General features: G+C 43.2%; 2 protein-coding genes across 2 annotated transcripts; both read right to left on the bottom strand.

The window, feature by feature from the left end:
* Positions 1-43,184: 43,184 nt before the first annotated feature.
* Positions 43,185-44,955, bottom strand: LOC121288381 (histone H2B-like). The gene is made up of 2 exons (XM_041206937.1): positions 44,944-44,955; positions 43,185-43,526 (listed from the first exon to the last, which is right to left on the bottom strand). The coding sequence occupies exons 1-2, from the start codon at positions 44,953-44,955 to the stop codon at positions 43,185-43,187; spliced, it is 354 nt and encodes a 117-aa protein (XP_041062871.1).
* Positions 44,956-45,515: 560 nt separating this feature from the next.
* tcp1 (t-complex 1) lies at positions 45,516-95,041 on the bottom strand. Its single transcript, XM_041175486.1, has 12 exons — positions 94,915-95,041; positions 83,814-83,899; positions 78,140-78,268; positions 77,258-77,355; positions 75,496-75,606; positions 68,780-68,961; positions 66,131-66,257; positions 64,240-64,415; positions 63,298-63,421; positions 58,423-58,615; positions 57,743-57,906; positions 45,516-46,102 (listed from the first exon to the last, which is right to left on the bottom strand). Exons 1-12 carry the CDS (start codon positions 94,985-94,987, stop codon positions 45,886-45,888), a joined length of 1,680 nt encoding a protein of 559 aa, XP_041031420.1. The 5' UTR covers positions 94,988-95,041; the 3' UTR covers positions 45,516-45,885.
* Positions 95,042-144,179: the final 49,138 nt, after the last annotated feature.

Raw genomic sequence — 144,179 nt, forward strand, 5'->3', positions numbered from 1 at the left:
GTTGGATGGTTCTGTCTGTGTGGCTGATTTAATTGATTTAGCGTCAGATAGACTGCAAGATTGAAATTATCAAAAGGGCTAGGAGTAAATAGGATATTTGAAATGCTGATGAGTAAGCTAGAGTATAAGGGTCAGCAGATAAGTTGTAAAGGAAATTTACATTTTTAGATAAGTGAAGGCGTTGTTTGATTTTCAAAGGGATGGTAGGATGTTTACAACTAACAAGATAAATAGAGCAAGGTTTATTTTTCCCAAAGGAAATTCACAATATGAAAGATTTTTATTGGGAAAAGTACATTTCCAAAGACATGTAGAACAATGAGATTTTACACATTAAGGAGAGAATAACAAATATAAAGAAGGATGGAAGGCTATGTTGGGTGTGGCCATGTAACATCTTGAAAAGTACACCATGTGACACAGACTTGGAATAAGCCCTAGGTACTCTGACGAAGTGCTGTTCTAGTAAGTAAAGTTGTGTTAAAAGCCTTTGGAATTCCACTGTCTAATGGGTGCTGTGATTGTTTATTTAAATTTAAAATCTATTTTGGACTGTTGCCTTAAAGGGAGTGTGTATTTAGGAGCCAGGTTAATTGGAATTTTGGAATTTGTTATACTATCAAGTATCTGTAATTGTATGTATGTGCTTAAATTCTTTTTATTTTGTTAATAAATATTTTAATTTAATTTTTAAAAACATTAAAGATGTTAGTGGACTCATTACTTCCGAATTCAGTGCACAATTCTTCTCATAATAAATATAAATGGCAAAGTTATTGTGATAGTGCGGCTAAGTTTTCTTTGTGGATTTGGTCTGCCTGGCACGTGCAACCTGCCACAGCACAACAAAACTGGGGACACTTTGCGGGATATTTGAACTTCCTTGATTGGTTTGAAGTTGGTGAATCTTAAGGCTACGAGTATGTGAAGAACAGGAATTGGTGTGAGGGATTTTAAGGTGGTTAGATGGCAAATGTGGCTTTAGCCATTGCTAAGACTTTTCTGTGAGTGGAAGCTATAACACTGATTGGTTTACAAAAAGTAACTAAGGTTCAGCTAACAGAATTGGTGGATAAATTGCAGTTAGGTTTAACCGTAGGGGCGAAGACAGCAGACGTAATTGAAGTAATAATGCAGAATCACAGTGCAGAAGAGGCCCTTCAGCCCATCGAGTCTGAACTGACACGTGACCTACCTACCTAATCCCATTTACCAGCACTTGGCCCATAGCCTTGAATGTTATGATATGCCAAGTGCTCATCCAGGTGCTTTTTAAAGGATGTGAGGCAACGCGTCTCCACCACCCTCCCAGGCAGTGCATTCTAGACTATCACCACCCTCTGGGTTAAGAAGTTTTTCTTCACATGCCCCCCCCCCAAACCTCCTGCCCCTCACATTGAACTTATGCCCCCTTGTGACTGACCCTTCAACTAAGGGGAACAGCTGCTCCCTATCCACCCTATCCATGCCCCTCATAATCTTGTACACCTCGATCAGGTCACCCCTCAGTCTTCTCTGCTCCAACAAAAACAACCCAAGTCTATGCAACCTCTCTTCGTAACTTAAATGTTTCATCCCAGGCAACATCCTGGTGAATCTCCTCTGCACCCCCTCCAGTGCAATCACATCCTTCCTATAATATGGCGACCAGAACTGCATACAGTACTCCAGCTGTGGCCTCACCAACGTTCTATACAACTCCAACATGACCTCCCTACTTTTGTAATCTATGCCTCGATTGATAAAGGCAAGTGTCCCATATGCCCTTTTCACCACCCAACTAACTTGCCCCTCCGCCTTCAGAGATCTATGGACACACACGCCAAGGTTCCTTTGTTCCTCAGAACTTCCTAGTGCCATGCCGATCATTGAATACTCCCTTGTCAAATTACTCCTTCCAAAGTGTATCACACCTTTCAGGGTTAAATTCCATCTGCCACTTATCTGCCCATTTGACCATCCCGTCTATATCTTTCTGTAGCCCAAGACACTCAGCCTCACTATTAACCACCCAACCAATCTTTGTGTCATCCGCAAACTTACTAATCCTACTCCCCACATAGTCATCTATGTCATTTATATAAATGACAAATAATAGGTGACCGAGCGCAGATCCCTGTGGTTCACCACTGGACACTGGCTTCCAGTCACTAAAGCATCCTTCTGTCATTACCATCTGTCTCCTACAACTAAGCCAATTTTGAATCCGCCTTATCAAATTACCCTGTATCCCATGTGCATTTGCCTTCTTTATAAGTCTCCCATGTGGGATCTTGTCAAAGACTTTGCTGAAATCCATATAAGCTACGTCAACTGCAATAGCCTCATCTACACACCTGGTCACCTCCTCAAAAATTTCAATCAAATTTGTTAGGCATGACCTCCATCTGACAAAGCCATGCTGACTATCCCTGATCAAACTTTGCCTCTCCAAGTAGAGATAGATACTCTCCTTCAGAACTTTCTCCAATATTTTCCCTGCCACCGATGTGAGACTCACTGGCCTGTAGTTCCCTGGCTTATCTCTACAACCCTTCTTAAATAGCGGAACCACATGAGCTGTTCTCCAATTCTCTGGCGCCTGCCCCGCGGCCAGAGAGGAATTAAAAATTTGGGTCAGAGCCCCTGCAATTTCCTCCCTTGCCTCTCTCAGCAGTCTGGGACCTGGAGATTTGTGCACTTTTAAGCCTGCCAACACCTCCAATACCTTGTCCCTCCCTATATCAATTTGCTGAAAACCTCGCAGTCTCTCTCCCTGAGTTCGATACTTTCATCCTCATTCTCTTGGGTGAAGACAAATGTGACGTATTCATTCAACACTCTAGCGATGTCCTCTGGCTCCACCCATAGATTGCCCCCTTGGTCCCTAATGTGCTCTACTCTTCCCATTGATATACTTATAGAATATCTTGGGATTTTCCTTACTTTTACCAGCCAGAGCTTTCTCATATCCTCTCTTTGCTCTCCTAATTGCTTTAAGCTCCACCCTGCCCTTTCTGTACTCCACTAATGCCTCTGCTGATTTGCTTCCCTTGTACCTGCTAAAAGCCTCTCTTCATTCTCATCGTAACCTGAATCTCTCTGGTCATCCATGGTTCTCTGGGCTTGTTACTCCTTCCTATCACCCTAGAGGGAACATGTTGAGCCTGTACCCTCCCCATTTCCTTTTTGAACAGCCCCCACTGTTCCTCTGTAGATTTCCCCACAAGTAACTGTTCCCAGTCTACCTTGGCCAGATCCTGCCTTATTTTACTAAAATCCACTCTCCTCCAATCCAAAATGTTTTTTTGCAACTTGTTGATTTCTTTGTCTGTAACAAATTTAAACTGTACCATGTTGTGGTTGCTATCACTAAAATGCTCGCCCACCACCGCCTCAGCCACCTGTCCAGCTTCATTCCCCAGAATTAGGTCCAACACTGCACCGTCCTTTATTGGACCCTCTACATATTGATCTAAAAAGTTCTCCTGTACACATTTCAAGAAATCCACTCCATCCAAGCCCTTAACACTATGTCTATCCCAATTAATGTTGGGGAAGTTGAAATTACGTAATTTAATTACCCTGTTGTTATTGTTTTTACACACCTCCACAAATTGTGCACATATTTGCTCCTCAATTTCCCACTGACTATCTGGGGGTCGATAATAAACACCTAACAATGTGGTTGCCCCTTTTTTATTCCTAAACTCCACCCACAAAGCGTCATTTGATGCCCCCTGCAAGTTATCATCTCTCCTTACTATAGTAACTGACTCCTTAACTAATAATGCAACGCCTCCTCCTCTTTTACCCCTTCCCGTCTTGCCTAAAGATTCTATAATCCCGGATTGTTGAGCTGCCAATCCTGCCCTTCCCTTAACCATGTCTCAGTGATGGCTACTATATCATAATTCCACGTGTCAATCCTCACGCTTACCTCATCCGTTTTACATGTAATACTCCTGGCATTAAAGTAGAGGCTATCCAGCCTTGCCTTAATCCCTTGACTCTCTTAATCCCTTATACTCCCAATGAATTGATTGTTTTACTGTATTATCATGTGTCCCTATTCTGTTAACATTCTGTGTCCCCTCCCCCTGCCGAATTAGTTTAAACTCCTCCCAGCAGCACTAGCAAACCCGCCCTGATGTTAGTCCCGCTCTGGTTCAGATGTAGACTGTCCCGCTGGTACAGGTCCCACCTTCCCCAGAAACGGTCCCAGTGACCCAGGAATCTAAAACCCTCCCTCCTGCACCAACTCTTAAGCCACGTATTCATCTGCGCTATTCTTCTATTTCTGAGCTTGCTAGCACGTGGCACTGGGAGTAATCCAGAGATTACAACCCAAGAGGTCTTGCTTTTTAGTCTACTTCCTAACTTCCTGAATTCTTGATGCATCCCTCCTTCTACCTATTTCATTGGTACCATCATGTACCATGACTTCTGCCTTATCACCCTCCCCCTTCAGGATGCCCTGCAGCCGTTCAGTGACACCCCGAACCCTGGCACCAGGGAAGCAGCATACCATCCTGGAGTCCCGTTGATGGCCACAGTAGCACCTATCTTTTCCCCTGACTATAGAATCAACTATTACTATTGCTCTTCCTCACTTTCTCCCCTTCTCTACAGACAGGCTGCTTGTGGTGCCAGAATCTTGGCTCTGTCCGCACTCCCTGGAGGAACCAGCGCCCTCATCAGTCTCCAAAACGGAATACCGATTTGCGAGCGGGACACCAGGGGACTCCTGATCTACCTGCCTATTTCTCTTGGACTGCCTGGTGGTCACCCATTCCTTTCCTTCCTCGTCCCTTCAGCTGCAATGTGACCACCTCTCTAAACATGCTATCCACGATGCACTCAGACTTGCGGATGCTCCACAGTGTCCCCAGCTGCCATTCCAGCTCTGAAACGCGAGCTTCCAGGAGCTGCAGCTGGACACACTTCCTGCACACATGCTGGTCCCGGGCACTGGAAATGTTCCCACCTTCCCACATGGAGAATAAGGAGCACACCAGGAGCTCCTGCCATGACTGATCCCTTTTAAATTAAACCTTTTAAGTCAATTACTCTAGGGCCCTTCTTTCCTAATCCTCATTACTGTAGAATATACAAACTGTAAACCACAAAAAGATCTTAAACTATAAACGATTAAAGTAGTAAATACCTTACCCACTACTTACCAGTGATTCCTTTCCCTTGTAGCCTCTCCTGCTGCAGCACGCTCTGAAGATTTAAGAAGTTGGATAGCAAGGAAAAAATGCAAAGAGCACCTCATCCCCTATGGACCGAATTCCCGCTTTGCACCAAATTCCGAATATCCACTCTGGCTGTGTCCCACTCAGGAGGTGCTTTCTCTCCTGTTCGTGTGCAGGCAACATTTGAAATTGGAAGGGATAACTGAAGCTAGTGAGTCAGTTGAATTGGTTAAGATTCAGCTCCAAATGAAAAAAACTTGAGTTGGAGGTGAAAGAAAAGGAACAGGAAGAAGAGAGCATTTCAAAGGGAAATGGAAATGAGAAAACTTGATCTTCAGAGGGAGATATTAGCAATGGAAGAAGGAGAAAAGGAAAGGGAGAGAGAATATCAGCTTTGGAAGCTAGAAGTTAAAAAAGAAATCTCAGGTGCCGAGGAAGTTTCTGATGTGGAAACAACCACTTTCAATTTAAACCCAGTGGGGAGATGTTTAAATTTTGTAGCAGGCTCTTCTGAAGTTTGAGGAAAGGGATATGAAGGCATTCTTCATTTAATTTGAGAAGATAGCTAAGCAGATGAAATGGCCACAAGAAATCTGCACTTTGCTTTTACAGCCTAGGTTGATAGGTAGAGCTCGTGAAGTGTATGCATCACTGTCAGAAGAGATATCGGTGGATTATGAGGCAATAAAAAAAGGTTATTTTGAGTGCATGCGAGTTGGTCCCTGAGGTGTACAGGCAAAAATTTAGGAATATAAGGAAACAGTCTGGTCAGACTTATATTGAGTTTGAGAGAGTAAAACAAAGTAATTTTGACGGGTAGATACTGGTATTAAAGGCAGAGACAACGTATGAAGCTCTTAGGCCAGGATTTTCTGGCCCCAAGGTGGTGTGTTTACCCCCACTGGATGTGTCGAGCCATTTAAATCTCCATTCAATTCAGTGGGACTGTAATATCCCACTGAGCAGGAGGGGCTGAAAAACCTGGTCTTAGAGAAGTAATTCTTTTGGAAGAATTTAAAGATTCAATTCCTTCAGTAATGAGAACTCATGTGGTGGAACACAGGATTAAAACGGCAAGGCAAGCAGCAGGGATAGATGATTGTGAGTTAGTTCATAGATCAAAACCTTTTCTTGTTACCCTTTTAAATCAGAGATGGATAGGAAATAGGAAGGTGACAGGAAGGCAATTAGTCATGGAAGAGAAGGAGCAGTTGGAAATTTTCAGGAAGTTTCTCTTCAGACCAAAAATGAAGGTGCTGAGGGAGGTGTTTTCATTGTAATAAGGGCACACAAAGTCCATGTGTTGGAGGCTACAGGGAAAACCCATTGTAGTAGTTGGAACACAGAAAAGTTCTAGAAATAAGAACGCTGTAGGTTCTGAGATACAGAATTAGGAAAGGCCAGTAGTTTGTGAGCAGGTGAAGCAGGAAGAATAAGTAATCAGTAAAGAAGTGGGAATGTGTTCACAATTTACCCAAGGGAGTACTGAAGGGCAGGTTACAGAAATGTTTAAAGATTTTGTATGTGAAGGGGGAGTGTTACCATGTGTACGGAGTGGAGTAGGTAAAGATATTAAAATTTTAAGGTATACAGGTGCTAGTCAACCCTTAATGTTATTGCATAGTGATATTCCTTGTCCAGCGGGATTATTGTGGGGAAAAGTGGTAATAAGTGGGATTCATGGAGATGCTGAACCTATTGCATTGTGGAAGGTAAATTTAAGAAGTAAGTTGAAAATAGGTGAGGTGGTAATAAGGTGAGAGCCCATGAAAGAAGGGTCCATGGGATCCAGGGCAATTTGGCAAATTGGATCCAAAATTGGCTTAGTGGCAGGAGGCAAAGGGTGATGGTCGAAGGTTGTTTTTACGATAGGAAGCCCGTGACAAGTGGTGTACCGCAGGGATTGGTGCTGGGACCCTTGTTGTTTGTAGTGTACATTAATGATTTAGAAGTGAAGATAGGAGGTATGATTGGTAAGTTCGCAGGTGACACGAAAATTGGTGGAGTCATAAATAGTGAAGAGGAAAGGAGGAGGATTCACCAGGATGTTGCCTGGACTAGAGCGTTTTGGCTATGAAGACAGGCTGGATAGGGGAGGGTTGTTTCCCTTGGAGCAGAGAAGGCTAAGGGGGGACCTGCTAGAGGTATACAAAATTATGAGGGGCATAGATAGGGTAGATAGGAAAAATTTTTTCCTTTTAGCGGAGGTGTCAATAACCAGGAAGCATAGATTTAAGGTAAGGGGCAAGAGGTTTAGAGGGGATTTGAAGAAACGTTTTTTCACCCAGAGGGTGGTTGGAATCCGGAACACACTGCCTAAGGACGTTGGAGAGGCAGGAACCCTCACAACATTTAAGAAGTATTTAGATGAGCACTTGAAGCCCCACAGCATACAGGGCTATGTACGGGCCAAGTGCTGGAAAATGGGATTAGAATAGATAGGTTCTTGATGGCCAGCATGGACATGATGGGCTGAAGGGCCTATTTCTGTGCTGCATAACTCTATACACAGTATTTTCAGGTCGGCGAGCGGGGCTGGGGCCCACTCGCTGATGCGTAAAATGACACGCGATGACGTTGGGTCATAGAATCACACAGAGCAGAAGAGGCCCTTCGGCCCATCAAGTCTGCACCGACACATGAGAAACACCTGACCTACCTATCTAATCCCATTTACCAGCACTTGGCCCATAGCCTTGAATGTTATGACATGCCAAGTGCTCATCCAGGTATTTTTTAAAGGATGTGAGGCAACCCACCTCCCAGGTAGCGCATTCCAAACCATCATCACCCTCTGGGTAAGAAAGTTTTTCCTTACATCCACCTCCTGCCCCTCACCTTGAACTAGTGTCCCCTCGTGACTGACCCTTCAACTAAGGTGAACAGCTGCTCCCTATCCACCCTGTCCATGCCCCTCATAATCTTGTACACCTCAATCAGGTCGCCCCTCAGTCTTCTCTGCTCCAATGAAAACAACCCAAATCTATCCAACCTCTCTTCATAACTTAAATATTTCATCCCAGGCAACATCCTGGTGAATCTCCTCTGTACCCCCTCCAATGTAATCACATCCTTCCTATAATATGGCGACCAGAACTGTATACAGTACTCCAGCTGTGGCCTCACTAAGGTTCTATACAACTCCAACATGACCTCCCTACTTTTGTAATCTATGCCTCAATTGATTAAGGCAAGTGTCCCATATGCCTTTTTCACCACCCCACTAACATGCCCCTCCGCCTTCAAAGATCTATGGACACACACGCCAAGGTCCCTTTGTTCCTCAGAACTTCCTAGTGTCATGCCATTTATTGATTACTTCCCTGTCAAGATACTCCTTCCAAAGTGTATCACCTCACACTTTTCATGGTTAAATTCCATCTGCCACTTATCTGCCCATTTGACCATCCCGTCTATATCTTCCTGTAGCCCAAGACACTCAGCCTCACTGTTAACCACCAAGCCAATCTTTGTGTCATCCGCAAACTTACTAATCCTATCCCCCATATAGTCATCTATGTCGTTTATATAAGTGACGAATAATAGGGGATCCAGCACAGATCCCTATGGTATGCCACCTTCATGCCTCAGGGAGATTTCTGCGCTCTTTCCATCCTTAATTGGCCTGCCCATGCAAAATGGTGGCACGGCCCTGATCGGGGGTACTGATTGGGTTCATGCCCGGCCCCACTCACCCCCGCACAACCGCCCAAATGGAGAGTAATTTCTACCCTATTACTCTATGATTTTTGGAGTAGTGGAAAAATTGCCCATTGCAGGGGTTCAATTTATTTTAGGTAATGATATAGCTGGATCACAAATGTTGATGAGCCTGTGTAGTCAAGCAGCCTGTGGAGGTGCATTTAACAGACGTGTTGCAGGAAGAAGGCCCTGGATTGTTCCCAGGTTGTGTAGTAATGAGATCACAAACTCTCAGGTTCAAAGAGGAAGAGGAAAAGTTGAAAAGATAGGGAATAGATGCTAATATTCAATTAACTGGATCTGTTTTTGAAAAGATTGCACAGGAACAGAAGGTTGAAGAGAATGAAGTGGAAGTGTTTAGTTCAGTTAAATTGGTGAGTTACAGCAGAAGGATTCACAAATAAGGAAGTTATATCAGACAGTGTATTCGGAAGTAGAGGCAGAATGTATTCCAGAATGTACTTTAAAGGTAATGTGCTAATGAGGAAGTGGAGACCAAGTCATGTTTCAACAGATGAGAAATGGATAGTATTACATCAAATTGTTTGAAACTTGACTAGTGTGAGTCACCTCAGCTCTATTTAAGAAAGGGACTATTTAGAAGCACACTACAATGTGCTTGTACACAAACAGGGAGATACAGCCAGAGTGAGTGTGGGTATTGGCAATTTGGTGCACAGTGGGAATTTGGTGCAGAGGGGAAGAGTTGGTCTTTACATTTTTCCTTGCTATCCAACTTCTTAAATCTTCAAAGAGTGGTCTTGCCCTGCTGCAGCAGTAGAGGCTACAAGGGAAAGGAATGACTGGTAGTAGTGGGTCAGGTCAGGTAAGTATTTACTACTTTATTGCTTATAGTTCAAGGTCTTTTTGTGCTTTATAGTTTGTATATTCTATAGTAATGATAGTAAGATTAGGAAAGAAGGGCCCTAGAGTAATTGATTTTAAAGGTTTAATTTAAAGCGGTAAGTCATGGCAGGAGAGCTCAAAGCCATGGTGTGCTCCTCATGCTCCATGTGGGAAGCCAGGGACATTTCCAGTGCCCGGGACCAGCATTTGTGCAGGAATTGTGTCCAGCTGCAGCTCCTGGAAGCTTGAGCTTCAGAGCTGGAATGGCGACTGGGGAAACTGTGGAGCATCCGTGGGTCTGAACGCATCGTGGATAGCACATTTGGAGAGGTGGTCACACCGCAGCTGAAGGGACCTGAGGAAGGAATGGAATGGGTGACCACCAGGCAGTCCAAGAGAAACAGGCAGGTAGTTCACGAGTCCCCTGGGGTCCGCTTGCAAATCGGTATTCCATTTTGGAGGCTGATGAGGGTGCTGGTTCCTCCAGGGAGTGCAGACAGAGCCAAGCTTCTGGCACCACAAGCAGCCTGTCTGTATAGGAGGGGAGGAAGAGCAATAGTAATAAGGGATTCTATATTCAGGGGAACAGATAGGCGCTACTGTGGCCGTCAACGTGACTCCAGGATGGTATGTTGCCTCCCTGGTGCCAGGGTCCGGGAAGTCACTGAATGACTGCAGGGCATCCTGAAAGTGGGGGGGGGGGATGATAAGGCAGAGGTCATGGTATATGTTGGTACCAATGACGTAGGTAGAAAGAGGAAAGAGGTCTGCATCAAGAATTCAGGGAGCGGGGAAGTAGACTAAAAAGCAACCTCTTGGGTTATAATCTCTGGATTACTCCTAGTGCCACGTGCTAGCAAGCTCAGAAATAGGAGAATAGCGCAGATGAATACGTGGCTCAAGAGTTGGTGCAGGAGGTAGAGTGGGACCGTTTCTTGAGAAGGTGGGACCTGTACAAGCGGGACGGTCTAAATCTGAACCAGAACGGGACTAACATCCTTGCGGGCAGGTTTGCTAGTGCTGTTGGGAGGAGTTTAAACTAATTCGGCAGGGGGAGGGGACACAGAATGTTAGCAGAATAGGGACACATGATAATACAGTAAAACAATCACGTCAGAGGGAGTACAGTTGCATTAAGTTTCAAGGGAGTAAGGCAAGGCTGGATAGCCTCTACTTTAATGCCAGGAGTATTACAGATAAAACGGATGAGGTAAGGGTGAGGATTGACACGTGGAATTATGATATAGTAGCAATCACTGAGATGTGGTTGAGGGAGGGGCAGGATTGGCAGCTCAACATTCTGGGATATAGAATCTTCAGTTGAGACAGGGAGAGGGGGTAAAAGAGGAGGAGGCATTGCATTATTCGTTAAGGAGTCAGTTACTGCAGTAAGGAGAGATGATATCTTGAAGGGGGCATTGAACGAAGCTTTGTGGGTAGAGTTTAGGAATAAAAAAGGGGCAGCCACGTTGTTAGGTGTTTATTATAGACCCCCAGATGGTCAGCGGGAAATTGAGGAGCAAATATGTGCACAATTTGAGGAGGCGTGTAAAAACAATAACAATATGGTAATTATATGAGGTGATTTCAACTTTCCCAATGTTAATTGGGATAGACATGGTGTTAAGGGCTTTAATGAAGTGGATTTCTTGAAATGTGCACAAGAGAACTTTTTATGTCAATATGTAGAGGGTCTACCAGGGGACAGTGCAGTGCTGGACCTAATTCTGGGGAATGAAGCTGGACAAGTGGCTGAAGTGGTCTTGGGGAGCATTTTACTGATAGTAACCACAACATGGTACAATTTAAAAACAAAAAACTGCGGATGCTGGAAATCCAAAACAAAAACAGAATTACCTGGAAAAACTCAGCAGGTCTGGCAGCATTGGCAGAGAAGAAAAAAGTTGACGTTTTGAGTCCTCAAAGGACTCGAAAAGTCAACTTTTTTCTTCTCCGCCGATGCTGCCAGACCTGAGTTTTTCCAGGTAATTATGTTTTTGTAATGGTACAATTTAAGTTTGTTATGGACAAAAAATAGACAAGTTGCAAAAAAAATGTTTTAGATTGGGGGAGAGCCGATTTTAGTAAAATAAGGCAGGATCTGGCCAAGATAGACTGGGAACAGCTACTTGTGGGGAAATCTACAGAGGAGTATTGGGTTGTGTTTAAAAAGGAAATGGGGAGGGTACAGGCTCAACATGTTCCCTCTAGGGTGATAGGAAGGAGTAACAAGCCCAAGGAACCATGGATGACCAGAGATATTCAGGTTACGCTGAGAAGGAAAAGAGAGGCTTTTAGCAGGTACAAGGGGAGCAAATCAGCGGAGGCATTAGTGGAGTACAGAAAGTGCAGGGTGGAGATTAAGAAAACAATTAGGAGAACAAAGAAGGGATATGAGAAAGCTCTGGCTGGTAAAAGTAGGGAAAATCCCAAGATATTCCATAAGTATATCAATGGGAAGAGTGGAGCCCATTAGGGACCAAGGGGGCAATCTATGGGCGGGGCCAGATGACATCATTAGAGTGTTGAATGAATACTTCACGTCCGTCTTCACCCAAGAGAATGAGGATGAAGGTATGGAACTCGGGGACAGAGACTGCGAGGTTTTCAGCAAATTGATATAAGGAGTGATAAGGTATTGGAGGTGTTGGCAGGCTTAAAAGTGGACAAATCTTCAGATGATTTGTGTCCCAGATTGCTGAAGGAGGCAAGGGAGGAGATCCCAGGGGCTCTGACCCAAATTTTTAATTCCTCTCTGCCCACGGGGGAGGTGCCAGAGGACTGGAGAACAGCTAATGTGGTTCCGCTATTTAAGAAGGGTTGCAGAGAGAAGCCAGGCCAATGAGTCTCACATCAGTGGTAGGGAAACTATTGGAGAAAATTCTGAAGGAGAGAATCTATCTCCACTTGGAGAGGCAAGGTTTGGTCAGGGATAGTCAGCATGCCTTTGTCAGAGGGAGGTCATGCCTAACAGATTTGATTGAATTTTTTGAGGAGGTGACCAGGTGTGTAGATGAGGGTAGTGTAGTTGATGTAGTTTATATGGATTTCAGCGAAGCCTATGACAAGGTCCCACATGGGAGACTTATAAAGAAGGCAAATGCACATGGGATATAGGTAATTTGATAAGGTGGATTCAAAATTAGCTTAGTTGTAGGAGACAGAGGGTGATGACAGAAGGATGCTTTATTGTCCAGTGGCGTACCACAGGGATCTGTGCTTGGTCCCCTATTATTTGTCATTTATATAAACAACATAGATGACTATGTTGGGGGTAGGATTAGTAAGCTTTCAGATGACACAAAGATTGGTCGGTTTGTTAACAGTGAGGTTGAGTGTCTTGGGCTACAGGAAAATATAGATGGGATGTCAAATTGGCACAAAAGTGGCAGATGGAATTTAACTCTGAAAAGTTTGAGGTGGTACACTTTGGAAGGAGTCATTTGACAAGAAAGCATTCAATGAATGGCATGGAATTAGGAAGTTCTGAGGAACAAAGGAACCTTGGCATGTGTGTCCATAGATCTCTGAAGGTGGAGGGGCATGTTAGTGTGGTGGTGAAAAAGGCATATGGGACACTTGCCTTTATCAAACGAGGCATAGATTACAAAAGTAGGGAGGTCATGTTGGAGTTGTATAGAACCTTGGTGAGGCTACAGCTGGAGTACTGTATGCAGTTCTAGTCACCATATTATAGGAAGGATGTGATTGCACTGGAGGGGGTACAGAGGAGATTCACGAGGATGTTGCCTGGGATGAAATATTTAAGTTATGAAGAGAGGTTGGATAGACTTGGGTTGTTTTCATTGGAGCAGAGAAGACTGAGGGGCGACCTGATTGAGGTGTACAAGATTGAGGGGCATGGACAGGGTGGATAGGGAGCAGTTGTTCACCTTATTTGAAGGGTCAGTCATGAGGGGACATAAGTTCAAGGTGAGGAGCAGGAGGTTTAAGGGGGATGTGAGGAAAAACTTTTTTACCCAGAGGGTGGTGACGGTCTAGAATGCACTGTCTGGGAGGGTGGTAAAGGCAGGTTGCCTCACATCCTTTAAAAAGTACCTGGATGAGCACTTGGCATGTCATAACATTCAAGGCTATGGGCCAAGTGCTGGTAAATGGGATTAGGTAGGTAGGTCAGGTGTTTCTCACGGGTCGGTGCAGACTCGATGGGGGCCAAAGGGCCTCTTCTGCGCTGTGTGATTCTGTTAGACCATCTTGATACAGCAATGAAATATTGAAAGTAGCTCATCAAATTCCACTTGGGGGACATTTAGGAATTAGGAAAACGCATGCAAAAATACAATTTTTTATTGGCCGGGATTGCATAAAGATTTAGTCAATTTCAACATGATGTCACACATGTCAGATGACAGGAAAACTTCCAGCAGTTATTAAACCAGCACCTTTAACTCCGATTCAAGCATTATAGGAACCTTTTACCAGGGTTCTGATTGATTGTGTAGGGCAAGACTAAAAGTGGAAATCAGTACTTGCTGACAAGTATAGATGTGTCTACAAAGTTTCTGGAAATGATACCTTTGTGAAATATTACAGCAAAGAGAAGTGTGGAAGAGTTGACTAAATATTTTACAAAATATGGGCTACTGAAAGAAATACAATCAGAACAGGGTTCGAACTTCATGTCACAGCTGTTTAAGGAAGTAATGAGTAGCCTGGGGATAAAGCAGTTTAAGTCATCAGCTTATCATCCTGAATCACAGAGAGATGACATCAAATTTTGAAAACTATGATGAGAGCTCATAGTCAAGACTATGAAATCAGGGAATGCTCTTCTTGTTATTTGCTATTAGGGATGCTCCTAATGAATCCACAGGATTTAGGCCTTTTGAATTAATCTATGGTCATGAGGTAAGAGGACCACTTAAGTTGATTCAGGAGAAGTTAGTGGATCAGAAGTCGGAAACTACTTTCCTGGATAATGTGACAAACTTCAGAGAAAGATTGAACAGGCTTGTGAGTTAGCTAAAGAACATTTAAAGATATCACAGGTGATTAAGGCAAAGGCAGATAAGAGAGCCACAGCTCCTAATTTTGTTTGAGGGGAAATGTGTTAGTTTTGTTACCAGTATTGGATGAACCATTAAAGGCAAGGTTTAGTGGACCTTACAGGATTGAAAAGAAACTGAGTGAAGTAAATTATTTATTAAATACTCCAGATAGAAGAAAGAAGCAGAGGGTGTGTCATGTAAATATGCTTAAAAGGTACTTTCACAGAGAAGATAACCAAAAGGAGGTATTAAACCAGCACCTCAAGCATTATACGAACCTTTTCGTGGTAGCTAAGGAGAAAAGAGGTAGAAATGAAAGAATTTGAAATTGATTTTCCTCTAATCAAATTAGACAATGAGGGGTACTTAAAAATTTAAATGTAAAGTTACCTTTCAGACAAGTGTCAAAGTGACTTGGAGAAACTATTGCAGTCATACAAAGCTATTTGTCGGAATAAGCTGGGGCGGACAAACTTAGCTACACATGATGTAGATGTGGGTGATTCAGTTTCAATCTTATAGATTGAATCCAGTATAACTATCACAAGTACAGAAAGAAATCTAATTCATGTTTCAGAATGACATAATTGATCTAGTTGCAGTAATTGGAGGTCACCTATTATGGGACTGGATTGGGATGGAACACACAGACTGTGTGTGGATTATCTAAAAGTAAACACAGTGACAAAAGTGGATTCATATCCTATTCCACGGTTTGAAGATTGCATTGAGAAAGTGGGCCAATCAAATTTTATCACAAAGATTGACTTGCTGAGAGGATATTGGCAAGTACCATTATTGGAGAGAGCAAAAGAGATAACAGCTTTTGTGACACTAGATGGACTATATAAGTTTAAAGTTATGCTATTTGGTATGTAGAATGCACCAGCAACATTTCAAAGACTGACAAAGGGTTAGGTGTAAAAAGTGTATTTGAAATGCTAATGCATGAGCTAGAGTATAAGGGTCAGTAGATAAGGTGTGAAGGAAATTTTCATTTTTAGATAAGCGAAGGCGTTGTTTGATTTTCAAAGGGATGGCAGGATGTTTACAATTAACAAGATAAATGTGGCAAGGTTATTACGGTTATTTTTCCCAGAACATGAAAGATTTTTATATTATGGGAAAAGTAAATTTCCAAAGACATGTAGAACAATGGGGTTTTTACACATGAAGAGAGAAAAAATATATATATATCACTGTGCAAGCTGTGAGATATGGGTGCGAGGCTTGCAGCAGCACTAACTGTGTGAGAATAAAGTGCAGCATATGAACGTTAATATAAATCCTGAGTAATGAAAATTGTTGGTGGGTGAATGATGGCAGTGTACTGATTTGAGCAGTGTTGGAGGCTAGTGTGCAGTTGGTTGGATATAGTATTTGAAGATGCATTCACTGATCTTGACCACTTGTGTAAATTCATTGAACTTCTAGTGGCATTGCATCCAGATCCTTGGAGCTTGACACCTAGCTTTAAGCTCTGTGGTCATCTGCTCCATTTCTAGAGGGTCTCCTGGGCCCTTCAGGCACAGAGCATCTCTCCTACTTTCCACTTTCTTTGCCATGCCTCCAATACTGTGTGCAGAAAACTTGGAGCCCACTCTCTCACAAGTTATGCCATTCTTCACTGTTTCCCAGGTGAGATTTACTTCCTCATGTCTGTCCACGCAATCTATAATAACCTTCCCTTTTAAGGGGTGCAGGCTGTGGGTTTAAGCAGTGCAAACTAGCTTTAAAGTGGTGCTAGGATGCACACAGCAATCATTCAAATATGCAGAGAGCACAAAGTTGGTTATGTTGTCTGCATTATATTGAATGGACACAGTTAATTGTGATTAATTGTGATTCACGCGCCCCTTTTTTGGAGGCTATCCAATTTAGCCTTCACTATCTTTGACCACATAATGAGGTTAATAGAGAAAAAAAATCATAAAAGGAGGCCATGTGATCCATTATGCCTCCTTGGGTTGCAAGTCCATAAACACACCATCAATCACGTTATCATCAGTCCTGCCCGTTTTTCACCAAAGAATTGAATCAAGTTAGGCAAACCTGTTTTGCCTTTAACAAATCTGTGCTCACTTCCATTTAGTCTATATTGTGCCAGATTATTGAATCTAAAGGGTTTCCCCACCACCAAGATTAGGCTGAGTGAGCCAAATCCAAATATAAGTTCAAATAGTGCAGATCTGCATCTAATGAGCAGATTACAACTAACTATGCAGGCCCCCTCGTGCAATACTGAAAGAGAAATTAAATGCTTCATCCGCCATATTCATCTTGCTCATAACTATTCCATATGACACATTTACTTCTTTTACCCACATGTCTGTCACTGTTGTCCTAGAATACTTCTCAAAGGCTTCTGACAGAGTATGACATAGGTGTGCTGACCTTGCTATCGGATGCAAAATATGTCCAAGTCCAGTTTAGAGACAAGCCCAAGTTAAACAACCACACCATCTGTCTTCCTGCCTCACCTGAGTAGCAAGTGGGAGATGGTTGGGCAGGGAGCTAAACCTAGAATTTAAGTAACCCATTTCCATGCCCTGCTCCCATCTCCAATACTGGGGCCCAAAAAAAGTGGAGTTCTGTTTACTGGGGAAGAAAAATACATGTTTCGTATCAGAATGACAATTCTCATCTCTTTATTGTCAAAAATGAAAGAGGTTTATTTTCTTTTACAACACACATTTCAGTAAAGACGAGTTTAAATGCAATTTAGTTTGAACTGGCAGTGAGGGTACCTCAACTCCATTTAATAAAATAATTCTTATTTGACTGGACGTTTTTTCCTCAAACACATGCACTTTAATAAAAAATCAGCACATTACGTGATTTTCTTTTCATTGTAATTCCAATTTTTAAAGCCTTACATTTCCCTTTAATCTGTGTTAACTGTTCAATAGTTCAAGACTTGTCAGAACAACCCTTGGAAAACTCAATCTCATAGAAATTTATGGAATAGTATGGAAGGAGGTCATGATTGCGTTGGATGAGAAGAAGCCATGCAATCTAATCCCACTTTCCGGCTCTTAGTCCATAGCCTAGTTAACAGCGCTTCAGGTACATGTCCAAGTACTTACTAAATGGGCAGAATTTTTCATTCCAGGACTAGGTCAGGGGTAGGGACCGGGACTGTTTCCTGCTGCGGAGACCGGTAGGAGTTCGAGCCACATTGTGCAATTCCAGCTTCATTAATTATGCAGTCGGGGGTTTCCCAACATTTTTGGGGCAGGCTGGATGATGCACAACCCACTGTCATATCCGGGCGCCATGTTGGAAAGGTGACCGGAGATCACAATTACTCTCCATTGAAAGAGGAGATGGCCCACTCTGGCCCCCAGTTCCAGTGATGCATTCTTGGAGGTCCTTCTTAATACTCAATTCAGTGGAGGCCTCTACCCAGAGGATGGAAAGAGGAGGCCGAGCTGTCAGACCAACCCTGCATGGGAGGTAGTCTCAGTGCCCAGGGCCTCCACCTGAGGACTGCCCTACAAAACCAAAAACGCATGAATGACCTAATCTGCTCTGTCAGGGTGAGCGAACCCTCAATTGCTCACACTCACCTCACTGAATGGTAGGGGAGACATGGGCCTCAGTGGCAAGAGCACCATTTGTGCAGCTGAGGTATAAAAGAGCTGAGATACTCAACGTGATAAGGTGATGCCTCATAGTCCTACTGCAGTCCATGTATCTGCAGGTGGAGAGGCCATGACTCTTCCACATAGACAGCTCAGATGCTGTCTGGGAAGGGATGTGGGGGAGAGGCGGTTAGGTGTGAGGGCACCAGCAAGCACCATTAATGAAATGCCTCTGTGAGCCTTATCCTTCTATCTGCATGGGCTCACCACCCTAGAGTGTACTGCCCCAGAACTCTTGTGGATAACCTGCAGTGTACCTATCACGTGGCACACAATCCAGTGGGTTATTTGTAAGAGTGCAAGCATGAAAAAGATACCTGAAACCCAATTGCTTTCAACCCCATCTTCTCTCTCTGTGCAGGAAGAGTTGAGGCACAACAGGAAAATGAGAGGGGTGGGTGGGGGGGTGGGGGGTGGGGTGGCGGTGCAGGCCTGACATGAAGAACCTCACTGACTTCGAGCAGCGGGCAGCCCAGTTGGCTGGGGAGGAACCAGACTGAGTCTGCAGCATAGGAGAGATCGGCGGGTGGCCTCCAGCCAGTAAGGATCCATGCATGACCTAAGGATCCATTCATGACCTAGGGGTCACACATTCCTACGCGTTGGAGGCAGCTCATGCAGTTACCCAGTCTCTCCTCTCTCACTTACAAGTGCCAGCAGAAAGAGGGCAAGGGAACAAGAGGAGACACTCGCCAGCAGTTCCACCAGCCCACAGAGAACCGAGGACATTAGGGAGGAGGAAGAAAATGCACCTGTAGAGCTGTCACAGCAGTCACCTGCACCTTCCACCAGCCCAAAGGCACTCACCTCGGTGGGTACTAGATCTAGTCCAGGCACGGTCCCACATTCTGGTGGTCACCACATGGACATGTATCTGCAGCAGGGTCAGCCAAGTTTATCGGCACTTGGAGGGCTGCTGGAGAAGAGGCATCTGCGACTTCCAAGTGAATGACAAGCATCCGGGATCAGGCCAGCATGTGCATTGAGGTCTCCAGTGAGAGGGTGGCAGATACTATGGAGAACCTTATCCAGCAGAATGCCCAGTTTCTGCCAGAGGTGGGCTTAGACCAAGTTACTCCGTCGCAATAGCCATGGGTGAGCTTTTGCAGAGGCTATGCAAGAGGGGACCTTGGCCTCCCTCCAGGTTCCCTTTCTCCTCAAGGAGTCAGGCAGGGGCCCTTGGGCACCAAAAGGTATGAGGAGCAGCTGTTGGACACCCCTGGGATCTCCACTCAGGACTCTCTCTAAGGGTGTCTGGTCTTTCTGAATTCCCCTTGCCTGTGACCCCCTTCAGCTTTGTCTTCTCTGACTGCAGAGGGAGCAGGACAGCAGGACAGCCAAAGTAAGCCAGGGCCCTCCAGGCCTCGGGTTTCCAGAAGACAACCAAACTGGTCAGCAGGCTTTCTTCACACCTGCTGCAGATGTCGGGGCAGCATCTGGGAGAAGCGACATGGAATGCAAGATTAAGAAGTTTTGATTTCACATGTGGTTGCATGGGTGCACTTAATTGTTAACCTTAAAGCACTTTTGTAAATATAGTCCACTTGAACTTTAATGAGGTCTGATGTGATTTATGTGGGATTTCGCCCTTAAGCCTGTGCATGCTCCACCTCACCTCACCTCCTTCAGAGGGACAGCCCAGGCTGGGTCAATGATTAAAATTTTTAGCTTGAGCGAGCACGATCAATAGGACTGGAAGCAGATGTGATATCTGTTCCCGCCGAGATCTGTACCCTAGAGCAATCACACGCTGGCTGGCCAATTAAGAGCCAGCCAGCACAAAACTCATAGACAGAGGGCCAGTACTGATGTTGGGGGCGGGGGGGGGGGGGGGGGCGCGGGGGGTGGGGGGGGGGGGGCGGAGTGGAGGGGTAGGAAGAGAGCTGAATCAGGTCAGCCGAGGGCGGGGGTTTAAAACAGATGAATGAAGGGATGTAGATGAGGAGAGAGGTGAGGAACTTTAAAGTTACAATTTAATCTGAACTATGAAAGTGAGGAAGAGAATATTCAAGGAATATTTCCATGTCCTCAGGAGCCGGAAACCATGGAAGAAGGCGTGGAAATGGCTGAAGTCAAGCAGCCCCCAGCTTCTCTGATGCCTGCCTGCAGGTACTCATCAACGCTGTCAATGATCGCCAGGAGATATTGCTGCCATAAGACAGCAATAAGTGGCCTCCACGCCTCACCAAGAAGGCTTGGTCAGAGGTGGCAGCACTCGTCAGCAGCCAGGTCCGAAGGATCTGGATGCAATGCTGGGAGAGGGTGAATGATCTTCTCCACTCTGTGAGGCTCCATTTCACCTTGAATAAATGTTTGTGTGGGCTTACATTTGTTAGGGCTTTTGGGAATAAAGCTATGAGCTTAAGTTGACAGATCTTCCTGTGCCCTTGAAGACTGCCTGGGACTAGACATGTCTGAATGGCATATATCCTGCAATGTGCTGGGCACTTAAACCAGCGATATTAGGGAGGAGGATGCAACGTTTTGGCATATAACAGGAGAAAAAAATGAAATCACTATTATTCTTACAGGAGAAGAGGAGTCACAATGCCCACGAGCAAAGCCAAACTGGTGGGGAGTACCAAATATAGCACTGCTAACTCTGATGGAGGAAGAGATCCTGGAACTAATGTGCGAGGGTGGAGAGGAAGGTATGAGAATTAGAGGGCAATGGCTGATGGGTGAAATCCATTGAACCCTTATGGCCGTCCATTCAGATGTCTTTGATTAGCTACAGTACCAATTTCAGAATCTAGCAGAATGCAAGTATTCTGAACCTTAAATGCTCATGGATACTGTGTTTCCTTCCTCAGATGGATCATCCTCAGGACCACTTAATGATCTGGAAGACCCTCCATTGACATTGGAAGAGGATGAACAGCCAGATGCACCTGTGTCACATCATCTCTCTGCACCTTGCACCACCTCAGATACAGGCACTTCGGTGAGTTTGAGTGCTCTGGCACAGATGGCAGTATGCACCGGGGAACGTACACCATACTTGCTTGAGGAGTTGTCAGAGACAGAGTCCCGAGTGCTCTGAAAATTAGAGGATTGCTGGAGACCAGGATGATGCTGACTCCCAAGCAGATGATGAGCTTCAGGATGAACCAAATGCTGGATGTCCAGCAGGATGCGTGGGTATATCTGGCAGAGATCCCTGAGGGCCTCTGTATTAGAGGAGTCCATGTGGAGCATGAGCTGATGCACGAGCCATGCGTTGACCCTCAGCTCTGAACACACAGCTTCCTCCATAGAGAGAATGGTGACTCTCATGGAGCAACAGCTCCAGGAGCTCCATCAGGGGTTTCTGGGGTTGCATTCACACCTGCGGGCCCACACACTGGCAGCGACCTCAGCAGGTCACTGCCAATGTGAGAGATGGATGAGGCATCTAGTGACTATGTTAGCATCCCATCCACCTCTGGTGAGCAGGAAGGTTCAAGCAAACTTCATGTTGGAGAATGAACTGCAGCTCCACACTTCTGGAGGCTCCTCTCAGGGTGTTCCTGATGATAGCAGCAACCAGTGACCAATGATAGCCAGTGACCATTGCATCTGAGAAGACCGTGACGAATCAGGAGTGCCCAGCCATGGTGCTGGACTCTCCCATCCAACTGGGGCCCACACAGGCCCCAGCAACCAGATGACAGCCACCAATGTCATCAAGGCCAATGGGGCATCAGAGTCAGCAGCCTGCCTCCAATGCAGCTGCCAGTGATGGGGAAACACCAAGATGTGGCACTTGTAAGCAGATCATTAAATCATTTTAATCACAGAAGGGGTTTCACGGGTGAAGTCTTTCTCATTTTCACTTGTCTCTTTCTTATTATCACTTGCTGTCGCAAATCACTATTAAAACGTAACTTCATGTCAAATGTCCTTTATGTGATAGTAAGATGGGAGACCTGCAACTCAGAGCAAGACATTGATTGGACAGGATAGTATATTTCAGAAGGAGACACAAGAGAAGATGGTGCCAAGAGGGCCTCATGAGCTCCGAACATTAGAGTGACTGGTTCTTTGCAATGATTTGGAGTCTTGATTTTGAAGGCCTACTGGAAACTCCTTTGAATCAAAGCATCCCCAGCTTCCTTGGCTCCCAAAAGCTGCCTCATTGCTGGATCATTATCATGACCCTGTGGTTGAGTTTCTTCTTCAGAGTCAGCTCTAGAATCTTCCTCAGCAGCTTCTGGAAGCACATTGCTTCTTCTCCCTCCATCTGATCTCCCCTTGAGAAAGCCAGATTGTGCAGGACACAGCGCACAATCACAATAAGAGACACACAATCACTATAAGGATATTGCAGAAATTCTCCAAAACAGCCCAGACAATGAAACCTAATTTTTAGGAGGCCAATTGTCCTGACAATGATGGCCCTCGTGGAGGCATGGCTTTGGTTCTACCTCCACTCCGCTGGCGTTCTTGGATGTCTGATCAGTTATTAGCCACCTTTTGAGAGGATATCCTTTGTCCCCAGCAGCCAGCTATTCAAGCGTGCAGGGGCTATGAACAGCCTTGCAACTTGGGATTGATGAAGAATTTATGAATCATGGCAGCTCCCAAGATATCTGGCACAAATCTCAGGATCTGATGTTGGTGATCGCACACTAGCTGCACGTTAAGAGAATGGAACCCCTTATGATTTACAAAGGCCCCCAGCTCTCCAGCAGGTGCCTTGATGTGCACTCAGTGGCTCCCTGAATCCTTGGGAAGCCTGCAACAGCTGCAAATCCTCTGGATTGCTCTGCTTAGCTGTCCTCAGCTGTCTTGTAATGTATAAAGGTGTTGACTCTTCTCCTGTGACAAGCCTTATACAGCTGTGCACTGTGGATTTTAACACTCGGCAGAGATCTCCCACAGATCCTTGGAATGAACCTGAGGCATAAAAATTAAGGGCAACAGTTACTTTTCACGCCACTGGCTTTAGGTGCCCACCTAAAAATCAGAAGCTACCTCAGGGCCTATCATGTCATGTATTGAAGTTACTGTTTGCCTTGAGAGGCAGAGCCTTCTTCAACATTGGACTTCAATCAAGTCAAGGTAGCTGGACCTAACCCTGTAGACTCTTCCAGCAGGGTATTGGCGTCTTCTCCTGCCCTTTTTCCTTGCAAGACTTGCTGGCCTTCGACCCCTTCAGGTTGTACTTCTCGGTGTTGAGGGTAGACTCTATTATACTGTCTGCAGCCAACTGGCCCCCGCTCCCTTCTTGCCCTCTCCTCCTCATCTGAGGAAGTCTCTCCAGATGAATAAACAATGCCCATTTCTAACCTTTTGCTTTGCAGAGGCTTAACCTTTATTATGATGAGGCCTGCTGTAAAAGCCTCTGAAAAGATTTAAGCCTCCTAAACTACATAGGAAATGAACGGGATGCTTCAATAAATAATCAGTAAACTTACAACTCATTTTAGAACTTCTACTTCCTCACTTCTCCATTCCTCCTGGGCCTTATATACTACCCTGGATGTAGGAAGTTGAAAATAAGCAATTCCTGCCTGCCCATTTTGCCCATGCACCGACTATAAAAATGAATGGGCCTCTCAAATTGTAGTCAGTTGGCCCTTTAATTGATGGCGGGCACTCTTCCGACATTCACGGTCTAGTGTAATCTCACAATGCAGGGCGATGACGTTGGAAACCCCTCCGACATCATGACATGCTATTTAACACTACATTGGGCGTGCCACATGGGCGACGTTAAATTCTGGCCTATGTCCACCAGAATCAGGGATGTGCAGGGGGGCAAAGTTCTTTGCCAGGACCCTTGAGAGCCATGTGCAAAAAGTCTCCCACACACACTGAGTCTTTGCCCTTCACACTCTCATCTGTCCCAGTATCCTGGCACTGTAAGTACTAAAGCTGGGGTTCCCCTTCATTTGTCCAGTTGAGATGACCTGCATTTCTAACCACCCTGATGGCCCAACTCCCATGCAGCAGCTCAAGATCTCCACCTTGAAGCTCTACATCGCTTGGAGTAGCCATGGTTGTCGTTACCTTCCATGTGCAGTCAAATACCTTTTCCCTTCCCCCTGTAACCCACACCTCCCCCCATTATCATTGACCCCCACCAGGTGCAACATTTAAGCTTCTGACTTTCAACTCTCCCCCATCACAGTAGATCTGCACCCCCATTCTGCTGATCCCCAGAATCTGCCTCTCCTTTTGCATCCCCTCCAACAATCTTCACCCTCCCACCCTATCTGCTCAACTGAGACCACAGACCCCCCCTCCGAGCCCCTTTCCCCTCTTCCCCCCATGCCTGTTCACACTTGCATGCCCCCACATTGCCCGTTCATACCTGCACACCCCACCCCATGCCCACACTCCTTCCCAGCAATCCACTCGATACCAGATAGCCCATTTGACAGCATCCTCAGCATACCTCTCTTTCCCCTACCACCCCTGCCTACCTCTAGGCCTCCATACCTGCCCAACATCTGGACCAATGTAATATGGACATGTCGGGACTCACATGGAAGAAGGCTTGGGGGAGCTTGCAGAGAGTGGAAAATAAAGGCCTCCAGCAACCGTGGACCCTGGAACACCACCTGTAACAGTAGGTGGGTGGAGCATCTACCATGTGGATCTTTGTGCTGAAGGAGCTTCCAGGACCTGGATATTCACCCTGCAGGAGCTTCCATGACATGGATCTTGTTAGGAAATAGAGATAGTTTGAGTAAGTTATATGTGTATTTGGGCATGTTACAAATAAGGTATATCTTTAAGTTTAATTTATAAGTTTTTCACTTTGTGGGTTAACAGGTGAAACCTGGGATCTAGTTGCATTTTTAAATGGAGACAGCAAGTCTAAGACTTTGTTTGTGTGCCTGAATTCTAAGGAGATTTAATGACTCGTGAAAGAAAATTATAACAAACACAAGGTTAAGAAAAACTGTGCTATTGCCTAGCACAGAGAGAGGGACCCACAGAGACAGAGAAAACTAGAAAAGCAGTTTCAGTTCAGTTGAAGCCAGGATTCCAGAGAGGCTGCACAGCAGAGGGACAGATAGCAAGACCCAACGTAAAGTTGAAGGCAGCTGCCAGGAGAAGCTGGACACAGGAGAGGAAACTGCCGAAGCAGGTTCTAGAAACTAAAGAAGAAAGTCCCAAAATCTAGGAAAGCAGTTTAGGGAAGATCCAAGAGGTCATTCTAGTCAAAGGACAAGGACAGGAATCTTGAAAAGATCCTGTTCTGTGGAAGTGAAAGTAAGGAGCAGAGGGGAAGGCTTCAAGCTTAATGGGAGAAAGTTGCGGAAGCAGATTTAAAGCAATATAGGCATGGAGAGAAGCCACAACATCTGCAGAGACAGCCGAGCTCTTTACTATGGGCATGTGATGCAGTTGTCACAGCGGAACAGTGAGAGAGTGCATGGAAGAAAGCTTGATCCAGCGGAGAGGAACATCAGAAGGAGAGTTCAAAGCCATGGAGGTGGACCCTTGTGGAAGGTATCCGAGACATAGCGTTGTTTGGGAGAAGATTCCGAAGTGAGTTCTTTGGGAGTGGAGATTGGAAACCTTTGTGTGAAAGACAGAGCTCAGTGTGACCGGTTGGCTTACGGCGTGACTAGCGTCTGGGGGGAGTTGATCCATAGCATCTGTTTGGGGTGGCATCTGTCACTTGGTTTCTGACCACAGGTCACCTATTGGTTTACATGGACTGTGTACTTACTGTGAACATTAGAGTATAAGACGGCTTTTGTAACTTGTGTTATCCTTACAAATCTGTATGTATCTGTAAATGTATAGTTGTAGGTGAAGGACTATTGTAATATAGTTCATCTTTTCTTGTTTAACAACTATTTTATACTTTTGTTAAAAGTTCATCAACTGACTCCTGTGACCTTGTTCAGTCACCACTCTCCATGTATCTAAATAAAGAATAAAAGTTAGGATCTATCAAGTCAGGTTCCACCCTAGGATCTGGCTTGTCCAGTAGTAACATCAGCAGGGATCATAACAATCTTCACACTGCTGGAGATTCCAGGATGTGAATCTTCACACTGCAGGTGGTGAGCTGCATAATATACTGCTGGGTGGCAATGGTATTTGCTGGGGTGGGCAGGGGTGTGGGTTTGGGGTTGGGGTTGGGGTGGGGATGTGATTAGATGGGGAGGAGAGGAATAAAGAGGTGGAGTGGGTGTGGAGGCCTAGAGGATGGTGGAGGAGGTTGGTGGTAGAGGAAAGAGAGAGATGCTACAGAGGTCATGAAATGGGGAAGGGCCATGGTGGATTGCAGGCAGGGGGTGGGTATGGGTGGGGTGTTCAGGTGTGAGCAGGCATGGGGTTGGTTTGCAGGTGTGAATGGGCATGAGGGGGAAGAGGAGAATGGGGTTCAGAGGGAGGGGTCCGTGGTGTCATCTGAGGAGTCCTGGGGGGGGTCATACTGAAGGAATTGTTGATGGGAAGGGGTGCTGAGGGTTAAAGGGAGCAATGGAAGCCAGTAGGGTCAGAGGCTGAAGGTCCTGCGATGATGGGTGAAGGATGCTGAGGATCGTTGAAGGGGACATGGAAGTAAAACTGGATTCTGAAGGTTGACAGGATAAGGGGTCTGTTGTCACAGGGGTGGGCTCCTCAGGAAGGTAAGGGACATGAATATGCATTACATGAGACAGAGGGTGATGTGAGAGGGTTGTAGGGTGACTGTGAAGAAGTTAAATGTCACACCAGGAGGGTCAATGGTTATGGGGAGGAGAGTTTGGTCATGGGGGGCGATTGGAAGATGTTGGACCTGAATACTCACAAGCACCATGGCCTCTTGCAACTATCGAGTGTCTCGATGTGGAGATCTTGAGATGCTGCATGGGAATTGGGCCAGTAGGAGTGGGTGGAGCAGCAGGTCAGCTCAGCTGGACAACAGAAGGGGAACCCCAGCATATAGTATACTGACAATGCTAAGGCATTTCAACAGATACGAGCCTGAAGGGCAAAGGCTCAATGTGCGCAGGAGGCTTCTTGCACAATGCATGCAAGGTGCCTTGCAAAGATCCTTGCCTCCTTGCACATGCATGATTCCAGGGGACATAGATCCAGCCTGGGATGTCCCTCTGAAGATGGCGGGAGGAGATGTGGATGGCACAAAGGTTTAACAACTACGAATCGCAATTAAACCACATCAGACCTCACTAAAGTGCAAGTGTAGTCTACTTATAAAAGTGTAAGAACATTAACAATTGTGATGCACCCATGCAAACACATGTGAAATCATAACTTCTTAATTTTGGGTTCCCTACCACTTCTCCTAGGTGCTCCCCTGACATCCACAGCAGGGGCAGAGGCAGACTGCTGACCATTTTGCCCTTGTCTGGGATGACCTTGGCGAGCTTTCTCTGGAGACCCAAGGTCCTTATTTTGGCTGACCTGTTGTGGGGCAGCTGCTCCGTCTGTGGTCAGAGAAGATTAAACTAGAGCGGTCACAGGCAAAGGGGATTTGGAAAGGCCAGACACCCTCAGAGAATCCTGAGCGGAGGTCCCAGGAGTGTCCACCAGCTGCTGTTCCTCCCTTTGGGTGCCCAAGGGCCGCTGTCTGACCTCTTGAGGAGAAGGGGCACCTGGAGGGAAGTCAAGGTACCCGGTCGCCCTCTCACATATCCACAGTGAGATCTTACCCATGGCTACAATGATGGAGTTCAGGTCTGCGCACATCTCCAACAGAAACTTGGCGTTCTGCTGGATGAGGTTCTCCATGGTGTCTGCCATACTTCCCATCAAGACCTCCAAATGCACACAGGTCGGATCCACTTCAGAGAGCAGGCAGATGGACTCCACCACCTCCCATGCCACACAGAGGGCCTCTGCCACCTCTGCCTGATGTTCCCCTGCCTCTCGCAAAATCTCCAGCATCTCGTGTTGGCTGATCCCAGTGCTTGCTATTCGACTTGAGCATTGCAGATGTCTCTTCCCGAGCAGTCCTCTGAATGCCAGTGAGCTTGGCTGACCCTGCCTCCTCCTGCTGCAGACACAAGTCAGTGCAGTGACCACCAGAGTGTGAGACTCTGCCTTAACTAGATCTGGTGCCCTTCGAGGTGTTTGTCTCTGGGCTGCTGGAAGTGCAAGTGACTGCTGTGACATCTCTACAGGTGCACTTTTTTCCTCCTCTCCATTGTCTTCAGTTCTCTTTGGGCTGGAGGAACTGCTGGAGGGGGCTTCTTCTGGCCTTCCCCTCTTCCTGCTGGGACCTGTAAGTGGGACAGGACAGAACAAGCGACTGCATGAGCTGCCTCCAACATGGAGGAACACATGACCCTTAGACTTCTATGTGACTACAGTATGCATGGATGGCGTTGCTGAAAAAAGAGACATGTTGAAGCTTTTCATCTTGCACTCATCAGAACGCTTCACAAGCATACCAACATAAGGGGAAAACAACAATTTATACAATATGAGAAGAGAGTGCTGATTGGTTGGCAAGTGGACTCTAATTGGCAGAGGCGTTGCCATGGAGAATGAACTCGTGGTAGTGACTGACAGTTAAGTGCCAAGCATTGTTAGAAATTTAAAACAGGCAGCTTGACCCTGATTGGTCAAGGCATTGCCAAGGAATGAGTCAGTGAACGGCTGACACTTATTTTGTTTAGCTGAAACAGGCACAATGTGTGTACATGTTCTTCCTGTTCTGCAAAGAACAGGGCCCTATGTATTAATATATACAGAACACGCAAATATACCACATTGCAATCCTGACTGACAATCTTAAATTGGTTGTCAGCTTAATTCTTCACACATTGAGGATTATTTAGCAAATGTCGTCTAATCGCGGAATCACATCTAATGTTGGCCACTGTTGGGAAAGTGACGTTTAATGATTTGTATAGTTATAATCATGCAATCAAAGTATATTAATGGATTAAACTTTAGTACCTTAGTATCATGTGACTGTTATTTTAAAAGCAGAGAGTATTACTTGGCAGACAGTGTTAATTGCAGGATGCTGCTACATCAGTGGGAGACGTGCAATCGTTCAAGTTTGAATGAGCAATAGCCTGTCACTTTGTTGATTATTGTTACTCATGAGTGTATTAACTGAATGTATAAGGATATTTTACTACCTCACCTTTTAAACACTGATTATTGCAATGCACATATTCTATATGCACTGTGTATAGATTTTTAAACGTTACCTACTGTGTAATCCCCTGTATTCAATATTGCTTTGCTTAAAATTATAAGTAACTTTGCTCTTAGAGGCATCCTGCTGGGTAATGTGTTTGGACACAAAATCGCAGACAGTCATTGATAAAGGACTGACTTAACCAACAACACAAGCAGACAGCCATTTGTCGTGACTGTTTTAATCAGCAGGCAAATCAAGATCTGATTAATTAAGAAGTCACACCAATTAAGCAAAATCCGAGACAATGAGCTCAGAGTATTGAGCAAGTGACCATGCACTGTTCATGCATGATCTAGCCAATCAGAATCTAACCATGCAACGCCTGGACCAATCAAAGTCCAGGGATACCACTGGTCAGGCTGTGGGTTGGAAAGGGTTAATAAACAGTAGCTTCCAGTGATCAGCATATGCCACAAATCTGGAACCTGCTCTCCTGCAGAAGACCACAAGGAAAGCAAGTCCAGGTGTTGACACGTGCCCTAAGCCAAACCATGAAGCAAGAACTGTAGTATGCCCATAAAGTCGCGGCCCTATTTTATTAAGTATTACTTTATAACTTAATTAAAGTTTTCTGTCTCCTGTTGCTTTATGGTTAAGGTCTCATATGAACAAGTAAAGTAATTTGTGAGTACAGACTTGCAGAATTAGAGTTTAAATTTAACAAAAAAAGTACAAATTAATGTGTTTTGAGTTTTGCAAGCACAGGCTGTTTGGATATAGTCTGTCTCTTGCCCATTGCAAACAGCATCTGGGACATACTGGTTGATACGATCCACCAGTCTTACATACTCAACATCACACTGGCACTGAAATTTATAAACCATATTACTCATTTGTGTGATGGGCAGAAAGTCTTTCTGGGTTGACATCAGTCAAGTACTGGGAATCAGTACAGGCATCAGCACTGAGAAAGTGGGGGCTGGACCGTTGAGATGGTTTACACCTGAACCGTGCTGGGACAAGTGTCCCTGCAAATTGCATAACTAGTGAAGTAGAGAGGGCTTTAATCTAAACAAGAGGGGTGAGGGATCAAGCTTGGGTAGAGGTAGCAATTCAAGGTGCAGAGTCAAGACAGGAGAGCAACATAGTCATATGAGAAATGAGGGTCAGAGAATGGCAAGAAGGGACAGTGAGGAAAAAGCTAAGAATTCATCAACAGTCAAGACTAGATGTTACAAAGGTAACAAAAACTGAAGGCTCTCTCTCTCAATGCATGTAGCATTCATAACAAAGTAAATGAACTGATGGGCCACGTTGAAGTAAATAAATATGATCTGATAGCAATTACGGAGACATGGCTGCAGGACGACAAAGATTGGGTCTTTAATATTAAAAGGTACATGACAATCAAGAGTAGGAAGTTAGGTTAAGTGGAGGGGTAGCATTGTTAATCAAAGAGAGCATTGGTGCGATAGTTAGAGATGACCTTGGTTCAGGAGATTAGGATGTAGAATCAGTTTGGGTGGAGATGAGGAATAGGGGGACAAAATCATTAGTAGGAGTGATCTACAGGCCCCCTAACAGTAACCACAATGCAGGACAAAGTAAGCAAGAGAAAATATTGTGTGCCTGTGATAAAGGGACGGCAATAATCATGGGTGATTTTAATTTACACATAAACTAGAAAAATCAGATTGGCAGTAGTAGCTTGGATGAGGAGTTCTTAGAATGTTTTCAAGATAGTTTCTTAGAGCAGCATGTTCTGGAACTAACCAGAGAACAGGTTATATTAGACTTGGTATTATGTAACGGGACAAGATTAATAAATGACCTCAGAGTAAAAGGCACCTCTAGGTAGCAGCCACCACAATATGATTGAATTTTACATCCAGTTTGAAAGGGAGAAGAGTAGGCTAAGGGCACTTAAATAAGGGCAACTATGTGGGGATGAAAGCTGAGCTAGCTGAAGTGAACTGGGAAACTAGCCTAAAGGATAGATCAATAGAGAAGCAGTGGCAAACATTTAAGGGGATATTTCAGAGTATTCAAAATAAGTACATTCCTATTATAAAGAAAAATTCTAAGGGATGGACTCACCACCCATGGTTAACTAAAGAAGTTAAGGAAAGCATCAAACTTATGGAAAAATCGTACAACTCTGCAAAACTCTGGCAGAATCAGACAGAGTCAGCATGGATTTATGAAAGGGAAATCATGCCTGACAAATCTATTGGAATTTTTCGAGGATGTAACCAGTAGAGTTGATGAGGGGGGATCAGCGGATGTGGTTTATTTGGACTTTCAGAAGGCTTTCGACCAAGTCCCACATAAGAGATTGGTGTGTAGAATTAAAACGCATGGGATTGGGGGTAGTGTACTGAGATGGATAGAAAACTGGTTGGCAGACAGGAAACAAAGAGTAGGAATAAACGGGTCTTTTTCCGAATGGCAGGCAGTGACTAGTGGGGTACCGCAGGGATTGGTGCTGGGACCTCAGTTATTCACAATATATATTAATGATTTAGATGAGGGAACTAAATATAATATCTCCAAATTTGCAGATGACACAAAGTTGGGTGGGAGGGTGAGCTGTGAGGAGGATGCAGAGATGCTTCAGTGTGATTTGGACAAGCTGAGTGAGTGGGCAAATGCATAGCAGATGCAGTATAATGTGGATAAATGTGAGGTTATCCATTTTGGTAGCAAAAACAGGAAGGCAGATTATTATCTGAATAAATTGAGAGAGGGGAATGTGCAACGAGATCAGGGTGTCCTTGTACACCAGTCGCTGAAGGTAAGCATGCAAGTGCAGCAGGCGGTAAAGAAGGCAAATGGTATTTTGGCCTTCATAGCCAGAGGATTCAAGCACAGGAACAGGGATGTCTTGCTGCAATTGCACAGGGCCTTGGTGAGACCCACCTGGAACATTGTGTGCAGTTTTGGTCTCCTTATCTGAGGAAGGATGTACTTGCTATATTGGGAGTACAGTGAAGGTTTACTCGACTGATTCCTGGGATGTCGGGACTGACATATGAGGAGAGATTGAGTTGATTAGGATTATATTCACTGGAGTTCAGAAGAATGAGGGAGGATCTCATAGAAACCTATAAAATTCTAACAGGACTAGACAGGCTAGATGCAGGAAGGATGTTCCCGATGGTGGGTGAGTCCAGAACCAGGGGATGAGTCTGAGGATATGGGGTAAACCATTTAGGACTGAGATGAGGGGAAATTTCTTCACCCGGAGAGTGGTGAGCCTGTGGAATTTGTTACCACAGAAAATAGTTGAGACCAAAACATTGTATGTTTTCAAGAAGGAGTTAGATATAGCTCTTGGGGCGAAAGGGATCAAAGGGTATGGGGAGAAAATGGGAATTGGATGATCAGCCATGATCATAATAAATGGCGGAGCAGGCTCGAAGGGCCGAATGGCCTACTCCTGCTCCTAGTTTCTATGTTTCTAAGATGAGTAGCAGGACAGGTGATTGGGCAGAATATAAAGAATGGCAGAGAATGACTAAAAAGTTAATCAGGAGAAAGAAATTAGAGTATGAGAGGAAGCTTGCTAGAAATGTAAGAATGGATAGCAAAATTTTCTATAGGTATTTAAAAAAAAGAGTAATTAAAGTGAGTGTTGGTCCCCTAGAGTGAGAATGGGAAGTTAATAGTAGATAATGAGGGAATGGCAGAAGAAATGAACAAATATTTTGCTCCTGTGTTCATGACAGAGGATAAAAAAAACATTCCAGTAATAGCTGCAAATGAGGAGGTGAAAGGGAGAAAGGAACTTAGTGAAATTTAAATCACTAGGGAAATGGTACTGAGCAAACTAATGGTGCTGCGGGCTGTCAAGTCTCCGAATCCCAATGGACTACATCCTATGGGCTTAAAAGAGGTAGCTAATGAGGTAGTCATGGTATTAATTTTCCAAAATTCGTTAGATTCTAGAAAGGTTCCTTCAGACTGGAAAGCAACAAATATAACCCCTCTATTCAAGAAGGGAGGGAGGCACACAACAGGAAACTACTGGTCAGTTAGCTTGATGTCTGTCGTGGGCAAGTTGTTAGAATCAATCATTAAGGAGGTTATAGCTGGGCACTTAGAAAAGCTCAAGGCAATCGGAAAGAGTCAGCATGATTTTGTGAAATGAAAATCATGTTTAACCAATTTATTGGAGTTTTTTTGAAGGAGTAACATGCGCAGTGAATTAAGGGAGTCTGTAGATGTACTGTACTTGGATTTCCAGAAAGCACATCAAAGATTATTATGGAAAATAAAAGCACATGGTGTAGGGGGTGACATATTAGCATGGATAGAAGATTGACTGGATGGCAGAAAGCAGAGAGTGTGTATAAATGGATCTTTTTCTGATTGGCAAGATGTGATGAGTGGAGTCCCAAGGGGTCGATGCTGGGGCCTCAACTTTTTACGATTTACATCAATGACTTAGATGAGGGGAGTGAAGGCATGGTAGCTAAATTTGCAGATGACACAAAGATAGGTAGGAAAATATGTTATGAAGAGGACATGAGGAGGTTGCAGATGGATTTGGATAGGCTGAATGAGTGGGCAAAGATCTGGCAAATGGAGTTTAATGTGGGAAAATGTGAAGTTGTTCACTTTGGCAGGAAGAACAAAAAAGCAGAGTATTACTTAAATGAAGAATGGCTGCATAATTCTGAGGTGCAGAGGGATCTAGGTGTTCTAGTACATGAGTCACAAGAAGTTAATATGCAGGTACAGCAAGTATTTAAGAAAGCTAATGAAATGCTATCCTTCATTACAAGAGGGATTGAACATAAAAGTAAGGATGTTATGCTTCAGTTATACTGGTGAAACGGTACTTCAAATACTGTGTGCAGTTTTGGTCTCCTTATTTAAGGAAGGATATAAATGCATTGGAGGCAGTTCAAAGGAGGTTTACTAGATTGATACCTGGAATGAGTGGGTTGTCTTATGAGGGGAGGTTGGACAGACTGAGCTTGTTTCCACTGGAGTTCAGAAGAGTGAGGGGTGATTTGATTGAAGTATACAAGATCCTGAACGGCTCTGACAAGGTGGACGTCAAAAGGATGTTTCCTCTTGTAGGTGAGTCTAGAATTAGAGGGCACTGTTTATTAGGGGTCGTCCTTTTAGGACAGCGATGAGAAGAAATTTTTCCTCTCAGAGGGTTGTGTGGCTTTGGAATTCTTTGCCCCAGAAGGCGGGCTCATTAAATATTTTTAAGGCAGAGGTAGATAGATTCTTGTTCGGCAAGGGAATCAAAGGTTATCGAGTTTAGATGGCAATGTGGAAATCGAAACACAAGAAGATCAGCCATGATATTATTGAATGGCAGAGCAGGCTCCAGGGGTCGAATGGTCTACTCCTGTTTCTACTTCTTATGTTCTTAATGCGCTCCATTGAACACTCCAATTTATTTTTGAGATGAAGCATTCTGACACACTCCCTATCCTTGACGTGCAAAAGAAACAATGATGACCGGAGAAAAAACTAAGAATGTGCAGGGATAGGGGGGCAACGCACAGAAATGGCGTTGGCCAGGTAAATTGCTCCTACAGAGAGCAGACACAAGCACATAGAGTTAAATGACCTCCACCTGTGCTGTTACAATTCTGTGATTTATTCACACTGTCAGCTGAGCCATCGAATGGATTGTTAATTTTGACATCAAATTATAACTGTTTCCTCAACCATACAAATTTTTAAAAACAGGCCTAAATAGCCTTTTCCAGAATGTATTGTATTAAGAAAGTGTTCTGAATACATTCTATGAACTCATCCTCAAGGGTACCTTTGTCAATTTGTTTCATCAAATCCACACGATGAATACAATCATCCACGATTATTGTAATACCTTTCTTGCAAGCCCCCATTATTTCTTGATGTATACTGCCTTACAGTGTAGCTACTGTTAGGGGGCCTATAAATTACTCCCGCCAGTGGCTTCTTTCCCTAGCTACTACTTATCTCCACCCAAACTGATTCTACATCTTGATTTTCTGAGTCAAGACAATTTCTCATTACTGCACTGATCTCATCCTTTATTAACAGACCAACTCCACCTCCTTTTTCCTTTTTTCCTATCCTTCTGAAACATCAAACACCCTTGAATATTCAGTTCCCAGCCTTGGTCACTTAGTAATTTAGTCTCTTTAATGGCTGTCATATCATACCCATTTATTTCTATCGTGCTATCAATTCAACTGTCTTATGAATAAAGAGCCTTTAATTTTGTCTTTTTATCATATCTCCCAACTTTGATCCTAGTTGTTGGTGCATTCATGTTTGTTCACTGTCCCTTCCTGTCACTGTCTGGTTATTCACTGCCCATCACTATTGCCTTGTCCTTTCTCATTAATTTTCTAAATCTCCCCTCACATGGTCTCAGCACAGTTCATGTAAAGGCCATCCCAATGGTACAGCTCCTTCTTTCAGTACTGGTGCCAGTGCCCCATAAATCAAAACCCATTTCTACTACACCAATTTTTAGCCCACACATTTGATTCTCTGATCTTATTTGCCCTTTGCCAATGTGCTTGTGTCTCAGGTAGTAATCCAGATATTATTACATTTGTGGCTCTGCTTTTTAACTTAGCCCTTAGCTGATCATACTCCCTTTGAAGAACCTTTCTTAGTTCTATGTCGTTGGTACCCACATGTACAACAAATGGATCCTTTCCCACCCACTTCATGTTCCTCTCCAGCCATGAGGAGGTGACCTTAGCCACGGCACTGGTCAGGCAACACTCAGGCAACAGTGAGACCTACACTCACGACTAGAGAACAGTATGTACATGCCCCTAACTATGCTGTCCCTTGCTGCTACTACATTCCTTTTTACTCCCCTCCCAATTTGAATGGCTCTCTGTACCACGATGCTGTGGTCAGTTCGCTCACCCCAATCACACAGACTTGCAAGAACCTTGTACCTTTTGGACCAGTGCACAGGCTGAGGCTCCTCCACTGCTATCTCCTGGGTCCCCATAGTCGCTGCACTCATAGTCACACCCTCCTGTCCCTAAATCTGATGTACCTAGCGTAAGACTGCCTCCTGGAATGAAGTGTCCCTATAACTTTCTTGCTCCAGAAGCAGTCCTGAAAGCTTATTGCAGTTGTGGCTGCTGTGGATCACATTGGTGTTCACCAGCTCCCTCATGCTGCAGTTTCATCACCTGTCCTGTCATTTTTATTTTGTTTAATTAATTAGGGTTTGAGTTTAGAAATATTACTCAATGATAATATATAGTTATATTAGGTAGTTAAAAAAGTTAAGCTATAAGTAAGAAAGTTAAGCCATGAATTTAATCAGTACTTATATCTCCCCAGTACCAGCTTAAATTACTGCCCCAGTTTAGAGAGAAAAAAACAAACCTCAAAACTCACTAATCAATCACCTACCTGCTTGCCTAGTTAATGCCTCCGGATTTCTGCTCTTAGGTCTTACAGTATCGCTGTCTCTCTTGGACCACTCCTTGTTATGTAAAAGACTAGACCAGCACCTCTTCTACTGCGCCAAAATCCCTCTCACCAAATACCCCAGCTCAGTACTCGATTGAAGCTGCACAGTCAAGCTGGTATTGGATAGGACACAGGGGCCATGATCATATGTGCCAATGAAGCTCTTAACACCATCACCACCACCACTACAAATGCTGGCAACCCCCTCAAACACATTTAGAAATGTCACTTTTGAGGTGCTGTAGGGCTACCTGTTCAACATGGGAAGCGTGAGATCATCCGCTTTGAATTTGATTTATCTTCTCTCAGTGGTGAGAGTTCAGGAATTGTAGAGGAGCAAAGGGATTTGGTGTCCAGGTACAAAAAGCAATCAAAAGAACTAATAAAAGAGTATTGGAAATAAAAACAGAACATGCTGGAAAAACTCTGGCTGCATCTGCCTCCATATTCAAAGGATCATCTTCCGCCAACTCTAGCACGATGCTACCACCAAACACATTTTCTTCTCACCTCCCCTGTCAGCATTCCATAGTGACCGTTTCTGTCCAGGACACCCTGATCCACACCCCTTAACGCCTCATTCCCTTACCACAGCAACTTCCCATCTGCCCCTTTACCTCTTTCCTCCTCACCGTCCAAGGCCCCAGACACTCCTTCTACTGCTCACAAAGTTGTCTCCTCTACATTGGGAAGTCCAAACACATACTGGATGACCAGTTTGCAGAACATCTTCGCTCAGTCTGAAAGCACGATCCCAACCTTCTGGTTGAATTCACCACCATGCTGTCATGCTCACATTTCTGTGCTTATCCTGCTACAATGTTCCAGTGAAGCTCAACGTAACCTTGAGGAACAGCACCTCACATTCTGATTAGGCACCCTGTGAACACTGTGTCCTCCATTTTGATTCTCACGCCCCACCCCCCAAGTTTATCTTGTTCTCATGGTTTTGCTTTCACAAAGCTCTGCTTTCTCTGCTATTAACACATTGTTATTTTGCTTTCAGTGGGTGCTGACTTGATTCTATTAACATCTACTCTAGACGAATGCTTTAGTCTTTTACCCTATCATTACCACTTCCTTTGTCTATTGTTCCATGACATCTTTGTCATTTATCCTCCCCCACCCTCTAACCTATCTGCAACCTTTTATTTTACTCCACATGCCCTTCCCACCGCCCCCCACCCCCCACCCCCTTCAATACCATAAAACCCATCTCATTTCTACCTCTTTCTAGTTCCAAAGAAGTCATATTGGATTTGAAATTGTAACTGTTTCTCTCTCCACAGATGCTGGCCAACTTTGAGTTTTCCCAGCATTTTCTGTTTTTATTTCAGATTTCCAGCATCTGCAGTATTTTGCTTTTATTTTAACAGACTATTGGCTTTATCTCAAGGGAATTAGAACACAAAGACACTTTGTGAAATTTGTTTGATGCTTCAGTTGTATAGAGCCTTGATGAGACCATCTGGGGCATCATGTTTTGGTCTGTGCAGCTCAGGAAGGATATAATTTCACAGAATCTTTACAATGCAGAAGGAGGCCATTCAGCCCATCATGTCTGCACTAGATCTTTGAAAGCATTCTGCCTAGTCCCACTCCCTTATTCCTGTAACCTTGCACATTCTCTCTTTTCTGGTAGCAATCCAATTCCCCTTTGAATACCTCAATCGAACCTGCCTCCACCACCCTTTCAGGAAGTTGTTCCAGACTACAACCACCCTCGGGGTGAAAATATTTTTCTTCATCACATTTACTCCTTTTGCCGATTATTTTGGATCTGTGCCCTCTAGTTTTTGATGCTCTCTTGAGTGAGAAGTTTCTCACCATTTACCTCAGGATCTTGAGCACCTCTTTCAAGTCTCCTCTCTTCCTTGGAGAAAAGAGGGCTGAGTCCCAACTTCTCCAAACTATCCTCATAGTTACAGCGGGAATCAAGTCTTGTGAATGTCTTCCATACTCTCTCCTTCACATCCTTCCTCAAATATGGCACCCAGAACTGGACACAGTACTCCAGATGGGGCCTGACTAGTGTCTTATACAAGTTCAACATGACCTCCTTACTCTTGTACTCAATGGCCCTATTAACAAAGCCTAAGATACAATATGCTTTGTTAACTGCTCCCTCAACATGCCCTGCCATCTTCAGTGACCTATGTACATATACACCAAGGTCCCTCTATTCCTGTACCTCTTTTATAGCCTCTCCCTTTACTTTATACTCTTCCCACATTCTTCCTGCATTCTGCATTGAACTTCATCTGCCGTTTGTCTGCCCAATCCACCAACATGTCTATGGCCTTTAGAAGTTCAAGACTAACCTCATCACAGTTGACATTTCCAATCCTTGTATCATCTTCAAATTTTGAAATCATGCCCTGCACACCACAGTCCGGGTCAATATATATCAGGAAGAGCAAGGGTCCCAACACTGACCCCTAGGGAACTCCACTACAACCCTTCATCCAACCTGAAAAACAACCATTTATCACTACTCTCTGTTTCCTGTCACTCAGCCAATTTCTTATCCAAGTGCCTATTTTCCCTTTTATTCCATGACCTAGAATTTTGCTCACAAGTCTGTTGTGAGGCACTGTTATCAAATGTCTTTTGAAAATTCACAGCGTTTCCCTTTTCAACCTTCTCTGTTACCTCCTCAAAAAACTCCAGTGAATTAAACATGATTTTCCCTTAATTAATCCATGCTGGCTTTCCTTAATTATCTTGCACTTCTCTAAGTGACCCAAATTATAGTTTCCAGAAGTTTCCCTGCCACTGAGTTCAAACAGACTGGTCTGTAGTTGCCTGCTTTATCCTTTCACCCCTTTTTGAGCAAGGGAACAAGAGAATTCGCAATTCTCCAGTCCTCTGATACCACCCATGTGCTTATGGAAGACTGCAAGATTATCGCCAGTGCCTCTTCAATTTCCACACTCACTTCCCTCAGTACCCTTGGATGCATCTCATCCAGTCCTGGTACCATAGCCTTTCTAACACCTCCTCCTTCTCAATTGTAAATTCCTCAAGTGTACCAGTTACCACATCTCTCACCTTGGCCTGGGTAGCATCTTGTTCCTTTGTAAAGACAAATGCAAAATACTCTTTCAATACCTCGCTATTTCTCTAGCCTCCACATGCAAGTCCCCTTTTCTGCCCCTAATCTTTTTTTTAGTACCCTTTTATTATTTACATGCTTATAGAAGACCTTGGGAATTCCCTTTTATGTTAGCTGCCAGTCTCTTTTCATGCTCTCTCCTTGCTTTTCTGATTAGTTTCTTCACATCCCCTCTGGTCCTCTATATTCAGCCTGATTCTCCATTGTACATTCTACCTGACATCCATTGTACATGCACTTCCCTTTTTTCTTCACCTCTACCTCTCTCGTCATCCAGGGCACCCTGGATTTATTTATTCAACCTTTCCCCTTAAAGGGAATGTACCTTGATATTGCCTGCAATACCTTTTCCTTGAAGGTGGCCCATTGTTTAGCCACCGCCTTTCCTGCCAACATTTGATTCCAGCTCACTTGACTCAAAGGCATTCTCAATCCATCAAAGTTGGCTTTCCCACAATTAATTATCCCTGCTCTGGATTGTGCTGTCCTTTCCATAACCAACCTAAATCTAATGATACAATGATCACTGTCCTTTAGAAGCTCTCCCACTGATATTTCATCCATTTGGGCCAACTTACCCCTAGAACCAGGTCCAGCGGTGCATGTCCTCTTGTTGGACTGGAAACATACTGCTGCAGAAAATTATCTTGAACACATTCCAGGAACTCTTGTCCCTTTGCACTATTCATATCCTATTCTATACTTGGAGAGTGACTGCCCTTGACATCAAAGCCGCATTTGACTGAGTGTGGCATCAAGGAGCCCTAGCAAAACTGGAGTCAATGGGAATCAGGGGGAACTCTCTGCTGCTTGGATTCATACCTTACACAAAGGAAAATGGCTGTGATTGTTGGAGGTCAGTCATCTCATCCAGGACATCATTGCAGGAGTTCCTCAGGGTAGTATCCTCGGCCCAGACATCTTCGGCTGCTTCATCAAGGACCTTCCTTCCATCATAAGGTCAGAAGTGGGGATGTTTGCTGATGATTGCACAATGTTCAGCACTGTTCGCAACTCCTCAGATACTGAAGCAGTCCATGTCCAAATGTAGCAAGACCTGGACAATATCCAGAATTGGGCTGACAAGTAACATTCATGCCACACAAGTGCCAGGCAATGACCATCTCCAACAAGAATCTAAACATCACCCCATGACATTTAATGGCATTGCCACAGCTGAATCCCCCACTAACAACATCCTGGGGGTGGTTACCATTGACCAGAAACTGAACTGGACTAGCCATATAAATACTGTGGCTATACAAGAGTAGGTCAGAAGCTAGGAATCATGCCACGAGGAACTCACCTCCTTACTCCCCAAAGCCTGTCCACAAGGCACAAGTCAGAAGTGTGATGGAATACTCTGCACTTGCAAGGACAAGTGCAGCTCCCACATTACTCAAGAAGCTTGACACCACCCAGGTCAAAGCAGCCTGCTTGATTGGCACCACATCCAAACATTCATTCCCTCCACCACCGATGCACAGTAACAACAGGGTGTACCATCTACAAGATGGACTGCAAGAATTCACAAGGCTCCTTAGACAGCACCTTCGAATCCCATGGCACTACTATCTAGAAGGACAAGGGCAGCAGATAGATGGGAACACCTGAAACTTCCCCTCCAAGTCACTCACCATCCTGTCTTGGAAATATACCGCTGTTCCTTTACTGTCGCTAGATCAAAATCCTGGAACTAACAGCACTGTGGGTGTACCTACATGACGTGGACTGCAGCGGTTCAGGAAGGCAGCTCACCACTACCTCTCAAGGACAGCTAGGTTTGGGCAATAAATGCTGGCCCAGCCAGCGAAGCCCACATCCCGTGAATGAATTTAAAAAAAATTGAAGTCCCCTATTATGATTGCTCTATAATTCTTGCACTTCTCTGTAATTTCTTTGCAAATTTGTTTCTCCAAATTCCATTCCACTAGTTGGTGTCTATATACACCAATGTTATTGCACCTTTTTCATTCCTTACCTCTAGCCAGAGAGATTCCATCATCTCTCTAGTACTGAAGTGCCATCATTAATCAACATTGCCACTTCCTACTCCCCATTATCTTCCTTTCCTGTCTCCCCTAAACACCTTATACCCAGGAATATTTAATGTCCAGTCCTGCAATTATTTGAGCCAGGTCTCTATTCTAGCAATAATATAATTCCATTTGTCAATTCCATCCGTGACTGCAGTTCACCAATCTCATTAAGCACAGTCCGTGCATTCACATACATGTACATTAGTCCCGATTTACGCTTTTTTACTTTACCCCTTGTTCTGACCCCATCTAATTACTATTGCTTACTCTAATTCTATCAAACTCTCCAAGCATTCTATCTACTTTGATACTACTCTTTGATATGAGTTATCAGTTAATAATTCTCGACTTCCCACTGCCAGTTTTCCTCTCCACTCCGAATTTTCCCTCAGGTTCCCATCCCCTTCCCAATTTACCTAAATTAATTGCTTCACTGCAACATCAAACTTTGTTAGCCTCATGCGATTGCTGCTGGGACACATGGGTTAAATTTTATCCAGTTAGCGATGCAGCCGTTTCATTCAATAGTCAATATGATGAGAGGCCTTTAACGTGGGGCTAACAGTTAGGATTTTGTAAAGCATTTCCAGATGCAGTAATATGGTTCTTATAAAGAACTTTTGACCTGTTGGGGATGCCACCAATTACATTTTAAAACCAAATGTCAATCTTTACTTTTTTAAAAAATTATTTTTATACTAAATCACAATTTTAAGAGATCAGTTCTTTTCTGTTATTATCTTCATTTTTAAGAGATTGGTTCCTGTTTCAAGAGATGATGGCGATGGCCCCTGGCTGTGACGCAATGCCTAGAGTTTAATGAACTGCTCCAGATGAGGTCTCATTTGGATTAAGGCAATATTCTATTATTTTTTGTGCCCAGTAGCTTTTAGTGGTTTCTGTATTGGGACCTCTAGACTCTACTCATCCAATTCCTAGCTTATCGTTTATTTTTATTTGGTTTTATTTTATGGAATGGGGGAATTGCTGGCTAGGCCAGCATTTATTGCCCTTGAGAAAGTGATGGTGAGCTGTCTTTTTGAACCATTGCAGTCCATGGCGATGTAGATACACCCACAGTGCTGTTAGAGGGGGAATTTCAGGGTTTTAACCCAGTGATATAATCTTCAGAATTGTCGACCTAAACAGAGTTGGTGTACTTGGTGACCGCTTTGGTGCCTTCGGAGACGGCGTGTTTGGCCAATTCCCCCGGCAGCATGAGGCGGACGGCGCTCTGGATCTCCCGGGCCGAGATGGTGCGGCGCTTGTTGTAGTGAATGAGGTGCGACGCCTCGGAGGTGATGCGCTCGAAAATGTCGATAACGAAGGAATTCATAACACTCATGGCCTTGAACGAGATCCTGGTGGAAAGGTGGACCTGGGTCAGCACCCTGTACACGTAAATGGAATAGCTCTGCTTGCGAGATTTTCTCCGCTTCTTAGGCGGCTTCTTGGTGACTTTAATCAGCGACTGTTTCGACGCCTTACGTCGCAGCCGCCAAGTCAGGCATTGCACTCAACTCGGACCAACACAAACCACATCTTTAACCCAGTGATGGTGAAGGAACGGCAATATATTTTCAAATCAAGATGGCGAGTGGCTTAGAGGGTAACTTCCAGGTGGTGGTGTTCCCATCTATCTGCTGCCCTTGTTCTGGGCAGTAACGGTTATGGGTTTGGAAGATACTAAGGGGTCTTGGTGAGCAGCTGCAGCACATCTTGTAGATGGTATACACCGCTGCCACTGTGCATCAGTGGTGGAGGGAGCAAATGTTTGTGGAAGGGGTGCCAATCAAACGGGCTGTGTCCTGGATGGTGTCAAGCTTCTTGAGTATTGTTGGAGCTGCACTCATCCAGGCAAGTGCAGGGCATTCCATCACACTCCTGACCTGTGCCTTGTAGACAGTGGACAGGCTTTGTGGAGTCAGGAGGTGAGTTACTCACTGCAGTATTTCTAACCTCTGGCCTGATCTTGTAGCCACAGTATTTATATAGCTAGTCCAGTTCAGGTTCTCGTCAATGGTGACACCCAGAATGTTGATAGGGGGTTACCATTGGCCAGAAACTGAACTGGACTAGCCAGGTAAATACTTATTTAGAAAATACCTTTCTTGGATCCACATTAAGGCAATATTCTATTATTTTTTGTGCCCAGTAGCTTTTAGTGGTTTCTGTATTGGGACCTCTAGACTCTACTCATCCAATTCCTAGCTTATCGTTTATTTTTATTTGGTTTTATTTTTATATCCATATCCCTCCTTTCAAGCCATTTATAAATGAGTGAAAAGCTGCAGTGTCAGTACAGATGTCTGGGGACACCAATTTACACATATCCTGCCAATTTGACCACATTCGTTGTTCCTCCTATCTCCTACCAATTTCCTATCCATGCCAATAGAATGCAAGCAATCCCATGGGTGCTCATTTTTGTATTTAACCTTCTTGTATATGGAACCTTGTCAATTCCTTATCTCCCATAATAGCTACTCCTCAAAAATTCAAACTGTCATTGGATAGGATTTGCCCATTACAAATCCATGTTGAATCTTATTTGTCCAAATGTTCAGTCACTCTGTACCACTTTGCCCACCCAACAGATTCAGTAATTGTCCCACAATTGATCTATAATTTCCTATTTTGTGTCTCCTTTCCTTCTCAAATAATAGAGACACATTGGCAGTTTTCTAATCCAAGAAGGATAATTCCTGAAGTGAGATTTTGGAAGATATGGCTAATACTTGAATAATTTCTTCACCTTTTTATATCCTGGGGTGGAAACCATTAAGTCCTGGAGACTTACTCTCTAATTTGTTATCCCATCACCATTTAAAAAAATACTTATGTTGAATCTAGTTAATTTCTCCATGATTTATTTTTAGTTTTCCTGGTGTGCCTGGTACTTCATCCCCCATCCTCTAGTATGAAGTTCAACACAAATTAGCTATTTAGAAAGTCTGCCTTTTCCTGATTCCAATTACCCCTGGATCAAGTTCTTAAAGAGAATCAGATGCAACGTACAATACAAGATTGACAGCAGGCCCTCTTCGTGAAGTTCATAATCATAGTAAGCTAGTCCTAAATATGCCAGCCTAATTTCTGATGCATATTGCTTAGGTATGCACAAGTAAAATTACTATATTGTCTTCTGCTAAATATTTTGAGCTGTCTCAACCTAAGTTATGGACATCAATTTATTCAGTACAAGTAACAGTAAGTTCAGAATAGCTTCTCTGACCAACACTCACTTTGTTTCAATTCATTTCAGTGGCTGGGGGCTCAAAGTCCACCCAAGATGAGTCAAAGCAAGAGGAGATCGAACTGCTATCAGATCTGCACTATCCATTTCAGCATATCTTTACTTATGAAATAGGTCAAAATGTTCCAGCGAACTTGGAGATACACCACAGGCAGCAATCAAGAATTCTACTGTTGCATATAGAACCAGACAAAGTGTGACTAAAAAAAGGGAAAATTAGTTTGACAGACTTTATTCAAAGCATGAATGTCAATCCTGCGCAAGAAAAAACAAGATAGTATATCCTGTAGTTTCCAACAGCTCCCCAAGAAAAACAGTGATGCTCTTACCCAACTTACTTATAAGGAACTCTAAATGAATGGGGTTGGTTTATGGGAACTTTGCACAGATCTAATTTTTTTAAACAATGAATGTAATCTGCAGATACTGGAAACATTTAAATATTCACTATTGCCACTAAAACAAATAATAAATGAAAGCAGATAATGTGACATTTTACTTTGTATTTTGTAATCTGTAACATCAGAAGACAAATTATAATCTGACAAACACTGTGGCTATAGATATAACTTTTAAAACTCATTCTTCAACCATCAAGCTCTCCACTTTGAACTGCATCATGGTAACTCTTTCCCTTGTCTTGTTTATCCTCTGGATAAAGTTTGATCAAATCATCAATGCGAAGGATGGTAATTGCGGCTTCTGTTGAAAATTTCAGACTCTTTGTTTTGACCATAGTTGGCTCAAATACACCAGCTTGCTTGTTGTCCCTTGGTTTTCCATTTATTAAATCAAGACCAATCCTGTACAAGAAAAATAAAGATTAAAGTTGTTTTGTTTGGTTCAAATAAGAAATTAAACCAGTCCAGGTAATCAGACAGAGCACCATGGTAAACATGCAGCCTATTTACATAGCCAACCTACAAGGCAAGTTAAGTTGAGAAACAAAAAGGATATGATCATGTTACTGGGGATATTCTTTAGGCCTCCATATAGAGACAGAGATGCAAGAGGAGCAAATCTGCAATGGCTCTCCTTAGGGGCAATTTACCTAGTGCCACTCCACACAGCCAGGCAGATTCTTTTTCAGATAACAATCCAATTCCCTCAAATGCCTCAATTGAACCATGCTCTCAGGCAGTGCATTCCACACCCTAACCACTCACTGCATGAAAATATTTTTATTTTTCTTCATATCGCTATTGCTTCTTTTGCAAATTATCTTAAATCTGTGCCCTCTTGTTCTCGATTCTTCAACCAATATAAACTGTTTTCCCCTATCCATTCTGTCAGCACCTCTCATGATTTTGAATGCCTCTCGAATTTCCTCTTAACTTTCTCTTCTCCAATGAAAACAGTCCCAACTTCTCCAATCTACATAACTGAAGTTCCTCATCCCTGGGATCATTCTTCTGAAATATTTCTACACTCTTTACAATTCCTTCACATCTTTCCTAAAGCCAGAACTGAAAGCAATACTCCAGTTGAGGCCAAGCCAGTATTCCATACAAGGTTAACACAACTTCATAGATAAAAACAAAAAACTGCGGGTGCTGAAAATCAAAAACAAAAACAGAAACCCAGCAGGTTTGGCAGCATCGGCTAAGAAGAAAAGAGTTGACGTTTCGAGTCCTCATCACCCTTCAACAAACTGAGTGAATATTAGAAGAGGGATGAAATATAAGCTGGCTTAAGGTGGGGGGTTGGTGTGGTTGTAGGGACAAGCAAGCAGTAATAGAAGCAGATAATCAAAAGATGTCACAGACAAAGGAACAAAGAAGTGTTGAAGGTGGTGATATTATCTAAAAGAATGTGCTAATTAAGAATGGATGGCAGGGCACTCAAGGTACAGCTCTAGTGGGGGTGGGGTGGAAAGACTAGCAGGGCATACAAAATTTAAAAATAATGGAAATAGGTGGGAAAAGAAAAATCTATATAAATTATTGGTAAAAACAAAAGGAAGGGGGAAGAAACGGAAAGGGGGTGGGGATGGCTTTACAGCCTTCCTGACTGAATATTGAATTCAACTTCAGATCTTGAACTCCCCCCTCCATCCCCACCCACTTTCAGTTTCTTTCCCCTTCCTTTTGTTTTTTCCAATAATTTATAGATTTTTCTTTTTCCACCTATTTCCATTATTTTTAAATCTTGTATGCCCTGCTAGTCTTTCCACCCCACCCCCACTAGAGCTGTACCTTGAGTGCCCTGCCATCCATTCTTAATTAGCACATTCATTTAGATAATATCACCACCTTCAACACTTTTGTTCCTTTGTCTGTGACATCTTTTGATTATCTGCTCCTATCACTGCTTGCTCTTGTCCCTACAACCACACCACACCCCCCACTTCACTCCCCGCCCCCCTCCCCCCCCCCCCAAACCAGCTTATATTTCACCCCTCTTCTAATATTCACTCAGTTCTGTTGAAGGGTCATGAGGACTCTCCGCCGATGCTGCCAAACCTGCTGAGTTTTTCCAGGTAATTCTGTTTTTGTTAACACAACTTCCTTGGTTTTATACACTATGCCATTAATAATAAAACCTAGGACTATGTGTGCTTTATCAATTGCTCTCTCAACCACTGCTGCCATCTTCAATGATTTATGCACACATATACTCAGGCCCTTCTGCTCCTGCACCTCCTTTAGAACTGTACCCTTTATATTATATCGTCTTTGTGTTCTCCCTACCAAAATGAGTTAAATTGTATCTGCTGCTGGTCTGAACATTCCACCAACCTGTCTATGTCATTTAAGTTCTATACTATCCTCCTCAGTTCACAATGCTTCAAAGTTTTGTATTATCCACAAGTTTTCAAATTGTACCCTGTACAATGAAACTGTACTAAGGTCTAAGTCATTAATTTATATCATGAAGAGCAAGGATCCCAACTCCAACTCCTGGGAACTCCACTAGAAAGCTTCCTCCAGTCCGAAAAACATCCATTAACCACTCTGATTCTCGTCACTCAGACAATTTCATACCCATGTTGCTACTGTCCCTTTTATTTCACAAGCTATAGCTTTTCCCACAAGTCTGTTATGCAGCACTTTATTAATGCCTTCTGGAAGCCCATATACACTACATTATCAGCATTATCCTCACATATCCTCTCTGTTGCTGCAAAAATCTCAATCTCCAATGTGCTGAACATTGTGCAATCTTCGGCGAACATCCCTACTTCTGACCTTATAATGAAAGGAAGGTCATGGATGAAGCAGCTGAAACTGGTGGGGCCGAGGACACCACCCTGAAGAACTCCTGCAGAGATGTCTTGGAGTCAAGATGACTGACCTCCAACAATCACAGCCATCTTCCTTTGTGCTAGGTATGACTCCAACCAGTGGAGAGTTTCCCCCAATTCCCACTGACTCCAGTTTTTCTAGGGCTCCTTGATGTCACACTCGGTCAAATGCAGCCTTGATGTCAAAGGCAAGTCACTCTCATCTCATGAGTTCAGCTCTTTTGTCCATGTTTAAACCAAGGCTGTAATGAGGTCAGGAGCTAAGTGACCCTGGCAGAATCCAAACTGGGCATCAGTGAGGTTATTGCTAAGCAAGTGCCACTTGATAGCACTGTTGATGACCCCTTCCATGACTTTACCGATGATGGAGAGCAGATTGATGGGTCAGTAATTGGGCGGGTTGGATTTGTTCTGCTTTTTGTGTATCGGACATACCCGGGAAATTTTCCACATAGCTGGGTAGATGCCAGTGTTGTAGCTGTACTGGAACAGCTTGGCTAGGGGCAAGTTCTGAAGCCAGAATATTGTCAGGGCCCGTAGCCTTTGTAGCACCCAGCGCCTTCAGCCATTTCTTGATATCACGTGGAGTGAACTGAATTGGCTGAAGACCGGCATCTGCAATGCTGGGGACCTCCAGAGGAGGCCGAAATGGATCATCCATTCAGCACTTCTGGCCGAAGACTGTGGCAAATGCATCCGCCTTATCTTTTGCATTGATGTGCTGGGCTCCTCCAACATTGAGGATGGGGATGTATATGGTGTTTCCTCCTCCAGCGAGTTAATTGTCCACCACCATTCACAACTGAATGTGGCAGGACTGCAGAGCTTAGATCTGATCCATTGGTTATGAAATTGCTTAGTTCTGTCTAACACTTCCCGCTTATGCTGCTTTGCATGCAAGTAGTCCTGTGTTTATAGCTTCACCAGATTGACAGCTCATTGTTAGGTATGCCTGGTGCTACTTCTGGCATGCCCTACTGCACTCTTCATTGAACCAGGGTTGATGGTAATGGTAGAGTGGAGGATTTGCCGGGCCATGAGGTTACAGATTGTATTCGAGTACAATTAAGCTGCTGCTGATGGTCCACAGCACCTCTGTTCGAAATCCATTTAGCACGGTGGCAGCGCCACACAGCACGGTAGAGGGTGTCTCAATGTGAAGGCGGGACCTCGTTTCCACAACGACTGTGCGGTGGTCACTCCTACCGATACTGTCATGGACAGATGTGTCTGTGGCAGGCAAATTGGTGAGGATGAGGACAAGTATGTTTTTCCCTCTTGTTGGTTCCCTCCACCATCTGCCGCACACCCTGTCTAGCAGCCATGTCATTTAGGACTCGGCGAGCTCAGTCAGTAGTGGTGCTACTGAGCCACTCTTGATGATGGACATTGACGTCCCCCCCCACCCAGAGTACGTTCTGTGCCCTTGACACGCTTAGTGCCTCCTCCAAGTGGTGTTCAACATGGAGGAGCACTGATTCATCAGCTGCGGGAGGGCGGAATGCGGTAATCAGCAGGTTTTCTGATGCCATAAGGAGGCCAGACCAGTTAAAGATGGACAGATTTCCTTCCCTAAAAGGACATAGTGAACCAGATGGGTTTTTGACATTGAATTCAAATTCCACCATCTGCCATGGTGGGGCTCGAACCGGGTCCCCAGAGCATTGCTCTGAGTCTCAGGATTACTAGTCCAGTGACAATAACACTATGCCATCTCCTCCCTCCGTATATTTGGATAATTAAAAAGTCTTCCATTAAAACTACTTTATAATTCTTGCATCTCTAGATAATTTTCTTGCAAATTTGTTCCTCTACATCTTTCCCACTGTTTGGTAGACTTAAGACCTATAGACTACACTGAGCAATGTAACTGCATCTTTTTTTTTCTTTAGCTCTAGCCAAATAGATTCTATCCTTGACCCCTTTGGGACATCTTGTCTCTCCATTATGCTATCCTTAATCAATATTGTCATCTGCCATCCCTCTCCCTTTCATTCCTTCCCTCTCTTTCCTGAGCACCTTGTATTTAAAGACGACCTGCCCTTCTTTGAATCAGGTCTCTGTTATAGCCACTACATATTTCCACCTGTCTATCTGCACCTATCTTAATTACCACACTTCCATGCATTCACATATATGTGCAGTACCATTAATTTAATAAAACTCTAACTTTATTACTTTCTTCAATACTGTGAACCCACTTAATGCCTTAGTTCATTTCTAGTTCATGTGGAACTATTCCTTTCTCTTGCACTGCCTAGTATTCTAACTTTATGTGCCATATTCCTCTTCTCTACTTCTATATGCTGGTGCCCACCCCACTGCAAATTTAATTTGAACCCTCCCCAACCACCTCTCCGCAAGGACATAAGTCCCATGCCTGTTGAGGTACAACACGACCCTTTTGCCCCAGACTGATCCCAATACACCAAGAATCTGAGGCCCTCCCTTCTGCACCATGCTTCAAGCCACCTCTTCCTAGTGGCCACTCACTCACTATCCTGAACTCTTAATGCCTGTGGAGTGGACTCCTCCTGCAACACAAAATTCAGGAAATTCTCACCCTCCCTGATGCTCTGCAGTGACTCCGATGTGCAGTGGCGATACTGCGGGACTTTATCCTAACCAATATTTAGGTAACTCATGTTAAAATAACAGTAAGTAGGGGGATGAATTATAAAACAGGAGAATTCTCTTGATCAACATGTTTTCAGCCCAACTAGAAAGGAAGCATTGCTGGATCTGGTGTTGGGATAAGGTGAGCCAAGCAGGCCAAGTGTCTGTGAGGAAATGCATGGGTAGAGTGATCATCAAATCGTAAGGTTTAGATTCAAAATACAGAAAAACAAGGAATAGTACAAAGTAGAAAATCTGGATTGCAGGGATGGAAGTGGCTGAAGACAAAAATGTCTGAAATTTTTTTGTGACAAAGTGATCATGTAACTTTTTTTATAACCTGTAGTGAAATGCAAATGCTCTAAGCCATTTCATATGGGTGAAATTATTAGACTTCAAGTGTGTAGAAATATTAGTTTTCCCTTTGTTTACCTTCTATTACCATCAAGTCTGTGGACCAATGCATTTATATCAAATCAGCAAAGTGACCCGAGTATTTCAGCGTTCAATGCAGTTAATGCAAGTAATACAGGATGAAGTCCATACTAACAACATAACATGATCTTGCTCGATTAAGTACATGCGACGCTAAGCAAAGGATTACTGTAGTGCTTCACAAAACAATCTTCTAATGTGACTCCATTTTAATCCGTCACCACCTTCTCAAGGGCAATTAGGGATCGGCAACAATGCTCACACCCCATGAACAAAAATATACATATAAAAAAGCCTCTTGAAAATGAGTCTGATCCCAGTCACCAGCAAAAACAGAGCAATGAAGCAGTATAGTAACATTAGTATACAATTAAAGTCAAACTATAAGAAAAAAGTCACGAACAACATCAACCTCTCAACATAGTGTTTTCTGACTTGGCACAGGTCTTCGACTCTAAATCATGAGGCACTCTGGAAGGTTCTGCTGAAGCATGGGTGTCATCCAAAGTTCACTGCCATCATTCGCCTGCTTAAATGATACGTAAGTGACGATCCTCAGCAATAGATCCATTACAGACCCGAGGTTAAGACAGGAGTAAAACAAGGCTGTGTCATTGCTCCAACTCTTTTTTTGATCTTCCTTGCTGCCGTGCTGTCTGACCAGAGACTGCTGAAGTGCAGCTTATCAAATGGACAGTAAACTATTCAATCTTAAGACTCCAATCAAAAACTAAGACCACCCCCACCCCAGTCATTGAGCCAATGATGCTACAGTATCAGAAATATATTGGAAACGGATCTCCAGAGAATCGATAAATCGATATTTTTCTTCAGGCATATGAGAAGATGGGACTTATGCTCGACATTTAGAAGACCAAAGTCCTTCAACAGCAAGCTCCAAATGCATATGCCCCAGCCTCATTTGATTAGGATTCATGATGAGTGCCTGGAAAACCTGGAAGTTATCTTTCACAGAAGGCAGGTATTGATGAAGAAATCCAACAATGTCTGCAATCTGCTGGTGCAGCCTTGGGCCACCTGAGGAAGTGAGTGTTTGAAGATTGCAACATCAAAACTGAAACCAAGCTCATGGTTTAGCATGCAGTCATGATCCCTTCCTTACTGTATGGGGCAGAAACATGGACAATGTATAGGAGACACCTCAAAGCGCTGGACTCATACCATCAACCCTGCCTGCAGGTATTACATATTGAGCGGGAGGACGGACACACCAACAGTGTCCTCTCACAAGCAGGCACCACAAGTATCGAGGCTATGATCATCTGCTATCAGCTTTGTTGAGTTGGTCATACAGCTTAGATGTCAGATACCAGGCTCCCAAAGCAGGTGGTCTTCTCCCAACTCAATCAGAGCAGACACACCAAGGGAGGGCAGAAGAACCCCTTAAAGTATGTGCTGAAGGCTGACATGAAGAAATGCAACGTTGACATCAACTCCTGGGAGACCATCACCTTGGATTGAATCAATGGCGGCAATGTCCATGGAAAGGATTTTGAGACCCAATGACGACAAAAAGAGGAAAAGCGAGAAAAACACATCATGACCCAAACCAATAACTCACAAACAGACATCCCACAAGAGAATAAATGCCCTATGTGCCATAAAGTCTGCAGACCCCAAATCGACCTTATCAGCCACCTTTGGACTCATGGAAGATGATCATCATCGCTAGTGAGCAACAGCCAATAATAATAGATCACATACAATAACACATCATATTTATATGCAAATCTGTGTTTCTAAAGCACTTTGGAAAACCAATTTATATACCTGTGCAAGTTTCAGCCAAGCTCTCCATATTCCCTGGTGACAGAAGACTCAATGAAGCCCCTCACCCCCAACACACCCAGACTTGAAAAATCAGAAATCACCAAATGTGAGAAATTTCTCACCCCCAAGATTGGAAGAGGGTTAATTTCATGTGACGAAAAGAGATCCAGCCAGGGTATAATTAAACCAAAGGCTGACAGTAAGAATTCCAAAAAGAGGGGAAAGGTAGGAGAACCAGAATCAGGGCTCCTTGGATTACAAAGGAAATGGACATTATGATGAAAAACAAAGGGAGGGTGGATGATGCAAGTCAGGTGAATTCTTCAAGTGAGAACCAGGTCAAATGCAACAGGCTGAAAAGGGAGGTGAAAAGGAAAATAAAACTGACAAGGAGACAATATGAGAACGAAATGGCGGTCAACATAAAAAGGAATCCAATAATCTTCTACTGGCATGTAAATTGTAAGGGGGTATAAAGAGGTGGAATGGTCCCTATTAGGCATAAAGAAGGTGATCTATGCTTAAAGACACAGGACAAGGCTAGAGTACTTAATGAGTTCTTCGTGAATAGGAATCTGATGAAGAATTGGTAGGAGTGGAGATAATAGCGTGGAAATTCAGAGGCAGGAATGGCTTGCTATGTTTAGAGTATCCCAGGTTGCTAAAGGAATTGGGGCCATAGGTAGTGGAAGGCTCGTTTTACACCTTTCAACTTCCCTAGATATGAAGGTGCCAGAGGATTGGGAGTGACAAATGTGACACTTTTATTCAAGAAAGTGTGTAAGGACAGTCCTAACAACTACTGGCCAGTTAATTTAGCATCAGTGGTGGGTAAGGTTTTGGAACCCATAATCGGGGCCGGGGGGGGGGGGGGGCGGTGGAGGGGTCACCAGGCACCTGAAGAGGTTTGAATTAATTAAGGAGAGCCAGCACAAGATTTGTAAAAGGCAGATCATGCTTCACTCATCTCACTGAATTTTTTGACTAAATAACAGAGAAAGCTGATGAAAAGAATGTGGTGTATGTTGTCTATATGGATTTTAAAAAAGCATTTGTCAAAGTACCACAAAAGGCTGGTTAACAAAATTGAGGCTCAAGGAATAGAAAAGTCAGTGTCCAATTAGATTTTTAAAAATTGGCTTAAGGATAGAAAGCATCAAGTCATTTGGTTGTTTATCGGACTGCAGGATGGTAGACAGTGGTGTTCCCAAAGGGTCCCAACGAGAGTATTGCATTCAGTTGCTGGGACCACTGCTTCTTTTGCTACAGACTTGGATCTTGGAATACAGGGTAAAATTTCAAACTTTGTTGACGCTACCAAACTCTGAGAATGAAACAAATCGCCTGCAACGCGGCACACATAGTTTACAGAATGGGCAGATAAGAGGTAGATAGAATTTAATATACAGAAATGTGAGGTGATGCATTGTGGCGGATGGAATAGGGAGAGACAATCTAGGCTTAATGGTGCAGTGAGCAGAAAGACGAATTTGGGGGTGCATGTGCATTGATCTTTGAAGGTCGCAGGATATATTGAGAGAGCAGTTAGCAAAGTATAAGGGATCTTTGACTTCATAAATAGAGGCACTGAGTATAAAACCAGGGAAGCTCTGCTAAACCTGCATAAAGCTCTGGTTGGTCTCAACTAGAGTACTGTATTCAGTTCTGATCACCATATTTAAAGAAAGACGTGAATGTTCTGAGGCATTGTAGAGGAGATTTACCAGAATGGTTCGAGGGATGTTGGGGAATGGTTTTAGCTACAAGGTTAGGTTGAAAAGCTTGTGCTGTTCTCCTTAGAACAAAGTAGATTGAGGGCAGATATGATAGAAGTGTACAAGATTACATCAGGCTTAGATAAGGTAGACAAGGAAATGCTCTTTCCACTAGTTGATGGTACAAGGACTAGAGAACACAGATTTAAGATTTTGGGCAAGAGATCAGGGGGAAATGTGAGGAAGAACTTCTTAATGCAGCAAATGGTAATGATCTCAAACATGCTGCCCATGTGAAACAATAATTTGAAAATTGGATGGACACTTAAAGGAAACAAATTTGCAGGGCTACGGGGATCAAGTGGGGAGCGGGACTGACTGGAGTGCTCTGCGGGTAGCCGACATGCACTTGAAATGCGGAATGGTCGCCTTCTGCGCTGTAAATGACTCTAAAACAGTGTTGTAGGAAATGGGTATTTTTCAGGCTGGAGGATGGTATACAGTAGTGTTCCCCAAGGGTTAGTGTTAGGACCACTACTTTTTTTTTGGCTATATATAAATGACTTGGATCTTGGAATACAGGAGAAGAATTTCAAAATCTGCAGATTATATCAAACTTGGAGGAGTGGCACACATTGAAGATGATATAAATTGCCTGCAACATGAACTTTCCCCATGGCAACACCTTAGCCAGAGTCAACTTGCCAACCAATCAGCAGCCTTTTCTCCTGTAGAATGAATTGTTGTGATCTTTGAAATTTGGCTTGATGAGTGTAAGATGAAAAGCTTCAGCAACACTCCTCTCTTTTCAGCAATATTATGAGTGTGTTTTGTTAAAATAAAGGCGAGGTTAATGGCAGCACCTGTTATTTATTAAATGTTATAGTAATTTCAGTCAAGGAGATGCTCAGTTAAACACTAATAGCCAAAAGTTGCTGTCAAAGTTGCCTATGCAAAAATGTAATTTTGCTGTCTCACTATTGAGATGCACTGAAGGCTGTAAAAAGCTGCTGTATTTGTGCAATAGATACAAACTAAATTCACCACAAAAAGTCAAGTCTTGTTATTTCAAGTGTAAGTAATCCTTTTGACAATTGTTATTTATCCTCTGGCACTAAAAATCAACCATTACAAGTGTGGTGTTTCATTCCAATGATTTCAACAATATTCAAAATGTGTTTTTTTTTTTAAAAAAAACTTTTCCATCCAGTGTCTCTCAACTCAATCATTCCCTAACTACCCCGGACCACTCCTTCTGTACCTGACTTAACATTGAATTCGCTCTCTTTCTCAATCCTTATGTTTGTTTCCCAATCTTTAAATCTCTTTAAATTAAATGTTTTCTTTACTGCATAGTTATCAGCTTCCACTCTCAGCAACTTTGAGAGTAAAATGTTTTGAGTGGAAGGGTGCAGGAGAAAGTCCAACTAGTGGCAGATACTATTAGATGCCCAGTAAATTCTGTTTCTGTGTTCACAATCTGCATTTAAAAAGATTACATCCAATGCATTTTAATGGAGCTCTGACCGTGAAGTATAATTTTGGATTACCTCATAGCAGGAAGGGATGATTCTTGATTCCTCTTGGAGAATGAAGCAGTCAAATACTAAATAGCTTATTTCTGCATGGTTGTGCATATCTAAACTGGACACTTAGTTACCCACTTATTGAATAAACCTTACGGTGGCCAAATCATGCACTTTAACTGTTCAAATGCCCAAACCACCCAGCAGTAGTTTTGGAGCCTCACTCCCATCACAAATAGTAGATGGATAAAAAAATGATAAAAGCATCAATGCCTGGTTCAGCCAATCTGAAGCTAACAGGATGCATTAATCCCCCAATAAATTGACAGGAGTCACACTGGAGAAATTAATCCATGTGTTCTGGGGCTGGAGTAATATGGAAATTCTTTATTCAAGGTCTTTTACTTTGTTCAGTCATCATTACCACCCTCCTCTTCCACTTTGAAGTAGCCCAAGCTTGTTATGAGGGCCTAAACCTCAGGCTAAAAATGTTTCCACAAGGTCTTAATTGCCAGAAACAAATCAATCTGGCAAGGAATGAACGTCCATTATCAAAGATAAATAGCAAAATTGGCCACCCAGTTCTCCATTCCGACCCTGATGTTACCTAGGAGGAACACTATAATTTTCAAGTGCACCACCCTGATCTCATTGTCATTGGGTCAATATCCTGAAATTCCCTATTAAATTGCAAGTTGGGTTTTAAAAATTCAGACTTCGAATACTTCCAAGTAAATTTGCGTTTTTGTATATGTCCGTTTGTTCAAATACTTTCCTACCTATTCCTGCTTTTCCATTAGTATTCTGAACTTAGACTTTGGGAATTCTTGCATGAGTTTCTTAAATCCTCTGAAGCAGAACATTATTTCCCCACCATTGTGAATACACAACACAAGAACAGCTACCCAGATGATACTAGAAAATCAAGATGTTTGGATGGGTGAAAGTGAATCCACGTATTGCCAGCCCAGGGAGCCATGCAACCAGCTCTGAGGATTTTGCAAAAAAGTGATGAATAGATATCCTTTCACTGTGGTAACCAGTAAATCACCAGCAGTATAAAACAAAAGCTGTGGCTAACAGCACAAAATATCTGTAACAAAGAAATGTACTTACCATTTGAGATTTTTGCGCTCGGGGTTTACCTGGGCTTCGTTGTGGAATGCACGGAGTTTAGCAACCAGGTCTGTGGAATCCTGAGCTGCATTTACTGCCAGAGTCTTTGGAATAACCAACAAGGCTCGGGCAAATTCAGCAATTGCAAGCTGCTCACGTGATCCCTGAAAGGCAAAAAAATTTTCAACTACATTAGACATTCTTCATGACAACTTCTTCTCAATATTACAACTAAATAGGCACAATAATCAGTTACGGCTAATGTATTGCACAAGGCAGACTTTTTTTAAAATACCCCACCATCTTGAGCGGAGTGTTTGCTGTGATAGAAATAAAAAAGTCTTCTACCTAAATCTCAGCTTACCTTCTCAATCCCCCACCACATTCAACCATGATTAATTTATTCCTGCAACACATTTGGTTGTCATGATCTTTTGCTTGAACAATTAAAGGTTGTATTTTCAGATATAAATGCAGGGACCACTCAATACCCTCACTTGAGAGTTTAAGTTGCCAAGGGTGTTAACATTTGGTCAACAAAAGTTACAGTTCCTGAGCTTTAGTATGGGCCAAGGACACCATGAAAACAGGGCTTAAATAAACAATTTAAATTACCAGGAAGGAAAACATATTTAGAAAAATCAGCCCTTTTTGCAGAAATATCCAAATTAGACTCATACCAAACTAGTTGCGTAGTTCTCCAAGTAGATGGAGAGTGCAGCTTCCACAGCACCACCACCTGGTACTAACGACTTGGATTCCAGGACTCTCTTCACCACACTGAGTGCATCATGGAGGGAACGCTCCATCTCATCACACATGAAATCATTTGCTCCACGCAGGATGATGGAAGCAGAAGTTCGGGCCTTTGTGCTTAAAAAAAAGGTGAAAAAGCCACATCAAAATGCTAGCATGTCTTAATGAACAACAAAAGGTTCAACTCATTTTAAACCTGAGGTAATCAAGCTTAATGACAGGCAGGAGTCATGATTTCTAACACTGCATGCACTTGAGAATTTAGTTTTACAATAACAAAAATTAATTTGCTTTTATATGAAACTTGAATGTCCTAAGGTTATTCACAGGAACAGTTGCCTAAACAAATCTGACACTGAGCTACAAAAGGACATAATAGGACAGGTGATCAAAAGTTTAGTCAAAGGGCATTTTAAGAAGGAGAGGGTTAGGAGGGAATTCCAGAGCTTACCAACTAGGCAGCTGAAGATAGGTGCCAATGATAGAAACTGGAGTGCACAAGACACGAGGATTGAAATGTTGTAAAGCAGGATGGCATTTCAGATATAGGGAGAGACAAGACCATGGAAGGATTTGAACACAAGGATGAGAATTTTAAAACAGGCATTGCCAAACTGGGAGTAGATATAGATCGGCAATGGTGAGCAGGATATGGTACAAGTTAGGATAAGGGGTATTTCCAGGCTTTTTTTTTTAAATCTTAAGTCACTTAATTTAGTATCTCCGTAGCTTAAGAAATGCCCATTTTTGTTCAAGCAGGGTGCGGTTTTAGAATACACAATGGTGAAAAAATGATGTCTCAGAAAGGCCAAAAGTATGCAGGGTAAAAGATCAAACTGATGGTAGTACAGGGTAGCTTTAAACTTCACGAAGAGTAAGGAAGCTTTATTCTGCAAGTAGAATGCTGAAAGATGATGCTTCATTCTCCTGCACCTCAAAGCCTCACGTATGAGCAGCAAGAAGAAATCCTCTTAAGAGCTTGATCTTTATGCATACATAAGGAATATGACTATTTCCCAAACACACACAATGGGCAGAATTTTGACCTCGATGGGCGGGTGGGCCCGACCAACTCGACGGCAGGCGGGTAGCCGATCGCCGCTGCTGTAACGGGCCCCGCCGCCATTTTACGCGGGTGCTGGGGGGGGTGGGGGGCCAGGTTTCCCAACTGCAAGAGTGCACGAAAGAGCGCACATCTCCCTGAGGCTAAGTGGTGCCTCAGGGAGATCGCTGAAAGGTGGTGAAAGTTCAAAAGTAGAAAAATAAAAAAAATCATTAACATGTACCTCTTATGTGAAAATGTCACACGAGACGGGACATGTTAATGAAGTACACAAAAACTTTAGTAGAGTATTTTAAAACCGAAATCAAACCTCATCCTGCCACTGGATGAGGTTTGTGAAAAAAAAAAATCACTTATCTGCCTGGCCGTTGGGACCGTGCGCTGAGCCGGAGTTCGCATGAGCCCCTCAAAATCCTGGTTGATTGGTCACTTAATGGCCTTAACAAGGCCTTTAATTAATGGTGGGTGCATGTGGCACTGCATAGCGCGCCCGCCGACCGAAACATTGCAATGCCGCACATGTCAGCGCATGACATTTTAAGCGCTAACGTGCAAGCTCCACCACCTGCACGTCAGAAAGAAGATTCAGCACAATATAATTTTCTATCTTACCAATTTCTTCCTTCCCTTGGACACACTGACCAGAGCGCGTTTCCTTAATAGCGCAGTCTCAATGGCACCTGCCCAAAATAATCATTTTTCATGCAAGTACCTAGACACTAGGCCCTTCAATTCTGTAGGACATTGCAATCAATTTTGATTTCAGCTTGCCCAACATCCATTCACATGCAGTTTCTAGTTTTCCAGTAAGGATCAATGAACAGCAGGAACCTAGGATTCCCAGGGGCATCAAGGCGACAACAATGTCCCAAAAACCACCCCCAGCTGAGACAAGCTAATTAAGTACAGGCTAAAAAAAAATCAAACCCAGTATCTTTTCTGGTGTTATGGGATGCGCTTGCTCATAAATCACTGGGGCAATGAAAGCAGCATACATTTCATAAGACCCAATTATAAACTCCATGTTCACAGCTCAGACCCATCTTCTGATGAAGAGTCATAGGTACTCGAAACGTTAACTGTCTTCCTCTCCACAGATGCTGCCAGACTTGCTGAGTTTTTCCAGCTGCTTTTGTTTCAGACCCAATAAATCTATTTTTTTTAAATATAGTGAACCCTACAATTGTAACTCTCTCCATCTCCCATTAGCATCTCTCCTGATCTGATGGCAGCAGGTCATGATGTAAACAGGCATCCAATACTCAGTGGTGATGGGACAAAATTTGTTTGAGGCAGTGATTTCAGGAAGCTCATGTATTTTGGACATATGACGTGAAAAAGAGGGGTGTTTGGATAGAGAGAATGCAAGGCAAAACACCTGGAAAGTGTGCACAGAGATGGCAAAACACCTGGAAAGTGTGTACACAAGATGGCATTGATGGATAATATCTTGGACTGATCTCGCAATGGGACAGGCATTGAGGGCATGGGGGGAATAGAACTCACTGGAGAAAGTTTGATCATAGTGCAGCCAACCCTCGGAACAAGGATGGATGAAAGACTGATGAGTCTGGTGGATGTGCATCAAAAGCCTAATCAACAAGGGAAACCAAAGCAAAGGCTGACAACATACTTGTCCAATGGTCATACGCAGGCCAATACTCTGCACATCATTTAAATTTGATCAGGAATCAAACGAACCATTCCCCAAGTAATTAATTTGACATCAAATCAGCTTACTGGCTCAACACTAGATGCACTACATCTGAATGGGCAACAAAAATGGCTTTGAGTGATACATCTTGGGGGTAAGAATGAGGAGAGGCAACATAAACTAAAGGATCAATTCTAAAGGAGGTGCAGCAGGAGAGAGACCTGCGGGTAAATGTATACAAATTGTTGAAGGTGGCAGAGGAGGTCGAGAATGCAGTTAATAAAAGTATATGGACGGGATCCAGGGCTTTTTATAGAGGCAGACTAGAACAAAAGCAAAGTTATGGCGAACCTCAATAAAACACTGGTTTGGCCTCAAATGGAATATTGTCGAATTCTGGGCACAACACATCAAAAAGGATATGAAGGCATTAGAAAGGATGCAGCAAAGATTTACAAAATGGATCCTGGGACGAAGGATTTCAGTTACGCAGATAGACTGGAGAAGCTGGGAATGTTCTCCTTAGAGAAGGTTAAGAGATTTGATGGAGGTGTTCAAAATTATGAGGGATCTGGATAGGGAGAAACTGTTCTCAGAAGGGACAAGGAGCTATAGGACACCAAAAAAACTAAAGGCAACATGAAGAAAAACATTCTTAAGCAGCAAGGAGTTAGGACCTGGAATGCACTGCCTGAGAGTGTGGTAGATGCAGATTCAATCATGGCTTTCAAAAAGGATAATTACCTCAAGAGAGAAAGATTGCAGGGCTACAGGGAAAAGGTAGGTGAGTGAGACCAGCTGAGTTGCTCTTGCAGAAAGCTGGCATGGACACTGCAGGCTGAATGGCCTTCTTCTGCGCTGTACCTAGCAAATGATTCTATGAACTAAGTCAGAAACAAACTGACTCAAGAGATTCAAGAATTTTTTTTGATTAGGTTGATACAACAGATTTTATCTGCATTGGTACAGCTAACACAGCAGGAATATAGCAACCAAATCAAAATCCAAGCATAATGTGAATTCAAGAGGCAAATGTCATCACTGCTACTCTACAGATTCTATGGTGAATAAGATTGAAATAATAGGATTTCTGTACAGTCCATGCTCTGTTAAACACAACTGCAGTGTCTTTCAGTTGCAAAAGACTGAATATTCTCTATCCCATGCGTATAACTGCTTATACTACTGATGCAAGTGTAGCAGCAAATAAATGGGAATTTCAGCACTATGTATTGCAAACAAATCTTCAGATAATGTGCAATTCAATCAACTTAATCATATAGCCATAAATCATAAATATTCAAAGCCTGAAGTTCAGCTTAACTGTAAACCTAACAGTATTAACATGGCTGTTCATTTCCTGCTTGAAGGTGTTGGCTAAAAGGATTCTCCCAGTGATTTAGTTTGTGAAATACTTTGTGTAACAGTCTTACACATTAGGGAGCTCTTATTCAAGTCAACCAATCGGCAGACAAGAGTGTAACAATGGCCTCACTCCAAACTACAGACAGCAAAAATTATTCAGGGTTTTTGCTACTGATCAGTTGACAATATTCTTCTCATCTATGAAGCCTAAACACAAAAAAGCCTTTAATACTAACTTTCCAGGCTCACACCACTATATTGATAGAACATGAGCAGCCAATCTAGAAAAACTAGACCAGAGCAAATAATCACCAAAGGGAGCTAAGCTACAGCTGGTAATGCTGCAACCAAACAATTCATGAGTGTTTACTGCAGCAAACTGACATCTGACAAAAGTTCTGTTAATTTTTGTCAAAACTTTGGCACAAATTTCATTATGCACTTAAAACCCTTTCCTTTCACTGGAGTTGAGACTTAAACCTTCAAACTACTTGGTACAAATAATTTTTCTCTCCACCTCCTACAATAAACCAATGCTGCTAAGCTAATTAGAAGGGCAACATCAAGGAAGTAATCCTGCAAATCTAAATGTTCAAGAGCAGAAAAAATGTCCAAAGTGAATGAAGACTTTAAAAAAAGGCTTAAACAAATCCTTAAAAAGAAAATCTAGAGTATTGATGGCAAAGCAAACACATTTCACCCCCCACCCCCACTTACTTTTTAATCAGTATCAGTTCATCGTCACATATCCTTTCTTGAACCACTTCCTCAGCCTGGCCTAGCATGGAGGCTTCGAAAGTCTCTTCTCCTTCTAAGTTTGCCAGCGTTGAACACATAGTTGCTACAAACAAAACAAGAGTAAAAATGTGAAATAAATGCCTCTGAACTTTTCTCTGCCTTTATCTAATGCACCAATATAAAATGGTGCCATCAAAAGGAACAAAACACTCCTTTAATCAAAATAATAGGTGTACACAATTACATGTTAATATTGTCACATCAAGTCTTCAAAGGTAGAGATGATCGTTTCTGTTGCGTATCGGACCCTTCAGAAGACCCAACCCATGCTTATACGTGGTTATTGCATGGGAAGCTTAACCTGTCGATAGGGAGATTTGTGCTAATAGGTCCTTCCGAAAATGTCAGTATCAGAGACTTGGACCTATTGTGTGATACTTACCCAGATGCTTACTCTAGGCAGGTCCCAGATCAGGAAGACCTCGTTGCAAGGACAGAAAATGGTAGGGCCACAAACATCTTTGCAGTCAGGAGCAATCGCTCTTGGATCGCTGCTGACTGGAATGTTTTTGCCAAGATTTTGTAACTGCATATTTGACCATACTTTAAAGAATGTATAATTACACAAAACTAAATGCATATTCATTATAATCAATGAAAAAAGGCCCCTTATTCAAAATGGAATAGTGTTAAAAAAAACACATTTCGAAGTATGTGCAAAAGCAAAGTGCTGCTGATATTGGAATGATGAATCATAAACAGAAAATGCTGTAACTACGCAGCAGATCTGGTCGTATCTGTGAAGAGAGAAACTGAGCTAATGTTTCAGGGTGATGAACTTCAGATTTGATGTATATGCAATTTGTTACCGTGCTGTAGAGGCAATGCAATTCCAAACTTAAGTCAAATTTTTATACTTACCTCCACTTGCCTTTGCAATTCGTTTCAAGTCCCTTTTCAGACATCGGCGTACTGCCATGGCACCCGCATCCACAAAATATTTTAGACACATATCATCAATGCCACCAGTGGTCAGGATGACATTTGCACCTGTGGCCAAGATCTTATGGATTCGCTCTTTGGTAATATCAGACTCTCTGAAAATCAAAGCCACAATCAACATTGAATACTAAGGTGGTAAAATGATTACAAAAAATATACATGACAGGAATGATTACAATTAAGTCACCCAGAGGGCTTTTGATGCGTAAGGTGATCTCAGGTGGGGCGGTAAAGTTGGTTTAGCGTGTGTTCATTGTAAATCTGATCTCACAGATCTAAAACTTTAGATCTTTAAGTGATATTACGAACAAAAATATGAAGGGCACTTACACACACTATATATTTAGTATACTACACATTTATATATTTATATACTTATTGCTATTCTCCTTTTCAAATGCCTATACTACCCATCTTGCATCTATCAATAGGGAGGGAAGGTACAAAAACAAGATTGGGATTGGAGCTGTAAAATAAAATTGGGGCATCAATGGGCACAGGGTGATGGATGAACTGGAATTGGTGAAAGTTAGAATATAGGCAGCAGAGTTTTGGGTGAGCTCAAGTTTATGGAAGGTGGAATTTGGGAAGCTAGTCAGGAGACCTTTGGAATAAGCATAAGAAAGGAATGGATAAGGGCTTCAGCATCAGGTGAGCTGACATGGGCCAGAGACGGCCAATTATCAGAGGTGGATGGCGGTCTTGGCAATGAAGAGGATATGGGCCAGAAGCTCAGATCAGGGTCACATAGGTTGCAAACTGAAAACGCCAAGATTTCAAACCTTCTGGTTTAGCCTCAGAGTGGCCAGGGAGAGAGCTGGAGTCCATGGCAAGGCAATGGAGTTTGTGGCAGGCACCAAAGACAATGTTTTTGTTTTCCTCAATAGGAAGCAATTTCTGCTCATCCAATATTGGATGTCTGCAAGCAGCACGACAAAGCAGAGCAGCAGAGGGGCCAAGAGAAGTGGCAGTGAGGTAGAACTGGGCGCCATCAGTGTACTTGTGAAACCAGATTGTGTTTCCTGATGTCACCAAAAGGCATCATGTGAATGAGAAACAGGCACCCCTTGGGTCACTCTAGAAGGTAATGGTGCAGAAGCAAAAAAAGCAGTCATTTCAGGAGATTTTCTGGCTATGACTAAATAGATAGGAATGAAGCCAAGCCAGGCCATTCAGCTGGACAATGGTGGAGAGGCATTGGAGTGTAGAGGCGTGGTCAGCTTGTCAGTGGTTACAAACAGCTCAACTAGGGTAAAGAGTGCCAAGTCCACCACACAGTCACACAGGATGTAATTTGTGACTTTGTGGAGGGCTGTTTCAATGCTGGGATAGGAGGGGAAATTTGTGTGTTCAAATAGAATTGCACGAAAAACAGACATTGATTCTAGAGATAATAACATTCCAAACACTTGAGAGGAAAGGGAGAGAGGACAGTAGTTTGCAACAACAGTGGAGGCCAAGGATGTTTTTTTCTGAAACAGAATTTCTTTTGACAGATTTAATGAGGAGCTGGATAAGTATGCAAGAGGGAGGAGGAACCACTGACATCAACAGTGAAGTTGGGTGGCCAGCAATTTTATAGGAATAGGGTCAAGGAGGAGGTAGATCTCATGGGCAATGGGTTCAGAGAGGAGGAGAGAAATCCCCAAACTCCAATTACGATAAAATTAAACTCTCTAAAAGCTCTCAATTGCAATCTCAGGATAAAATAACAAAAATAGTTTTTTTTTCAAATTCAGTATTAACTAGAATAGCAACTGATTAAAGGGAAGAGCATCTTCTTCCAATTCCAGCTTCAATCCTGTCATACCTCTGTCTAATTTGGTCCAATTTTTCTGGGTCAGAGATGACAACTTGAACACCCAACTTCATTTTTGTCTTCTGCAAGCTGAAGTCCAAACATGCAATCTTTGCATTAAGTATTCTTTTGGTCATTCCTAAGAACAAAAATATTTCAATTAAACTCAACTGAATTAAAATAAAACTAAATTATAACAAATGAATTAATTCAAAATATAATGTGGAAAGTGAATTCTGGCGGAACAAAAAGCCGAACTCAGATCTCAAGTTAACTATTTCAAAAGTGTATCACAATTTAAAACAAATTAATTATAAATAAAAAAAATAAAATGTGCGTAAGCTTCCTCAATGGTTTAGATGTGACAGAAGAATCACACAGGTACTCCAGCTGACAGACTAAGTCAGTTTCAAACGTAGTTGTTACTGCCACCTGTTCTTAGCTAGGGCAGTAGCTGGGGTCAAACTTATTTAGCTGATAAGAGGATTGTTGGCTATGATGTTCAATGGTCTGCAGTTGATTCGCCTGGCAAAAGCCACAGACTAAGCGCACAAAGGCAGAACTGGATATTTGGGTTGTCAGTGTTATTGTATAGAATGTTAAGGAAAGTTAATTTATTTTCATTTATGATCCTAGGACAAAAATGCGTATGTTATAAAATTTATAATTATATAATAAAAGTAAAAAGTTATATATTGTTGATGTAGTTAGTATCGTTTAGATTGAATGACCAGCAATGACAATGAATTTTCTAAATCTCACTTGAATGGCCGGGCTCTGATCTTAAAGTTACACCTCCATTTGTCCTAGATTCCTGGACTTGCAGAAAAGTTTATCTTTACTAACCATATCAATTCCTTTTAAAATCCTAAAAATTTCAATTGTATCAATCTTCTCTATACCTTCGTCTCCTGCTTTCCAGGGATTAAAAGCTTAGCATTTCATTTGCGCAGCTATATTTGAGAGATTTGTACATACAGACCCCTAAATCTTTGGGCATCTAATGTCATAGTTTTTTCACCATTTAATCAGCCCAAATTTCTTTAACTATTCAATCTGTTTCATTCTAAATTTCAATTAACTTTCCCATAACAGACAAGACCAACAGGTCTATAATTTAATGGTTTGGCCCTCTTACCCTTTTAAATAATGGAGTTACAGGTTCAATTTTTCAATCTAAAGGGTCAATTCCTGAATCAAGAGGGGTTTGGAAGATTGTGGCTGAAGTATCAATAATTTTCTCACCTAATTCCTTTAAAATCCTTTGAAAACCATCATGTCCTCAGAGTTTGTTTAGTAGCTTTAATTTTTCTAATACCTTCCTTGTTTACATTAACATTAGTGAGCTCCAGTCTGGCTGTATATTGTACATCATTATTTATGATTCTGCTATTCTAGGCCAAAATGGAGACGGTGGTGAATTCTCCCATAAGATCAAACCTAGAGGTCACTGCTGTAACTCTTTCGAGTTAAAACCAATTAAACCAAATTAACAAAATTGGGATAACTCAGGCACAGCCCCTAATTCAGGTCAGCTGTAAAACCAAGAACAAAGTTTAAAGGAAACTTACAAACTTTAAATTAAAACGTGATTAAAGGGGTCAATAAAACACCCCAGTCCCCGCGGTGCCCACCGGGCACGCAAGGCCTCGAGAGTGCCAGCAGAAACCGCGTGCTCCTTCTCCAAGGTCACCCGGCCACGAACGTAGCCACGGAAGAGGGATAAACAATCGGGCAGGACTCCCCCGTCGATCGCCCGCTGCCTGGACCTGTTAATAGCCAACTTGGCCAGGCCCAGGAGCAGGTTGACAAGGAGGTCCTCCTCCTTCCCGACCCCCTTCCGCACCGGGTGTCCATAGATCAGGAGCGTGGGGCTGAAGTGCAAACAAAACATTAATAAAAGGTTTTTCAAGTAACTAAAAAGGGAGTGCAGCCTACCCTATATATGCATGGTCCACGGACTCCACAAGACCGCAAAAAGGGCAGGTGTCCTGGGAGTCCGTGAACCTATGCATTCTACGATTATAAGGGACTGCTGCAAGCAACACCCTCCAACCCAGGTCCCCGATAGAAAGTGGGAGGACACCTCTGTAGAGGGCCTCTCATCGGGGGTCTCTGCCGCCGGACGGCAACAAGGCACACCAGGGCGTGTCCGGGCGGCGGACAAGGGCGAGAAAATGGAAAGTGTGCAGCAGCAGTCCGTATAAAAAGCTCCTCCGTGCCATGCCAAATGGCACAGAGGGCATGTCCCCGAGGCGGCTCATGTTGCGGGGCACCAGCACCGGAGGGAGGGTTCGGGGCCAATGTGGAATTCTGTCCGAACAGGAGGTCACTGCTGTAAGTGAATGGAATTTATTTTATAGACAATTAGCAAGTAACAATCTCCCATGTACTACTTCTTGTAATTCTGTGCTTTCATCAGGTGAAACAACTGAATCCTGCTTGCTGCAATCTATAGAAGCTCTTAAAAGAGTCTGTGCTGAGTGAATTAAGAATATGTTTGCTTTGCTATTTGCTGAAGGATAAGTCCTGCCCTGTCTCCAACCAGTGACCCAGTGTCAGACATTCTGCTGAAAATACTCAAGTGGTATTATAACTGACATTTAAAAATGATATTTCATTTAACCATAGAAAACAAACTTATACGCTGTTGATATTTACCTTGGGAACCAACAGTACAATTAAGTGCATACCCATTCACCAAGAGACTCTCTCTCTGGCTCCGTCCATGTGCTTTCAGCAAATTTATAGCCTTGATTGGATAGCGAGCCTGGCCCCTGGCATCTGTGAATTTTACTGCATGAGCAGCATCTACCACCATATTGGCAAAGAAGTCTGCATCACTACGTGATTCGAGTAAAGGTCCAAAGTATTATTAAAGTTTAAAAATAGATCTAGGATTACGAAAATAAAGCACATTTGAAAACACAATTCCCTTCACTGACAAGATATTATGTTATACTGAAGATGCTATGGCTTACAATCGGCTGACTTGAAGCAGAGTCGTTTATATGCATAATGCAAGCATGGAATGCTGTGGATAGTTTACACTCATTCACACAATTTAATGGTATGTATTTCAAAGCCACAAAGAAACAAAAGTGCTAACTACATACCCGCAGACACTTCCTCCTACCTCTCTCCCTGGACCATGACCCCACCACTGAACATCAAGCCATTGTCTCCAGGACTGTTACTGACCTCATCTCCTCTGGAGATCTTCCTTCCACAGCTTCCAACCTGATAGTCTCCCAACCTCGGACGGCCGCTTCTACCTCCTACCCAAAATCCACAAACAGGGCTGTCCCGGCAGACCAAGCGTGTCAGGCTGTTCCTGCCCCACGGAACTCATTTCTTGCTATCTTGACTCCATTCTCTCTCTTGTCCAGTCCCTTCCCACCTACATCCATGATTCCTCTGACACCCTACATCATATCAAAAATTTCCAGTTCCCTGGCCCCAACTGCCTCTTCAGCATGGACGTCCAATCCCTCTACACCTCCATCCCCCACCAGGATGGCCTGAGAGCCCTTAGCTTCTTCCTCGAACAGAGCCCCGAACAATCCCCATCCACCACTACTCTCCTCCATCTGGCTGAACTTTTTCTCACACTGAACAATTTCTCCTTCAACTCCTCTCACTTCCTCCAAATAAAAGGTGTGGCTATGGGTACCCGCATAGGCCCCAGCTATGCCTGTCTCTTTATGGGGTATCTGGAACATTCCTTGTTCCAATCCTACTCCGGCCCCCTTCCACAACTCTTTCTCCGGTACATCGATGATTACTTCGGTGCTGCTTCATGCTCTCGTCTGGCCCTGGAAAAATTTATTAATTTTGCTTCCAATTTCCACCCCTCCATCATTTTCACATGGTCCATCTCTGACATTTCCCTTCCCTTCCTTGACCTCTCAGTCTCAATTTCTGGTGATAGACTGTCCACCAATATCCATTACAAGCCTACCGACTCCCACAGCTACCTCGACTACAGCTCCTCACACCCCGCTTCCTTTAAGGACTCCATCCCATTCTCTCAGTTCCTTTGACATGTCCTCCCTCTTCCTTAACCGAGGTCCCTCAACCGTTTCCGGCCCATCTCCCGCACATCCGCCCTCACCTTCTTCTCCCTCCCAGAAACATGATAGGGTCCCACTTGTACTCACTTATCACCCCACCAGCTTCCGCATTCAAAGGATCATCCTCCGCCAACTCCAGCATGATGCCATCACCAAACACATCTTCCCTTCACCCCGCCCTGGCAGCATTCCATAGGGATCGTTCCCTCCGGGACACTCTGGTCCATCACTCCCTGCACCTCAACCCCTCCCACGGTATCTTCCCATGCAACCGCAGAAGATGTAACTACTTCCCCTCTCCTCACCGTCCAAGGGCCCAAACACTCATTTCAAGTGAAGCAGCATTTCACTTGTACTTCCATCAACTTAGTCTACTGCATTCATTGCTCCCAATGCGGTTTCCTCTACATTGGAGAGGCCAAACGCAGACTGGGTGACCACTTTGCAGAACACCTTCGTTCTGTCCGCAAACATTACCCAGAACTCCCTGTTACTTGCCATTTCACCCTGCTCTCATGCCCACATGTCCGTCCTTGGCTTGCTGCATTGTTCCAGTGAAGCTCAACGTAAACTGAAGGAACAGCACCTCATCTTTCGACTCGGCACTTTACAGCCTTCCGGACTGAATATCAAGTTCAACAATTTTAGATCATGAACTCTCTCCTCCATCCCCACCCCCCTTTCTGATTTTCCCCCTCCGTTTTATTTTTTCCAATAATTTATATAGATTTTTCTTTTCCCACGTATTTCCATTATTTTTAAACGTTATTTCCATCCATTGTTTTATCTCCACCTTTTAGCCTTTTTCGATTCCTTCACCCCACCCCATCCCCACTAGGGCTATCTGTACCTTGCTTGTCTTGCTTTCTACCCTTAATTAGCACATTCCTTTAGATAATATCACCACCTTCAACACCTCTTTGTCCTTTTGTCTGTGACATCTTTTCGTTATCTCCACCTATCGCTGGCCCTCTATCCAGCTCTCTTGTCCCAAACCCTTCCCCCCCAAAACCAGCTTATATTTCAGCCCTTTTCTAATTTTCCTTAGTTCTGTTGAAGAGTCATGCGGACTCGAAACATTAACTGTGCTCCCTTCCACAGATGCTGCCAGACCTGCTGAGTTTTTCCAGGTATTTTTGTTTTTGTTTTCGATTTCCAGCATCCGCGGTTTTTTGCTTTTAACTACATATCTAAGCTTATTAGAATAATTTACATTAAAATCAAACGCGTTGGTTAAGAACACACACGAAATAATGGAACAGTAACAAATTAATCAGTAATCACAAGCTCAACTGCACTTTGGAGCAGAAATTAGCTGAAGTAAAAAGGTTACTGCTTAAAAAGACAATATTTTGTCTCGCACTCTTCAGGACAATTCACAAGAATAGCAAAGGTAAAGGGAACAACAATTTCAGAGAGAGAGAAGAGAGTGCTGATTAGTTAGCAAGTGGACTCTGATTGGTAGAGCCGTTGCCACACAGAATGCACAGTCACATCAAACTGTGCATTCTCCATGACACCACCTCTACCAGAGTCTGGTTCCAACCAACCAGAACCCTCTTCTCACACAGTATAAATGGTTGTTCCTTTGACATTTGGTATTCTTGCAAATTGCCCTGACGAACACAAGACAAAAAAAGTCTCTTTTTTCAGCAATATTCAAGTTCTGTCCTACCAAATGACTACAAAAGTTTCACTGAAGTAATATCAAGATAGTTGGAGAATTCTAAACCTGATTCTTTGTGACAAGGCATAAAGTGCAGGTATTGAACAAACATATGGGTTCATTTTGAAGCTCGTATTTCAATTAGATTCATGAAAAAGATTGTTTTAAAATGTTCTATTGCACTAGATTCTATCCATGAAGAAAGCAGAGCAGAAATAGGAATTGCTGAAGAGCATGTCTGAACTTTTCGTCTTGCACTCATCAGGACACTCGCAAGAATACCAATATAAGCGGGAAAACAGCAATATATACTGTATGCTAAGAGTGTACTGGTTGGTTGCCATGTGGCATTGCCAAGGAGGATGTGCCACTGATGGTGACCAACACTGAACTGCCAAGCATTGTTTGAAATTTAAACCAGGTAACTTGATCCTGATTAGTCAAGGCATTGCCCTGAGGAATGTGTCAGCGAATGGCTGTCACTTATTTTGTTTAGTTGAAACAGGCAGAGTATGTACATGTTCTTTCTGTCTGCAAAGAACAGGGCCCTGTGTATTAATACATGTAGCTTCCAGTGCATGCAAACGCACCACATTGCAAGCCCAACTGACAATCTTAAATTGCTTGTCAGTATAATTCTTAGCACATTGAGGATTATATAGCAAATGTTGTCCGATCGCAGAATCACATCTAATGTCGGATCTTGTTTTAAGTCTTGCAAGCACAGGCTGGTTGGGTACGGTCTGTACCTGCCTGTTGAGAACAGTGGCTGGGACATGCTGTTTGATACGAGCCGCCAGTCTTTGGGACGTACGACCTACACATCTAGCATCACACTGTGTGGAAGAATAAAATACATCTATACTTGTGAGAGAAACAAACTTAAAATCCATGTATAATGAAATTACTGTAGAACGTCCCCAGTCATTCAGCCAGCATATATATTAGCATATCAAAGGGCCAGTGCTACCTTCCCAGATTAAGGGTCTCCGGATGTCAGATACTGTGACAAAATCTAAGAGGAAAAAAACTATTGTGTGTGCATTGCCCAGGATATGTAACCATTAACACTATCTATTTGCTGAACCATCGACATTGTCCTGTCTATTTGCTAAACCATTGACATTGCCCTGTCTAATCGTTAAATCATTAACACTGATCGCTATCCTTTGAAGCCATTTGAAACTATTGTAATTGCCCAAATTTCTGTCACGAACCTTTTGCTATATCTTTGTGTGTAAAGAGGTGTTAGTCAGTGTCAGCTAGCTCCACTGTAAACTGTTGGGCTGCCCGTGATATCACGATTTTAATAAAAGGATTCCAAGACAAACCTCCTGGGTCTGAGTATTCACTCCGATTTCCGCGACACACTAGCACTGAAAGTCGTATACCACATTACTCGTGTGTGATAGACAGAACGTCTTTTTGGCTTGATGGCAGCATCCTGTTAGCGGTAAATGCACAGGAGCAGTGTGAAATAGATAGCTTCACCTGTTGCTCAAATTTTTGAGATACCTTGCCCTTCCAGGGTAATCTGAGGTGGAACAGGCACTTTTCAGGGCTGAAAGTGATGGCCTTAGGCCCATTAATGAGTTTGCATGATATGCAGTGCAAAATGATCTGATCAGGGTAGTCATTATCCTTCAGGATGCCTTTGATACGACCTATTTCAGCATCAAGCTTACGTGGTAAGCAAATGGCTCTGCCCTTAATTACAAGGTTGACGAGAACACCAATTTTATAGCGTGTGGAATGGTAAGAATCTCACGCGTATCTTGACCATTGAAGGCAGGCTTGCAGTAGGCTGTGGTAGAGAATCTCCTGGCAGATTTCTCAACTAGTACATCAAGGAAGGGGAGTTCATTTGACTGTTCCTTTCAAAGGTAAATCTGAGCAGAGCATGGAGCCCATTAAGACCATCTAAGGAAATTGTTACATGCAGCTATGGATTTAACTATAGCAAATATATCATCCACATATTGGAAATATGCAAGAGATAGAAGGTTATGCGTCATTCCACCAAAGACATGTTTTTCATGAAATGCGAGAGCTGGGCCGAGAGGGGATCTATTTAGGCATACATGATGTCGTTAAAAGTAAACTCAACTGAGTGAACTGCCAAGTTCATAAGTTCAATGAATATGGAATCACAGAATCAAGAAATAGGAATGTAATCAGATAAAAACGAAAAACTGCGGATGCTGGAAATCCAAAACAAAAACAGAATTACCTGGAAAAACTCAGGTCTGGCAGCATCGGCGGAGAAGAAAAGAGTTGACGTTTCGAGTCCTCATGACCCTTCAGCAGGACTGGGTGAATCCAAGGAGAGGGGTGAATTATAAGCTGGTTTAAGGTGGCCGGGGGGGTGGGGGGGGGTGGGGGGGGGGGGGGGGGGGGGGGGGGGGAAGAGTGGTGTGGTTGTAGGGACAAGCAAGCAGTGATAGGAGCAGATAATCAAAAGATGTCACAGACAAAAGAACACAGGTGTTGAAGTTGGTGATATTATCTAAACGAATGTGCTAATTAAGAATGGATGGTAGGGCACTCATGGTATAGCTCTAGGGGGGGGGGGGGGGCATAAAAGATTTAAAAATAATGGAAATAGGTGGGAAAAGAAAAATCTATATAAATTATTGGAAAAAACAAAAGGAAGGGGGAAGAAACAGAAAGGGGGTGCGGGGAGACCAAACGTAAACTGGGCGACTGCTTTGCAGAACACCTGCAGTCTGTCTGCAAGAATGACCCAAACCTCCCTGACACTTGCCATTTTAACACTCCACCCTGCTCTCTTGCCCACATGTCTGTCCTTGGCTTGCTGCATTGTTCTAGTGAAGCCCAACGCAAACTGGAGGAACAGTACCTCATCTTCCGACTAGGCACTTTACAGCCTTCTGGACTGAATATTGAATTCAACAACTTTAGATCTTGAACTCTCTCCTCCATCCCCACCCCCTTTCTGTTTCTTCCCCCTTCCTTTTGTTTTTTCCAATAATTTATATAGATTTTTCTTTTCCCACCTATTTCCATTATTTTTAATCTTTTATGCCCCTCCACCCCCACTAGAGCTGTACCTTGAGTGCCCTACCATCCATTCTTAATTAGCACATTCGTTTAGATAATATCACCAACTTCAACACCTCTGTGATCTTTTGTCTGTGACATCTTTTGATTATCTGCTCCTATCACTGCTTGTTTGTCCCTACAACCACACCACCCCCCTCCACTTCTCTCCCCCCACCCAACCCAACACCCCCCCACCTTAAACCAGCTTATATTTCACCACTCTCCTTGGATTCACCCAGTCATGAGGACTCGAAACGTCAACTCTTTTCTTCTCCGGTAGGAAAGTAATCCTTGGATATGTTGAGTTAGACAATCCCAACCGGTACTCTTTAGGGTAACAACACAGTAGAATAGCATTAACAGTTTAGAAACGTTACAAATAAGGTAGACTCTTTGCCCGATGAAAATGCCCGTATGGATGCACACATTTGGAATGCCCAGTGGCATAAGGGACAAGATAGTCACAATGTTGAATCATTCCTCTTGGCAAGAAGAAAATCTGCAGTGAAGACATTAGGAAGGAAAATATATATATATATATATAGAATGCAGAGTCATTTCTGTTAGAAAGATACACTCCAATTATTTTTGATGACATGGAAGTCTTAGCAGCATTGACAAGACACTCTCTGCCTAGTTCGTCCATATTAATAGTCAGGTTCTCCTGGATGTAACGGACTGCCTCCCTGTTAATAAAAACATTAAAAAATTACCAAATTTTAAATTACAAATGTTGCATTCTTAAATGAGCATGACTGAATATGTTGAATAACCTGAAATATAAACTTACACAATTCTTGATGCTTTAGTGATGCCAATTCAATAACAAGTTTGTTAATCTAATCTTTGACATCAGACCACCACTCTTCATGTTATAACAATGGTTAAAGCAAACTCATCCCTACCCAAAATTCTCAGTGAATATACATGGCAAATATAGCACTGAGCCACCTAGACTGGAAATATTTCTGGTTTAACCCCTAATTTATAATGAACAATTCTCAGCAAGACAATAATTTTAATGACTCTATGTAGCTATTTGGAGGAGAGCACAATTAAGAGCATGTCAACAGCAACATTATAAAACATCCAGCCTCACCATCACCTTCTCAAGGGCAATTGGAGATGGGCAATAAACCCTCGATATGCCAGCAATTCCCACATCTCGTGAAAGAATAAGTTTTAAAAAAACGTCTGTGCAGCCATTTTATTTGTACAGAAACAAATTCAGCACATTATTATGACAATGTTTTTTCTCCCCACAAGCAATAACTAGCAAGTCAAAAAATAAAGTCAAGCTAGTCAAACGATATGGGTTCTTGGAAAGATTAATCATTTACAAATCTAACAACAGACAAGAAAGCAATATCTAGTAAAACAATTCCCTAGTTAAGAATTCAGGTATGCATTTTTTTTTAAAAACGAAAGAATTAAGACTGAAGCTATAATTATTATTCCACCATTTTTTAAAAAATATGACGTCTATAGGGAAACAAAATTACTCTCACTAATAGCATTGATTGGAACAGTTTGTTACTGTAGCAAACAATAGAAGATGGCTAATGACACTCATATTTAGATCACTGAGTAACTAAGGTTCAGCCCCAACAATTTCTGAAAAGGACAGGTGGCTGTCTTGGTTAGATACGTACATAACCTGCTCAAAAGAATAATTAATAACTGCAAACTACCCTTGTTGAAAACATTCAACATTTTCTACACGGCATAAGGAAAAGGCTACCTATGTAAGAGTAGCTTAATCAGATCTCTCAATCATTCCAAAAAGAAATCTCTGCTTCAAGTGCAAACAGCATCAATTCCCCAAATGAAACAAATGCTTCTCAAATATAATGGGAAAATTCAAAAAAGGCTTCTTTTAAACTCTGCAAGACCCTTTTAGAATATTACCTGTAATGAAGAGCCCATTAATAAATATTTTAGTGCCAGATATGAAGAACAAACATCTTATTAAAAGTCTCAACTGTATCATACAAAATTATATAACTGTTGTAAACTTCCTCTTTCCACTTGTTTGTTCCAAACTTGGCTTCACTTAACCACTTCATCTTCTGTTCTCACCTGCTCTATTCACCTATAATTGTGTCCTGTATTGGTTGCTTTACCATGTGTTTTTTTAAAAACGAATGTTACAGATGCTAATTAAGTATTGACAAATTTCAACACACCTGAATAATCTTAACTAAAACAAATTTCAACTTCACACAAACAGTATCTCATGCTAGAGAAGTTAGTACCAATTAAAATCTGCAATACATCTGTAAAAAGTGATTTTAATATTTGTATCTACCTGACTTAGAGTATTTCATCAGAACTTACTTGCAGGCAAGACGATAACCACCAATGATTGAGGTTGGATGAATTTTCTGTTTCACCAATTCATCCGCGCCCTTAAGTAGTTCTGCAGCAATAATAACCTGTATTAAAGGACAAAGGAACCCAATCTATCAGAAGTATTAACTATCCCTCACACCCATATTCACTTTCACAGCTGGCAGATGTATCTGTTTTATGAATGCTATGTCAAACAATGAGAAACAAAAAGTGAGCTAAAAATAGACAACCATCTCTTTAATCAATATACAAAACCAAAATTGTTGAACAATTGGAAGAAATTAATTGAGTGATGATAAACAGGTTATGCAAAGTTACATTTTAAAATCTGCAAATCCAAGTCTTTAAGCACCAATTCCAATTTTCCTATGTAATTATGTTGCTTACTTTAAAATTATTGGATATTTCCATTTTAAGCAGAAAAATTAATTCAGCATTTGTATCTAAAATGCAGTATTCATGAATGACATAAGGCATGTTGTCAACTTGGGGCCAATGGGATACAGGAAAATAACTTTTGTATAACCCAACTGCTTAGGTTCCAAGTCCTTGGATCTCAAAATATTCCCATCCCCACCCACGCCCCACCAACCCCTCCTCCTCTGGACGATTGTGTTTCTGTTGCATCTTCACTGAGTTAATTCTAGATAATAGGCAGTGGTAATATCGAGGTCTCACAAACCATGGCGCTGAATTTTATACAAAACATCAATTAATGAAGGAAGATTCTGTTGGTCAGTAAAGTGTTAAAATAGTTAAGTGATCAACCTATATTTGTACTTTAGAACTCAGATTAATCCACAAGTATTCCCTAGCAGTACAGCTTTTTTAAAAATAAACCAGGCCAACTGATAAAAATTTACTTACAACTGATGTTGTACCATCCCCTACTTCCTTGTCCTGAAGATCAGCTAATTCACATAACACCTTGGCAGCTGGATGCTCCACTTCAAGAAGTTTTAGAATCGTTGCTCCATCATTAGTGATGGTGACATCCTACACAAGATCAAAAACATGTAAAATTTAGAAATGAGAGGCACTGGATATTTTATTTTGCTAGATCCTTCAGAGCAATAGTAATTTTAAAATTACTATTTTTAAATAAGATAGCACGAAATAATTTATTTTATCTATTCCCCACAGCACTTTTTTACTTTGTAAAGTCAGCGCTGATCCTTAGAATGATTACGGTTTTACCTTCCTTTAGAGCTATGCAGCTTTAAAAAAATTCTTTATTGGAGAATCTCACCAAATCAGTCACCATGTGACATCACCAAAGGACGTCAGCATAGGGTGGCTATTTTGAAATATCGGACCTCAGCAAAGTATACCACTAGTTGGTGGACATTTCCCAAATGCCAACCCCCACAAACGTATTTCCATTGGTACTAACTACCTTCTCTTCATGCCTCACTCTAGCATGACCATGTTCCACTGCAGGCATGAAACTTCTCAGTGGAAAGGGCATTTCAGGCAACAGGAGCTTTAGCTGATTGTTTCATTTTCAAAAACGAGAAACTAAAGCCTATGGTATTCCAAGCACTGCCACTGTTTTGTAGACTGGGAAGCAAAACCTGGAATCTTTCAGTTAATGTGGTTCAAACGAACACTGACTACTGTACTTACCAACTGAACCGGCACCTCCAGGAAGGTGGTGAGCTGGATGATTAAAATACCCTAATAAATTTTGCAAAGTCAACTAAGAACAGAACATGAGCTAAAAATAAAGTGTAACATAACAATACACAGGCTAGCCTAAATGTTTAGCATTAAATCAAGATTAAACTGGATAAGTCAAGAACATGGCAGCCAGAACAGCGATTTGTGGGGGTGCTTTGCAGATATCATATCATAGGACAGGTCCCTTCAGCAGAACTGGAGGTTTAGTTAAACTAATCAAGTTAAAGGGGACCTGCGATCTAACAGTACTAGGATGAAGTCTGGTTTGAAGTGGGCATATCTGCGTTAGACCACATCTGTCTTTCAGATGAATTCCAGCCAATAACTTACATCTACTTTAACCTAAACAATGACCGATAAAACACCATGATATTGATCCACACTGTAGCACCAACTGCTTTCAACAAGTCAACACTTTTTCATGTGAAAGGCTAGACAGTAAAGCAAGTCACTGCGGGGCATGGTCCACTCAGGCTGCCTCACTGTCAATCATCCAAGAGCTTTAGCTTACTGGCAGTTGAAGTAGCAGTGGCTGGAGCAGTCTTTCTCGCCTCAAACAGCAGTGACACCTGGGGAATGAATCTTCAAAGAAGTTATTATCCTTTAATAGAAATTTATCAACCTTGCTTCACTACAACAATTCTTGATTCTCAATTTGATGGTTGGAGAAATTGTAGCTGGGGCAGCACTTTGTTGTTGCCAATTTAAGGGGCATCCACCCACAGGCACCAGTAGCTGTTAGTAATCACTCAACCTTCTACTCTTCAGTCTCTGGTTTCATCCATCTTGGCACCTGCACATCAGTTTGTCACTGATTCCACCCATACAAACATATGAATTAGGAGGAATATGCCATTTGGCCCCTTGATCCTGCTCCACTATTCAATAAGATCATGGCTGATCTCATATTGGCCTCAACTCCACGTTCTGCCCACCCCTGATAACCTTTGACTCCCTTGTTAGTCAAGAATCTATCTACCTCTGCCTTAAGAATATTCAATGATCCTGCCTCCACCGCTCTCTGCGGAAGAGTTCAAAAGATTCACGACCCTCAAAAGATTTCTCACCATCTTAAATGGAAGACCCTTATTTTCAAAATGTATCCCATAGTTCTAGTCTCTCCTACACAGGAAACATCCTTTCAGCAATCACCCTGTCATAAGATCCTCAGGCTCTTATATTTATATCAATAAGATCACCCCTCCCAGATATCAGTCGAGTGAACCTTCTCTGAACTGCTTCTAACGCACATATATCCTTTCTTAAATGAGGCAAAAACTGTATACAGTATTCTAGATGTGATCTCGCCAACTGTACAACTGTAGCAAAACAGCCCTTTTATATTCCTTTCCCCCTGCAATAAACCACAACATTCTATTTGTCTTCCTAACACTTGCTGTATCTGCATGCTAACTTTTTGTGATTCATGTACCAGGACACCCAGATCCCTCTGTACAGTTCAGCAATCTCTCTCCACTTAAATAATATGCTGGGTTTCTATTCTTCCTGCCAAAGTGGACAAGGTCACATTTTCCCATATTATACTCCGTCTGCCTAATTTTTGCTCACTCACTTAACCCATTTATATCCTTTGCAGACTCCTTTTGGCCTCTTCACAACTTACTTTCCTACCCATCTTTGTGTCATCAGCAAATAGAGCAACCATATATTTGGTCCCTTCATCCAAGTCATTGATATAAAAGTTGAGGCCCCAGCTCTGATCCCTGTGGCACTCCACTTGTCATATCTTGCCACCCTGAAAATGACCCATTTATGTGTTGTCTGTTTCCCATTAGTTAACCAATCCTCTATCCATGCCAATATGTTACCCCCTACACCTTACTTATCTTGCAGAGTAACCTTTGGTGTGGTACCTTGTCAAATGCCTTCTGGAAATCTAAGTATAACCCATCCATAGGTTCCCTTTCATCCACATTGCATGTTACTTCCTCAAAGAACTGCAATACATTGTCCACTTTATTAGTCTTCTGACCTTTAGTTTTGCCATGTGTTGTCTCCTCCCTGCCGTATTTCAAGACAGTTATTCCATGTAGCTTTGTTCCCGCATGTCCATTCGCATGTGTTTTTGGCTGTGATTCTGGACCATTGCTTTTTTTCTTCTCTCTCTTTACTCCCTATCACTTCTCCACCTACTCTCCTCAGAATTCAGTGATCTCCATACCTCCCTAAACCTTTCCCTCAAAGCCCATATTCACAGCCACCCCCTCTATCCCAACATCTTGTGACCTCACTACCCCCATCATGACACCACAGGTGAGGCCATCTCCAACCATTTCCTTCTATTGCTCCTACCCCACGTCTTCCCCGTTAACCCCACTTCCTTCATTGTCCTCCTCTGGGAAAAAAACTCTCTCAAGTAACTTACCAATTCATTTTCAAATTCCCAACTATCTGGGACCCACTACCCTGATGATGACGACATCACTTCCAAGGCCCTCATTTCCATTAAAACTATTGCTCTTCTTCACCCTAGTTGTTGCTTGTCATCTACATTTTCAGATTTGTGAATCTATGGCAGACAATTGGCTGAACCATTCATCACAAGATCCAGTTGGATCGTAAAGCACCCATGTCCTGTCCTCTTTTCCTGAAAGTACTCACTATTAAAAAGAATCCTGGAATTAAAAAGAATCCTGAAAAGAATCCTTATTCACCAAGAGCCGTCTGCTTAAACCACCCATCCACATATCCTCCACTCTTACCTCCAATAACAAGTGCAAGGAGTTCATAGGCTTCTCTTGTCACAAAGATTGAGACTGTCTCTGCCACTTCTCTTCTTTCTCAAGACCACCTGGCCAAACTTCTAAGGTTTATTGTTGCCTCAGCCAAGACTTCTCAGCTTCTTCTAGATTATATCTCACCTTCTTAAAAATTCATTATTTTTCTTTTTTAGTGGATGTGGATATCACTGGCTAAATCATCATTTATTGCCCACCCCTCATTGCCCTTGACTGCCATGCTTTGCCAAACGTCTTTAATCAATCTCCCACTTCCTATTTCCTCAACATAATTTCCAAATTGTTGAACACCAGATTTTCATTTCCATTCCATTTTAGCTGATTTTGTTAACCATACCCTCTCCTTAGGTACTGTCTCCCATTGCTTTCAAACCATTCCTTTCTGCAAAAAGACCCCTTGATCCCATTGTCCTTGTAACCCATCTGCAAGCCTACTTGCCTCTCCAAACTCCTTGAACATGTTGTTGCCTCCCAAACCTGTGCCCATCTTTTTCACAATTTCATGTTTGAATCTTTGCAATTAGGTTTGCACCTTACACAATGTTGAAATAGCCCTTATCAAAGTCTCAAATGACATACTAAGCACAATGATCATGGTACACTATCCCTTATCATTCTCTACCATCTGCAGCCTTTGATAATGTTGACCACACTAAGGGTGGAACACCCTTTGCCTGGTTTCTACTTCTATCAAATCATAGCCACAGAAACACCTACAATGGCTTCTCTTCCTACTGTCACACTGTTAACTCTGGAGTCTCCAAGAATCTATTGTTTCACCCCTTCTTATTTTTCATCTAGGTGCTGCCCTTCGGCAACACATTCCACACATGCATTGACAACATGCAACACTATCTTATCAGCAGCTCTATTGCTCCTTCCACTGTCACACTTGCTCATTTGTCAACCAGTACCACATGAGCAGAAAATTTCTCCATCCAATTGGAAGACCAATGCCACAGTCTTTGGTTCTGGTCAAAAACACCATTCCCTGCCTACTGCTTCCATTCCTCTTCTTGACATAGCCTGAAGCTAAGTCACACTATGTACAATCTTGGTGTTGTGTTTGCCTGCGGGTTGAGCTTCCAAGCACATATCTGCGCATTCACTACTGACTTCCACCCTGCTTCAGCTCATCTGCTGCTCTCACCCTTGTCCATGCTTTTGTTACATCTAGACTTGATTATTACAATGCCCTCCTGGCAAGATTCCCATCTTCCACTGTGTGTAAGCTTGTACTCATCCAAAGCTCTGCTGCCTGTATCATAACTCACCAAGTCGTATTCAGCCATTACCCCAATGCTAGCTGGCCTACACTTGCTCCCACTCCAATGACACCTAATTTTAAAATCCTCAATGTCTTGAACTGCGTCAGCAGGAATGCCGCTCCATATCTCTGTAACCTCCTTAAGCCCTGAAGGCCCTTGAGATTTCCATGCTCCTCCAAATTTGCCATCTTGTACACCCCAATCTAACTGACTCCAAGCTCTAATGCCTTCCCCGAACCTTCCCACACTCTCTTTTCTCCCTTAAAACCTACCTCTTTGTACAAGCTTTTGGTTAGTCGCCCTGGTATCTCTTTTTGCGGTACGATGTTGACATTTTTCCTGTTATTGCAATATGTGATGTTTAGTCACATTAAAGATGCCAAACAAATATTGTTGTTGATATAGGCAATCATACAGACTGGGACACAATAGCCACTACACTGAATTAGTGGCTACATCCAAGACAAAGTTGAGGTCCTCAGCATGATTCAGTTAAGCAAATTACATTTTGGTAACAAGTAGTTGAAAGTAGGAATGCTGTAAACACAGATGGTGAAGGATGGAGGGGAATCAGGATGAGTGCTGCAGCAATTAAATTACTGCACTAGAAGAATTAAAATCCAAAAAACAAACCATTTCTGAACTATGTTTGGGTGTGAGGAAAATAGGTTTGACCGTGGTTCTACAGCCAACATTCACTCTCACAATTCAAGAGCATTGGCCATTTGGCCGAGTTATCAGAGGTACCCAGCGCCGGTAGAAGAGCACACCAACTATTCAGTAGAGGAAAAATTTGGTGACAAAAATCTACAAAGAGTGACAAATTCTACTTACACCAATATCATCCACCAACATTTTATCCAGACCAACTGGTCCCAAGGAGCTTTTCACAATGTTAGCAATGGAGGCTGCTGCCATCACTGGGGGGGGAAAAAAAACAAACACAAAAAGGCAAATTATCTTTGCAATTTTATTACAAGTAATTGGGCATAGTGGTTATATCACTGGTAATATTATGAGTAATCTAGAACCAGAGCTAATAAAGAGATGAGTGTTCAAGTCCCACCATGGCATATAATGAATCTGAATTCAAGTAATTAAATAAATCTGGAATAAAAAGCGGTCTGGAGCCAAGTGGTCCTGGCAGAATCCAACGCCACTCTCTTTAGTTCCCACCAAAAACAGTTCCCTGTATACCATTTCCATTCCTCTTCTTGGCATAGCCTGATTCTGAGTCACACTGTGTACAACAGCAGTGTTATGAGCATCATTGGTGAGTAAATGCCACCTGATTGCACTGTTGATGACACCGATCATTATTTTGCTCATAATTCAGAGTAGAATGATGGGGTAGTAATTGGATTTGTTTTGTTTATTGTGGACAGGACATACTTGGACAATTTTCCATTTTGTTGGGTATCTGCCAGTTTTTTAGCTGCACTGGAACAGTTTGGCTGAAAGCATGGCTAATTCCAGAGCACAATACTTCAGCACTACAGTTCTATGCTCTTCAATCCTTCCTTAACTTTCTCTGCTCTAAGAAAACAATCCCTGCCCTCCCTAGAGAATTAAAATTCCTTATCCCTGGTACCACTTTTATAAAATACCTCAGCACCCTCTGAGAACTTGACATGCTTTCTCATATTTCACAGGAGCACAAAATTACATGAAAGAATAGAAATTTTAGTTTTAGCCCTTTGCTTGGTAGACTAAGAGAATAATGGTGCACAAAGGGAACAATGGTATACAACAGGGGTTCCCAAAGAGTAGTGGGCCCATCATTTGGGGCGCAAGCACCGAAGCAGCAATGGCGACTGTCCAGTGAAGACTCTTGCCGAAACATGATTCCCCCCAATCTAATGGTTCATCAATGGGAGGGTTTTCACTGCCCTCAATGGTTTTTGAGTGCCCCGATTGGCCTTTTAGTTCAGCCTTCAGATTGGCTAATCAGGGGCTTCCTTGGATGCACTCGTAATGGAGCAGGTAGTTTGAACACATGCTGTGGTGAATGGTGGGACAGTCCTGGGATCGGCATCAAGGTTACATTATACACGTGCACAATTCTTAGTTCCAAGGCCCCATGGGAATCTTCCAAACTATTGTGGACAAAACCATTTGGTTCCGTTCAACAACTCCCCCACCACCCATTGCTCTTACTCTGCGGTCACATCAATTTTCAAGCATTAAAATGGGATCACAGTGGGAAAAAATTTTGGAAGCACTGAGTGTACAATGTCACACCAGTTACATTTTAAACTACTGGCAATCTAAGAGTAAAACAAAACATGAACTCTGCAGGTCTGGCAGTACATGTGGAGAAAGAAGCAAACTTAATGTTTCAGGTTGATGACCTGTCATCAGGATACTGAGAAACAAACATGCAGCTATGACAATCAGGTGTTCAACTTTTCTGTTAATATGCACTTGAGTGCTATATACATTTCAACACAATCGATTGGAAATTAATCTCAATTTAAACGATTCAAGTACTAAATTTAAATTATAAATTTCTACAAACTTACAAGGGCTATAACGTCTGCATAAATCACAACCAAATCTCAAAAACATTTAAGTACTAAATGAGAAAAACTAATAGAAAATATCATGTATGTAAGGAAGTTAGTATTAATAATACAGCTTCAATGATAACACTATCCAAGATCTGGATCAGCAGGATCTTCAGCTTCAGGTGAGGCCCTACATGCACTTCCATGTATACATCTGTCAGGTCTTTTGCTGTAATGCACAAAATCTACTTAGAATAAAGTGTGGTCATAGGAACATAGAAGGAGTAGACCATTTAGTCCTTCTGAGTCTTTGCCTCTGATTCTGTAATACCTTTGCTGAACAAAAACCTATCAATCCTAGGTTTAAAATTAATCTAGCATCATTTAAAGGAGTGTTCTAAACTTACATAAGAAATTGGAGGAGGAGTTGGTCAAAAAATACTTTCTCCGCCATTCAGTAAGATCATGGCTGATCCGATCTTGGCCTCAACTCCAACTCTGTTTTCTTTGCCTCGTCCCTATAACCAGCCACTACTTAATTTTTAACCTGATTTCCCAGTTCACTTGGGCCAGGTCTGTCTTCGTGTCTTTGAACTACCCTTTTTTAAAGTTAAATACATTAGTTTCAGACTCAAGTTTTTCGTCTGCAAACTGAATGTGAAATTCTATCATGTTATGACCACTGATCCACATGGGAACATTCATTAATCTGGTCTCACTGCACATTACCAGATCTAAAATAAGCTGTTCCCTGATTTGTTTTCATAACATACTGACCTAAGAAACTGTCCGAAATGTACTCCACGAACTGCTCAAGGCCACCATTGTGAATTTAATTTGTCCAATCTACATGAAGACTGAAATTGTGCACGGTTGTTTCAGTATCTTTCTTACAAATTCCCATGAGTTCTTAATTTAAACTTCAGTCCTGCAGTGTAGCTACAGTTAGAGGGCCTATAAACTTCTCCCAACGGTAATTTATTTCCCTTGTTATTTCTTAACTCCACAGAAACTGATCCTAAATCTTGATCTTTCAAGCCAAAATCATTTCTAACTCATGAAGTGATCTCATTCTTTATTAGTAGACCCCACTACCCTTTTCTTTCTCAACAGGTCTGAGAGCATTCTGCGGAGAGAGAAACAGAGTTAACATTTCTAGTCCGCATGACCCTTCATCAGAGCTGAAGAGAAGTGGAAATGTGATGAAATTTATATTGTTTGGGGGAGGGGGTGGTGGAGCTGGATAGGCGGCCAGTGATAGGTGGGGACAAAAGGGGGATAATGCCCCTCAAAGAAAAAAAAATTCCTTTATCTCTGCCTTAAACAGGAGACCCCTTATTTTCTGTCTCCTAGTCCAGCTCCTCTCAGAAGGGGAACATCCTCTTGAGCATCCGCCCTGTAAAGTCCCCTCAGGATCTTATACATTTTAATAAGATCACCTCTCAATTCTTCTAAACTCCAATGGACACAGGCCCAATAAGTCCAACCTTTCCTCATAAGATAACCCTTTCATCCCAAGAATTAATCATGTGAATCTTCTCTGAACTGCTTCTAATACAAATATACCCTTTCTTAAGGGGACTGAAACTGCATGCTGTACTCCAGAAGTGGCCTCATCAACATCCTGTACAACTGGAGCAAAACTTCCCTACTTTTTATATTCCATTTCCCTTACAATAAATGAGAACATACCATTTACCTTCCTAATGATTTGCACCTGGTTCATGTACCAGGGCACCCAGATCCTTCTGAACTGCAGAGTTCTGCAATCTCTCTCCATTTAAATAACACCGTTTTTCTATTCTTCCTACCAAAGTGGACAAGTTCACATTTTCCCACATTATGCTCCATCTGCCAAAATTTTGTCCACTCAACCTATCAATATTCCTATGCAAACTTACGTCTTCTTCACAACTGACTCTCCTACCTATCTTCGTGTCATCAGCAAATTTAGCAACCACACACTTGGTCCCTTCTTCCAAGTCATTGATACAGACTGTAAGTAGTCGAGGCCCCAGTTTTCTTTTAGTTGTATATTGTCCCTTGCCCTCTGGTTTTTTGGGGGGGCAAATTGAGCTCTTGCCCCTCAGGAATACAAATTGGATCTATATTATGTCAAGTTCTTTATTTTGCACTCTTTTTTGCTCTTCTGCTGCATTACCCATTAACAGACTTGTCCAGTTTACTGTCCATATTGCACTGAAGGGAGCTTTATTTAAACCTAGTAGCTGTTTTGAGCTTCTCAATTTCAAACACTACGTCGAACTCTATCATATTATTTTGATCACTATTACATAAATGTTCTCGCACCATGGGGTTAATAAATATGGCTCAGGTCTCATTACCAAACCTAATATGGTATGCCCCATTGTTGGCTCTAGGACACATTGCTGCAGGAAACTATCTCGGACTTACGCATGAAATGCACTAATTGGCATATGCTAATTTCCTTGTCCCAATCTATATGGGGAATTTTAACTTCCATTCAACCACTCAGACAAGCATGTAGCAAAGGCAAATCTCTGCATTTATACAATCTACCACTTGACAGCTGCTACCAAGGGGATGTACACATCTCCCACTATGGTCCCAAATTATTTTCTATTTCTTAATCCTACCCACAAAGTTTCGACTGCTTGCTTACCTCTTCTTATGCACTCTTCCATCATTGAAGTAATTTCATCCTTAATAACCAAGGTTACTCTTCCCCTCTGAATTTTCTCATCTTTGTGAACCTTATAACCTGCTCTGTTTAGTTTTCAGTCTCAACCATCTTGGAGCTATGTCTCAGTTTTGGCTACCACGTCATACTGTCCAAGCTGGATTTGGTCTTGCAATGCAGTTTGCTCCATCTACCTATACAATTGTACAAAGAATGCTTATTTGGAACACAAATCCCAACTTGCCCTCCAGCTCATGTGTTAATCACATGGTCCCTCTTGCTCTCTCTTGATTTAATTTACATCCTTTAGTTTTTCCTTGAACTACAGTGCCAAAAGTACAATTTTTGACTGTTACTCTATCTTCCCATTTGTTCATTTTGGAAGAATTATTAATACAATGTTTTCTAACTGAGCCCCTCCACCCCACCTGTTTATTAGCTTTTGGCCACCCTATTCTGCTAGCACCATGTTCTCAGCCAGGTTCAAGTGCAGCTTGACCCAACTGCTGCCAGTTCCTATCTGTTCCAAAACTGGTACCAATATCCCAAGAAATTGAACCCCATTTTCACAGATCACTTTTTCGGCCATGTTTTCGCCTCCCTAAACTGCTTACCCCTAGGCCAATTTACACATTGCTTGGATAACAATGCAGATATTAGAACAAGACTTTAAGGGTTATGTAGGATCTTCAGCACCAAGCTGTAACTCAATTATTTACTGATTAATTAACCTTTTTCAAATGAAATTATATTCTTATATTAAGCCTTAATTTTAATGTTCTATTATGTCATACAAGGCAACTGCCTCCTCCCTCATGCAGCTTCTTTTTCCTAAGGGGAGCGCGGCGGGAGCCGAAGGGGAGCGCGGCGGGAGCCGAAGGGGAGCGCGGCGGGAGCCGAAGGGGAGCGCGGCGGGAGCCGAAGGGGAGCGCGGCGGGAGCCGAAGGGGAGCGCGGCGGGAGCCGAAGGGGAGCGCGGCGGGAGCCGAAGGGGAGCGCGGCGGGAGCCGAAGGGGAGCGCGGCGGGAGCCGAAGGGGAGCGCGGCGGGAGCCGAAGGGGAGCGCGGCGGGAGCCGAAGGGGAGCGCGGCGGGAGCCGAAGGGGAGCGCGGCGGGAGCCGAAGGGGAGCGCGGCGGGAGCCGAAGGGGAGCGCGGCGGGAGCCGAAGGGGAGCGCGGCGGGAGCCGAAGGGGAGCGCGGCGGGAGCCGAAGGGGAGCGCGGCGGGAGCCGAAGGGGAGCGCGGCGGGAGCCGAAGGGGAGCGCGGCGGGAGCCGAAGGGGAGCGCGGCGGGAGCCGAAGGGGAGCGCGGCGGGAGCCGAAGGGGAGCGCGGCGGGAGCCGAAGGGGAGCGCGGCGGGAGCCGAAGGGGAGCGCGGCGGGAGCCGAAGGGGAGCGCGGCGGGAGCCGGGAGTTGAAGGGAAACTGGGAGAGCAGGGATGACTGAGCATGTTCGGTGATGAGGGAACAACGTGATCCTTTGAGGACCGTGTGTACGGCCAGCTAAGCATTTACTACTTTTATTGCTTATAGTTTTTACTGTCTTATTTTGTGTTTCATCGTTTGTTGGGTCTATATTCTGTAACAACGAGGAGCAGGGAAGAAGGGCTCGAGAGTAATTGATATTAAATATCTTCCAAAAGGTTCAATTTAATTTAAAAGGGGTAAATCATGGCAGGAGAGCACAAAGCCATGGTGTGCTCCTCCTGCTCTATGTGGGAAGCCGGGCACATTTTCAGTGCCCAGGTCCAGCACATGCAGGGGAGGTGTCTCCAGCTGCAGCTCCTGGAAGCCCGGGCTTCAGGGCTGGAGCGGCGGCTGGGGACATGGTGGAGCATCCGCGAGGCGGAGGGTATCATGGATAGCATATCTCGAGAGGTGATCACACCACAGGCTAAGAGTCAACAGGCAGGAAGGGAATGGGTTACCACCAGGCAAAGCAAGAGGACTAGGCAAGTAATTCAGGAATCTCCTGTGGCTATTCCCCTGCAAAACAGATATACCACTTTGGATACTGTTGGGGGGGAATGGCCTCTTAGGAGAAAGCAGCAACAGCCAAATTCGTTGCACCGCGGTTGGCTCTGCTGCATAGGGGAGGAGTAAATAGTGTGGGAATGCAATAGTTATGGGGGATTCAATTGTAAGGGGAATAGATAGGCGTTTCTGTGGCCACAAAAGAGACTACAGGATGATATGCTGCCTCCCTGATGCTAAGGTCAAGGACGTCTCAGAGTGGCTAGAGGACATTCTGAAGGGGGAGGGTGAACAGCCAGTGGTCATGGTACACATTGGTACAAACGACAAAGGAAAAAAAGGGATGAGGTCCGAAAAGCAGAATACAGGGAGGTAGGAACTAAGTTGAAAAGTAGGACCTCAAAGGTAGTGATCTCAGGATTACTACCAGTGCCACATGCTAGTCAGAGTAGAAATAGCAGGATATATCAGATGAATACATGGCTGAAGAGATGGTGTGAAGAGGGTTTTCGATTCCTGGAGCTTTGGGACCGGTTCTGGGGGAGGTGGGACCAGTACAAACTGGACGGGTTACACCTGGGCAGGACCAGGACTGATGTCCTGGAGGGAACATTTGCTAGAGTGGTTGGGGAGGGTTTAAACTAAAATGGAAGGGGAGTGGGAACCTATGCAAGGAGTCAGAGGAAGGGGAATCAAAGACAAGAACAAAAGACAGAAAGGGGAATAAGAAAAGTGATAGTTAGAGATATCAAGGGAAAGAATCAAACAGTGCCTCAGTGCAAAATTGTGGGAACAGGACAAGTAATGTTAAAAAGACAAGCCTTAAAGTTTTGTGCCTTAACACAAGGAGCATTTGCAATAAAGTGGATGAATTAACCGTGCAAATAGATGTAAACAGGTATGATATATTCAGGATTATGGAGACATGGCTGCAGGGTGACCAGGGATGGGGAACAAAAACAGAAATACCTGGAAAAACTCAGCAGGTCTGGCAACATCGACGGAGAAGAGCAAAGTTGACGTTTCGAGTCCTCATGACGCTTCAACAGAACTGTTGAATGGTCATGAGGATTTGAAACGTCAACTTTGCTCTTCTCCGCTGATGCTGCCAGACCTGCTGAGTTTTTCCAGGTATTTCTGTTTTTGTTTTGGATTTCCAGCATCCGCAGTTTTTTGTTCTTATGACCAGGGATGGGAACTGAACAAAGATAAAAAACTGCGGATGCTGGAAATCCAAAACAAAAACAGAATGATCTGGAAAAACTCAGCAGGTCTGGCAGCATCAGAGGAGAAGAAAAGAGTTGACGTTTCGAATCCTCATGACCCTTCAACAGAACTAGGTGAATCCAAGGAAGGGGTGAAATATAAGCTGATTTAAGGTGTATGTGTGTGTGTGTGTGTGTGTGTGTGTGTGTGTGTGTGTGTGTGTTGGGGGAGGGGGTGTGGTTGTAGCGACAAGCAAGCAGTGATAGAAGCAGATCATCAAAAAATGTCACAGACAACAGAACAAAAGAACACATAGGTGTTGAAGTTGGTGATGTATATCTAATCGAATGTGTTAATTAAGAATGGATGGTAGGGCACTCAAGGTATAGCTCTAGTGGGGGTGGGGGGAGCATAGAAGATTTAAAAATAATGGAAATAGGTGGTAAAAGAAAAATCTATATAAATTATTGGAAAAAACAAAAGGAAGGGGGAAGAAACAGAAAGGGGGTGGGGATGGAGGAGGGAGATCAGGACCTAAAGTTGTTGAATTCAATATTCAGTCTGGAAGGCTGTAAAGTGCCTAGTCAGAAGATGAGGAGTTGTTCCTCCAGTTTGCGTTGGGTGAATATGATAGAATTCTTCATCAAGATGGAGAGTGACGTAGTTGATTCTGAGACTTGGGTCCTGAATCTTAATAAAGGAAACTACGATGATATGAGGCACGAGTAGGCTATGATGGATTGGGAAACGTTACTCAAAGGAGCGCATAGGTGAACTGCAACACTTGTTTATTCCTGTCTGGTGCAAAAGTAAAACAGGAAAGGTGGCCAAACCATGGCTTACAAGGGAAATGAGAGTTGGTATTAGGTCCAATGAACAGGCATACATATTGGCCAGAAAAAACAACAGACCTGAGGATTGGGAGCAGTTTAGAATTCAGCAAAGGAGGACCAAGGGATTGATTAAGCAGGGGAAAATAGAGTACGAGAGTAAGCTTGCAGGGAATGTAAAAACTGACTGTAAAGATTTCTATAGGTATGTGAAGAGAAAAAGATTGGTGAAGACAAATGTAGGTCCCTTACATTCAGAAACAGGGGAATTTATAATGGGGAACAAAGAAATGGCTGACCATATGGTTCTGTCTTCACAAAGGAGGACACTAATAACATACCAGAGATGTTGGGGAACACAGGGTTTAGTGAGAGGGAGGAACTGAAAGAAATCAGTATTAGTAGGGAAATGGTGTTGGAGAAATTAATGGGATTGAAGGTCGATAAATCCCCGGGACCTGATAATCTATATCCCAGAGTACTTAAGGAAGTGGCCCTAAAAATAGTGGATGTATTGGCGGTCATCTTCCTAGATTCTACAGACTCGGGAACAGTTCCTACAGATTGGAGGGTAGCTAATGTAACCCCACTATTTAAAAAGGGAGGCAGAGAGAAAACAGGGAATTATAGACCAGTCAGCCTGACGTCGGTAGTGGGGAAAATTCTAGAGTCCATTATAAAATATTTAACAGTTGAGCACGTTGAAAACAGTGGCAGAATCGGACAGTCAGCATGGATTTATGAAAGGGAAATCATGCTTGACAAATCTACTGGAAATTTTCGAGGACGTAACTAGCAGAGTTGATGAGGGGAAGCCAGTGGATTTGGTTTATTTGGACTTTCAGAAGGCTTTCAACAAAGTCCCACATAAGAGATTGGCATGTAGAATTAAAGCGCATGGGATTGGGAGTAGCGTATTGAAATGGATAGAAAATTGGTTGGCAGACAGGAAACAAAGAGTAGGAATAAACGGGTCTTTTTCCGAATGGCAGGCAGTGACTAGTGGGGTACCGCAGGGATCGGTGCTGGGACCCCAGTTATTCACGATATATATTAATGATTTAGATGAGGGAACTAAATGTAATATGTCCAAATTTGCAGATGACACAAAGCTGGGTGGGAGGGTGAGTTGTGAGGAGGATGCAGAGATGTTTCAGTGTGATTTGGACAAGCTGATTGAGTGGACAAATGCACGGCAGATGCAGCATAATGTAGACAAATGTGAGGTTATTCACTTTGGTAGCAAAAACAGGAAGGCAGATTATCTGAATGGCTATAAATTGAGAGAGGGGAATGTGAAACGAGATCTTAAGTCGCTGAAGGTAAGCATGCAGGTGCGGCAGGCGGTAAAGAAGGCAAATGGTATTTTGGCCTTCATAGCCAGAGGATTCAAGTACAGGAACAGGGATGTCTTGCTGCAATTGTACAGGGCCTTGGTGATATTGTGCGCAGTTTTGGTCTCCTTATCTGAGGAAGGATGTTCTTGCTATAGAGGGAGTGCAGCGAAGGTTTACCAGACTGATTCCTGGGATGGCGGGACTGGCATATGAGGAGAGATTGAGTTGATTAGGATTATAATCGCTGGAGTTCAGAAGAATGAGGGGGGATCTCATAGAAACCTATACAATTCTAACAGGACTGGACAAGGTTGATGCAGGAAGGATGTTCCCGATGGTGGGGGAGCCCAGAACCAGGGGATATGGGGTAGACCATTTAGGACTGAGATGAGGAGAAATTTCTTCACCCAGAGTGTGGTGAGCCTGTGGAATTCGTTACCACAGAAAGTAGTAGAGGCCAAAACATTGTATGTTTTCAAGAAGGAGTTAGATATAGCTATTGGGGCGAAAGGGATTAAAGGGTATGAGGAGAAAGCAGGAGCAGGCTATTGAGTCGGATGATCAGCCATGATCATAATGAATGGCGGAGCAGGCTTGAAGAGCCGAATGACCTACTCCTGTTTCTGTTAAGTGGCATATTATACAAATTTGATGCGACAACGGGGACTTGAATAGCCTTTTAGCGGTGGTATGTTTCTAGGCACAGCTTTAACACTGATTTTATTTTACTACTATTTTAGAAAGACTCAGTGCTCCAAGCTGTAAGAATTAGCGTGCCTCATTCAAATAAAGCAACCTTTCCTTTCCGATAAATGTTTCACTCTACCTCAACGTCATTCTGCTTGACAATCAATTGTTTGTGGATTTCTCTAGCGTTTTTGATGACCACAAAAGGATAAACTTTCCCTACCATTTTCAGCGACCGCTGATTATCGTTTTAAGAGGCACTCTAGAACTGGAAAAACTAGTCAAATCATCCTTTTAGATCTTCCACAGAACACTTTTCTGCATTTTAAAATGATCCAATGCTGAATTCAGACACTTCGCAGGTAAGCAGTCTGTTCAGCTAAATAACATTCTTAAAACATGAGCTCTTACATGAGGTTTTGTCTAAAGGCTGGGTGGAAGGGGTGAATATGGAGTGGTTAGTAAGGCGGGGAGATTCTAGATCATTCTGGAGGCGGGTGGGGTCCTGGCCGGGCACGCGGTGCCACCGTATCCACCGGGGCAACTCTAACCCGACTCGTCCAGCTCCAGTCCGAAGACAAAGTACTTTCTCGAAATCTTCCTCACACGCACTGGCTGACTAGACACGTGCCTTCGTATCGCGAGGGTCCTCGCTCATTATCCCAGATCTTGTTGCCCGTGCTAATACCAGCCGCAAAAAAATTGCTCCCTCATAGTATAAAGTTTCTGTCTCTTACCATTCTGAGTGCGAATCGAATCTCCAGATGTTCTCTGCCCAAATACATTTAACGGACCTTCCATCGCCGCCATCTTCAGCTCCTTCACTCAGACAGGAAAAGACGGCGCCAGAGGCATGCCGGGATCTGTGGCATTGTGGGTAATCCTACTCCGTTGCTATGGAGTTTTTTTTTAAGTACTTTGAACGAATTCCATTTCTCGGCGATGTAAAAAAATCATCACAATAGTTTTCTCACAATGCTTTTTTACTGCATTTATTTGTAGCAGTCTGCGTTTTCAGGATAAACGGAAACGCGTAGCATTACGAGAGGCAGTCCCTCTGGATGAGGATGACTTGCTCGCATTCCGGCTGGATGTGTTCTGGGATGGATGATTTACAGAGACTTTAGACTCAGAAGGAGGCCCATGCCGGCTCTCTGTGGAGCAATCCGGTCATTCCATTCCCCCACTCTATCCCTTTCCTCTGTTTATTTCCCTTAAGTTCCATCAAATTTCATTTTGAAATCATTATTTGTCTACTTCCACCATCCTCGAAGGCATTGATTTCCTGGTCATTACCACTTGCTACATTGAAAGGTTATCCCTCATATCCCTCTACATCTTTTGCCCAAAACCTTGAATTTGTGTCTGCTAGACCTTAAACCATCAGCTAATGGGAACAGCTTTTTTTTTTGTCTATTTTCTCCAAACTCATCAACCTCTATCAAATCTTATCTCAATCTCCTTTGCTCCAAGGAGAACAGCCTTTGTAGTTAAAATACCTAATCTCTAAAATAATTCTAGTAATTCTCCTTTACGTACTTTCAAGAACACTTACATCATTCCTGAAGTGTGGTGACCAGAATCGGATGCAGTACTCCAGTTGTGGCCTAACGAGGGCTTTGTAAAGATGCAGTATAACTTACCTTCTTTGTACTCCAACCTCAATTTATGAATCACAAGATTCCATATATTAATATGTGCAGCCACCTTCAAGGATCTTTGCATGTGGGCCCCAATATCCGGCGAGGGACTAGTAACTTTTTGTTTAAACAAAGTTTGAAATCCCAGTTACCCACTAGGGAAATAAAGCCACCAAATTCCACAGTTTTAAACAAACAAAATAAACGTTACTGTACAAAGTCAGAGAAGTAAAACAATTTACAATATATGAACAAGGAGTAGGCTATTCGGCCCCTTGAGTCTGCTCCAATCTGATAGTAATCTCAAATCAGCATCCCGCTTACCCGCAATAATCTATCACCCCCTTGCTTACCAAGAATCTATCCACCTCGGCCTTAAAAATATTCAAAGATTCTGCTTTCACCACCCTTCCAGGAAGATAGTTCCAAAGATTCATGACCTTCTGAGTGAAAAAAATTTGCCTCATCTTTTTAAAATGGATAACCGCTTATTTTTAAACAATGACCCCACATTCTAGATTTTTCCACAAGAGGAAACATCCTCTCCACATCCACCCTGTCAAGACCCCTCAGGATCTTATTCACAAAGGTTACTGATAAAATTAGTACTATGAAAAGATTTACATTATGAGAAAAGTAAAGTTGCAAAGACATATTAGAACAATGAAATTTACATTGAAAAGGGAGAAACATGGATAAAGGAGATGAGGTTGTGTAAGGGATAAGGCATTCTATGATCCAACATGAGTGAAAAAAGCCTCCAACCTCTATGCATCAAGTTGTTGTCTACAGGAACCGAAGCTAAGAAAACTCACATTGAATATCACTGTCCAGGGCATTGTGTACTTTGCCTGGGTCTGTTGAAATTTATTTGTTTTACAGTTGTCTTAATGGAGGTGTAACGAGGGGTCAGATTAATTAGGGGAATTACAGGTTAGTATAGTAGTAATTTGTAGACCTATGTATGTGCTTAAAGTCTTTTCTTCTATTAATAAATGTTTAACTGAGTTTTGTAAAACAAAACTCTGAGACTTGGTGAACTTATTACTCCTGAGTTCAAGGCATGTATCTCGAAATAAAATACAAATTGCAAAACAGTTGTGGCAGCTATTTCAAGTTTCTCTCTGGGATTTGAGCAGCTCGACATTTACCATCCGCTGTGACATAACAGTAAGGTGACCAGACATAACAGTAAGGTGACCAATACTGTACACAGTACTCCAAATGTGGCCTCACTAGTGCTCTGTACAACTGAAGCATAACCTCCCTATTTTTGTAATAAAAACAAAAAACTGCAGATGCTGGAAATCCAAAACAAAAACAGAATTACCTGGAAAAACTCAGCAGGTCTGGCAGCATCGGCGAAGAAGAACAAAGTTGACGTTTCGAGTCCTCATGACCCTTCAACTTAAACCAGCTTATATTTCACCCCTCTCCTGCTTTTACTTAGTTTTGTTGAAGGATCATGAAACGTCAACGTTGTTCCTCTCTGCCGATGCTGTCAGATCTCCCTACTTCTGTATTCAATTCCCCTCACAATAAATCATAACATTCTATTAGCTTTCCTAATTACTTACTGTACTTGCATACAAGCCTTTTGTGATTCATACTCTAGGTCACCCAGATCTCTCTGCATCTCAGATCTCTGCAATCTCTCACCATTTAGATAACATGCTTCTCTTTTATTCTTCCTGTCAAAATGGACAATTTCACATTTTCCCACATTATAGTCCATTTGCCAGTTCTTTGCCCACTCACAGAACCGATCTTTATTCTTTTGTAGCCTCTTTATGTCCTCTTCATAGTTTATTTTCCTACCTATCTTTGTGTCATCAGCAAATTTGGCAACCGTCCCTTCAATCCCTTCATCCAATTCATTCATATAAATTGTAAACAGTTGAGGTCCCAGCATTGATCCCAGTGGCACACTATTCATTGCATCTTGCCAACCTGAAAAAGACCCATTTATGCCTATTGTCTGCTTCCAGTTAGCCAGCCAATCTTCTATCCATGCCAATATGTTACCCCCTATACCATGAGCTTTTATCTTCCACAATAACCTTTGATTTGCCACTTTATTAAATACCTTCTGGAAATCTAAGTACAGTACATCTCCTTGATCGACAGCACAAGATACTTCCTCAAAGAAGATATCTATCTTGTACTCTAACATTCAGAATTATCAGGCAAACTGTAGACGAACGCACATGACACATTAAATGGCAGATATGACAAAGTCAGATTTTACTGATTTCTCAGCAACCCACTCAGATGTCAGTGACCATAATGACCAATACTACGTTAAAATTCTATCTTCCTTATGAGGGATTTCAACTCTTCACTTTCGAAAATCTAGCTTCTTCAAAAACCCCTCTGGCCCGGACTCTCTCAATGACTGCTTCCTCCCTAATTAAGCTAAGAAAGCCCACCTGCTGTTTAACAGCCTTTCTAGCTGTTAGTCCCTTAAGTTAACATGGCCCCAACCTTTTAAGTGTAATAGACTCCAAGCTGCTTTAGTTGCATTTATCTCATTTTCTGAAGTTAAACTTTAATCTTCCCAGAACTAAAAATTACCTCTAAAATATTAACATGAACCATGACCTAAATATTCATCACAGGTGTTACAAGTCCACGATCTGCAAATCCTGAGTGGCAGGTGGTGCTTCGAGGCCAGATAGATAAGTACTTGGGAGGTTTGTGCTCCGATGCTTTGACTTTGCTTCTGTGTATTTCTAACCAAGTTCCTCAATGTGTTTGGTACCTTCCAAATAAACTTTCCCACTTTAGTTTGTCACCCCTATTAGACGGCGGGGATATTTGATATTTTCAGGGGTGCTTTGAGTACATCCCTAAAGCCTTTCAATTGTCCCCCTAGGAGTTTCCTGCCACTACCATGTTTTGAGTAGAGCAGTTGCTTCAGGAGTCTGCTGTGAGAGTTAAGAATGACATGTTCTGCCCAGCAAAGCTTGTTTTGAGTGGTTAGCACCTTGATGCTGGGCATGTTGGCTTGGGAGATGATGCTGCTGTTAGACTGCCTATCTTCTCACCAGATTTGGAGAATCTTGCTAAGGCAACATTGGTGGTACTTCTCCAGTGCTTTGAAGTGATGGCTTTAGGTGGTCTGAACCTCTGAAGCATAAAGGAGTGGAGGGATCACTGCTGCCCAGTAAACCTTGACTTTAGGCTTGGGTTGGGATCCTGGCCCTCAAATATCTTTTTCCTCAGTCGACTGAAGGCTGAGCTGACACATGGAGGCAATTATGAATTTACAGTACAGATGGGAAACTGTTCAACCTACACCACCTTCAACTACCGTGCAGATGTCACTTGTGTGTGCACTCACTCAGAAACTCAGCTTCAGGTCATTGTCAACTCCTTCTCAGAAGCATTTGATTAAATGGGTTTTTCACTAAACACCCAGAAAACTAAGGTCCTCTTCCAACCAGCTTCCCCATCAATTAAGGTCAACAGTGAGATCCTGGCAAATGTGGAGAATTTTCCATATCTTGGGAGCCTCCTCTCAACGAAGGCAGACATATGCATTTGTAGCCTGATGATGTCAGATGCATCTTGAGCATACTTTTTGAATACTTGAACTCCTGCCACCGACATGAAAGGCATTAGGATCAATTGCGCATGAGCACTCAGCACACCATGGCCACCAGCACATGCACAGATTCTCTCAACAAGATGGTGGGTGCGTGCTGTTTTGCTCCCAGGTCAGGTTAACATTGCAACTTTAACCACTAAACAATGTCTTTCTTTTGATTTATTTGAACAAGTGGATAGGTGTTGTGCAGGGAGTTCCCATAAAGTCCCATTATTTCCATTAGTAGATATTGACCTTCTAAATCCCAGGGCCATGGTTTCAAGCCCCTCATTGGGTGATGATTTATTTTCTTAAGTACTTGGTTCAAAAAATTTCTTTATAGATTTTTACCAATGGTGAGAGTTCACATATAAGAGCATGTAATTTTGGTTTCCATGACTGGTTTTCATTCAAACTAATTGGTTGTTGGGGAAAACATATCTGTTTTTACCATTACAGGAATTTGACTTTAAAATGGTTGCAATTAATTTTCCATCACCTGATTTGGTTTTAAAGGAGACAGTCAATAGACACCAAGCTTAAAAAGATTTGCATAATTCAGTGACAGAAGGCAGAGCTGCATTTAAAAGCATCGCTCATTTTAAACAGCCTGATCTTGACACTGCATCTGCACATGTATAGGAAGTGCTTCCCCCTAGTTTTGTGGCACAGATAAACAGAGCCCTTTTTGACCACTGGCATGTTGTAGGCGCTGTGTCTTTGAGCTCATTTAACTCTAAATTCTTATTTAACAATGAAGCATCAAAATAGATGTGGTCCATGCTTGTCAGTATTAGTTCTTCAATGATTAGCTCTTGTATATTTAACTTGGGGACATTCCATCACTACTCTTTTCATTTATATAGCATTTCTAAGGCAGAAAAAGATTCCACGATATTTAAATTAAAATTGTTATGGGGATGCACAAAAATAAATCAATAAAAGTGGATGTGAGCCAGGATATGAGACTTAGGAGACTGATACCTTTGTCAAAGATATATTTTCAGGCCTTTAGAGTGGTGGAAGGGTACTGGAAAAGAATTCCAGAGAACGGGCCAAGACAGTTGTGTCTCTGCCACAGTGGGGTGTACCGTTGTCTCTCAAGATAAGGCTTTTGTTGTGGAGCATAAACACCAGCATGGACTTTGAAGAAGAGTCATACGGACTCAAAATGTTAACTCTGTTTCTCTCTCCACAAATACTGCCAGACCTGCTGAGCTTTTCCAGCATTTTTTGTTTTCATTCTGGCAAGGATTAGTCAGGCAGAACAGACGGTTTCTGAGTGCTATTTTCTATGTAATGGCTTTATTGGCAGCTCTCAAATCCAGAAAGAGCATAATTACCTCAGTGGATTCCTAGGTATGCCCTTCCAGATCTTAACAATGCTACCTACCTTTACCCAACATCCATGATCATGAAGTGAGGCAGGTAGGTTGGGATGGTAGATAGAGAGGGGAAAAGGGAGCACAGGGAAAGAGAAGGGGTGGAGGGCAGAGAAGAGGGAAGGAGACCCGAGGAAGGGATGTGGGTGGGGGAGCGAAGGTTATTTTTTACCTGGAAAACTGTTGCATCTGGTGCATGGACAAGATGGCTGTTCATGTCAGATTAACAATGAATCTTGTTATTTCATGTAAGATCATTGATGAGCTGGCAATCTTATTCATTGGAATACTTTGATCTGATATCCATATTCAACAATGCAGTATTTCCTCCCAGTAAACTGGAAAAGGAATTTGCAGACCATAGCCATGACTGAGACGTGGTTGAGGAAAGGGCAGGATTGGCAGCTCAACATTCAGGATATAGAGCGTTCAGGCGAGACAGGAGAGGGGGTAAAAGAGGAGGAGGCATTGCATTATTAGTTAAGGAATCAGTTGCTGCAGTAAGGAGATAAGATATCTTGGAGGGGGCATCGAAAGAAGCTTTGTGGGTAGAGCTTGGGAATAAAAAAGGGGCAACCACATCATTACGTGTTTATCATAGATCCCCAGATAGTCATGGGAAATTGAGGAGCAAATATGTGCACAATTTGTGAAGGTGTGTAAAAACAATAACAATAGGGTAATTATATTAGGTGATTTCAACTTTCCCAACATTAATTGGGTTAGACATAGTGTTAAGGGGTTGGATGGAGTGGATTTCTTGAAATGTGTAAAGGAGAACTTTTTAGGTCAATATGTAGAGGATCCAACAAGGGATGGTGCAGTGCTGGACCTAATTCTGGGGAATGAAGCTGGACAGGTGGCTGAGGTGGTGGTGGGCGAGCATTTTAGCGATAGCAACCACAACATAGTACAGTTTAAGTTTGTTATGGACAAAGAAATAGAGAAGTTGCAAAAAAATGTTTTGGACTGGGGGAGAGTGGATTTTAGTAAAATAAGGCAGGATCTGGCCAAGGTAGACTGGGAACTGTTACTTATTGGGAAATCTATAAAGGAGCAGTAGGTTGTGTTCAAAAAGGAAATGGGGAGGGTACAGGCTCAACATGTTCCCTCTAGGGTGATAGGAAGGAGTAACAAGCCCAGAGAACCATGGATGACCAGAGATATTCAGGTTATGATGAGAAGGAAAAGAGAGGCTTTTAGCAGGTACAAGGGAAACAAATCTGCAGAGGCATTATTGGAGTACAGACAGTGCAGGGTGGAGCTTAAGAAAGCAATTAGAAGAGCAAAGAGGGGATATGAGAAAGCTCTGGCTGGTAAAAGTAGGGAAAATCCCAAGATATTCTATAAGTATATCAATGGGAAGAGGATAAAAACAAAAACAGAATTACCTGGAAAAACTCAGCAGGTCTGGCAGCATCGGCGGAGAAGAAAAGAGTTGACGTTTCGAGTCCTCATGACCCTTCGACAGATGGGAAGAGGATAACCAGGGAAAGAGTAGGGCCCATAGGGGAGCCAGAGGACATCGCTAGAGTGTTGAATGAATACTTCACGTCCATCTTCACCCAAGAGAATGAGGATGAAGGTATCGAACTCGAGGAGAGAGACTGCGAGGTTCTTAAGCAAATTGAAGGGAAGATGTGTTTGGTGGTGGCATCATGCTGGAGTTGGCGGAAATGGCGGAGGATGATCCTTTGAATGTGGAGGCTGGTGGGGTGATAAGTGAGGACAAGGGGGACCCTATAATGTTTGTGGGAGGAAGAGGAAGGTGTGAGGGCGGATGCGCAGGAGATGGGCCGAACACGGTTGAGGGCCCTGTCAACCACCGTGGGTGGAAAACCTCGGTTAAGGAAGAAGGAAGACATGTCAGAGGAACTGTTTTTGAAAGAACAGATGCGACAGAGGTGAAGCAACTGAGAGAATGGGATGGAGTCTTTACAGGAAGCGGGGTGTGAGGAGCTGTAGTCGAGATAGCTATGGGAGTCGGTAGGCTTGTAATGGATATTGGTGGGCAGTCTATCACCAGAAATTGAGACAGTGAGGTCAAGGAAGGGAAGGGAAGAGTCAGAGATGGACCATGTGAAATGATGGAGGGGTGGAAATTGGAAGCAAAATTAATATATTTTTCCAGGTCCAGACGAGAGCATGAAGCAGCACCGAAGTAATCATCGATGTACCGGAGAAAGACTTGTGGGAAGGGGCCGGAGTAGGATTGGAACAAGGAATGTTCCAGATACCCCATAAAGAGACAGGCATAGCTGGGGCCCATGCGGGTACCCATAGCCACACCTTTTATTTGGAGGAAGTGAGAGGAGGTTAAGGAGAAATTGTTCAGTGTGAGAACAAGTTCAGCCAGACGGAGGAGAGTAGTGGTGGATGGGGATTGTTCAGGCCTCAGTTTGAGGAAGAAGCAGAGAGCCAACAGACCATCCTGGTGGGGGATGGAGGTGTAGAGGGATTGGACATCCATGGTGAAGATGAGGCGGTTGGGGCCAGGGAACTGGAAATTGGTGATATGATGTAGGGTGTCAGAGGAATCACGGATGTAGGTGGGAAGGGACTGGACAAGGGGAGAGAGAATGGAGTCAAGATAGCAAAAAATGAGTTCCAGGTGGCAAGAACAGGCTGATACGATTGGTCTGCCGGGACAGTCCTGTTTGTGGATTTTGGGTAGGAGATAGAAGCGGGCCATCTGAGGTTGGGAGACTATCAGGTTGGAAGCTGTGGAAGGAAGATCTCCAGAGGAGATGAGGTCAGTAACAGTCCTGGAAACTATGGCTTGATGTTCAGTGGTGGGGTCATAGTCCAGGGAGAGGTAGGAGGAATTGTCTGCGAGTTGATGCTCAGCCTCTGCGAGGTAGAGGTCAGTGCACCAGACAACAGCACCACCCTTGTCATTTTTTCATTGAGAACTGTCGGCATGACATTAGTCGTCTCAATTTCTCTGCTCCTCTCACCCACTCTAACCTGTCTCTCTCTGAACTTGCTGCATTCCATTCTCTCAGGTCCGACCCTGACATTGTCATCAAACCCACTGACAACCTGATAGTCTCCCAACCTCGGACAGCCCGCTTCTACCTCCTACCCAAAATCCACAAACAGGACTGTCCCGACAGACCGAGCATGTCAGCCTGTTCCTGCCCCGTTGAACTCATTTCTTGCTATCTTGACTCCATTCTCTCTCCCTTTGTCCAGTCCCTTCCCACCTACATCCATGATTCCTCTGACACCCTAAATCATATCACCAATTTCCAGTTCCCTGGCCCTAACTGCCTCCTCTTCAGCATGGACGTCCAATCCTTCTACACCTCCATCTCCCACCAGGATGGTCTGATGGCTCTCCGCTTCTTCCTTGAACAGAGGCCCGAACAATCCCCATCCGCCACTACTCTCCTCCATCTGGCTGGAATTGTTCTCACACTGAACAATTTCTCCTTAAACTCCTCTCACTTCCTCCAAATAAAAGGTGTGGCTATGGGTACCGCAAGGATCATCCACTGCTATTTCCGCCAACTCCAGCATGATGCCACCACCAAACACATCTTCCCTTCACCCACCCTGGCAGCATTCCGCAGGGATCGTTCCCTCCGGGACACCCTGGTCCACTCCTCCATCACCCCGTACACTTCAACCTCCTCTCACGGCACCTTCCCATGCAACCGCAGAAGGTGCAACACCTGCCCCTTCACTTACCCTCTCCTTACCATCCATGGGCCCAAACACTCCTTTCAAGTGAAGCAGCATTTCACTTGCACTTCCTTTAATTTAGTCCACTGCATTCACTGCTCCCAATGCCATTTCCTCTACATTGGAGTGACCAAACACAGATTGGGTGACCGCTTTGCCTTCGGTCTGTCCACAAGCATTACCCAGACCTCCCTGTCGCTTTCCATTTCAATACTTCACCCTGCTCTCATGCCCACGTGTCTGTCCTGGGCCTGCTGCATTGTTCCAGTGAAGCTCAACGCAAACAGGAGGAACAGCACCTCATCTTCCGACTAGGCATTTTACAGCCTTCCGGACTGAATATTGAGTTCAACAATTTTAGATCATGAACTCTCTCTCCATCCACACCCCCTTTCCAATCCCCCCTTTTTTTTCAATAATTTATATAGATTTTTCTTTTCCCACCTATTTCCATTATTTTTAAATGTATTTCCATCCATTGTTTTATCTCTACCTTTTAGCCTATTTCGATTCCTTCACCCCACCCCACCCCCACTAAGGCTATCTGTACCTTGCTTGTCCTGCTTTCTACCCTTAATTAGCACATTCCTTAGATAATATCACCACCTTCAACACCTCTTTGTCCTTTTGTCTGTGACATCTTTTGGTTATCTCCACCTATCACTGGCTCTACTTGTCCCACCCCCCACCCCCTTAAACCAGCTTATATTTCACCTCTCTTCTATTTTTACTTAGTTCTGTTGAAGGGTCATTCGGACTCGAAACGTTAACTGTGTTCCTCTCCGCAGATGCTGCCAGACTTGCTGAGCTTTTCCAGGTATTTTTGTTTTTGTTTTGGATTTCCAGCATCCACAGTTTTTTGCTTTTAGCTCATTATACATATATCTAACTTCCAGACCCAGGCTGTAAAGGCTGAGAACAGCTGGAGTGAGGCTGAGAAGGAAGTCCAGAAGTTAACATAAGATCTGGGTAATGCCCGACAAATGTGCACCTATTTAAAAGCAGCACTTACAGTGTTGAGTAAGGAACAGCAAGCTGAAAAACATGATACAGCAGACCATACTAAACGTCAGAAAGGAATAGATCAATTAAAAGCACAACTGTCCACCCAGAGAGGAAGCATTTGTGCTATGGGTCAGAGTAATAACTACAATGATGAAAGTGACTCTGAGGAAGTGAATTGGGGTAGTCTGGCAGAGGAAGTATGCAGGTATGTATAGCATGATGATGGTGACTGGGACTGACCTCCTCTGGAACCCATACCGGCACCCACAACACCACCTGTACCTATGGTTCTGTTTATAACTCAGAGGACAACAAATGCAACAGGGACGGAAGCCACATACAGTACTCCCTATTCAGTCACCCAGTTACTGGACATGTCTAAATTAATACCAAAGTATGATGGTACCAGAGATCCATTTCAAATGTTCACTGCCGTCACCCAACAGAGAGAGATGCATCGGTTGGATGATAGAGAGGAAGTGAAGCATTTGGGTATGTGTGTGGACCCAACACTGTTTTCGGTGTTGGGCCAGGAACAACAGAGAGGACAGGGGACAACACAGGCAATGAAGGATGCAATTCTGAATGTGGCAGAATGAGGAAGGGGAGATCCTGCAAAAGGATTACAAATGAACACGAACGATTGTGGGGAAATTTCAATGGAGTGTATGGGCCAGACCTAGATAGAAAGGACTTAACAGGTGACAGGAGAAATAGATGGTTGCGTACCCTTATCTCAAAATCTAACTCAGAGACACAGGACCTGTGTGATGTATTTGAACCAGAAGACAATACCCATACGGAAGCTCAGGTACTAAAGCATATGATCAAGAACGGGAAAAAGGGATAAATAAGAAAGGCAAGGTACACGCCCTCTAACCCAATTTGGGAGGAGGACATCGGGCAGTAGCCTGGCGAAATGAGGGTCTGGGATGGCCGGGACCTCGCAGACCTCCTCCACCGTATCGAGGATATGGGCGAGACCCATACTGGGGTATTCCCTAGCCTTATACGGGGCACCGTCTGGACAGTGATGGAAAGTTAACGGGAAAATGCTTTAACTGTGGAAAAATAGGACACATGGCGAGAGATTCCCAAAGTCTCAGTCTAGGGAACGAGCCTTTGGCTCGCGAGATTGGAATGAAACTGACACGGAGGGTGCAACTTGCTGTAAGGTAGAGGGAAACCAAGAAAAGCTGTATCCAGCACATGATTTGTGACAGGTCAGATTTATGGAGGATGATAGTAGTGATGAGGACTGACGGGGACAGGTCTAGGTTGAATGGGTGTGTGAGTGTGAGTGAGATTCCTTTGGGTGACGGGTGGTCACCTGCGGGGTAGGAGGCCGCTCTGCTAAATTTTTATGGGACACAGGAGGCTCTAAGACAATCTTAAACACTAGCCACGGATACAGCCCAGATTGGCTAACCGTAGTTTTGAGTGGATTTTCAGGACATTCACAAACTGGTACCATGACTCAGAAATTTTTGAATGGGAAATTATGAATTCCAACATAAATGAGTTCTGGTAAATTTGGGGAAGGATGATTTGAACATTTTGGGAGTAGATGCTAAGAGGAAGCAGGGCTTTATATGGGACACAGTTAACCATTGTATCTGGCACCACCCCGACTGAATGGGACCATTACAAATCCCCTCAGGGGAATGTACCAAGCAAGCTTGTTGTATGGCTACCTTTTGGGTAAAGCCAACAGGAAAATCAGATGATCCGGAAGTGCAAAGGGTAATTCAAATGCACGAGCAAGCCTTTGCCACCCATAAGCATGACTGTGGAAAGATAGAGGACGAGGTCCTCTTGGAGGGTCCTGATCATCGCCCGCAGAAACAGTATGGCTTCCTGTGTAATGCTGAGGAAGACGTAAGAAAGATAATGGATAGCTTGCTCCAACAGGGAGTGCTGTGACCGGTGGCATCAACCACTAACTCACCCAAATGGCCCGTTCGGAAGCCAGACAGATCCTGGCAATTAACAATTGACGATAGGTAACTTAATAAGACAATACCTGCTGTCTCCCCAACAGTAACCACTAGCCCTGAAACACTGATGAAGCAAATGCCGAGAGCTAAATGGTTCACAGTTTTCAACATTAGTAATGGCTTTTCGTCTGTGCCTTTAGCTAAGAGTGCCAATATAAATTTGCATTTATATTCCAAGGACAACAGTGCACATGGTTCTCATGTCCAGAATGTTTAGTACAGCATGTTGATGACTTATTGTTACAGACAGAGACCAAGGAGGAACACTTAACGCTGCTAACTGAACTGTTAGCTCTACTAACACAAATAGGAGTCAAGGTAAATTCTAAAAAAACCCAAGTAATGAATGAAAAGGTGTCATATTTAGGCATTGTATTATCCACAGGAATGCATTCCATGAAGGACAATTGGATGTGTGCCATACGTCAACTCCCCATCCCAATGGATGTGCGGCCTCTATGATCCATTTTAGGGTTGGTAGGCTATTGCCATAATCATATCGAGGGTTTTGCGGAAAAGGCTGCCCCCTTGTACACATGTTAAGGAAAAATGCACCTTGGGAATGGAATGACAGGCACACTCAGGCAGTGATTGATCTGAAGGAAGCATTGTTATGGGCACCTGCTCTCCAGGTACCTAATCCAGGGGATCCTTTTGCTTTGGAAGTAGCTGCAGGAGAGGAAGCTCTGTCTGCGGTACTCCACCAGAACAAACACCTGTGCCTTGAGGGTCCTAACAGCAGTAGAAAAAGCCTATACAGTCTGTGGAAAGCACTTATTAGCTCTCTTCTGGGCAGTGCAACATTTTGTTTATATCGTAGGATTTGGTCCTATAACAGTTTTAATGTAACATACACCCATCCAGCTGCTATTAGACGGACATCTGAAGGATGGAAATGTTTCCCAAAATTGCCTTGCACGTTGGACCCTACTGCCCCAAGGTAAGGATGTATCTGTACAAAGGACCCATACGACATCTCTATCGGCCCCTAATTTACAGTACCATGGTGAACTCCACGAGTGTAAGGTTGTGACACCTTGGGCCCCGAAGGTCCCTTCATGTCAAAGCCTGTGGGGGGAGAAGAGAAGGAAGCTCCATTAAAAATCTTTGTAAATGATTCGCCTATGGTAAAAGATGGTTTTAGGAAAACAGGGTGTGGTATCCTGGTAACATAAAATGGTCGAACAATAAGCCTGAAACTACCATTGGACATGTCAGCCCAAGGAGCAGAGTTGGCAGCAGTAGCCTATATAGTGACGCACCCATATAAATTCCCGCCACCCCTAAATATATACTTAGACTCAATGTATGTATGCAACAGCCTGACAGAATTGTTGCCCCATGGGAATTTGCGTCAGCAGACGGAAAGCCGTTGCCGGCTGCTCCCTCACTTAAGAAAATTTTTACGGCTGCCACAACAGCTAACAGCCAATATGGAATAATCAATGTTAAAGCCCACAGTAAGACCGCGGCATGGGCCAGGGAAAATGGGAAAGCAGACCTTTTAGCAAAAGAAGGAACAAGATGGTAAAGGATGGAATCCGAGGGAAGGTACTGATGTGGAAGAAGTAGCAGCAGTAAAGGTGTCACAGGCAAATATTGAAGACTTAAGGGAAGTGCAAAGGAAGGACCCCGAGCTAAAGTTAATCCAACAAGAGCCCCCAGATAGATGGCCCACAGAATGTAAAAGGGAAGAAAATAATATAAGAATAAAGGAGGGATTGATATTGAGGAATGTACTATACGTAATACCAGTACAGGATAGAATCACAGAATCACACTGCACAGAAGAGGCCCTTTGGCTCATCAAATCTGCACCGACACATGAGAAACATCTGACCTACCTACCTAATCCCATTTACCAGCAGATGGCCCATAGTCTTGAAAGTTATGACGTGCCAAGTGCTCATCCAGGTACTCCACCACCCTCCCAGGCAGCGCGTTCCAGACCGTCACCACCCTTTGGGTAAGAAAGTTTTTCCTCACATTCTCCCTAAACCTCCTGTCCCTCACCTTGAATTTATGCCCCCTCGTGACTGAACCTTCAACTAAGAGGAACAGCTACTCCCTATCCACCCTGTCCATGCCCTTCATAATCTTGTACACCTCAATCAGGTCACCCCTCAGTCTTCTCTGCTCCAGTGAAAACAACCCAAGTCTATCCAACCTCTCTTCATAACTTAAATATTTCATCCCAGGCAACATCCAGGTGAATCTCCTCTGCACCCACTCCAGTGCTATCACATCCTTCCTATAATGTGGCAACCAGAACTGCACACAGTACTCCAGCTGTGGCCTCACCAAGGTTCTATACAACTCCAACATGATCTCCCTACTTTTGTAATTTATGACTTGATTAATAAAGGCAAGTGTCCCAGATGCCCTTTTCACCACCCCACTAACATGCCCCTCCGCCTTCAGAGACCTATGGACACGCTCGCCAAGGTCTCTTTGTTTCTCAGAACTTCCTAGTGCCATGCCATTCATTGAATACTTCTTTGTCAAATTAGTCCTTCCAAAGTGTATTGCCTCACACTTTTCAGGGTTAAATTCCATCTGCCACTTATCGGCCCATTTGACCATGCCGGCTATATCTTCCTGTAGCCCAAGACACTCAACCTCACTGTTAACCACCCGGCCAATTTTTGTGTCATCCGCACACTTACCCCCCACATAGTCATCTATGTCGTTTATATAAATGACAAATAATAGGGGACCGAGCACAGATCCCTGTGGTATGCCACTGGACACTGGCTTCCAGTCACTAAAGCATCCTTCTGTCATCACCCTCTGTCTCCTACAACTAAACCAATTTTGAATCCACCTTATCAAATTATCCTGTATCCCATGTGCATTTGCCTTCTTTTTAGGTCACTCATGTGGGACCTTGTCAAAGGCTTTGCTGAAATCCATATAGACTACATCAACTGCACTACCCTCATCTACACACCTGGTCACCTCCTCAAAAAATTCAATCAAATTTGTTAGGCATGACCTCCCTCTGACAAAGCCATGCTGACTATCCCTGATCAAACCTTGCCTCTCCAAATGGAGATAGATTCTCTCCTTCAGAAATTTCTCCAACAGTTTCCCTACCACTGATGTGAGACTCACTGGCCTGTAGTTCCCTGGCTTATCTCTACAACCCTTCTTAAATAGCTGAACCATATTAACTGTTCTCCAGTCCTCTGGCACCTCTCCCGTGGCCAGAGAGGAATTAAAAATTTGGGTCAGAGCCCTAGCGATCTCCTCCCTTGCCTCCCTCAGCAGTTCGGGACACAAATCACAAATCAGAAACCAGATGATTTATCAGAATCACGATATGTATGAGCATCAAAGCATTGAACCCACGGAGACCCAATTTAGACGATTATGCTGGTGGCCCAGTATGGGAAAGGACATAAAACACTATGTAGAAAACTGTCTAATATGTACTCAGAATAATCCAGACCAATATGCAAACAAGGCAGAATTGAGACATACTCGACCAATGGCGGGACCATGGATTAATCTATGAATTGATTATGTAGGTCCATTGCCAGCCTGTAAAGGAGGTTTATTCTAGTCATAATAGACACCTTTAGCAAATGGGTAGAGGCCTTTCCTATGAAAAACAATACCGTGGTCATCACTGCAAAGATACTGATACAACAGGTCTTCACAAAATGGGGATTACCTAGGAGTATAGACTCAAATCAAGGGTCATACTTTACTGCCCAAGTGATGCAGTTGGCAATGAAATTGCTAGGAATCCAACAGAAATTCCATACAACCTACTATCCTGAATCCAGTGGTATTGTAGAAAGAATGAACAGAACTTTGAAAACTATGCTCAGGAAAGCAGTACAACAGAACAGTACAACCTGGGACAGAGTGTCACTCTATGTCCTAATGAAAGTATGAAACACTGTATTAAGTTCCACTGGATTCAATGCCATGAAATAATGATGGTGAGGAAGATGAGAGAGATTGAGCTCTTATTAGGAATAGACTTACCAGAACCACAGCTAGAAGCTATCAACCACGACCTACATAAAAGAACTAGTAAAAACTTTACGAGCATTACAATTGGCAGTAGCTGTAATATTGGGGAAAAGGCAAAGACAAAGGAAAGTTTATTTTGATGGAAAGGTAACCTCTGTCGAACTATTGATAGGAGAACAAGTGCTGGTGAAAATACAACGAACAGTTTTCTGACCCCAAAATTTGCAGGACCATATACCATTTTGGACAAAGCCAGCCTGTCGGTATACAAGTAGTATCACATCAATCAGTTAAAACCATACAAGGGGCCACAAGGGAAACAGGCTAGATTCTGTGAAGAATATCACTCAAAAGCAGTTCAGTTGTATTCTTTAGATGATGCAGGGAATCAGGAAAATCGAGTGGGAGTGCAAATGGGTTTGCAGGAGTAAAAAGGGAAGAAAATGAGGATGATGAGGAAGACATAGGGATATCAGAGGAGGAATGGAAAACCATAGCAGACCTGATAGCCAGAAGGAATAAAGAGACACTAGAGATATTTGATGACCCCTCAGATGAGGAGGACTTTGAAGGTTTTTGACTGAGAGGAACTGATATTGCCTTGATTTGCCCCAACAGGCCAATGCAAGGGAGCAATGCCATGAAGTGGCTTACGATATTCAGATTCTTGTGCTGGACAATCTGGACTGCCAGAGCCAGCCAAACGAACTGTGACCAGATATTAGGAACGCGGACAGAACAGAATAAGGTAATTTGGGAAGAGGCATGGACAGAGTTGGATTTCTGGGAATTTTGCTGAGATGAAACTAAGACCCAGGGAAACGTGGTAGATCTAGAAACGTTGGTAATGGCACAATTGGCCTAGTGCCCTAGCGGAAAATTGCTGCAGAAATTAAAGGACTGTAAGAACTGTGAATGCCCTGAAATGTCACCAATACCCATCTCAGGACTGGCGGTAGGGCCACCATACAATATACATCATGAATGCTATGTGAAGTTCAGAAAGATGTTGTTTAATCTGGATCCTATGTGGCCCACTCAGTGTGATCATACCTTATCTAAACTAGTTATTCAGAATTATATTAGGAAACTATTAAAACACTGGCATTGGAGAGTTCATGACAGGGATGGTCTGTCTTAAAAGCGTAGAGAAAGGTCAGTGCTAGAAACCCTAACAGGATTAATGCGTGCAAGACTTGGAAAAGTTGATTCAGCTGATCAGGCAGCATTGCATGGATATTTGACTCAGTTTAGCCACCAATTAAAGAAAATCATACTCCAGTTCACAGAAATAGGTAAACATTTGATAAGCAATTTGGGATACAAGTAAATACAACAAAAGAAATTAAAAACATAACTGAGAAAATTCGGAAGTGGTCAGAGAATCTAGCCTTGGCCCAAGGAGAAATTAATAATGCGACCAATATTAATATTAGTTGTTTAAAATATGCAGACTGGTGGAAGTCTATAGTTGAGGCCACTATCATGGCCTTGCAATTGGGAAAGGCACCGATATAGGACAAGGGAGAGGATACCATCAATAACTATGCATAGCTTGTCCCAATACCAAAGAATAAAAACAATATCTGGTTGATTGGATATGTAGTTCAAGACTGGGTAACAAAGGGAAGTACAGACAAGGTACACCCTCTCCTCTAGATGGGGAAAGTAACCTTAAAGGATGGGCACCCAATGAGGCACTGATGGAAAACCCCAAACTGGATAGGATGGAACGGTACTAATATTACCAGGATTGATATAACTAACTGTGAGCTGGAATATGCCCATGGTTGGCTCTGTCCTTTTGTAAATCTCAAAACCCTGCAAAAGCCTATTTGGCATAAACGGTTTGATGATAATGGATCAGTGTGGTGGTGCATTGTCGCCAGTAATAACTGGGGCCTATGAATCAACAAAACTGAGTGTAATTCATACCCAGAATCAATATGAGTGAATGGATCATGGGGTGATATGAATAATACAATTCACTTTCATTGGTTGCACATGGGAGAGCGGAGCATGTCTGTCGATTCCCCAAATCTTCCATTTGATTACCCACCTCCATTACCAACCCTGAAGCTAGATTACATTAAATTGAATGCTTTAATGCAAAAGATTAAGGATAAGGTGTATCAGACCGAAGTCTTAATTAAACAAAATACTATAGAGATCCGCCACCTGCCAGAAGTGGGAGTCAGTGAAATAACTAATGGGTTCTCCTTGGACTTTGATCGTTGTATGTGTTGTGTTGGGTATTCAGGTAATGGTGTTATTCTGTATATGTTGTCTGTATTTTCGAGTGAATCAAGAAGTTTGTTTGTGTACCAGAGATTGTCTCACATGTAGTGTAGATTGTAATCATGCTAAACCTAAAGCTAAAGCAGAATTTAGAATAAAATGTAACATGATGAATCAATGTACCTTATGTGTATGATCCTACTTGGCTTAGCCAAAGGGGGAACTGTGATACCTAACAAGAAAACAGCTGATGCAGAGAGATGGGCATGACCAGAGACTGCTGATCACATTCCTGAATAAGCTTACTGAAAACTGTTTAATCACACGAAGATATGGTATTTGCTGTGATATTGTACTTTAACGGCATCACAACGGAATTGATCACATTTGGTGCCGGAGGTGTCCTCACCATGAGGTGGGACCCATTGTGTCCTGTTGTGAAGGACAACACAAGAGATGAGTTAATCAACAGTACAATACCACTGAAAAGCCGAATTCCAGCGGCTGTGGTCATACTTGAAGAAAGAAGGATAAAAGGAAGATTGAAGGTCAGGCGAGGCAGGAGAACCTGGGACCAACACTCCAGAAGCAGACCCGAAGTTGGACTTCGTGAGCAAGTACCCCACCAGCAGGCTTATTCAACCTGAGGACAGATGGGTAATATCACACACATAAGAGAGTATTTGTTTAATATAATTGAGATATTTAGCGATTAAGCTACCTTTAGTAAAACAAAGCATTGTGATTGTTTAAGTGGAAACTTGTGCGTCCTGGTTGTTACTCGATACCAGTGCAAGGACATGCTGGACACAAGTCAACATGTCTTTAATAAATATTCCCACTCACCGCCCCTCTTTCTCTTCCTTTCCTGTCTCTCTTAAATACCCAGGAATATTTAATGCCCAGTCCTGCCCTTCTTTGAGCCAGGTCTCTGTTGTAGCAATAATATGTCCATTTGTCAACCTGTGCCTATACTTCACCAATCTTATTAGCCACACTCGTGCATTCACATACATGCACATTAATCCTGATTTAGGTTTTTTAAACTTTCCGCCTTGTTCTGACCCTATCTAATGACTTACTGTAGCCGACTCTAGTTCTATCAAACTCTCCAATTATTCCATTTACCACATGTCTGTCCTTGGCTTGCTGCATTGTTCAAGTGAAGCCCAAAGCAAACTGGAGGAACAACACCTCATCTTCCGACTAGGCACTTTACAGCCTTCTGGACTGAATATTGAATTCAACAACTTTAGGTCTTGAGCTCCCTCCTCCAACCCCACCCCCTTTCTGTTTCCCCCTTCCTTTTGTTTTTTCCAATAAATTATATAGATTTTTCTTTTCCCACCTATTTCCATTATTTTTAAATATTTTTAAATCTTTTATGCTCTCCCACCCCCACTAGAGCTATACCTTGAGTGCCCTACCATCCATTCTTAATTAGCACATTCGTTTAGATAATATCATCAACTTTAACACCTATGTGTTCTTTTGTTGTTGTTTGTGACATCTTTTGATGATCTGCTTCTATTACTGCTTGTTTGTCCCTACAACCACACCAACCCCCTCCACTTCTCTCTCTCTCCCCCCACCCAAACCACGCCCCCCCCACACACCTTCAACCAGCTTATATTTCACCCCTTTCTTGGACTCACTCAAATTCTGTCGAAGGGTCATGAGGACTTCAAACATCAACGCTTTTCTTCTCCGCCGATGCTGCCAGACCTGCTGAGTTTTTCCAGGTAATTCTGTTTTTGTTTTGGATTTCCAGCATCCGCAGTTTTTTTGTTTTTATTCCATTTACCTTGATGTTACTCTCTGATATATCGTCCTTATCAATTAATACTTCTCTTCTTCTCACTGCCAGTTTTCCTCCTCTCTTCTCCAAATTTCCCCTCAGGTTCCCATCCCCCTGTCAAGCTAATTTAAATCCTCCCCAACAGCACCAGCAAAAGTCCCTGTGAGGACATTAGTCCCAGCCCTATTAAGGTGTAAACCATCTTTCTTGTACAGGTCCCACCTATCCCAGAATTGGTCTCAATACCTCAGAAATCTAAAGCCCTCCCTCCATTTCTCCAGCCACGTGTTGAACTGCTTAATTTTCCTAGTCCTATGCCCACTAGCATGCAGCACTGCGAGTAATCCTGAGATTACTGCTCTTGAGGACCCGCTTTTCAATTTCCTTCCTAACTCCCTAAAATCTGCTTTCAAGAACTCATCCCTTTTCCTGCCTGTGTCATTGGTCTCAATGTGGACCACGACCTCTGGCTGCTCGCCCTCCCCAAAAAGAATCAACTCGTGTGGATCCCACTCTATGCTACTCTCTAAACTATGCACAGTACCAGTAGTGGCTGCGAATGTAAGATCGCATGACTAAGTTTCTTCTTCATCAATTTCTTCCCCCTCCAAACTTTCAGCTTCCTGCACCGCTGTATGGCCAGGCTGCAATTCTTAGGTTTCTTAGGTATCTGAAAATATAAAGGCACAAAAGCAGGATACGGGTGAGAGAAAGGGTGACAGAGGTAAACAAGTGTTGCTTTGTTACATCGCCTGCAGCTTTTAAATCATCACAAGTTGAGGGATAAGGGTGATGTGGGGTGTAAGAGGATGGGGCATACCTTCATCCTCCAGGGCTTCAGCTTTGTTGTTGGCCACTGCCTCAGTGCTGCCACTTCAATTATTTCTAGCACCACCCCTTGGTGGGGTTGAGCATGTGAAGTCGTGTACAGACACCTGCCCATTTGGTGCTGCTTCCACCTATCATGAGCCAGTTTGCCCTTCAAGAAAGGTAAATTTGCTGGTGAATGTGATGCAATGTGTTTGGGTGATGTGCCTGCTGCAGTTGTACACAAGTTGTGAAATGTGAGATCAAGAAGCAATAGAGAAATCAAGAAACTCAACTTCTAGCATAGAGCATAAAGCACAGATTTTCATACTATTTCAAGATCCTGAACCTTCATTTGAGCAATGGCATCCACAGGCATGATAGAAGCAGTTAGCTTGCATATCAACAAGCTCATATTTCATGACCTTAATCTGAGCCTCAGCAGCAGCTTTTGGACCTTTGGCTAGTGAATCTAAGAAAGAGTCTTTCAGACTTGCCAGCAGAAAATTTAAGGTTTGAATTCTGTTGATCATCGACCTGAAACATTGGGTGGAATTTTCGACCCTGGCGGCTAAGTGCAGAGGTAGGCGGGAAAGTTGGCATGATTCCCATTGGGTGGCGGGGCAGAATTTTCCACTTTTCAGCTCATTAATCATGTATCAACAAGGAGCTCATTGAATTTTGTGGCGCTGTTACCTCATGGGTCGAAGGACCAGGTGCCATATTTAAACAGCACCCGCAACAAACATTCACTCATTGCACGCCGAGTGTGTTGTGAACTTCTGCTTCACCATGGCACCCAAACGTTCCAAACCCTCATTTCCACAGTTCAGCAAGGCCTCCCTGGGTATTCTCCTCCAGGCCATCCATCAAAGGCAGGAGGTCCTCTTTCTGAAGGATAGGAGCAGACTCTCACCTGACGACGCTGGCCTGGGAGGAGGTTGCCAGGGAGGTTAGCGCCCGTGGCCAGCAGAAATGGACAATCCTGCAATGCAGGAAGTGAATGATTGATATGATGCGTTCCTCCAGGGTAAGTGAAATTTCTATTCACTTCAAACTCATACTCTCATAAGGGCATCAGGCAATCTAAGAGTTAGAGCCCACAGGGATGTCACACATGACCAACTGTCATGTGATGCAACGCCCCACATTCATTCAAGGGTACAAAATAAAGCCCCACACTACCACACCACCCCCTCCCCCCCACCCCACCCACCGATTATCTCTCATCTTGTCCCTTAGTTCCATTGAGTCTCAATCAGTCCCATTGGGTGAATCACCTTTAGTTCCACATCTGCAATATGAACAAAGGCACTTCTTATATGAAAATAAAGGCTGAACAATACACGTGTAACTCCTGCATCTCAGACAGACATTATGTGACCTCCTGAGAACTGTTCATTAATTTTGTGATTATCTGATGCTGTCGCAGTGAAATCTGTAGTTTGTGGATGTTATAAGTGTCACGACCAACATTGGAATCTGTTCACCCAAGCACACTTTGCAATGGCCTTCCTTTTATGATTGAGAGGTTTTGGGCAAAGTAGTGTTCATCCTCGATCACCACAACCTTTAATGCCTCCCTGCAGTGATTTTTCATCTCCGCATTTAAGGCTGAATGTTATTCCTCTATTAGTTCCCACTCTTCCCCATGCATGACACTGAGCAATGGAAGTTGGTTCTCCTCAGTGACACTTGAAATGTCTGCTAGACAGGAATGAGTATGTGCTGTCAGAGGTGTGTGCTCATCCTGATGAACTTGTTTACTTACCTGTGAGGATCTTACTTTGCTGCTGAATGGCTGCCTAGTAGTGTTTCATGGAATCCCTCTGTGAAGTCACAGAACACTAATTGAAATGGAATTCATTGCATGACTGTCCACTCATTGACTTAGGGTTCATAGAAATTATTGGCCTTTGTAAGATGGACAATGTCAAGGACTGTAATGGTATGAAAGTGATGCTGCAGCACATCTCCTGTTTGCTCTGCAGTATCTATGACGGGAATAAGTTATCATTGACTGTTGTGTCAAAACTGACCAGCCCATGTCTCTCCCAAATGACAAGGCAATGCAGGATGTCGACTTGGCAGATTTCTGACAAATGGAGGGTAATGAGTGTTCGTCAATAATCACATGATACTCCTGCTGAACCACTCTCTGTGAGGACAATGCTAACTGAATTGCAGCTTCGAGTGCATGCTGTCGTGTAACAGATCATTGTATCAAGATGCTACCTCTGCATCAATCATGCTTGAGAGCTGGCATTTGGAGAGATGGTGCTATCTGGATGTAGCCCCCTCTTGAGACAGTCATGCACTAACCATTGGCAAAAGTTATTCCGGTTAGTGCCGTCTTGCTAAGCTGCTGTCATATTGGCATGAGTGCACGCATGTGGGCAATGATATTTCAGCTACTTGAAGGATGCCATGCCCACTGACTTTTTGCCAGCGTGTTTGAAAGGACTGTTGCTTAAGGGTGCGCAGGAGTGGAGTGCTTATCACATTCCATAGCAGCCACATTGTCCCTAGGCTACTGTGCCTTCCAAGGATGACCCTATCGTTAGGTTTGAAGGTGATTTACGCTTCCTCCCTGACCATCGTCAGTAAGTGGCACACAAGGAGACAGAAGACTACGCCTGAGTGAGACATAGGTGGAGTGTGAAGTTGGGAATTTGATTCACATGATAAGTTCTGGTAAGTTTTTCTAAAGTTTAAATATAGATTAAGAGTCAGACCCTGACATAGGACTAACAACATTCAAGTGAGTTAAATGGCCTTGTTAACCAGAGGGCTGCCTGATAGAGGCAGTTATCTGTCATATGAGTGAGATGTAGGCAGAGAATGGAGTTGGGAATTTGGTTCATGTGGGAATTCAGTTCACGGGGGAAAGAGGTGCTCCATCTGATACCTTTTTTAAATCAGTCTCCAGTAGTTGGTGAATTTTTCTTTCCTTGTCCCTAAGCTAGGAAAGTGTAGGTTCTGTTATATTAGAAGAATAGAAAAACATAAAAGTCTTACATAACCCTTGTATCTAGGTTACAGGAACGACAGAAGGAGCTGATTGGTGAGTGAGTTTACTTTACTTTCTAGTCTCCAGTTTATAGTAAATAGTTGAAAAATAAGCTTAAGGTTAGGCAGGGCAGCTTTGTCATGTGGAATACTGATCTTTTGGCTTGTGGGGAGTCATGGACACTTCATGTGGCCGAGATGAGCACACATGTGTAGGAGGTGTCACCAGCTGCAGAAACTTAAGCTCCGGGTTTTGGAACTCGAGCAGTGGCTGGAGTTACTGTGGCCTATCCACTATGCTGAGGACTACGTGGATAGTATGTTAGGCAGGTGGGGACACCGCAGGCAGAGAGGGAATGGGTGACCAACTGAAAGTCTGAGAGTACCAGGCAGGTAGTGCTGGAGTCCTTGGAGTCTATCTCACTTATGAACCAGTTTCCCATTTTGGACGTCAGCGAGGGTGAAGGTTCCTCAGGGGAGTGCAGCAAGAGCCAAGTTCAGGGCACCACGGTTGGTTCAGCTGCATGAACAGGAAGGAAGAAGAGTTGAAGAGGAATGGTGGTAAGGGATTCAATACTTAGTGGAACAGGCAGGCATGTCTGCGGCTGTAGACCTGACTCTAGGATGGTATGTTGCCTCCCTGCTGCCAGTGTCAAAGATATCACAGAGGGACTGCAGGACATTCGTAAGGGGGAGAGTGAACAGCCAGAGGTTGTGTTTCACATTGGTACCAACCACATAGGTAGAAAGAGGGATGAGGTCCTGAAAGCAGATTTTAGGGAGCTAGGTAAGGCATTAAAAAGCAGGACCTCAGGGATAAGTAATCTTACTACCAGTGCCATATGCTAGTAAGCATAGAAATAGGAGGTTAGAGCTGTTGAATGTGTGGCTGGAGAGATGGTGAAGAAGGGAGGGATTCAGATTCCTGGGGCGTTGTAACCGATTCCGGGACAGGCGGACCTTTAAAAGTCAGATTGAGACCAATGTCTTTGTTGGGAGGTTTGCTTGTGCTGTTCAGGAGGGTTTAAACTAGTTTAGCAGCATGCTGGGAACCTGAGGGTAGACTCAGATGGGCAAGATCAGAAATGGTAATGGCATGGATGGTGGTGGACAATTAAACAACTCACTGGAGGGGGAGGCTCCACAAATATCCCCATCCTCAATGAAGGATGAGCCCAGCACAGCAGTGCAAAAGCTAAGGCTGAAGCATTTGCTACAATCCTCAGCCAGAAGCACTGAGTGGATGATCCAGCTTGGCCTCCTCCGGACCTCCCCAGAATCACTGATGCCAGTTTTCAGCAAATTCAATTCATTCCACGTGATATCAAAAAATGGCTGAAGGCACTGGATACTGCAAAGGCTGTGGGCCCTGACAATATTCCGGCAATAGTACTGAAGACTTGTGCTCCAGAACTTGCCGCGCCCCTAGCCAAGCTGTTCCAGTACAGCTACAACACTGACATCTATCTGGCTATGTGAAAAATTGTCCAGGTATGTCCTGTACACAAAAAGCAGCACAAATCTAACCCAGCCAATTACCATCCCATCAGTCTACTCTCCATCATCAATAACGTAATAGAAGGCGTCAACGGTGCTATCAAGCGGCATTTGCTTAGCAATAACTTGCTCACTGAGTTCTCCGACACTGAGAACTCAAAACTACAGAAAGCCAAGAGGAGTATAGAAAGGGGAAGGGTGAAATCAAAAAAGAAATTAGGAAAGCAAAGAGAGGGCGTGAAAGAACTTCGGGAAATAAAATCAAGGAGAACCCAAAGATGTTTTATCAATACATTAAGAGTAAGAGGATAACTAAGGAAAGAGTGGAGCTCATAAAAGACTGTAAAGGTAACATATGTGTGGAGGCAGAGGATGTGGATATGGTTCTTAATGAATACTTTGTGTCTATCTTCACAAAAGAGGGAGGAAATGCAGACATTTTAGTTAAGGGCAACACATGGCTGAGCTTTCCCCTCCAACGTGACTGCACAGTCACAGTGAGGGCCTTAATTAGGGTAAAAAGATCGAAGTCCTGGGAGCCACAGTCAACTTTGTTGTCCTCCAGTGGCCTTGACAATAACTATCGATACCTAATCCTTGCACTTATGTCCTGACTGCAAGCATGGTGCCTTGAATGCAATGACCAGTACATTGGGAACATGGAGGCTTGTAGGGTCCATGCTGCCTCTGTAAAGCAAATGTGGCCCTTGATTTTTTGACCCTTCATCCATTCTCACATGCCTCTGTAAGGATTAGGTACCAATTAAGACCAAATGTGCTGCAGCATCTAAACTTAATCGATTTTCACCTGAATGAGCACCTTTAAAGGAGCTAAGCTCATTCATTGTGCTTTAGGCCCTCAGGTCCTATATTCGAGCACTCAGCTGAATCAGGCTCTCCATGATTTGAGCAGAACAGTAAACGGATGCCCCTTCATTCTGCCAAAAATTCCTGTGCTGAACTCCTTCAACACGCCCTGAGACCCCTCCCCATTTGATAGTTTTCTGGCTTGTTTCTCAAACAGTGTCATTGGAAGGTGAGCTCGAAAATGATGTTGCTGACGTTTTTTTTGAAACATCAGCTTCCAACCTCTTCATATCATCTGCCAAGTTCCTCTTATCCTCCTCCACACTCACTGCCCCATAATTCCTCTGCCTCCTGTCACTATCCAACCTCCTCGTTACCCTTGACACCATCATTAACCATGTGGATATTTCTGTTCTCCCCCTGAACCCTTTAATGCTGATGTCCCCTGACAACCTGACCTCTCCTCTTCTCAAGGCCACTTGTACCCTGACTTTTTGGGACACTCCCCATGAGACCATCCAGTACACCCCTATGACTTTTGAGCTACCAACTTACAGGATACAGATGTCTCACCTGAATGTGACTGTGCCCTCTGCCTCACAATACCATGCCTCGACCCCCCAGGACCAAATTCCTTAGGTGACTGATTACGCCCAGCAGACCATTCTGTGCACGACTGTCATTTCCCAGAGAGACCTTCCCCTGCCCAAGCCCAGGACCAAGATAGGTGTGCCATGCAGAGCCTTCTAACATGGCTTGCACAGCCCTAAGACAGTCTCTTCTAATATGCTCCCAAGAGTGTGGCCACAGCCCAAGAACAGTCTCCTCAATGTGCCCCCAACAGAGTGGCCTCAGCCCCAGGACAGTCTCTGACTCTTGCTTGTACAGTCTTATAACTCTTTCCCAGGAGAGTCTTTCACTACCTCACTCTGCTCCTTGACCACTCCCTAGACCTGCCACATCTACTGACCTCAAAGTTGTTGATGAAGTGAAGCTTGTTAGCTGCGCACCACTTATAAACATCGGGAAACAGACTGTTCTAATTATCTACTAAGATAAAAGCAAAAAAATGCGGATGCTGGAAATCCAAAACAAAAACAAAAATAAAAATACCTGGAGAAACTCAGCAGGTCTGACAGTATCTGCGGAGAGGAATACAGTTAACGTTTCGAGTCCGTATGACTCTTCAATAGAACTAAGGATAAATAGAAGAGAGGTGAAATATAAGTTGGTTTAAGGGGGGGTGGGACAGGTAGAGCTGGATAGAGGGCCAGTGATAGGTGGAGATTGCCAAGAGGTGTCATAGACAAAAGGACAAAGAGGTGTTGACAGTGGTGATATTCGCTAAGAAATGTGCTAATAGGTGACATTAAGGGTAGAAAGCAGGACGAGCAAGTGACAGATAGCCCTAGTGGGGATGGGGTGGGGGGAAGGGATCGAAATAGGCTAAAAGGTAGAGATAAAACAATGGATGGAAATACATTTAAAAATAATGGAAATAGGTGGGAAAAGAAAAATATATATAAATTATTGAAAAAAAAGGGGGACTGGAAAGGGGAGTGGCGGGGGGTGGGGGGGGGGGTGTGGAAGTAAAGGGGCAAGTGTTGCACCTTCTGCGGTTGCATGGGAAGGTGCCGTGGGAGGTGCAACACCTGCCTCTTTCCTTCCGTCCTCCTCACCTTCCAAGGGCCCAAACACTCCTTTCAAGTGAAGCAGCATTTCACTTGCACTTCCCTCAATTTAGTCTACTGCATTCACAGCTCCCAATGCGGTTTCCTCTACATTGGAGAGACCAAATGCAGACTGCTTTGCAGAACACCTTCGGTCTGTCCGCAAGCATGACCCAGACCTTCCTGTCGCTAGCCATTTCAACACACCACCCTGCTCTCATGCCCACATGTCCATCCTTGGCCTGCTGCAATGTTCCAGTGAAGCTCAACGTAAACTGGAGGAACAGCACCACATCTTCCGACTAGGCACTTTATAGCCTTCTGGACGGAATATTGAGTTCAACAACTTTAGATCATGAACTCTCTCCTCCATCCCCACCCCCCTTTCCAATCCCCCTTTTTTCCAATAATTTATATATATTTTTCTTTTCCCACCTAGTTCCATTATTTTTAAATGTATTTCTATCCATTGTTTTATCTCTACCTTTTAGCCTATTTCGATCCTTTCCCGCCTCCCTACCCCCACTAGGGCTATCTGTACCTTGCTCGTCCTGCTTTCTACCCTTAATGTCACCTATTAGCACATTCCTTAGATAATATCACCACCGTCAACTCCTCTTTGTCCTTTTGTCTATGACATCTTTTGGCAATCTCCACCTGTCATTGGCTCTCTATCCAGCTCTACCTGTCCCACCCCCCTTAAACCAGCTTATATTTCACCTCTCTTCTATTTTTCCTTAGTTCTGTTGAAGAGTCATACGGACTCAAAACGTTAGCTGTATTCCTCTCCACAGATGCTGTCAGACCTGCTGAGCTTTTCCAGGTATTTTTATTTTTGTTCTTGTTCTAATTATTTGCTGCAGAGCGCTTAAATTGAAGGGAAATTTGGAAAAGTAATCAGTGAATAGGAGAAAGTCATCACCATGGATAGTGAATAAATCTGTTGTGATTTTAGACCAAGGTTCTTTCCATGGATGTGGCTGGTGACTCTGGCATGGTCACACATTCTCACTGTCTTCTGGATATCATTGTCGATCTCAAATAAACAGTATACCTTGCCAGGCGCCTTGTTTGCTCTTTGCCCATATGCTCCTGGTGTAACTGTGAAATTATGCCCTGGTGAAGAGCTTCGGGTACAAGCACCTGTTTTCTCTTGAAAATCACGCCTTTGGAGATACCTTCTTAATCTCTGTATGGCCAAAAACATCTGAGGGTGCCTGGCAACTCTTGTACCACATCAGGCCAACATTCTACAATGACTCTCCATAATGCCTTCAGTTGTGGATCATTTTCTGTTTCCTCCTGAGGTGTTGACAAAATTCACCAATCGGCCTTGAGTACACCTGCTATGTCAAAGTCTATGTCATCTACCTGTAGGTCCAGCAAGGTATTTGCAGTTTTTTTTCAGTTTGGGTAACCTGTTTGTCTGAAGTAATCATTTTGCTACCAGCTTTGTAATGAACTTCAGAGTCAGAACCCTGCCTTTTTTTCAGAAGTCATTGTAGTCTGGGTGACATACTGGTCAGTGGCTTGCGCCAAATCATTTCCAATAGTTTGTAATCAGTTTCCACAATGAATCATTTACCAAATAGGCACATGTGGAATCTTGTGATACTGAATACCAGAGCAAGTGTCTAACGTTCAATATTGAAATAGTTGGATTGCGCTTGTGGATCTAAATGCAACTGGTTTGCCCTCTTGCATAATGCACATTCCTAACCCTTTTTGAGATGCATCGATCTCTAAGATCATCTCTTTTCTAAGGTCGTAGCACTAGAACACATGTCTCTACTGACAATAATAAAAACAAAAAAACTGCGGATGCTGGAAATCCAAAACAAAAACAGAATTACCTGGAAAAACTCAGCAGGCCTGGCAGCATCGGCGGAGAAGAAAAGAGTTGACATTTCGAGTCCTCATGACCCTTCGACAGAACTTCCCATTCGGATATTCGAACTCCCATACACACAACAGGACAGAACAAACACAGTCCCCTGCAGAGGCTGGAGTAAGGGAATGTTTCATTTAAAAGGATAAAATTCAAAGAAATCTTGAAGCTGTTGATCCAACAGAGTTCTGTTCACAATGAATCTGCAAGTCCTTTCAGATGGATTTGAGGTTTGAGGATCTGAAGACTCTTATCACAACTTTGCAAACTCTTAAAAAAAAAGATGATTTATTCTGATGAGATATTCCTGTGGAAAATTTAACTCACTCTAGAGCTGCATATAACACAAAGGTGAGGCAGAGATAGGGAAAGAGAGCCTTTTCTTGCAGCCTGCTTCTTAGAATCTCACACACTCACTCACTGTTTGACTGAGAGTCTTAAAGACGAAGATGTTCAGTGAATACTTCTCTTAGGCCAGTTGTTTTTAACCCATCAGCAAGAGCCTTTAGCCTGATAACAGCACTTCTTTGTTAACTTAGATATACAAAGTATCTCTTCCCTCTCCTTGGCCTCACCGTGAGTGAGGCGGCGCCCCAGCCAGAAGCCCATTGACTTACAGCGGGACTGGAAGATCACCGTGGCGGGTGGGTGCAGAAAATCCCGCTGCTTGTGTTCGTGCTGGACATCTATCTTGACTAGTGGTTTCTTGAAGAATGGCATATTTACAGTCCTGAATTAAATTAAAAATAACTCAGGAGGAAGAATGTCCAAAATTCAATGTCCTTGAAATTTTCCAAAAACGGGTTCCTCACAGGAGAAAGAAACTTTGGTTATTACTAGCTCTCAAACAGTTTGACATATATGTCCGAAACAGTTACACAAAGACTACAGGGATTACAATTGTTTAGATTTTGTGAAAAAGTCAAAACCAAAAATGTGAGGCTGCTTCCTTGGAACAGCCATATCACTTAAAAATTATCCACATTACAAGAAAAATAATGTGACTGCAGATGCTCTGTCCAGAGTTTAAAACACACAGAGGAACAACCATCTAAACCTCAACAGAGCAGAACCAAAAGACTAAAAGGGAAGATGACGGTGTGGATTTTTTTTATTGTTTATTCATTTATTGGATCCTGGTGTTGTTGGCTAGGCCAGCACTTATCATCCATCCCTAACTGCCCTTGAGAAGGTGGTGAGCTGCCTTCTTGAACTGCTGCAGTCCTTGTGGTTAGGTACACCCACAGTGCTGTTAGGGAGGGAGTTCCAGGATTTTGACCCAGTGACAGTGAAGGAACTGTGATACATTTCCAAGTCAGGATGGTGGTGGCTTGGAGGGGAACTTCCAGGTGGTGGTGTTCCCATGTATCTGCTGCCCTTGTCCTTCTAGATGGTAGTGGTCATGGATTTGGAAGGTGCTGTCAAAGGAGCCTTCGTGAGCTTCTGCAGTGGATCTTGTAGATGGTAAATGCTGCTGCCACTATATGTTGGTGATAAAGGGAGTTAATGTTTGTGGAGGGTGTCATTCAAATGGGCTGCTTTGTCCTGGATGGTATCAAACTTCTTGAGTATTGGTGGAGCTGCACTCATCCATGAAAGTGGGGCATATTCCATCACGCTCCTGACTTGTGCTTTATAAATGGTGGACATCCTCCCCTTTAACTCTGAAGAAGTCATATGAACTCGAAATGTTAACTCTGTCTTTCTCTCCACAGATGCTGTCAGACCTGCTGAGTTTTTCCAGCATGTTTAGGTTCTGATTCAGATTTCCAGCATCCAGAATATCTTAGTGTTTAATTCACTGCCACTTCTCTTCAAGGAATGCCTACCTTGAAGAAGTACTGCTCTTCTCTACGACAGGATTTCCATTTGTCTCTTTTGCCCTGTTCACCTTCATTGCTTTCCATTTCCCCCCGGTGTTTGACCAGGTGTTTACCAAAACTTGCTTTCACAGTCATATTTCCTTCCTCAGTGACTTTCCGTCTCCGACTTATCCCATGTGGATTCCAACTGAAGTTCCATCCCTCATGTTTCGAGTTGACCTAGGATTACAGGTATCTCCAGAATATACAATGCTCCTTGGACTGCTGTTCTTGTTGCATCTCGAGATCCACACTCAGTGCCATTTGCCGCCATATGAACACACTCGATCTCTCCCTCCAGCAGAACAGACTCACCCTATCTCAAAGCTGTCCCCGCCCCCTGTTTCATTTTATTCTTCGCCTTAACAAGAAACTTTTTCTCTTTATTTCAGTTGCGAAAGAACGCATGCTCCAACAACTAATTGATACCAATACCCATCCAGGACCCTCTACCCCTTCCCATCCCTCTGACCCCATCCTGTCTTCTAATCCCAGCCCTTGCCGTGTATTCACCATGTCCCCTGACCTTCCCCTCTCTGATGCTGAACATTCTGCACTCAGCAAAGGATTCAGCTTCATACCCTTACGCCCTCAACTCAATGAATTCCGGGCTCGGCACGATGCTGAACTCTTCTTCTGCCACCTTCATCTCCGTGCTCACTTCGTTGGGCAGGTGTCCTCACCCCATTCAATGGATCCTTTCACCCACCTCCAGTATTCTCCCTCCACCTGGGCCCCTCCCTCTGGCCTCATACCTGCCCTTGATCTTTTCATTGAGAACTGTTGGTGTGACATTGGCCATCTCAATTTCTCTGCTCCTCTCACCCACTCTAACCTATTTCCTTCTGAACTCACCGCACGCCGTTCTCTCAGGTCCTGACTTTGTTATCGAACCTGCCAACAAGTGTGGTGCCATTGTTATCTGGTGTATTGACCACTATCTTGCAGAGGCTGAGCGCTAACTCTCAGATACTTCCTCCTACCTCCCCCTGGACCATGAACCCGCTAATGAAAAAAAAACTTCCATTTAGCTCTGAAGAAGAGTCATAAAGATGCGAAACATTAACTCTGTCTTTCTCTCCACAGATGCTGTCAGACCTGCTGAGTTTTTCCAGCATTTTTTGTTTCTTTTTCAGGTTTCCAGCATCCACAGTATTTTGCCTTTAGTCTTTGGAGAGTCAAGTGGTGAGTTACTCAACGCAGCATTCCTAGCCTCTGACCTGCCATTGTAGCCACAGTGTTTATATGGCCAGTCCAGTTCAGTTTCTGGTCAATAGAAAACATAGAAAATAGAAGCGGGAGTAGGCCATTCAGCCCTTCGGGCCAGCCCCGCCATTCATCATGATCATGGCTGATCACCCAACTCAATAGCCTGCTCCAGCTTTCTCCCCATATCCTTTGATCCCTTTCACCCCAAGAGCAATATCTAACTCCTTCTTGAAAACATGCAATGTGTTGGCCTCAACTACTTTCTGTGGTAGCGAATTCCACAGGCTCACCACTCTCCGGGTGAAGAAATTTCTCCTCATCTCAGTCCTAAATGGTCTACCCCATATCCTCAGACTGTGACCCTTGGTTCTGGACGTCCCCACCATCGGGAACATCCTTCCTGCATCTACCCTGTCTAGTCTTGTTAGAATTTCATAGGTTTCTATGAGACCCCCCTCATTCTTCTGAACTCCAGCGAATATAATCCTAACTGACTTAATCTTTCCTCATATGTCAGTCCCGCCATCCCAGGAATCAGTTGGGTAAACCTTCGCTGCATTCCCTCTATAGCAAGAACATCCATCCTCAGATAAGGAGACCAAAACTGCACACAATATTCCAGGTGTGGTCTCACCAAGGCACTGTATAATTGCAGCGAGACATCCCTGCTCCTGTACTCGAATCCTTTCACTATAAAGGCCAACATACCATTTGTCTTCTTTACCACCTGCTGCATCTGCATGGCTTACCTTCAGCGACTGGTGTATGAGGACACCCAGGTCTCGTTGCACATTCCCCTCTCTCAATTTATAGCCATTCAGATAATAATCTTTCTTCCTGTTTTTGCTACCAAAGTGGATAACCTCACATTTATCTACATTATACTGCATCTGCCACTCACTCAGCTTGTCCAAGTCACACTGAAGCATCTCTGCATCCTCCTCACAACTCACCCTCCTACCCAGCTTCGTGTCATCTGCAAATTTGGACATATTAGATTTAGTTCCCTCATCTAAATCATTAATATATATTGTGAATAGCTCGGGTCCCAGCACCGATCCTTGCGCTACCCCACTAGTCACTGCCTGCCTTTCGGAAAAAGACCCATTTATTCCTACTCTTTGTTTCCTGTCTGCCAACCAGTTTTCTATCCATCTCAATACACTACCCCCAATCCCATGCGCTTTAATTTTACACACTAATCTCGTATGTGGGACTTTGTCGAAAGCCTTCTGAAGGTCCAAATAAATCACATCCTCGAAAATTTCCAGTAGATTTGTCAAGCATGATTTCCCTTTCATAAATCCATGCCGATTTGTCTGATTCTGCCACTATTTTCCAAGTGCTCAAGTAAATCTTTTATAATCTTTTGTAATGGACTCTAGAATTTTTCCCACTTCCAACGTCAGGCTGACGTCAGGCTAGTCTATAATTCCCTTTTTTCTCTCTACCTCCATTTTTAAATAGTGGGGTTACATTAGCTACCCTCCAATCTGTAGGAACTGTTCCAGAGTCTATAGAATCTTGGAAGATGACCACCAATGCATCCAATATTTCTAGGGCCACTTCCTTAAGTACTCTGGGATGTAGATTATCAGGCCCTGGGGATTTATCGGCCTTCAATCCCATCAATTTCCTCAACGCCATTTCCCTACTTATACTAATTTCTTTCAGTTCCTCCCTCTCACTAAACCCTGTGTTCTCCAACATTTCCGGTATGTTATTTGTGTCCTTCTTTGTGAAGACAGAACCAAAGAATGTATTTAGTTGGTCAGCCATTTCTTTGTTCCACATTATAAATTCCCCTGTTTCTGAATGGAATGGACCTACATTTCTCTTCACCAATCTTTTTCTCTTCATATACCTATAGAAACTTTTACAGTCAGTTTTTATGTTCCCCGCAAGCTTACTCTCGTATTCTATTTTCCCCTTCTTAATTAATCCCCTGGTCCTCCTTTGCTGAATTCTAAAGAACATAAGAACTAGGAGCAGGAACAGGCAATTCAGCCCCCGAGACTGTCCTGCCATTCATTACGATCATGGCTGATCTAATTTCGGCCTCAACTCTAATTTCCCACCCTCACCCCATAACCTTTCAACCCATTACTAATTAAAAATCTGTCTACCTCCTCCTTAAATTTATTCAGCATCCCGGCATCCACTGCACTCTGAGGTAGTGAATTCCACAGATTCAGGATCCTTTGAGTAAAGCAATTCCTCCTCATTTCTGATTTAAATCTACCACCCCTTAGCCTAAAACTATGGCCTCTTGTTCTAGAATGCCCCACAAGGGGAAATGCTCCATGTCTACTTTGTCTATCCCCTTTAGCATCTTATAAACCACAATTAGATCTCCTCTCATCCTTCTAAACTCTAGCGAGTATAGGCCTAAGCTGCTCAATCTCTCCTCATAAGACAAGCCCCGCAACTCTGGAATCAATCTAGTGAACCTCCTCTGAACTGCCTCCAGTGTAACAACATCCTTCCTCAAGTAAGGGGCCCAAAACTATGCATAGTACTCCAGATGCAGTCTTACCAATGCCTTGCAACAACACTTCCCTATTTTTATACTCTATTCCTTTAGCAATAAATGCCAAAATGTCATTTGCCTTCCTTATTACCTGCTGTACCTGCATAATAGCTTTCAGCGATTCTTGCATGAGATCCCTCAGCACTGAAGCATTCTGAAGTTTCTCTCCATTTAATTAATAAGTCACCTTTTTATTCTTCCGACCAAAATGGATAACCTCACACTTATCCACGTTAAAGTCCATCTGTCAAATTTTGGCCCATTCACCTAACCTGTCCATATCCATTTGTAAATTTCTTATTTCTTCATTGCAACTTACTTTCCCACTTATTTTGGTGTCATCTGAAAATTTAGCTTTAGTACCTTCTATCCCTGAATCCGTCATTAATATAGATTGTAAATAGTTGGGGCCCAAGGACCGAGCCCTGTGGCACCCCACTAGTTACAGCTTGCCATCCAGAAGAAGACCCATTTATCCCGACTCTCTGCTTTCTGTTGGTTAGCTCTATCCAAGCTAATATATTACCCCTAACTCCATGTGATCTTATCTTGTGTATTAATCTTTTGTGCGTCACCTTATCAAAGGCCTTCTGGAAGTCCAGATATACTACATCTACAGGATCCCCGTTATCCATGTTGCTTGTCACATCTTCAAAGAGCTCTAGCAAATTAGTCAAACACGACTTACTCTTCATAAAACCATGCTGACTCTGATGGATTGCATTTTGACTTTTCAAATGTCCCATTACTACTTCCTTAATATTCCAACAATTTCCCAATGACAGACCTTAAACTAACTGGTCTATAGTTTCCTACTTTCTGCCTCCCTCTCTTTTTAAATAAGAGTGTTTTGTTACCATTTTTCCAGTCCACTGGAACCTTTCCAGAATCCAGGGAATTTTGGAATAATATAGCCAATGCATCCACTATCTCCGCTGCCACTTCCTTTAAGACCCTGGGATGTAGGCCATCAGGTCCAGGGGACTTGTCACCCTTTAATCCCAATAGTTTGCTCAGTACTTTTTCTCTAGTGATGGTGATTGTTCTAAGTTCCTCCTTCTGCACTACCTGTTACTATTGGGGTGGTACTAGTGTCCTCCACTGTAAAAACTGAGGCAAAATATTGATTAAGTGTCTCTGCCATTTCTGCATTCCCCACTATTAACTCCCCAGTCTCATCCTCCAAGGGACCAACATTCACTTTAACTACTCTCTTTCCTTTTATATACTTCTAGAAGCTTTTGCTATCAGTTTTTAAACTGCTCCCAATCCACAGGTCTGTTGTTTTTTTTTAGCCAATTTGTATGCCCCTTCCTTGGATCTAATACTATCTCTAATTTCCCTTGTAAGCCATAGTTTGGGCACCTTTCCTGTTTTACTTTTGAACCAGACAGGAATAAATAATTGTTGCAGTTCACCCATGTGCTCTTTGAATGTTTGCCATTGCCTTTCCACCGTCATCCCTTTAAGTAATGTATCCCAATCCATCATAGCCAACTAGCGCCTTATACCATATTTTCCTTTATTAAAATTCAGGACCCAAGTCTCAGAATCAACTACGTCATTCTCCATCTTGATGAAGAATTCTATCATATTATGGTCGCTCATCCCCAAGGGGCCTCGCACAACTAGATTGCCAAATATTCCTTTCTCATTACACAATACCCAGTATAGGATGGCCTGTTCTCTTGTTGGTTCCTCAACGTATTGGTCCAGAAAACTATTCTGGATACACTCCAGGAATTACCCCTCTACGGTATTGTTACTAATTTGATTTGCCCAATCTATATGTAAATTAAAGTCACCCATAATTATAGATGTTCCTTTATTGCATGCATCTCTAATTCCCTGTTTAATGCCATTCCCAAAATCACCACTACAGTTTGGGGTTCTATATACAACCACCACTAACATTTTTTGCCCCTTAGTGTTTCTCAGCCCTACCCATACAGATTCTGCATCATAGGAGCTAATATCTTTCCTCACTATTGCGTTAATTTCCTCTTTAACCAGCAAATGCAACTCCCCCACCTTTTCCTTTTTGTCTGTCCTTCCTAAATACCCCTGGATGTTCAGTTCCCATCCCTGGTCACCCTGCATCCATGACTCCATAATCCCGACTATATCACACCTGATTACATCTATTTGCACGGTTAGTTCATCCACTTTATTGCGAATGCTCCTCGCATTAAGGCACAAAGCCTTAAGTATTGTCTTTTTAACGTTACTTGTCCTGTTCCCACTATTTTTCACTGAGGCCCTGTTTGATTCTTGCCCTTGATTTCTCTGCCTATCACTTTTCTTATTCCCCTTTCTGTCTTTTGTTCTTGTTCTTGATTCCCCCTCCTCTGACTCCTTGCATAGGTTCCCAATCCCCTGTCATTTTGGTTTAAACTCTCCCCAACCACTCTAGCAAATATTCCCCCGAGGACATCAGCCCTGGTCCTGCCCAGGTGTAACCCGTCCAGTTTGTACTGGTCCCACCTTCCCTAGAACCGGTCCCAATGTCCCTGCAATCTGAAACCCTCCCCCTCAAACCATCTCTTCAGCCATGTATTCATCCAATATATCCTGCTATTTCTACTCTGACTAGCACGTGGCACTGGTAGTAATCCTGAGATCACTACCTTTGAGGTCCTACTTTTCAACTTATTTCCTGACTCCCTATATTCTGCTTTTAGGACTTCATCCCTTTTTTTACCTATGTTGTTTGTACCAATGTGTACCACGAGCAATGGCTGTTCACCCTCCCCCTTCAGAATGTCCTGTAGCTGCTCTGAGACATCCTTGACCCTAGTACCAGGGAGGTAACATACCATCCTGGAGTTTTGCTTGCGGCCACAGAAATGCCTATCTATTCCCCTTACAATTGAATCCCCTATAACTATTGTATTCCCACATTTTTTACTCCTTCCCTGTGCAGCAGAGCCAACCATGCTGCAACGAATTTGGCTGTTACTGCTTCCCCCTGAGAGGCCATTCCCCTCAACAGTATCCAAAGTATATTTGCTTTGCAGGGGAATAGCCACGGGAGATTCCTGCAATATCTGCCTAGTCCTCTTGCTCTGCCTGGTGATCACCCATTCCCTTCTTGCCTGTGGACTCTTAGCCTGCGGTGTGACCAGTTCTCTATACGTGCTATCCACGATACTCTCCACCTTGCGGATGCTCCCCAGTGTCCCCCGCCACTCCTGCTTTGAAATCCGGGATCCCAGGAGCTGCAGTTGGAGACATTTCCCACACACATGCTGGCCCTGGGCACTGGAAATGTTCCCGGCTTCCCACATAGAGTTGGAGGAGCACACCACGGCTTTGAGCTCTCTTGCCATGACTTACCCCTTTAAATTAAATGAAACCTTTTGGAAGATATTTAATATCAAATAATATCAATTATTCTAGGGCCCTTCTTCCCTGCTCCTGATTGTTACAGAATATAGCCCTTACAAACGATGAACTACAAAATAAGACCTTAAAAACTATAAGCGATAAAAGTAGTAAATATTTCCCCGATGGTACTGAAAGGATCACCTCATTCCCTCCTCACCAAACTCCCAAAGCTGCACTGCAGTCACTCTAGATAATGCCATTGAATGTCAAGGGGCGATGATTACTTTCTATCTTGTTAGAGACGGTCAATGCCTGGCACTTATGTGGCGCAAATGTTACTTGCCATTTGCCAGTCCAAACCTGGATATTGTCCAGGTCTTACTGCATTTGGACATGGACTGCTTCAGTGTCTGAGGAGTTGTGAATGGTGCTGAACATTGTGCAATCATCAACAAACATCCCCACTTCTGACCTTATGATGGAAGGAAGTTCATTGATGAAGCAGCTGAAGATGTTTGGGCCTAGGACACTACACTGAGGAACTCCTGCAGTGATGTCCCGGAACTGAGATGATTGCCCTCCAACAATCATAACCATCTTCCTTTATGCTAGGTATGACTCAAATCAGCAGAGAATTTTCCCTCTGATTCCCATTGATTCCTGTTTTACTAGGGCTCCTTGATGTCAAGGGAAGTCACTCTCACCTCACCTCTGGAGTTCAACTCTTTTGTCCCTGTTTGAACCAAGATTGTAATGAGGTCAGAAGCTGAGTGACCGTGGCTGAACCTAAACTGAGCATCAGTGAACAGGTTATTGCTAACTAAGTGCAACTTGATAGCACTGTTGATGACCCCTTCCATCACTTTACTATTGATCGAGAGTAGACTGATGGGGTGATAATTGGCGAGATTGTTCTGCTTTTTGTGTACAGGACATACCTGGGCAATTTTCCACATTGCTGAGTAGATGCCAGTGTTGTAGCTGTACTGGACCAGCATGGCCAAGGGCGCTGCAAGTTCTGGAGCACAAGTGTTAAGTATTATTGCCGGAATATTTTCAGGGCCTTGCTGTATCCAGTGCTTTCAGCCATTTCTTGATATCATGTGGAATGAATCAAGATAACTCAATACAGACATCTGTGATGCTGGTGACCCCTCGGGGAAGCCGATATGGATCGTCCACTTGGCACTTCTGGCTGAAGATTGTTGCGAATGCTTCAAGCCTTGCCTTTTGGCACTGATATGCTGGGCTCCTCCTTCACTGACAATGGGGATATTTGTGGAACTTCCTCCTTCAGTGAATTGTTTAATTGTCCACCACCATTCACGACTGGATGTGGCAGGGCTGCAAAGCTTGGATCTGATCTGCTGGTTGTGGAATAACTTAGCTCTGTCTATCATTTGCTGCTGGGCCATTTTAGATGGCACTTAAGAGTCAACTACATTACTCTGGATCTGGAGTCACATGTAAGCCTGACCACGTGAGGATGGCAGATTTCCTTCCCTAAAGGGCATTAGTGAATCAGATGGGTTTTTATGACAGTGGACAATGGTTTCATAGTCATCATTAGACTTTTAATTCCATATTTTTACTGAATTCAAATTTCACCATCTGCTGTGATGGGATTCGAACCCAGGTCCCTTGCATCTCTGGATTACCAGTCCAGTGACAATACCACTACTCATCTTCATCTTCCTCATCATCATCCTCATCCTCATCATTCTCCTCATCATCATCCCCCTCCTCATCATCCTCCTTCTCATCATCCTTATCCTTTTATTCTTTTCTTCTTTCTCCAGTGATTTGTTTAATTGTCCACCACCATTGACGACTGGATGTGGCAGGAATATAGACCTTAGGTCTGATCAGTTGTTTGTAGAATCACTTATCTCTGTCTATCACTTGCTGCTTATGTGTATGTATGGGTTCTATTTTGTTATTATTTGTGCTTTCCCCCAGTCTTGTAATGAAATGAGAATGAATTTTATTTCATTATGTATGTTGCGTAAGTGCTATGAGAATGTGCTTTTTTTTAAAGATACAATTTTCCAATTTTTTTTTCTCTGGCTGGACTTTTAAAAATAAACTGAAATCCTCTTAAGGCAATGGAGACTGCTAGATAGCTACAATATAGAAGCTTGTAGTCCAACAAGGCGGATGATAAACAAGAGACACTCAAACCCCTGGGGAGGGTGAAAGACGCCAGTTCCTGTTGGCCTTACACTATCCTGAAACTTTTCAAATGTTTCTGAAATGAAACATCAAAATGCAGTTACCTGTTCTAAAAACAATGACAGCAGCGGACATGGATTTATAGAATTTCCCTGGAATATACAGCCAGCAGGGTACTTTAAGAGACTGTTAGCAAGGAGAGAGATCAGAGATCGGAATGCTGTACTGAAAACAGACTGCAAAAGGTGTTTGCTCTCTCTCTCTCTCTCGAAAGTATTGTGCCTGGATTTGCAAAGTAACCACCCTGAGAAGGGAAATTTACTGAAAACCAAAATCTTTTGGGAATAAAATATGGAAATCTGCTCCATACAACAATACACAGGGAGACAACTGAACAAAACAGTCGTGATGTGGACTCACTGCATTGCAACCAGCCAAAGGACAGTTAACTATATACCCCTTTGTTTTATCCTCGTCACGAATGGAAAAAAAAAATCACTAATCCTATCCTCTTATTCTGCCAAGTGTACTAGAGCATACTAGAGATCCAGGGAATGTGTGTAGTTGCGATTTACCTAGATTTTTTTAAATTCAGGAAATAGTTTCAATAAACTTACCTTGTTCTTTGTTTAATCTAAGAAACTTGTCTGACTAATTCCTTATTCTAGTGTAAATGGTGGGACTCCTGCAGTATTGGCAAAACTCACCCTTTCTAAATTCACAAAAAAACTTATTGTCAGACCCGGAGTGGTAGAATAGGGGAGCCATTTTTACCTGTCCACACATGGTCATAACACCTGGATGAGTGCAGCTCCAACAACACTTAAAAAACGCAACACCATCCAGTACAAAGCAGCCTACTTAATTGGTAACCACACTCACTCCCTCCACCACTGATGCACAGTGGTGGCAATGTGTACCATCAACAAGATGCACTGCAGCAACTTGCCAAGTATCTTTCAACACCACCTTCCCCCACAACCTCTACCATCCAGAAGGACAAGGGCAGCAGATGCATGGGAACACCACTACTTGCAAGTTCCCTCTAAGTCACACATCATCCTGGTTTGAACTATATTGCCATTCCTTCATTGCTGCTGGGTCAAAATCCTGGAACTCCCTTCCTCCTAACTGTGAGTGTACCTACACCACATGGACTGCAGTGGTTCAAGAAGGTGATGGTCATCACCACCTTCTCAAGGGTAATTAAGGATGGGCAACATGGGGGCCTAGCTAGCAACTCACACCTTTGGGACAAGTAAAAAAAAAAATCACATTCTGGTGTGGAAGGGTGACTTCAGATGCGGCATCTTTTCAGAAGCAGCATCATTTTAGTGAGACAGATTCATGAGGCAGGTGAAAATTGTCAAACTCACCCCTATGGTGTTGATGAGTTCTTAAGTGCAGTTTGAATGCTTTCCCATTGATAGTGTGCTGACGTGATGTTTTTGGACAGGCTGAGATGGAGATAGATGGAGGGAGTTAAGTGTCCACTCTGTATAGATCTCAGTGCTGCTAGTTTGCAGCCAGCATCCCACTGATGCATAGATGGCTGTGTGATTAACTGCCAAATCATCATTCCCAAACAAAGGGGCAACTAATTTGTTTCATCACACGTTTAAAAAAGATATTTACTGGCATAACAAAGGCAAATAGCGGATTCTGATGATTCCATACTCATTGTTTCCAGAGCTCATTACTGAAAGGGGACTGCTGCCGCCCGAGAACACCAGCAAGCCATGGATTCAGAATACCTATCCTTTGAAAATCCTCTGTATACAGAACTGAAATATTTCTGTAAGAAGGTGAAAGGAGTTTACATGGATTTAAAGGAAGATCTGATTCCCGACAAAGATGATCGATATTATAGGTGGGAGATCTCCGTTCCTTAGCTATCACTTCAGTTAGTTATATGTCTTTTATATGGAGATTTTAAAAATTGGTTTTCAATGAATGCAATCATTTTTAATGTATTGTAAATCTGTATTGATTATTGCAAGAAAACATTTCCCAGTGAGATATTTATTTTAATTCCTCCTCTTAATATTCCATCGTTCAGAGATCGGTAACAGAGCGTGCCTCGAAAATCTGACGTTGTTCATTCAGTGGCTGAAGCAAATTGCAGTAGTTTCCACCCACTGCATCACAGGCATAGAATTGAAATAAATGGCTGTTGAATTGTTTATTGCAGGTGAAATTGATTAAGATTTAGGTTCAGAGCTGGCCTCAATTTCACAAAGCGACGAAGCCGAACCCCAATTAGATCTTGCCTCTTGCTGGAATCTATAGTGACCAGAATAGGTTGCATGTATTTAAGAACACAACAGCGAAGATTCCAAACAAGAAAGTATATGTATTAGGCGTAAAAGACCAAGCAAAATTAATCCTTGACGCACCCACTGCTCCCCTTCCCTCCGCAGAATGCGATTGTGTGCGCGCAGAGGGGGCGAACAGCTCAACCACAATATGTTACATATGTTGGAAGATATGTTTTAATGTCCGAGTTGCTGGCGGTTATAGAGCTGAGAAAATGGCGGAGATTATGAATTATTCATGAAATGGTGGGTATGCTACAGTTAGAATACGTATAGGAGACATTGAAACGGCTAAAACGAATGTATACTCAGAAACTTTGATAGCGTCTTGGCAAGTGAGGAATATTGCCATTCATTTGGCTAACGGTGTATTTCTTTATGTTTTATAGAGGGGTGAATGTACGTGGAATGTTTGATATTCTAAAATACAGATTAAGGAAAAAAAGTGAAGGAAGGTCAAGGGTGTCCTATTAAAATAAGATTTGTTGTTCCAACACATTGATCCAGATTTTGAACCTATTGACCCCAATTGTATTGGGAGCGGAGATGCTGGTTTGATATCTGATGGGAAACCTTTTAATTCAGCTCGTTCATTCTCAACTCAAATATTTAAAGGACCAGTCATAACGTGGAACTTGGAGGAGGCTGAGGTTCTGAGCTCTGCATCTTGTTCTTCTTTTAGGTGCAAACCTCACTACTGTGCAATGTCCAACACAACCATTCTGGAAACCCTGGCTGGTGCATGCTGAAGGCCTCTGAAGAAGGGTCATATGGACTTGAACGTTAATTTTGTTTTTCTCTCTCCACACATGCTGTCAGACTTGCTGAGTTTTTACAGTATTTTCTGTTTTTGTTTCAGATTTCCAGCATCTGCAGTATTTTGCTTTTACCTCCTCCAGATCTGTCTGGGTACCTGAAGTGCATTCCCAGCATGGGGAAGGCTTGATCTACCACACATCTGGTGGTCATATAGGGTTCATCAAAGTGCTGTAGGCCCTCATTGATTGGGTTTCTGGTGGGTGTCATCAGCCAAGTTTGAAGTTTGCAGCTATCCCTTAAGATTACTTGCTGGTCCGAAGACATCATTCTATCTCCCCAGGAATCTGACATGCATTCACCTAAATATCTTTTTGTAATTGCACATTAGTTGCACATTGATGGAGTGTAAGACCTTGTAGCTGATGAATGTTCCTGATTGATCTGGGGGTGCCAGATTGCCTCTTCTGTGCAGCTGACGATGCCCTGCATGTGTAGAAGCCAACCACAGATACAAAACTGAACACATATTCATTCTGACTAGTATCATCATTGGCAAAGTTATCATAATTGCTGGCCTTGACAAACAAGACATCAGTTTCCTATCTTAGGGATTTATGGGCTCTGATCTGGGAGACCTTTGATATGACTCTAGCAGAACCCTAGAAAGATCTGGCAGCTAAACAGTTAATCATAGAATGGGTAAGCACAGAAGGAGGCCATTTGGTTCACCATGTCTTTCTCAGCAAGAACATTTCACCTACTGCTACTCACCTGCTTTACTTTCATACTGCCCTGTACATTTTTCCTCTTCTGATAGCAATCTAATTCTCTTTTGAAAGCCTTGATTGAATCTGCCTCCACCATACTCCCAGGCAGTGCATTGCAGATCCTAACCACTCAGTGTCAAAAGGTTTTTCCTCATGTTGTCATTGCTTCTTTGCTAACCACCTTAAATCAGTGTCCTCTGGTTTTTGATCCTTCTACCAATGGGAACATTTTCTCCCTATCTACTCCATCCAGACCCCTAATGATTTGGCATAACTTCAACAAATATCCTCTCAATTTTCTACTTTCTAATGAGAACAGCCCCAGCTACTCCAATCTATTTACATAGCTGGAGTTTATCATCCCTGGAACCATCCTTGTGAACCTTTTCTAATACTTTCATATTCTTCATAAAGTGTGGTGCCCAGAACTGGACACAATACTTCAGTTGAGGCTGAAACAGTGTTTTATACAGGTTTATCATAACTTCTTTGCTTTTGGTGTATGGTGCACAAAATTTGGAAGTATTGTGAACTGTGAGGAGGTTAGTGTTAAACTTGACATAAACAAGTTGATGGAATGGGCAGCAAACACCTCTATTTATAAAGGCTAAAGTCCTGTATGTTTTATTAACCACATTCTCAACCTGCCCTGCAACCTTCAATGATTTGTGCACATATAACCCTTCCGCTAGGGGTCATCTGATCCGACTGTCTGCCCCTCTACCACAGCAATGTTCGCGGCCGGATGGCCCTGGAAAGGGACCATGTGGTGTTCACCGGTACACTTGGGGCCTTTGTTTTAGTTAGTTAAGTTTCTTTTGATGTTCTGATTTTTATTTCAGTGCCCCACCAGGGGCTGTCATCCCTTCTCATTTATTGATTTTTGTTTAATTTATTGATTTTTGTTTTACTAAAATGCATACATCCCCTCCATGCCTGGACTCCTCTGCAACAGCACCCCATTAGAATAGTACCTTTTATTATATGTTGCTTCTCCATGTTCTTCCTACCAAAATGAATCACTTCACACTTCCCTGCATTAAATTGCATCTTTCCCTTGTCTGCCCATTCCATCAACTTGTTTATGTCAAGTTTAACACTAACCTCCTCACAGTTCACAATACTTCCAAATTTTGTGCACCATACACCAAAGCTTAGATGATTAATATATATCAGGAAGAGCAGGGGTCCTAACTCCAACCCATGGGAACTCCAGTATAAATATTCCTCCAGTCAGAAGAACATTCACCACTTCTCTGTTTCCTGTCATTCAGCCAATTTCATATCCATGTTACTGTCCTTTTTATTCTATGAGCTCTAATTTTGCTCACGGGTGTTGTGGCACCGAATCAAATGTTCTTTGGAAGTCCATGTACACCACATCAACATCATTACCCTCATCAACCCTCACTGCTGCCTCTTCAAAAAAACTCAAGCAAGTAAATTGAACTTGATATTCCCTGAACAAGCCTGTGCTGGCTTTCCTTAATTAATCCCCATTTGCTGCAGTGACTTAACTTTGTCCCAAATTATCATTTCTTTAAGCTTCCCCAGCACTGAAGTTAAATTGACTGGCCTGTAATTGCTGGACTTATCCTCACATCCTTTTTCGAACAACAGTGTAGCATTTGCAATTCTGTCATTTGGCATCTCCGCTATAGCTAAGGAGGAAAATTATGGACAATACCTTTGTAATTTCCACCCTCACTCCTTTCAGTACCCTTGGATACATCTCATCAGGCCCTGGTAACCTACCAAGTTTAAGTGAAACCAGACTATTGATTACTCCCTCTTTATCAATTTTTAACCAATCAAATGTCTCAACTACCTGCTCTTTCAACATGCTGGGCAGTATCATCTTCCTTGGTAAAATTAGATGCAAAATATACATTTAGTACTGGTATGATGACCTGCCTATCTTTAAAAATGACTCCCAGGGAGATTCCGAGCTCGTCCCAATAAGGCCATAATGGTCTTTGCGGACATGCTGAATTGGATCAGACCATCCTTTGATGATGGTTTTCCACGGACTTTTTAATGTTGATTTTTTTTCACTGTTTCTCCTTGTAGCTGCTGGCATTCTCATTGCACAAAATGTACCAGATCAATTTGGAGAACATCTTCAAGTTCAATGTCAATGAAGTTAACTTGTGGATCCATGGATACATCTTCTGTTTTAACTGACTTAGGCAATCTGCTAAGCATATCTGATGTGACCATCAAGTTACCTGGCTTGTACATAATCTCACAGTTGATTCTTTATCAAGAGATGTTGCAATCTTGGTGGCGCAATCGTCATTGGTTTTTGCCAAATCACCTCCAGTGGCTTGTGGTCAGTCTCTACCACAATCCTTTTGCCAAATAGATAGGTATGAAAATGTATGACTCCAAACACTAAACCTTATGTTTCCCATTTGATGTTGGAGTAGTTGGATTGCATTACAGAAAGATTTTGAAGCAAATGCAATCGGTTTGCCTTTTATTAGTATATATGCTCCCAGACTTTCTGTGAGGCACCTATCTCCAGGGTGGTTGTCTCCCCAGGATCATCAAATTGCTTGAAAGAGATCCTGGCTATCAGCCCAAAAGGGAGTTATTGAAAACAGAATCACCTGAATGGGGTACAAAATGTTGTAAGCTCTTGGGGCTTCTCTGTGAGATGTACAGAGCAGTAGCCATGTTTGGTTTCAAGCTTCAAGAAGAATTTTGCACCTGAAAATCTCAGAATTAACTCTTACAATATGGGTATTTTGTAAGGACAACATTTCAACAGTGGGTTTCAACATCATGTATCAAGACATACTCTCAATGTTCCATCCTTTTTATTCAAAAAACTTAATTGAGTTGTACCAGACTGTGTACCCTTGTACTTGTTTAATGATACCGCCTTTCTCTGTTTTGTCTAATTTGATCTTTAATTGGTCTTGTAAGTGGATGTGGCACTTGCGTGAGAGATCAATTGACAGACTGGCATTCTCCTGCTAATGTAATGTTGCAGCACTCTTTAAACTGCCAACTTTGTCAAAATATTCTGGATATTTTGATTTTAGTTCATGAACTGAGGTGATAGGAGTAGTTTCTAAGGTTGATCTGCTGTATGAGGTCTGAATAATTCCGTGGATTGTGACTAGTGTGAGATCATAGCTAGACCTGTGATTGCTGAGCCTTTAGTTTCTATGATGTAGAACATTTGTGGCATGCAGGAGGATTGATTGTACATGCACTCCGAGGCTATGGAAATTTCATACGGAATTGGTGAACTGTTGTACATTGAGAGTTTCAAAGCAGTAGATTTCGCAATGGCCCTCCATGTCTGCAAATACATGTCTTTTAGAATTTGCAGGGGTGATATGATGGTACTTGCCCTGTGTCAATCTTGGCATTTTGCCCAATAATAAACAGTCACCAACTTTCCTAGGACAAATAATTTGAATCTTGGCAAACACGCCTCATGGTGAGATGGCAGCTATGGGCAGAATTTTGCCGTCAGTGAGCAGGGGGCAGGGCCCGCTCACCGATGTGTAAAATGACATGGGATGATGCTGGGTAGAACCCCCGACGTCATCTCGTCCCATTTAAATTTTCAGGAAGGCGGGGGGTACAGCAAAATCAGCTGTGTGCTCGTCGACCTGTCAATGGCCAATTGAGGCCATTGACAGGATCATTAAAACAATTAAGGACCTTCCCGTCCAGCCTTAAGGTTGGTGGGAGGCCAGGAGCCCCAGCAGCAAATAGAGGAAACATGAAACCTCATCCAGCAGTGGGATGAGGTTTCATGCAGGGTTCTAAAAAGTTTAATAAAGTTTTACTGTAATTTATGAACATGTCCCATCTCAGGTGACATTGTCACACGAGGGGGACATGTTAGGGAATTTTTTTTCTATTCTTAATCTTTTTAAAAGTGTAAGCAATCTCCCTGAGGCAGCACTTAGCCTCAGGGAGATGTGTGCTCTTTCATGCGCATGCGCGAAAGAGCGCACTCTCGCATTTGGGGAATCCCCCCCACCCGCACAGGAAGCGCACAGCACTTCCCACCAGGCATCACGCTGGGTGGGCCTTAATT

This window comes from Carcharodon carcharias, chromosome 2 (assembly GCF_017639515.1).
Source record: "Carcharodon carcharias isolate sCarCar2 chromosome 2, sCarCar2.pri, whole genome shotgun sequence".
In the NCBI taxonomy this organism is placed as follows: domain Eukaryota; kingdom Metazoa; phylum Chordata; class Chondrichthyes; order Lamniformes; family Lamnidae; genus Carcharodon; species Carcharodon carcharias.

Coding starts and splice junctions, on each gene's coding strand:
- tcp1 (XM_041175486.1), bottom strand. CDS start 94,987: ATGGCGGCGATGGAAGGTCCGTTAAATGTATTTGGGCAGAGAACATCT. Junction 77,356..78,139: donor GGGATGGTACAACATCAGTT/GTAAGTAAATTT, acceptor CCTTTAATACAG/GTTATTATTGCTGCAGAACT. Junction 58,616..63,297: donor GAACTGATACTGATTAAAAA/GTAAGTGGGGGT, acceptor CTTTTTTTTAAG/CACAAAGGCCCGAACTTCTG.